The 129,052-nt window shown below is 33.1% G+C and overlaps 3 protein-coding genes and 1 long non-coding RNA gene across 6 annotated transcripts; all 4 read right to left on the bottom strand.

Moving 5' to 3' along the window:
* Positions 1 to 4,967: 4,967 nt before the first annotated feature.
* On the bottom strand, positions 4,968 to 26,868 carry LOC129224290 (mitochondrial thiamine pyrophosphate carrier-like). 3 transcript variants are annotated; one of them, XM_054858720.1, is made up of 7 exons: positions 26,776 to 26,868; positions 24,089 to 24,221; positions 20,917 to 21,072; positions 17,544 to 17,723; positions 15,464 to 15,647; positions 7,795 to 8,095; positions 4,968 to 5,435 (listed from the first exon to the last, which is right to left on the bottom strand). In XM_054858720.1, the coding sequence occupies exons 2-7, from the start codon at positions 24,215 to 24,217 to the stop codon at positions 5,429 to 5,431; spliced, it is 957 nt and encodes a 318-aa protein (XP_054714695.1). In that variant the 5' UTR covers positions 24,218 to 24,221; positions 26,776 to 26,868; the 3' UTR covers positions 4,968 to 5,428. The 3 variants fall into 3 exon arrangements, with proteins under 3 accessions (XP_054714695.1, XP_054714696.1, XP_054714694.1); XM_054858721.1 differs by having other exon boundaries at positions 24,089 to 24,217; positions 26,776 to 26,845; XM_054858719.1 differs by lacking the exon at positions 26,776 to 26,868 and adding an exon at positions 26,635 to 26,729.
* A 27,583-nt stretch (positions 26,869 to 54,451) lies between these two features.
* LOC129223879 (exocyst complex component 8-like) lies at positions 54,452 to 75,321 on the bottom strand. Its single transcript, XM_054858250.1, has 2 exons — positions 74,631 to 75,321; positions 54,452 to 55,986 (listed from the first exon to the last, which is right to left on the bottom strand). The coding sequence occupies exons 1-2, from the start codon at positions 75,191 to 75,193 to the stop codon at positions 54,498 to 54,500; spliced, it is 2,052 nt and encodes a 683-aa protein (XP_054714225.1). The 5' UTR covers positions 75,194 to 75,321; the 3' UTR covers positions 54,452 to 54,497.
* A 6,064-nt stretch (positions 75,322 to 81,385) lies between these two features.
* On the bottom strand, positions 81,386 to 91,432 carry LOC129225083 (uncharacterized). The gene is made up of 3 exons (XR_008580716.1): positions 91,320 to 91,432; positions 89,651 to 89,753; positions 81,386 to 81,497 (listed from the first exon to the last, which is right to left on the bottom strand). It is a non-coding gene; the product is annotated as an uncharacterized LOC129225083 (long non-coding RNA).
* A 12,688-nt stretch (positions 91,433 to 104,120) lies between these two features.
* LOC129224788 (serine proteinase stubble-like) lies at positions 104,121 to 116,375 on the bottom strand. Its single transcript, XM_054859335.1, has 6 exons — positions 115,892 to 116,375; positions 115,730 to 115,809; positions 113,334 to 113,434; positions 111,834 to 112,102; positions 106,548 to 106,702; positions 104,121 to 104,279 (listed from the first exon to the last, which is right to left on the bottom strand). Exons 1-6 carry the CDS (start codon positions 116,373 to 116,375, stop codon positions 104,121 to 104,123), a joined length of 1,248 nt encoding a protein of 415 aa, XP_054715310.1.
* Between the last annotated feature and the right edge of the window lie 12,677 nt (positions 116,376 to 129,052).

Here is a 129,052-nt window from a genome sequence, read left to right on the forward strand (position 1 = left end):
GATGAAATAAGAGATTACAGACAAAAATTTGATGCAATATTCAGTTTACAATCTAAATTTTCGATGGAAAAAACAAAATATTACTTGCAAACAGGCGCGGATCCACGGGAGGGGAACTGGGGGAACGTTCCCCCTCCAAAATCCCAAATGTACCTAAAATTTTTCAGAACAGAATACAGCACAATTCTTCCGTTTTTTAAAACTTGAACTTCAAGAAAGGCGCCAGGAAAAGCGAGGAGAGAATTGCAAAAGCAGATTCAAATAGGAGAACTGTGGGAATGCACCCCTCCCCCCCCCCGTCTCAAAAACAATCCCAAGTGTACCTAAAACAGTACAGAAAACAGGAGTACAGAATTTTTTTTCCCGTTTTTTAGAACATGAACTAAGGCATCAGGAGAAGCAGTTAGACAACAGCAGAAGCAGATCCACGGAGGGGAACTGAGGGAATGCCACCCCCCATCTCATAATTACCTAAAAAATTTTACAACAGAGTGCAGGAAAATTCTTCTACTTTATATTTTAACTTGACTCTTACTTTAACTTGAAGAAAAGCTCCAGGACAAGCGACTAGAAAATAGCAGAAGCGGATCCACGAAGGGGAACTGGAGGAATGTTCCCCTCCCCTTAACATATCATGTGTCCCTAAAAGGTTTTAGAACAGAGAGTAGGAAGATATTGTTTTATATTACTTGAACTTGAAAATAGGCTTCAGGAAAAACGATCAGACAATAGCAGAGGCGGATAGCGGATCCGCGGGGGAATGTTCCCCTCCCCTCAAAATCTCATGTGTACCTAAACATTTTCACAACAGAGTACAGCAAAATTCTTCTGTTTTATAAAACTTAAACTTGAAGAAAAGCGAAGAGAGAACTGCAAAAGCGGATCCAAGGAGGGGGAATTGGGGAATGTTCTCCTCTCCCCTCAAAAAAAAAAAAAAAAAAGAAAAAAATTCCAAGTAATCCTAAAACTGTTCAGAAAACAAGGTACAGGATTTTTTTTTCCTGTTTTTTGAGCTTGACGAAAGGCTCCAGGAAAAAAGATTAGACAATGGCGGAAGCTGATTCACGGAGGGGAACTGGAGGAATGTTTCCCTCCCCCAAAATCTCATGTGTACCTTTTTAAAAAGTTTTAGAACAGAGAGCAGGAAAATTCTGTTTTATAGAGATTGAACTAGAAGAAAGGCGCAAGAAAAAGCGAAGAGAGAATTGCAAAAGCGGATCCAAGGAGGAGATCTGGGGCATGTTCTCCTTTCCCCTCAAAAAGAAAAGAAAAAGAAAAAATCCCAAGTGATCCTAAAACTGTTCAGAAAACAACGTACAGGAATTTTTTTACTGTTTTGTAGAACTTGACGAAAGGCTCCAGGAAAACCGATTTGATAACTGCAGAAGCGGATCCACCGAGGGGAACTGGAGGAAAGTCCCCCCCCCCCAAAAAAATAGAAATCTCTTGTGTACCTAAAAACTTTTAGAACAGATTGCAGGAAAATTCTTCTGTTTTATAGATATTGAACTTTGAGAAAGGTATGGTGAAAAGCGAGGAGAGAATTGCAAAAGCGGATCCAAAGAGGGGAACTGGGAAATGTCCTTTTCCAAAACACGAATTCCCAAGTAAATTAAAAACTGTTTAGAAAACAGGGTAAGGTAAAACCACCAGTAGTTGACACTTTAAAAATTAATTTTTTCTGTTTGATAACATAGCTTTGGAGGGAATTCATCGTAGGAGAAACTTTTTATAAGTGATAACTGTATCAACTATTCCTGTATTATAATGCAACAAAATTTGATTAATAAAAAGAATGCACATTTTTTTAATAAAAAAAAGACATTGGGTAGGAGTTAATACTAAACTAAAACGAGAGCATCTAATTGTTGACAAACTTTGTTTTCAGTAGTTGATACATGCTTTGATACAGAAAAACTGGAGTTGCTTAATAAATGAATTCGTGCCTACTTATGTGAATATAGGAATCACACTTCCGGATCTAGGCAGCAGCAAAGCAATACCTTTGGCCTACCTTTTGTACATAGTCGATACCCTTTGCCCCCCCCCCCCAGTTGCCGGGTAGCAACTTCTAGAAGGATGCAAATTTAGACTATTTCTGTTGTTTTTTCGTTAAACCTATATAAAATTTCAACGAAGGTGGGTAAAAGGTGGCGAGATTTAGGTTTTCCTCCGGTTCAGAAAAATCAAAGATCCAACCATGCAGGAATGTAAAGACAGCTATAGAAAAATATAAAAATTAAATGCTTCCGTCATAGGTTATAAGACTATGAGAAGTTTACATAAAAATTCGAGTTCGGTGACTGAGTAAATATTTTTCATTGTACTAAAAGGCTCAGCGATATGGCACAGTACAGTTTCCCAGTAGTAGTTCAATTTATCCTCTTTAGGGCCATTTCCAGCCTCCTAAGTTTTCGTACTTGCTTTTTACATCTGTTTTCAGTAATCTTTCAAAATAAGTCTTTTTGAACACAAACCAGTTTAAACTGTCTTTTGTATTCATTTGGTGTAGAGTTGATCAAAAAATTTAAAGCTTCTACAATTCAGTGGCGCAACCAGAGGGGGTGGGGGATCACCCCAGAATGCTGATTAGAATGTTTCTCAAAAACATTTAACAATTAAAGAGAATAACAGAACGGACATTGGAAAAACAAAGTTGCTTCAATAAGTTGAAAAAAAAAAAAAGAATGTCGCGAAAAAATCTAAATTTCTTTTGAGAAGAACCTTGAAATAAAAATTTTCAATCGTGGCGGTTTATCGTTCAGTTAATTACATCCCCTCCATTTTTTTTTTCTTTTTCCTAGTCGGTCTAAAAATAAGAAAGAATAAATAAGAAAAAATAATAAGCCCCCTTCTCCCCGGCGAAACCTTTAAAGAGTGTCTCAAATCTCGTTTAGGTCTTGAATTTCGAAAAAATTCCAGGGGAAAACTACCTAACACCTCGCATTCTAAAAACATCGAGAATCGTTTAATATTGCTTTTTTGGAGCTTCAAATTTGAAAAATTGCCAAAACCCTAACGTTACCAAATATAATCTACAATCACGGTTTTAAGACGTAAATTACGAAAAATTTCCGGACAAGGGCCCGAATGCTCTCGTATAGGAAATCTAAAAATGAAAAAATTACAATTTCGAAAAATTTAAAGGGGTGAGCATTCAAATCCTTCGTCACTGAATATCACTTAAAAACTTAGTTTCCTCTGACTTCAATTTCGAAACATTTTTTTGGTAACAGCGACAGAACCCCACTGCTCGTAACATCATCAAAGTTAGTCTGTACCTGCGTTTTAGGAAATTCAATTTGGAAAGATTGGGTGGAATGGTGATCGATTTAGATCTATTCTATAAAAAAAAAAAGATCTGGGGCAGCCCCCAAAAGTCCCATTTCTTACCTCGAGATGGGAAGATTTGACTCCGTCAATTGGACGCCGGGAACATTGGGTGCCGGGCATATTGGGACCAATGGTGCTCGGCGCTTAAAGTGCTCGGCGCCCAATGTTCCCCTCGCCAAAATGCTCCGCACCCAATGTTCCCTGCGCCCAAAGTTCCCTGCGCCTAAAGTGCTCGGCGGCCAATGTTCCCGGTGCACAAAATTCTCGGCGCCCAATCTTCCTATACCGCTCTTACCTGACCGTCAACAAATATCGCCTATAATCGTGTTTTTAAAACTTCAATTTCTAAAAATTTCCATAGAAAGCCCTTCGAAACTTTCCTCCCCATGACATCATCAGAGGCCGGCTAAAACTGAGTTCTTTGGGCTATACTTTCAAAATTTTTCCGGGGGAGAGCCCCCGGACCCCCCTTATCAGATGGCGAAAAGTTTAGGATTAAAATATAAGTATAACAATGAAAATAACGATTTTTTAAATTATTTTCTGAAAATTATACTTGCAAAATTTGTAAAGCAAAAATTTTTTTTATAAGAAGCGTGAAGAAGCAGAGGATAAGTTGTAAAACTCAATTTTTACGGTTATTTTTTATTAAATAATTTCATACACCCCCCTCCCCCATAAACATAAACTGCTAAAAAAGTTCCCCTCCCAAATCCATAGTCTGGATCCGCCCCTGCTTGCAAATTCTCAGCAAGAACATTGTTTCCTGAACATCATTTACAAAACAAAATAACATGCAATAAAAGTATAATAACAACAAAAATTCAAACAGTAAAAACAAAAATGAGTTAAATGAGTAAAATATAACAATAACATATAATATTTTATTTATTTATTTTTAATCAATCACAAGGCAAAAATTTCTTACAATTCAATTGCTACATTTGAGATAAAATAAGAGATTACAGACATAACATTGATTAAATATTTAATGCACAAAAATACACATGTATGTATAACAAACAAGCTGTTAATAAAGCACCACAGAGAGCACATTGCACATAAATTCTTTAAACTGAATCACATAAGCCTACATGTGTACTAGAAATGATAATTAAAGCATGAGAAAAGTACCTCATTTGTATATGTTGAATGTACTAGTGAGGAACGTTAATTGGAGTTCCTTAGTTCCAATAGTAAAACGTTGAATAAGAGATTGTGGAGCTTAACTATTAGTTTTCGCTAAAACAAAATTTCTGCACTATGTGCGTGGAAAAGGTTTTTCTGAAAACCATATAGATCTATTTTCCTTTTATTGAAAGTAAAGTATAGTATTTTTTCAAATCATGGACTTTAATCCTTAATGATGGAGTGACACACATGCATATATTTTTTGTTCTCAAAGCTACAAAAACAAGTGTACCTTTGAACAATTTTAGTAACAAAACAAAATGATTGAATAAATAACTATTATTTCATATGAGAAATTAATGACATCTTAATCATAAATAATTGAACCATAATTTTCTATTATTTGAATTTATAAATGATGTACTATACTGCCGTGTGCAGGTAAAGTAAAGTAACTGCAAATTTTTTTTTAATTTTATTTTATTTTATTATTATTATTATTATTTTTTTTTTTTTTTTTTTTTTTTTTTTGCATTTTTGTCGTTTACTGTACGTTAGCTTTATTGTTCAAGCTTGCTCATTTGGTTTCCAATGAAAAAAGAGCGGGAAAAAACCGCCTAACTCCAGCATTTCCCTATTGTTAGCATGGAATCCAATCTACAATACCTCAAATATCTCGAAAACTCATTTCTGTAGATACTGCCGTTTACCTGCACATGACAGTATATTCCTTAGGACATGACATATTGCTATAGTAATACATTTTAACCAAGAATAGTTTTGTTTTCTATATAATAATTGAAATTTAGAGTTGATAACAATAAAAAGAAGACAAATAACAAGCGATATAAAGACATTTTTTCGGATTTCTTTCTATCTTGAAAGAAAAATAAAATAGGTACACAAAAAGAGATTCCATTTTTTGAATGCAAAACACTTCATTTCGAGGGGCACTTCAGTTACTTTACTGGCTGAAATAAAAGAAAAATGTTACAAAATATATTGATAAACTAGCTGCATCGCCCGGCCTTGCACGATCTGCCTCGAAAATAAAAGTTATGTCAAGTGACACGGGTTCAACCATCAGGCTTGAACGGGAGAAAAAAAATAAAGTAAAATTTTGCGGCGGATTGCAGAAAAATATCCAAAAAGGAAACATTTTAAATCAACATTATTCATATTCAAGAAAAAAATGGCAACAGATCTTTCATTAAATGATTTTCTTCAAGCTACAAATTTTAATAAAAATATTGTTACGGAAAGTTGAGATGAAGCACTGAATAATAATTTAAATGCAGGAAAGCCTTCAAAAATAGGGGTTTTTTGACGAAATCTAAGGGTCATAATTAACAGTTTTTAATTGATATCTCCGGAGGATTATGTTAAATAGTCAAACATAAAGATGGGAAGATTACGAATCCATCAATACCTGGTTTGATGGTTAGTTCACTGTTGTTCGAGAGAAGTAACTTGGACATACATACATACATACATACATACATAGATATATACGCTCAGTTTTTAATATTGGTAATATTATACACATATGTATAAAATGGTACAAAATGAAAACCTTTTTAGTCCACTTGTTAAATTTCCGATAAAAACACATTTAATAGACAGAAAAGTGGCACTTGTTTTGTATACATTGGTAAACCACTTTTATTTGGGCCAACTGGTCTGATCCAAGAGGGTTTTTCTTTTTTTTAACCTTAAACTTAGCTTTATTCCCAAAAGCAGAACTAGTCCACCAGCAGATTGTGCTAGTTGAAATCAAATGATGGTACTGAATTTAAGACTTTTAAAGGCATTTTTGGATCCTAAGCTCCCAGTTAATAGAGCTTCTTGAACTAAAACAGCTATTGTGGATGATTTTGATGATAATATCAGTGCATATATATATAATCCAAAAAACACATACAAAAAATTAAAATAAGAGCCAGACAATTATGCTAGAGAATTTAAATGTGTTTCACAACCTGTTTAGGATGAAAGATTCATTAGTAGCAATTCCAAGCAAACGAACTTTTGCTTGACTAGATGAGAGAAAACTTGGAGAGTCCCATGCGGCCCTCCAAGCCCTATAGTTTTTTTCTTTTGCTTATTCTATCAATTTCAGTGACTAAAAGTAGTACTTTTGACTGAAGGAAACAACCCCATTAAAAAAAGAAACTTTGTGGGTCAAGCAATCCTTGTGCATTTAGGACATGATGTTGGTTAGGATTTTGGAGAATCGCCCATTTCTGAATTTATGTAGCAAATTCATTGAAACTAGAGTACATGCCTAATGATGAGGGAAATTTTGATGCTGAGATTTTAGCACAATAGCTGCTTAAAACATATAAGCTTTGTTAATTTTATTTTACCACAGTGACATTTATTTAAAATACTAGCTGCGTCGCCCGGCTTTGCAGGGTCTAACTCAAAAATAAAAGTTTTTTCAAGTGACGCATGTTCAACAATTAAGCTTAAATAAAAGGAAAAAAAATACTGTAAAATTTCCCGTCAAAATAATCATTCTTAAAGATACAAAACAGCAAATCCCAAATTTCCGAATAAATTAAACACAACACTCCAAAAATACAACTAAAATTTTTAAAGAATTTTTTCTGAAAGAGCATGCTTAAAAATATAGGATCTGAAAATTTTTCAATAATTTGACTAAGTTTTAATATTTGAAAAAAAAATTACTTTAATCGGTGTGTTTTCATTATTTATGCTTCTGCCGATGACATCACAAATGATGAAATATCATTCACTGTTGCCATTCACAGAAAAAAATATTTAATTCACATCTTTACTCACGTGTATTGGCAACAATATGGTTGATAGCAAGCGTAGAGTGCAATATTTAACTCGCTTCTTGATTATCATAATGTGGAAACATCGTAGAAAGATGCCCCTAAGTGAAACATTTGTGATGTCATAAAGACCACGCCTTGTTTGAAAAAACGGACAGTTAAAAAAAAATTAATGTTGGGAAAATGAATGTATTTTCTCGCTCCATGTTATTTTCTTTTTTTCTTTTTTTTTGCTTATTCTATCAATTTCAGTGACTAAAAGTAGTACTTTTGACTGAAGGAAACAACCCCATTAAAAAAGAAACTTTGTGGGTCAAGCAATCCTTGTGCATTTAAAACATGATGTTAATTAGGATTTTGGAGAATCACCCATTTCTGCATTTATGTAGCAAATTCATTTGAAACTAGAGTATATGCCCAATGATGAGGGACATTTTAATACCGAGACTTTAGCACAATTGCTAAATTTTGGGCAGGGACAGATAGCTTCCTTGCATTTAAGATATACATTTGAAGTGAAACTCATTACCTGTAAAAATATGCAAGAACTCTGAGAGTTTCTTCATAAAATAGGAAGTGCCCTCCAGTAGTAAACGCTGCTTTGATAATACTTGGCCAAACTCCTTTATACAGACCAAAAACTCCTTCCTCGAGAAATATACTACGCACACAATGCACTAAACTTCTATAGTGTCTCACAGCCCCAAAAGATTTTCTTGCTTCTTCAAATCCTTGAATTTGATATCTCTTCTTCATTAAATCCAAAGGGTAAATTAAAACCTTTGCTGCCATACCTGACCCAGCACCACACACTCCATTTTGGAAAGTTGCTGAAATACAGATTTGATAATCAGAATCAATCAGATGGGTCATTCTCATAGAAACAGTCGTTTTGATCTTATTAAGTTCAGAATTATTTAAGTCTCTGGAGTCATATGGAACCTTTTATAGAGATAAATTTGTGTAAAGGCTTTATGATAAACTGGTCCTGTTGAACAAAAATATTTTTTGAATAGCATTATGCCCTCAGCATTATAAACTTCCTCAAAGGTCATTCCCTCACTAGTGAGGGAATGATGAGTGAGGGAATGATAAATTCATTAAAAATTAATTCTAGGCACTATGCTTAACTGATATTTGAGTTTATTCACAGACAAATTTTCTCAAGCCAAGAAGCAACTTATGATTTATGCATTTTTCATTCATTATATTATTTTATTTTTCTGTAAAAACAGATGTGAGGGAATGGTGGACGCAAAAACGCTTCTCCAATTTTATGCTTTCATATACACTGGTGGACAATTGCTATGGACGGATTCAAATGGGCTATATAGCGCGTAAAAAAGTGTAATTTGATAGCTAGTGAAATACACTAATTCCAGAACTCTCGAACATTGCAATGACGATAATTTATTGTGCTCTGAAATCCCGAAGGCGTTGAAAAGTGTTCAAAGGATGAAACGGTCATTTTGGGCTGAATATCTAAAAGTGAATAAATGTAATTACCGCCCCCAGGCGTAAGATGTTAATATGGGATATGGCTACCATGGAGAACGATGCAAGTTTCAACACGTCATGTGTGGTAGCTTGCTTTATACAACATTATCAAGCAGCTGTTGGGGTAATTTATCACATTCTTCTGTCAGTCACGGATAAGGGTGTCCTTGCTTATCCAGCAAGACTGCTCCCCAGGGCCGGATTTAGGGGAGGGCAGGCGGGGCTACTGCCCTGGGGCCTCCACAACAAAATTGCCACCACAATAAAATTTTTACAAAATATCCTAACTTTCATGTGTCGAAAATATAGGATAGATACATATATATCAAAATATTCGGTTATACTGCCGTGTGCAGGTAAACGGCAGTATCTGCAGAAATGAGTTTTCCAGATATTTGAAGAAACGCGTTTTGAATTCAATACTAACAATAGGGAAATGTTGGAATTGGATGTCTTTTTCGTGCCCTTTTTTCAGCGGAAACCAACAGGGTTGGCTTTCTGCCGGCAGAAACTAGTTTTTGCCGTGACAGTGGCAGAAACTGGTTATAACCGGTAAAAAACGGCAGAAACTGGCAAAAACTTGAAAATGTCTTTAATAACTCAAGTAATTAGTAAATGATATTTGTTTAAGTAAACTAAAAAATTAAACATCATTTCATCATTTAATAAAATAAAATCCCATGCTAGTGCCCTTGATTTAGTTCAGAAAGGGAACTTTCCAATTGCAGAGGTGTGTAGTATTTGGATTAATTTAATAAAGGATAAAAAATCATACAGGGGTGCTTAGGAAAAAGGCAGCTTTTCAAAACCAATTGGAACCATTTCTGAAAACTTATTTTTCCAGTCAAATTTTTACCACAACCCCAGTTACTACATGGTAGTTATACAGTAGATGAAAGCTTCACGAATATTGCTTGCTCCTTGATGCATTGTCTGCTACCTCTTCTCTTTTAAGAATATTCTAAAATTTATCATTTGTGCGTAGTAAATTGAGACCTGATTTTTGAAACCACCTTTTCTAAGAAGCAATTGCAGGGTCCAAACAATGTAACATTTGATTTTGAATTGTGATAGATAATTTTGTAATAAAATTACAGTACTTTGGTTAACAATTAATTATTTTTCCATGCATTTTCAGTTGTATACCAAGAATTAATTTTTTATTTTGTGAGTTTTTGCCAGTTTCTGCTTCAAAATGGCAGAAAGTGATTTTTGCCAGGCCGGTTTTAACCGGTTTCTACCAGCGGTTTTAACCGCCTCGGCAGAAACTTGCCAACCCTGGAAACCAAATAAGTGAGCTTGTACAGTAGGGTGGATCGAAAAAAATGAAATTTCGAATCTTAATTTGGAATACCCACCAAAAGCTGTGCATGTGTAAGAACAATACACATGTGAAATATTATCAAGTTTGAATAATTCCTTGAGGGTCCTACCAAGGCTTGAATTTCTCCAAAAATAGGAAAAAAGGTCAATTTTCCAAAAATTTTATGAAAATAATAAGGTTCAAAATTTTTGTTCTAATACCATTAAAATGTTTCCTTTTAACACGCTTTTCATGTATCTTCAAAATTATTTACATTCTTTGCAGTATTAGGTTCGCACAAAAGTTTGTAAAATTTCGTGAAATTTCCGAAAACTGACTTTTTTCAAGCTTTTTTGCACATTGCAATATTTTTTCTTTTAAAGTCCTTTTTTTTGCAATTACTGTGCAGAATGCAGTTTTAAATGGAAATGAAATCATACTTTATTATATTAACAGCCCAGCACTTATGACAAGGAGCGTAATTGCTTCAAACTGGACCAGTGGTAAATTGTCGCACCAGTCTAGCAATTTACCTATTGATCCTGCGAAAATTCACATGGACCAGCAGTTTCACCATCAAGTAATATGAACAGGTGACGCAAAGGCTGCTCGCTTGCAGTTCGCAGATTAACCATGGGACAGGATGTCCAATTTTGTTCTCTATGGCCGCAATTGCACCGTTCTTTTTTCTGGTATTCATGGCCGTGCCATCACAGCCAAAAGCTAAAAGATCCTTAAGACTTAAACAAATTTTCAGTTCGAAACTCACGTTGCTGTTGTGACATGTTTTCCCGTTCCAGAAGTTGGCGTCACATGACCCAAATAAAGAGAATTGGATTTTTCAACCATGGATTCCTCCGCTTATGGTTCTTCTATGGTATCCGTCTCCAACCATTTCTTCTTGTCATAGTTTTGTCGTTTCGGCTATCGAAAAATGTACTTTTCAAACCTTTTCACTTCCAGTTTGCAGGTTTTGAAGAGAAGAACGTACTTCGTCTGTGACACCTGTGACACTTCTGCCCGTCTTCAAATTTTAGACTTTAGAGCGATAATTATTTGACACAGTACCAAAATCCTGTAATGTTTCTGAAGCAATTGCTACAGCACATCACACATCTGTCAGAAATTGTGTACTGGTAGCACACTCTTGATAACGTTGGCAGAGAAAGTCTCATTTGTTCCATTTTTGAAGTGACATCAACACCAAAAAAGGTTGATGGCTCTGTTGGCGGGAGTATAGCCGTTGCAAAATTTTTCTTCTTCTGGAATTGAAACAAAACTTTGCTGTTCCTCATCAGTGTGCATCTCGTTGCGTAAGTGAAAATCTGAAAAAATTATTGATCCTGTCCATCAACGAAACGCCTATTTTTGCTACCCGGAAAATATTCTCTTAACAGTGATCACTGATGAACGAAGTACATCAGAGAACTGGCTTTGCGAAGATTTTGAAAGCCAGACAAGTGGCTTCTGTTCATGAAGAAATAAGAGAATTCTATAATTCAAGGATTAACTTTAATGCATCAGACTACTCAATGTTATCAACTGGCAAGAATGTGCAATAACTGCCAATCCTCTCCTATTTTAGCTGGCCTATCTAATGAAAGTCTTCAACAATAAATTGAAAACACCAACACCAATTTTGCGTTCGTTTAGTTCTCCTGTCACACTCAGGTGGTGGAACGCCGTGCTAATATGGTGACAGAAGCTTCTTTGTTTGTGATTAGTCAATCGGCAAGAGATGGCTTTTTAAGAGCAAAAATCAAATCTCAAAGTATCATGTCATCGTTTGAATCAAAAAAATGATTTCAAAGAGGTTTCATGAATGGATGTGACGAACTGACTATTTTCTGTGGCATTAACTGATAATTTGTCATTTTATTTCTCATTTGTATCCCTCATTTTGTGAAATATTGATGCTTATATGTCAGAGCGACTGTGGGAGAGTATAGTATATATACATTCTTTGTAACCAATGCACTTCTCTCAATGTTTTTTTACTTAATACAACTAAATAATTTTGATAGTTTACTTCTAATGTAAAATGAGTGATAAATTTATACTTAATACATGTGACTCAGCAGATGGAAAAGGTAGAATGGAATTTGAAATGCAGCCACCTGTTTTTAGTGGATGCTGGGCTGTTAATGCAATAAAGTTTAACTTCACTTCCGTTTTAAACTGCATTCTGTACAGTCGTTGTAAAAAAGAAAACAGGACTTCAAAAGAAGAAATATTGCAATGTGTACAAAAAAGCTTAAAAAATGTCAGTTTTTGGTTAATTTCGAAAAACTTAACGGCTTAAGTGCGAACTTAATGTTGCAAAGACTGTAAATAATTGTGAAGATACATGAAAAGAATGTTCAAAGGAAGCATTTTAACAGTATTATAACAACAATTTTGAACACTAGTACTTTTATAAAAATTTTGGAAAATTGACCTTTTTTTCTATTTTTGGAGAAATTCAAGTCTTGGTAGGACCCTCAAAGAGTTGTTCCAACTTGATAATATTTTACAGGTGTGTTGTACTTACACATGCACAGCTTTTGGCAGGTATTCCAAATTAAGATTCAAAATTTTGTTTTTTTCGATCCACCCTATTGTACAGTAAAGATAACGTATAATAGATGACAAAAATGCAAAAAAATGAAAAATGAAAAATTTGCAGTTACTGCCCTTTATCTGCACACTGCAGTATATATCAAAGTATCGGATATTTTCGAAAATATGATGATCTTTTTGAACCCTAATTAGGGGCCTCCACTCCTTCGATGCCCCAGGGCTTCCACACTTCCAAATCCAGCCCTGCTGCTCCCTAAAGCATCCCAAACATTTTCAATATGATTCAGATCTATAGAACATGCTGGTCATCCAATGGGTTGAATATTTTGAGTGAGCAAGACACTCCTTTACGGCAATTGTTAATGACATGTTACTTTGCCATCCATGAAAACGAATTTATTGCCCGCAGTCCCATAGAACACTTGAACATGAGACTTTAGAACAACATTAATGTATCACTAGCCATCATAGTCTTTTGTTTGGCAGCACACAAGTGACGTACGGTCATTGATCATAATCCTACCCATACCATGACACAACTTGTAGGATTTTAGTCCTTTTCTTTTATGTTTACCAGCTTGAATGTTGTACTCCTCTCATGCCAAGTTAGTTGTCATCCACAATTAGATGACAGACTGAACCTGCTTTCATCTGAGAATGGTACTCAAGCCCAGTAGACTTCTCTCCAAATGCGATGCTGAAGACATCATTACAAGCGAGTAAAACACTGACTTGTAGACAATGGGATGTACAAAACAAGCTGACAGGCGTATAGTCTTACAGCATTCAAACGTCTGGCTACAGTTGTTCGGGATATTTGCTTGCTAGTAGCAGCAGGAACCTGCTTTGCTAAAACAGTAGCTACATTGCACTGGTTCCTTTTCGCTGCTTAACACTATGTACCAATTTTCTGCTGACGTTGTACTGCGTACACAACTTCCCTCGTGACATTTGTAACACATTCCATTTGTTTAAAATGATTTCCAAACTATAGAAAAAACATGTGACTGACATCGAACTCCATGACTACATCTAAATTTTTCTGCCCTTCTTTGATGTTGCCAACAACACGCCCACCCATAAAATCATCTAAGGGATGTTGGGAAGACATACCGAAAAATGCAAGTTCGTCAATTGATTCTTTAACATCAATCTTTGCTTCTGAACAACAATGGTCATCATGAGCCCAATCCATCACGTGACCAGCAACGTCCTGAGTTTAGAACTTGCATACTCATAACATGTCTTAGTGTCCAAAACTTATGCTAATTCCCATATTTCCTTGCCTTTCATTTTATGGTTGCTAACGCTGCTATTGCTATCCGTCCTTAGCAATTGTCCACCAGTGTAGATTCCAAGTACAGTCGAGTCTCGACTTACACGAGGGATGCATTCCAAGATCCCTCACGTAAGTCGAAATTTTGCGTTGGGAAAAGGGGTATGTAATACAATTTTTTTTAAATAAACTTAGTTAGTTTAGGTCTTTGTAAACACCTCTCAAACTGTTTTCAACTATTTCTTAACTAAATATTACATTTTTTTACATAAAGAAGTTAATGTTTACTGTACTTTAAGAAATCTGTATTATTCAACATAAAATATTGCTACGATGCACAAAATCAATGATCAATGGGAGAAATAGATATAAAATAAAAGAGATATAAAAACACAGTGTGTCGTAATAATAAAATGCAGCACTATAGTAGTACTTTACAGTAGATACATTAATTATATTTATAACTTAAAATATGAAGATAATTGTGATTTATGCTGTGCGATCAGATTGTTATCAGTCTTTACCTAATACTGCATGCACCTCAGTAAACTTGCCAGAAAAGGAAGAAAAAAAGGAGTGATGAACTGAGGCAGCGAGAAGTAAAGGGATGCAAGTGGACTATTTTAAGTTTCGGGTAAAAAACGTTTAAAAATCAGATCATAGGTAGGCTTTCATTGAAATTTTTTTCTAAATCATGCTGTACAGCACCACCTACCAAGGCTACTAGTACAATCTTTTGCCCCAAGACAGAGGAGAGGTTCACCTACCATTTGTACTGGTTATTTCCAAATTTTTAATTTTGCCACTTGCATCCCTTTGCTTCTCACTACCTCAACTGATCTTCTGCTGAAAATTTTTGCATTGTGGTTAAGGAATTCTCGTTAAGTCTAAAATTCAATACTAGAGGAAAACTTGTGTTATAGCCATTTCGCCTAAGTCGAATCACGTTGTAGCGCGAGTCGACTAAGATATTTTCCGAAACAAGTTAAAGACACAAACATGCTGCAATATTTTTCTGGGTTTCCACCTGTAAATTACTACTTTTTCCTGAAAAAAATTTATTTTGTTGTGATTTTGGAAAGGAAATTGACTGTTGTGAGAGAATGGCAATAACTACTGGGAACACTAAAATAATTACGTGATCGAATTTTTAATTGAACGTTTAACTCTAAATGTTCTTCTTTACTTAAAATTCTTCAATATTTTGAAATAAAAACCACAAAAATCTTAAATGATTTTTAGTAGGGACAAGTGAGGGAATGACATTTAAAATAAAATATAGAAATTTTACTTTCTCAATGATCTTTTTAAACTCTATTCTGAAACATATTTAAACCCCTAAAAATATGTATGAGTTATAAAATATTCATAAATTATTACAGAAACATAAAAATGAATCTCTATGAAAATGAGCCTGGTGCTTTTATTAATAAATAAAACACATGCATATTTAACTGCGTTTTTATTAAAAGCAGTTCAATAGGAAGTTTAAGCATGCGTAATTTTTCACATTATTCAAGCTATGGTTTTAAGCCATAATAAGCATTTCTACAATCAACTTACTAGTCTCAGCTGAGCTTCTTGAAAATACAGAATCCCACATTCCTTGGAAAATTCTATAAAAAGCAAATTGAGCACCCGCTTGCGGTGCTATTTGAAGTAATGTTGGTGACAGTCCCTTGTAAAAGCTCAGGAGGCCCTCATTTTTCACCATAAGTTGCACAGCTTGATAGATACTCCCATAAGTCTAACAGGGGAGGGGGGGTAGAATAAGAAAACCATTACCAAACAAAATAAAAATTATACACAAAAAATTTAATTTCAATCAGTTTTCAACAAAATTAACATTATTTATGCAATATATTATTTTAAGGAAATTTTTTTTTGTCCTTAAAAAAACTAGTACTATAGATGGCAACCTAGTTCAATGAAATAAAAAGATGATAGTTCCATCAGGATTATTTACATCATAAGTATTGAGTTACGAAGTTTTTCATGCATGTATCACCCTTCCCACACACATAGAACATAAATGCAAAAAAAAAAAAAACTCCCCCCAAATATGCAGTTTTAAAAACAACACACACACACAAAAAACCTTTTCTGCACAACAAAATACTTGAAATCCAAGTTATGCTGACACCATTTGAGACTTAAGTGCCATGAGGATTAAAATAAAAATTAAAAAAACATCTATGGATGACAAAAGTCTTACTGAAAGCCATTTGATGCTGTGAGAAGCAAAGGGAAGCAAGTGACAAAATTAAAAATTTCGAGATACAGTTGGTCCTCTGTTTAACACTGCTCTATTTAACGACCGCTTTTCACGGTCCCATATGGTACACTATAGCATTAAAAGCATTCTATTTAAGGACGCTTTCTACTTAAGGACAATTTTTTATGTTCCTCTGTAAGCTGTTAAATAGAGAGCCAACAGTAACCAATACAAATGGTAGGAGAACCTCTCCTCTGCTGTAGGGTAAGAGATAGCACTATTAGCTCTGATGGATGGTGCCATGAAAGTCTACCTAGGATCTGAACTTCAAATACATTTTACTCGAAACTTTAAATCATCCACTTACATCCCTTTGCTTCTCACTGTCTCATTTATGGATATTATATGCTTCAATTGGCCTCCTAAAAGAGTAGAAAGGAAACAAAGGTGAGAGAACATAAAAAGTGACAGCAGAAAAATTATAACCTGAAACAATTTTTCTTTTAAATCAGAAAGTTCGTCCATGAAAAATCAAGCTTCTTTTCCTGAATAAAAACATACTTTCCAGCATCAGATATACCTCTTTCTACAATGAGGTACCAAATTGTTTCAAATGTATATTTTTAACAGTTAAAATAATTTTCTGAAAACAAATTCTCTCTTTTGTAAAAAAACTGAACTATTTTTTAACTAAAAAACAAAAAAATATCAAAACTTTATATCTAATTCTAAGGAGATACATTTCAGTAAATTTCAACTTTTTATTAATGCTTTTTCATAAGAACATCTTCAGTTCAAAGGGGATACAGGATTGAAACTTCTCTGTAGGGATATTAAGTTTTTATTTTCGAAAGGCTCAAAACAAAAAAAACAAAAAATCAAATTGAGAATGGATGCTTTCATTGTGACCTTTTAGACAAAAAAATTTCATTAAAAAATAGTTGAATATGCGACTTTGGGGAAAAACTGCCCAGTGCCGTATGATGTTATAATAGGGCCCAAACCACATTTCATCACCCCTGACTTAATTTTGTTTTTATTTTTTTATTTTTACAGTATGGGACCCCAATTTTAAAATATCAAAAATGAGAAAACCCATAACTTTTTTTCTTAAAAAAAAATATTGAGAAATAATTCCTAATAACATAAAAAAGTCGTCCACCTTTTTAAAAAGAAAGAAAAACCAGCAATGTGCATTATTTTTTGCAGTCCTGAAAATTATTTTGCTAATATCTTCCCAATTACTCAGATGTTATACAACTGCATTAAAACCAATAAATTAAGAAAATGAATAAAAGATTGCAAAGTCCTATGCTCTGTGAAAACAATATTGGGCTTCATTTTGTTAACAGTGATTAATTTTCATTTCTTTCTCTAATCTTAAAATTCCCTAAAAAATTTTCCACATTTATTAAAAAAGAAACTTACCTTAGGTTCACCTTGTCCAACAAGCCTTGTTCTTACAACATCAAAAGGAAAACTTCCAACCGTGGCAACACATCCTGCTAAAGCACCACATGTAAAATTTACAGCAGGCTTTGCATCAGTTAAGACTTTAACTGGCAGTACATTTTTTGCTTGTTCAGTAAGAAGTTCAAAAGCTAAAAACTGAAATTCAAATGGTAAAATTATATTAATACCTTTAGCAACAAATTAGTTAATAATAGTTCAAGCACAAAAGATATAATTTGTGGTAACTAGCTGATAAATGATAACATTACCCATGAACTATCAGTATGAAATGCAAATGGGATGTCACGGAGGGGGGGGGGCGCAGGGTTGGCAAGTTTTTGTTGATCCTAGTGGTCCGGTTTTAACCATGGTTTTACAACCATGTCAAAAAACCCTTTTTGACTTTGTTTCTGACACTATTGTCAAAATCCTAAATAAAACTTCTGACCAAAATTTGACTAAAATTTATATTAAAAGTAAAATTACCCTAACAAATGATTCTGAGTTTTATGAATTTTGATTCCGTACACCAGTATTGGGCATTAATCAATTATTTTTTCAATTGCCTTGTTAATTAATTTAAAAAGTAATTGCGATTAAATCAACTGCAATTAAATTAATTGCACTTAGCAAATTGATTTAACTGCATTAATGTACATTAATCATTTCTCACAATTAAACTAATTGCAATTAATTTTTAAATTGTTCTATGAAACAATTAAAACTAACAATTAACTTTATGTATCAATAGGTACAGCGCAGGGTACAGAATCAAAAGTATTATTCAATTTCGTATTTTGGTTCAGTGCTGATTGCTTGCTCGCTGCATGAACTAGTCTCGTCTAGGCAAGCTTTTTCCAACGTAAATGTTTGTGTTTTAATTAAGTGTTTTAAGTTTGTGTAAATAATTGTTTAAGTTTAACCCATAACAGGGAAGATGAGAAAGGACATAACAGGGGACGTGAGGTCTCAGAGAATGCTCTGTTTCAATTTTTTTTCTTTTAAATCATGTACATAATTAAGATACATTTCTGAAAATTCTCTCAGATGTTATTTAGACTTTTGTTAGTATTAGGAAAAAAAAATGTTTTTGAATTTTTAATTGAAATATACTTTTTCTGAGGAAATTTTGCTGGAGCCATAAGATTTTTTGTGAAAAGTCATATGCTGCAGTAAATAATTTATTGCTCATAATAAAGTTACTGTTGAGCATTGATCTTTTTATTAGTTGCTAACATGTGCAGGGCCGGATCTGGAAGTGTGGAGGCCCCGGGGCAACGAAGGAGTGGAGGCCCCTAAGCAGGGTTCGAAAAGATCATCATATTTTCGAAAATATCCGATACTTTGATATACATTCGAATATTTTGATATATATGTATATATCCGATATTTTCGACCCCTGAAGGTTAGAATATTTTATAAAAATTTTATTGTCGGCCCCTTTTCTGTGGAGGCCCCGGGGCAGTAGCCCCGCCTGTTCTCCCCTAAATCCGGCCCTGAACATGTGTATTTAAATAGATAATAATATGGTATCCACGTCCACGGTAGACCTGCCGCCTGTACAATATATAATACAAAACCAGTTATTTTTTTAAGAGTTAGTTTTAAGTAAAATTCACAAAACAATATACATTGTTAATTGTAGCAAACTACAACTAACAATTAATTGTTAACTATAGTAAACTACAATTAACAATTAATTGTTAATTTTAATTTTCCACAATTACAATTGATCAATTGTTAGTTGTTGTTTTGTTTACCAATTAATCAATTGTTTATCTTTAATTGTTCATGCAATTAAAATTTGCCCAACTCTGCCGTACACTAATCGAAATTTCTTGACTGTTACAGATTTTTTTTAAAAATGCACTATAAAAAATCCCAAATATAATGTTGATTCAAAAAGCTGCTTGTCTGTAGTATGAAAAAGATGAACAAAAGAGCTACTATTCGCATTAAATAAAAAATATTATGAATAACAGTATATTAAATAATAATAAGGACTTGATTCCTTAAATTTTCAAAGTTGAAAGTGCACTTGTCTGGTTTAATTTGTAAACTTACATATGCAAATGAAATAATTTTTTTTCAATGTACAAATTACATTTACTACAACTTTAACTCTAGTTTCCATCAAAGCATGTGGTAACAAAATATCAATTTTAGAGCCTTTTGTACACCAGATCCATTTCAAAGTTTGGAATGGATTGATCCAAAGCTCGAGAAAATCCTCTGACGTGATGCTCTGTATAGCATTGGTTATAATTAGTTTTCTAAAACTTTTCCACCATACTCTCACCAAGACATCCTGAACTGAGATGTAACTTCCAGGATATAGTACAGATTCAGCTTCAAAAACTATTAGAATATTTTTGAATTTGGTTGTATTTGAAGCTAATATTAGTTCATTTATGAATGCAGAATTTTTATATTTGTTCTCAGAAAGAGTCAATCACAAAGAGAAAAAAAAAGTATCATCCAAAGTATTTAGATGATTTATGACTCAACAATTAATTGTTGATCAACTTAGTTTTACCTTTACTCAAAAGACAAAAAAAAAATTACTTAAATCCTAGCACAGCAGGATTCTTAGGTTGATAAAAATATATATGAAACTAATTGTTTTAGTTGTTAAAAAGTTTAAACAGAATGACTTTGAAAACTGGAGTTAACAGTTTTAGTATTTGTAACTATTATTTCATCATAACAAACAAATTTTAAATAAAATGTACAAATTATTTCAATTAAATTCATTAGTTTAATTTGTAATTAATTAATATAATTATTGATATGTAAATTATAGTTGAATATTTTTTCAGCATTGGGAAATTTTATGCCCTAAATAAAATTAACAGTAATCACTGTAATTGACAATGTCAGTATTTTACGGTTTTTGACGTTTTCATCAAGTTTTTTACATGACAAGTCAAAACCTTTTTCTACGTCAAAAACCCAACCACATGGGGGGGGGGGGTGAAACCATGGGACAATATGAATGTATTGTGCATAAAGACAGAATATCTTCCATTTACCGCAACCTGCTTCAAATATTGCAGGTATGCTCAAAATTAAAAAGTTTTGAACAATTACTTTATATGGTGAAAAAAACATGACATGACAAACCTGACATGATCCAAAGCAAACTTCAAAACACTTCTTTTATTGAAAAGTATCAAAACCATATAATCTCCAGATCTATGTTCAGCCTTGAAATTAATTTCTGAACTTCATCAACACAATTAAAGAGGAATGGTTTCGGCAACAATTAAAAAACAAAATTGGCAGATATTAGTACAGAGAAAGTAAGTAAAGAAATAGTCTTTTTAAAAATGTCACATGATGTATGTACTTGTAAAGCTCCATAGGTTACAGACAAGAATTGTGCAGGAACAGTTCCCTTCCACAGTGCTTGAATTCCCTCTTCTTTCAATATGCACTTATATGCATGGTTCAGTCCTTTATACTTGGAGACCACACTGCTTCCACTTATAGGCTCAATTTGCAACTACATGAAAAGTAAAAAATAAAATAAAAGTTTAAACAAATCCTTTCTGGGTAATTTTACAACAAGTCGGGAAGAGTGCGAATGTTGTTTTTATATGATGACATATTTATTGGGTGCAGAAAGATCTCTAACATGGAGTGTAATTTTCAGTGTTCAAACATGTTCAACTTCGGAATGTCCCGTACCCCCTTAGAAAAAGGAGTTTTTACATATACCTATTATGAACAGTATAAAAACTCTATTTAAATGTGGAGATATACTTTAAGAATTCCTGGAAATTGTTCAAGTTCACAAATTAAAAATTTTGCAAAATGAGACATTAGATGGTGTAGTTAAGAGAAAGACAGTAAAGAAGGTGTTTGGTTTATCAAAAAGTGATTTCTAGAGAATTAAGAGGTCATCAAATATTTCATTCTCATAGCGGATATACACTTGGCTCTCTATTTAACATCTTCCAAGGGACCACAAAAAATCGTCCTGAAGTAGAATTAGTCCTTAAATAGAATGCTTCTAAAACTAAAAGGGAGCTTTCGGGGCCGTGAAAAGTCACCTTTAAATAGAGAAAGTCGTTAAATAGAGCATCGTTAAACAGAGAGCCAACTGTAGTTCTGCGAACCTACATGAATAGTTTGTATTTCTGCTCCCGAAAACCTAAATGCATGCATTAAGATTTGATGTTGGGAATGAGGGGCAAAAAAAAGGGGGAGAGAAAAAATGCTAGTCAAATGCAACAAGTTATTTTACAAAGTCAACAACAATTGCCCCCAAAGCAGAAAATTTTAGATTTGTCCTCTAAACCACATGAATGCACTTTGACAGAATGGAAAATTTGTGACTGCATGGGACAAATTCTGAAATAATTAATTGGTTTTGGGGGAAAGAATGTATTTCCAATGCAGAATCGGCACAAATGTATTCCATTTTACACAGAAATAAAATTCATATAATATATATATTGTTTAGAAAAATCAGGAATATCAGAGGACAAAAAGCTCAAAATGAGGAAAAAATGCTTTTTATCACGAGAAATAGGAATGTCAGAACAACCACAAACTCTGTAATTACAAACATTGTCATAATGATTACACTAGTCAACACCAAAAATGCATTGGGCTCAAAAATAGTTATTTCTGAAGAAGTTTGCTTCACTAAACACGAAAATCACCGTAAAAAGTCGAGTTTAGCTCTAATTTTCCAGATACAAAGCCAATTAGAATAGTGAATTTTCACTAATGCTAATTTTTCCTAGCAGATAGAAACACTCCTCACAGGACTGACTGTCTTCTAAACTTCGACCCCAGGTTGGGATAGATAATTTAACTACATAAAACCGAAATGGACTGCAAGAAATTTTAATTCTGGGAAGAGAAGTGCCCAAAATCAGCCTCTAGTAGATTCACCCATGTCTGCTCCCACCCATGCTCATTCTGCTGAAAATAATGAAGAACTTCATGAAAGCTGTGAACAAAGAAAATTTTTCAATACCTTAGAAGGAAATTTCCAAGCTATATTGAAACTAAGGTTCAGGAGAGAATTTTTAACGGCCCTTCAAATGCTCGCAATTATGAAAATCACTGTTTTTCAAAAAAATTGAGAGGGTAGAAAAAACACCTAAGAAGCATTTGATGGTGTATTACAAGTATTTCTAAGCAGCAGAGAACTAAAAACAGTTAATCACACAATCCCTGTGGAACTTCCCAAACCATTGATGAAAGTGTCTCTGATACTCTATTTTGTTCACTTCTTTCAGGATGTTTTGGTTAAAAACTAAAGCATAAGGAAAGGTTTCACCAAAATATCTTTACAATGGAACTCAGATATCACATATCAGGGTCTTTGGGCTGAGTTGATGCTCACCAAACGTTGCTGAACTATTACAAGAAGTGCTACTTCTTTTATGAGGCAAAAAGCAATCGAAAATGAAACGTTTGCAGAAAAAGTAAAAAGCAACCACTACTTTCCGAAAAATAAGTGTTGTTTAATAGAACAGGATCTATTTAATAACATTTATTGCACGGGATTTTTTCCCCCCCTTTTATAACATTACCTTTAAATCAATATGTGGTTGCTGTGCATCTTGCTCCAGTGGGCTTGCATGAATCTTGAAAACAAGAGCTAGTAAAAAAAAAATCTACAACCACATTTGTTTTTCTCAACTCAAAATTAGTAAGAAATGACTATTTAAAACCAGGATGCAGACAAAAAGTTTTTTTTTGTTGTCTAGTGTTATAATACAAGGACCAGGTTATTAATTACACAAACATTTTCCAAAGCTTAATTACGGACTTGATTAAAGAAGAATTAATGGATGAATCAAGGTATTATGTCACTGTTACCTCCCATGCATTCTAAACCAGTAAGTTGAATGTATTCTGCCAAGCTGGCTTCTGACTTCAATATTACTCAAATGACAAACAAAAACGTTTTTATTAAATATACGTTGTAATTTAAATATTTAAAAAAAACCGCTGTTGCAGAAAATTATTTATCGTTTATGATCTTCAGCATAGTTTCTAGCTCTGAGAATGCTTAAATTAAAATTTTTTAAAAATGCGACCAATTAATCGGTGAAAATTAGTCAATTCTCATATATATAATTGCTAATTCTATGAATGAGTCATCAAAAATGAAACTCCAGCCACAGCATGATAATATTTTCTTTGACAAGGCTAAACTAGATTTGGTAACTTATCTGTTTTAGCGGTAAGACTGCAGTTTTAGGAGAATGAAAAAATGAAAATTTCGTCCACAATTAACAGTATCTACTGGAGTTTAGGAATCCTCCACTGGAATTAGGGTTAAAATTTCAACTATCAAAATATCACCAAACAGGCAACTGCTTCGTTCAAATGTAGAAGCAATTTTGCTTCATCCGGCATACCTTGATGGGCGATTTTCTAGTTATAAATAATCAACTAAGTGCCTAATTACTGTCAGTTTGAGTTAACTAGGTAAATCCCAAAATTTATTATTTTGAAAGAAAAAAATCAGAAGATTAGAATTTTTTAGTTATTACCTGAAATCTTATTTTAAGAACATCCAAGGGCTGAAACAACTGTCGAGTTATAAGACCACTTACAGCTCCAGCTGTAATATAATCCTTTTCTGTAAACGTAACTTTAGACTGCCTTTCGAAACCCACCATCTTTCTAGAAGAAAGAAACATATTAAGGCATTTGCAATGTGCAGATTTTCACATACATAGTCAAAGGCATTAAAATCAAAGAATGAATAGTATAGAACAATTATGAAATAATTTATTTTAAAAAAACATTCAATGAAGAAGTTAACAGTTCAATGTGTTTTTTTGACAGAAAATGGCTTTTTTATTTACATACATTTATATGTGTGTGTACATAAATACACCCATTAAATGGGCATAAAAATACATAGTAATTAAAATTAATCCTGAAAAAAAAGTTCCCTGAATTTAGCTCCGAAAATTTCCTTGACTTGACAATCGTGGCTATCACACATATCTAAAGGATAGAACCGCATTAATATTGCATACCTGACATTTTTGCACGAAACACAAGCAGTAGATTTTAGTTCGAAAAATAGGAGGAAAAAAATATGATTTTTCTATCAGAAAACAAGAGAGAAAACAGTAAAATTAACATTCAAAATATGTAAAGCTCTTTTTAATTAAATTTTGTTTGGGCAAATATTTAACTAGTGATGTTAGAAAACTTGCACCAAAAATAGTCACAGAATTCATTAAACATTTTATTGCTCAAAATTAAACAAAAGCTGCATCAAACAAAAAAATTAAATGGTATTAATAATTATTGAAACTATCGTCATAACTTTTGAGTTTTAAATTAAAAAATAGCGAAAAAACATGTGTGATTTAGGATTATTTTTGCAAATTTTTATCATTTTTTGTCAGGTTCAATCTCAAAGCTTTGTTGGTTTGCAGTAGTTCTTAAATATAATTATCGAATGTTTTAGCAAACAAGAGTTAGTTGTAAGGCAAAACAAATTTAAAAAAAAGACTTTTGTGTCCAAATGAAAAGAAATTTCAAGGAGGAAAACTTTGACAGTTTGGGCATTGAAATTTATAATTTTCCCTGATATTCTGAGAAATTTTTAAAATGCCCTGATAATTCCCTAGTTTTTCCCAGAAATTAAGATTTCCCTGATTTCCAGGTTGTGTTAATACCCTGGGTAATAAAATATATTAATATTTTTACTAAAAAATTTCCACTAACTATTAATATTGATAAGACTAATTTTGTGTTATGTATACATAGCAGTTTTAGTAAGCTGGTATGAGAGATACAGCACATAAAAGTTTTTTAACTAAAAAAGCATCGTAATGCAAACAATAAATTTCTGAACACTTTTTTTTTTTCCATTTTCTCAAGTGGAAATAACTCAGTCAGAAAAAAAAAATCCCCAAAATTTTAGTTTTCCAGACCTTTTGCAGTCTTCTCACCTTTAGTTAGAACTGAACTTTAATGCCTCATTTTCAAAGAGAATTGCATCTAAATTTTAATATGATAAAATATGAGTAGTTTTTAAAAAAATGTGCATTTTTTTTTCAAATTAAAAATGTTTAAGATAAGGCTCTTTGAGAACTTTGATAAAACTTTATGGTTTTTGATGTTCAGTGGAACTTTGATAACTGGACACCACAAGGGAAGACGAAAAGAACACTTCCTTTATTTTATATAACAAAGTAAAAAGGGTACGTTCTTATGTCATCTGAAAAGTGCAAAACTTGAATCGCTAAAAGTTTTCCGCATTATCTGAGTATTCAGTAATATGAGTTGGCATGAGCACCAATTACCTGGGATTTTCGAGACTCATTACATTCACTCAATCACAAATACATTCACTTCAATGAAGCCGAAATTTACACTTTCCAGTTCTATAACAAGGTTAACAAAATTTTCTTTTAGAGAGAGCATTTGCTTAGACTTGGAAGCATTATCTACACAGAAAAATTTCTAAAAGTATTGCTTTGATTACATACACACTGTCTAGGATGCAAAGTTTCAAAAATTGCAAGATTTCATTATGTTATTTTTATTCTTGACCTTCTACCATCTTCTTAAATATCTTATTTGATATTAAATACCAAATTTGATAACTCATTAGTCGCCAAATTTTTGGCAATAATCATTTCACTCTGCAATGTCAGCAAGCTCAATGTATTTTAACTGCTAAAAATTGCCAAGAATCTTGGTTATTGAAATCTTCCATATAATAAAATGATCTCAAGAAATTTCATGGCAATTTCAGGTACCAAATTTGCATTTGAAATGCTAATGTTACCAAACTACAAATTAGCATTCAAAAAACTTGAAAGGAACAAAAAAATACCATAGAAATAAATAAGTTTCAGCAAAGTAAATATACTTTTAGAAAAGCCCTACACAGTCGACAAACACAAAACAGAAAAGGAATAACGATAAGGAAAACGAAATAAACATCAATTGTTGCATCATTGCGAAACCTTCTAAAATAATGCAAGAGGATTAAAAGTTGCAAGGAATACATTATGAGTCACACAAAAAGAATTCGCACATTATTTAAAATTGACTGAACTCGTACTACCTTTTATAGAGTAAAAAAAATTAAAATCAGAAAGAGATGTTATTATGTAACCACAAATGAAACACAAAATCAAATAAACAACTTTTATCTTTTTTCCTATCAGAAGATATCAAGCATCAAACGTGATGAAATGGTACAAACCAACAAAAATTGCCGAAGTCAGCTTATTTAAAGATTTTTCTTTTTCCATCATCACTACGTTTGAAATTCGTCAACAAATAATCTGCAGTTACAGTGAAACGATATAAAAACTGTAAGGGCTTCTCTCGAGGACTTCAGATTGCTCACCATGATGCCCACGTGATATTGGTTGTTTCAAAAGGCAACCGTACAAAGGGCGCGTTTATAAACTCTTGATCTTCGGTTGCTCCGTTCTCGACCGGTCGTGGCTCTGACGTCACGGTCATCAACTGAATCGAAGGAGTTTATAAACAAACGCGCGGTCGTTCCGGTCGATTTCGCTTATTTGCGCAATGGAGTTTACATTTTGAAAGTCAGTACTGTGAAAGTTCGCTTTTAAAATTCAGAATTAATAATATCCTTTTGTTGTTTTCGTGCTAGTCTAAAGAAGAGGCATGTAAAAAGTCAATCGGATGAATTTTAAATATTCTGTGGCTTTCTCTGAATGTTTCTGAGAAGATGACTTATTTAATCGTCAATTTATAATCACGGAAGCTTTGAAAAAAAAAAAAAAAAAAAAAAAAACAAGGCTGCAAGCACAGCTTATTCATTACCTCTTATTTGAATTTGATTGATATTGAGCTCTCATTACTAATTTTGTTGAGTATGCATTATAGCCGTAAGAATCAAAGAAGGTTTTTTCAAAAAACGTTTTGTTTCAGTTTTAATTTTGTTTTCAACGGAACATAGTTTTTTTTTTTTTTTAATATAAAGTTATAGTCAATACTACGCTACTGCATCAAACGAGCTTTATTATGAAAATATCGATAACAAAATGGGCAGCAAAAGAGAGTGCTAGTATACTTTAAAATCTAACATACTCTGTTGCTGACCTTTTTTGTTTTATATGCTTCCCTTTTTTGGATTTTGACAGGTAAGTAGGAATAGTTCTTGTCCAATGTTATTTCAATAATGGTGTTTTGATGTTCGTTCTGTCTCATTTGCTTGCACAATGTAATAATCATGATACATTGATAATATTGTTTTGGTAAAAAGCTCAATTAACAAACAAAATTACTTGATTTTTCCCGCATGTTTTGCTGTTTCAAGTTGATAGGATTTCATTGAAATCAAAAATAACAAATTCAAGTACACAATAACCTCAACCAGAATCTTGATAAGATTTAAAACTGTCTGTGATTCAAATTATCTCTTAAAAAATTTCTGCAAAAAAAAAACGCTGTACTTCTCCCGAGTCTTGAGTGCCATATTATGACAACAGCAAAAATGTCCATAGTCGAGTTCCACAATGATACCAGCATATTTTTTCAGTTATTCTTGTTGCTTTTTCAACATTGGGAGTACCTCAAAATTTGTGAACAACCTTTGTTGCTCACCCAGAGCCGACCATATGCCATGTCAGGAAATGTTATAAGTTTTATAGGAAGCGAGATACACCCATCGACCAAACGGACAAGGGGCCCTCCTTGGCTCTCTGTGGCCCAGAGCTCGCCAAAATATACATCTAATTATACAGAATTGTTTGAAAAAAGATAAGAACAGGGGTCGACCCAGACCTGAATTGGGTCCACTTTGCGGCTACTTCACAAAATTTCACATTGTAAATGCAGCTCATTCACAAAAATTTGCATCATGAAATAAAAGTCAAGATTCAGAGTTGCCCCTCACCATGGGACACTACAGCTTGAAAAAGTGGTGACCCGCAATAAAAACTTTTTGTGATTCTATAGCTTGGACATTAATAATTTCCTTCTTACACTTAATTAAATGGTTGCACAAGCATCATTTTGCCACGTTCATAGCTATCAAATTGAAATATAACCTGGCAATTCAAAATGATTTACTTTTCAAAAATAAAGAAAATTCACAAAAATATTTAGCTTTTTCACAAAATGGGGTCCCAAAAAATAAAAACTGGATGGACCCCTGAAAAACTTTCTGCAAATTTAGTAGGCATCAAAATTATTGTCCAAGTAATCTCATTAAGCGGAAACTACCATATGGGTACTCGAAAATTCAAGGTAATTGGGGGCTCGTATCGATGAAAACTCGGATTATCCGGAAAATTCTTCCAGATTAAATTTGCACCCTTTTTAGAGAATGCATGGAGGAGCCTCTTTTCTTTGTGCAAAGAAAAGGAAGTATTGTCTTCAGGAAAAATTATCACAGATATTTCAGCATACATTTTGCTTTTAATTACCTCTAATCAACTTTTTTTTTCTCACGAGGTCTGTACGCTGTACGTATTTATTTTTAGATTTTAATAAAAATAAATTTTTCAGAACTAAACTGTATAACTGATAATATAAATTAAACACCTCAAATTGAGTGGAACTTCTAACTTTCGAGACTCCATTTAAATATATATATATGCAAACATGTGTCTGGTTTTATGATTAGTAAATGACAAAAGTACTATTGAAAAATTTAACTAATAAAATAGTTTTTGAAAATTCGAAGCATTTCTTATTGTTATACCATACATTAACATATACAGTATGACTCTACAACAACTATCTGAATCGCTTTCAGAATTTGAGCAAAAAATAAAGGCAATTTGCAAAATTATTATTCTGTCGGCGCATGCTATTATCCTTCTCTCCGCAGCAGCACTTGTTAGTACACTTAGCATGAAAAGCGTTAGCTTTTCTACTTGACCAATTGATAGCTCTTTCTTTCTCTTTAAAAATAGTTTTTCTGAATTTCAATATTCATACAGTAAATACCGTCGCCTCTGCTTAATCGCATAACGGATAAACGAATACCCCGCTTATAAATAAAATATCCCGGACCGAATATTTACCATGCCGTAGATGCAATGTTAAAAATCCCCACTTATTCAAATATTTCATGGAACTAACAATATTTGTAAATGGGGCGGACAGTAGATTAACATGTACTTTCGGAAAAATCTAATAATACGAATGGGGTCTGGTTGATTTGGGTAACTGTAGTTTTACTGTAATTTAGAAGTTTATTGTTGTTCTAAATAAAGTATATTCTTGTATTAAAAATTTTATGTAATGCGTATTTCTAATTACCAGTAAAGTTTCAAAGAATTAAAATAGAGAAGATCTTTCAAAATGACTCGTTTTCAGTTTAATATTGAAAAATGCAAAGGTGGTATAGTTTTACAGTAAAACTTGGTTTATTGTATCTTTCATTTTATGGACATTACACTAAAAAATATTTAAGGGTGCTTAGTGTTCAGTCTCCATCTAAGTGATTTAAATATGGCCAGGGGCAGACTGGCCCGCGGGCCAATGTGCCCTCAAGCCTAAACACCTTTAAAAAAAAAAGGTTTCTTTTAATTAATTTAAAAAAAAAAACATTTAAGTGCAATTTCCTTTTTTTTTGCGCTCACAAACCTGTGCGACTTCCCTTTTCTGTTTCTTTTCTTTTAACTCGTAAACCTGTGTACCATTGTTTTTTTCACTTTCTTCCTTTTTCTCATCTTTTTGTTGCATTTTTTTACCTTTTTTTTTGCGCCCTTTGGAGGCCAAGGTTGACGCCCTCTTGCGGGATCCAGTCCACCCCTGAATATGGTTTTTGAAAATGTCCGAAGATGTAGGCAGGACTACAAAACTTTTGCCAGAGTAATTAAATTATGTGGTAGGTGGACCTTCCACACCCTGAACATTCCCATTACCTGAACCTTCGTGGTTCAGGTAATGGTAAAATGAAAAAAAAAGAAATTGACCAGGAGAATAACTGGGCTAAATGTCATTATCTGATTTTTTTGCTAAATAAGCTCTGTAGGATGCTGGCACATATTCAAGATACTTTCAATCCAGGGCTCGTCTCCTAACTTGCATCCATGGATATACAGTGAAAAAAGTTTAACATGATATATGGTTAACACGCAATGATATAATAGTCCGGACAAAGTATTGTGTAATTTAATTCAATTTTTTAAACAAAAAAAAATTTAGTCCCTTCAGTTCATGTTAATTTTTTTTTACCGTATTCAAAAATAAAATTTTTCAAGTTAAAATTTTTTATAGTCAAGCAGAGCGATTCTCAACCAGTGGTCCGGCAGACCGGTACTGGTTAGCAGGAAAAAATCATGACCAGTCCTCAAACACTTTTTCTTCATTCACGTTTTTAAAAAAAATTCCTGTTAAGTTTCCTTTCTTTATTTATTTATTCATTTATTTTTATTACTGTGCAACAATTTTTTTAAAAAACTTTGCTGTCAACACAATCTTTTACGGAGTTTTATCGTTCCCCGAGTCGGAAGTTTTTTTTTTCTAAAATAAATCCATAAATAGAGGAAAAACCACAGCCTCAAAAAAAAAGTGTTGCATGTTTTTAATATAGTCTTCGAATATAAGTTTTTTTTATATATTTTTTAAAGAAATTTAAATAGTCTGTGAACTTTTTTCAACAGCTTTTGCCAGTCTGCGGGTCACAAAAGGTTGAGAAGCGTTAGTCTAAAACACTCAAATGCTTTTTATGTCACGGAAATGTGTAATGCAGTAAACCTTCATTAATCCTGACAACTGATGCCTTCACTAATTTTTCTTTGAGTTTGTACATCGACTTAAAAAAAAAAAGACAAATACAGTTTAACTCCGATTTAACAATTGTCAAGGGAATGGAAAAAGATATTAAGTCAAGGATATCGTTAAATCGAGGAGCATAGACATTCAATGCAGTCAAATCCAGACCAGTGAAATGTATCCTTAAATTCAGAAAATCATTAAATCAGGTATCGTTAAATCGAAGTTATACTGTAGATTTTTACCCTCTGACAAAAGCTCCGTCTTGCTCCCCCTAGATCTGGCAGTTCTTCAAGTATTTCAGGTGTGTAGTCAAGAGGGCATGATGTTCTCCAACTCTTTAATTTCCCAAACCAGTGTTCATTGAACATACCACTGATTCATCTGTAAGCATTATCCCCCACCTTTTTTTTCAGGACTACATCAATTAAATGCTATAACAAAAATCAGAATATGATTTTTTTTGGAAATTTCATCAAAAGTTTTGTTTTGCACAAATATTAATTTCTTCTTTGATGCGTTAAATGTGAATAGTAAGGTATATTACTCAAAAAAGTCAACTTTTTCTAAAAATGCTAGTCTGGTCTATTTTAACCCATATTGTACCACATTAAAAAATAATTAATATTTTTCCGAAAAATTGCTATTACAGACTAATAAGAGCTCAAGAAGAAATATAAAATTTTAAAACTTACCAAAATTTTATTAGTTTCAGTTTAACAAGCTGTCCTATATATAGGACGATGGTACAATCCGCTACCGTGTAAGGTTTTCCAGTCAAGCATCCTGGTATGCGTGAAACGGAAGAAAACATTCCATGCAAAGTCCCAAATTACATTTTTTGCAAATAGTCACGGGTTTTTTAGTGCAATTTTTCAGCTGACATCTACGCTGTTTTCCATTCGGGTTTTTAACTAAAATATGATCACTCTGCAACTTCAAAAAAGCTGCGCTTTTTTGCTGAACACCCAGACGTCTTCCTGCAACATTTCGTGGTACACATAAACCAAGGTAAGCAATAGTGACATTTCTACGAAATTCAAGAAGTTCCAAAGATTGTTCTGTATAAAAGAGTTTCGATATTTTCCAAGCAGCAACCAGTGCAGTTTCAAAGGCATTTATAACTAAAGGCCAATACCACTTTTTACCTTGTATGGAAGAGTAATATGTTTCCATATGATTGTCGAACAAGTCAACACCATTTTTATACTTGTTATATGAAACAACACAAGATGGGATGTCTACTTTTTGTTTTCCACCCTTCATTCTTCTTTCAACTTTTTTAAAACACCTCGTGTCTTCAAAATTTGTGATGAGTGATACTACTCTATTATCGTTCCATCGAACAGCTGCAATCTCATTATTCACGTCAAATTTCCTGTCGGATGTTCCGCGATCCATATTTCCCAGGATTTTAGAGGACTTTAAAGGACATTTTCCCATTCTGTTTTCCCTTACTGTTCCTGTAGCAAAGAATTGCTTGCTTCTCAAATGAGAGAAAAGATTATAAGATGAAAAAAAATTATCCATATAAATTTTATGCTTTGCTGGAGTTTCAATAATGGATAGCAACTCATCAACAACTGTTTCTGATAACAACTTCTGTCCCTTTTTCATAATTTTAGTTTCGTTACAACTAGTGGAACCATGTTCAGAAATGGGGTTCTCTTTTCGTGCCCCTTGATATGGTATAATATGAAAAGGATAACCATCAAAAGATGAAAGTATCCAGAGCTTGTAACCAAATTTCACAGGTTTCCCTTTCATATACATTTTGCATCCATGTCTTCCAAAATAACGAACCATCCTTTCATCAATACTTAAATGCTCCGAAAATACACCAAATTGTTGCAAAGCTTCATTCAAAAAATCATAGAGAGGACGAACTTTATAATATCGATCTAAATCAATAGTTGCATTGTCGTTGAAATGTAAATATCGCTTGATATCAGAAAAACGCTTTCTTGACATTGCTTGACTAACCAGAGTTGTTCCTGTATCAGGAGCATTTTCACAGTACATTTTTTCTCTTGGTAGAATGTGATAACCACTGTAGAAAAGTATGCCTAAAAATTGTTTGAATTCTTCCGTTTTCAAACAAAAATCATGGTTATTTTTTTGTCCAGCATATTTGTTGCTTTCTTCTACTGCTTTCAAAATCATATTTTTAGCCAAAACCTCGAAAAGCTCCACGGGTGATTTTTCTGAAATTATGTCCAATATCTTCTGATGATTTTCATTAGAAAACTTTTCAGGATGTGATGAAAACTTTGGTATGCGATGAGTCCATTTTGGTTGTGATATATTTATTTCTTCATTGCTATTTATTCCTTTTAAAATTTCAATTGTTCCAGCAGTTTCCTCTTGAAGTTTCTCATCAAAAATAGCGTGACCATGTGCAGTAATAGAGGTTTCATCAATTTCTTCATCATCAGTGACTGTGTCTGGATCAGGTGGCACTATTATCATTTCAGGATCACTCTCATCTGCTTCATCATCTAATGACATTAAATATTCCACAGCTTCTTCCGTTGTTAAGAATTTCCTACTTGATCTACTAAAAGTACTCATCTCTACTTGTTTTTGACATCAGCTCTCACACTTCGAACAACAATAACTGAGCGAATATTTTAACCCAGTGCAGAAGATAGCGTCACCACGTGATAAAATGCTCATGATAAATTAACCAACAAAAGCATTCCCCCACAAACACCAGAGAAACCAGTTCCTGGTCACTTTGTTACAACAAAACTGGATAGTATTGACTTCTGGGCCCATCTATTCTGTGAGAGTTCAGATCTGTTCATTGGGAGCGCACAGTAGGGGATTTTACTATCGTCCTATTTACAGGACGGCTGAAATAACTTCCATAAAACCTATTTAAATGTAGTTTTTTCTCTGCAAATTTTCTTTAGCGTTAACGGATACGACTAAAAGTAATATATTGTGGACAGAATTTTGGCATATTTTTTATAAAATGGATTTGATTAAAAATTAAATTTCGCATAATAAAACAGCAAGAAATCGCTAAATTCAAAAAAAACAAAATAAAATAAAATCCTCAAAGTAGAATTCTCAATTTTTGTACTTAGCACTAATCAAGTGTAACGTTTATAACAGTAACAAACATAAGTTAAAATATGTGAAAATACTTATAGTATCGCAAAAAAACTGAGCTGTCCTATATATAGGACGATAGTGAAATATGGGTTAATAAAAGCTAGAACAGATAATGATACCCCCTTCCCCAATATGATTGAACACGCAGTGCCCGATCAACCGAAAGTGATGCTCAAGCTCTGGTAAAAAGTGGTGTCCCCATCCATGAGAAAATCTGTATATTTTCAGGGCCCGATCAAGACAAACTGGTGCCCAGGTCCTGAGAAGAAGATGGTGCCCCCCATGAGAAAATCAGCACAATTTTAAAGTCAATGTTTTATACCATAAATCTAATATACTAGAGACCTACACATTATGACAGAAACCTAGGATTTGAATATCAAACACTTGATAGTCACCATATTAATCATAGTTAAAATTGCTTTACCTTAAGATGAAAATGAGTTAAAAAACAATTTAACACTGCAAAAATAGCAAAAAAAAAATCTAATTCTGACATCAAGCTTTAAAAAGGCTCCTTTCTGGGGTAAACAGAGGCAAATGTGTCGATCAAATCATCGAAATCTAATTTTGATGTCACAGAATTTTCAATGGTCAATAAGGGAAAACGCTTAAATTATCCTGAGAAACGCAGCTTCTCAAATGATTTTTGATTCTTTTAAAAGCTGAAAAGGAACGTTCACTGGAACAGAAAAAAAGGAAGTTAATTTAGTCTGTTTTAGTGCCCCTAAATTTGTGGTGCCCAGGTCCGCGGACCCACCGGACCGTGCGTTAATTAGGCCCTGTATATTTTCAAAGAAGCTGTTGTGTACTAGAAAAGCATTGGAGCATTCACACTAAATGGTAATCAAATTCAAAAAATGCCACTTTCATCCTACTTGTGCAATCTGCAATATATTTTGTACACGTATCCTGGTACAAATTGAGAACTTATTGTTTTTTGCTATCTTGTATACATAAGTTAACAAAAGCTTAACATGTAAAATTAGTGCTAAGTAATATTCAGCTGGCAGTCCACTTTTCTATCAGTACCTTTGTAGAGATTTTTTAAGATATATCCTTTTTTGTGTTTTTTGGTAAATTAAGAGAATATTCAGAAGAGATAACCATTTAAAATTAAAAAATGGAAATTAAAAGTACTATTCCGTAATACAGCTAGAACTATCATATTTTGTCAACATGGAATAAATGCAGCTGCTTAACTTTAAAGAAAGAACTTATTCAGTTGAAGTTTTGAAACTGGAAGTATATTGTAATATTTGATGAAACTCTTGTTCAGAAAAAAAGAAACAGAATATCCTGTTAACATGTACAATAGAATTTAAAAAGAATTAGTGTTGACATATGAAATTTCCATTTAGCTTGAAGCAAATAAAACTGAATTTTGTTCATTAAAACCAATACACTGAAAATACTATATCAAAATTATCTTAAATGCAGATCTAAAGTTGCAAATTTTAGGTTGACAAAAATATCAACTGTAACAGCATATTAGGGCCAACAATCATGCATTAAATATGATAACGAAGCTTTCAATCATTGTTTCAAGCTAAATACAAAAATTTACCATTATTTCAACTTTAAATTCTACCCTACATATGCATCATTCGAGCGTAAAAATTTAAATTTATTTTCTATCCCCACGTTTAAGGACCGCTGTACGAATGAATTTCTAGCTTCAACATGCAATGTAAATGTGTTCCTCTAAAAGAACAGACAAAATAAGAGTTGGAATCCCCCAAACATTCAGTGGATCAGGTTGTCAGTAGTTAAAAAAATTAAAATGATTTAGAATTTTAGACTAAAATGTACTTTTTCTATTTTGTTCTAATGCTCTCAATCTGCGCGGCAGCCAACAAAATGTAAATAAGAGTAGTTTCGCGGCCTTTTTGTGCAAAAACAGTATTCGACCGGTCACGTGACGAATTCGCCCGGCGAAAAAGCGCGGTCGCTCTGGTCGCGACTAGAGTCCCTATATGAAAACGTAGTTTTCAGAGTTGCGACAACGCGGTATCATTTTCCTATTGGTCGAAGACCGCCTGAGGCAAGGTTTCTTCTTCTCCCGTAGGATTAACATGGAGCGTATGACAGTGCTGTGGAAAAACCCAGAATCTGAAAAATTAAAGGTGAGTCCAGGATTTTAATGCTCATATTACTGTTCTACAATGTTCAAATTATACGTGTGTAGCTTTACTTGAGTGAGTCCATTCATATTTCTTGAACTATCGCGTAATTATATCAAGAACATGTGTTCCGGTGTGCTAAAATTCCATCCTGACACTTTATTTGGGTCTTTTATAGTTATTTTTTCTGTTAAATCGATGATTCCAATCACAACGTTATTGAAAAACAACGCTTTAAGACAAGGCAAATGTTAAAATTGTGTAAATTAAATTTTTTTAACGATAGATCCCTGTATTCAGTTTGGCGCGATCAATTTCGTGCTTGGCGACGAGTGGAAGTAAACAAAACATACACTTGTGATGTGAAGAGATCTTGTGATTTGTATTATAAATGCTATATGCTGCGGAAATTTTTATTTTAAATGAATGTGACTTGCTATTAAAACCCATTTTAACTTATGTTTTAATGTTAAGGTTTTTATTTTTCCTGATCATTTCTTAGACAAAAATTGACTAATGTATCGTTTTTCATGTTCCTTCAAGCAATCTTCACTTTATGCAACGTAAGTATTTGCAGTGTCAATTTTTTGTTTTTTGAAAGGAGATGCAGAGGAAATAAAATGCTTATAAATTATAGGACTTTCGGTGCTTGCTGGCAGTATCTTTTAAAAACATTTTGATTTATGGAAACGTTTTGTTATGATATTCTGCTAAATGTTTATTAGTTAAAATTTGTTTAAAAAAAATGTCAGTTCGATTATGAAACTAATGTGACCACATGAATTTGTCAAAGCGTTTGAGGTGGATATGAAGTACAACACTTGCTTGACACACAGTACAGTTTTTATCAATTTTTTAGGTTGAGCGAGCCAATTTAAAATGTATTATTTTATTAAAAATTTAATGAATTGTAGGTAGTTTTGGTTATTTTCGTAATTTACTCTTTTTTATTCAACAAGTATGCCAGTCGCTGTGTGTTCCATCATAAACAGAAAACTGAGGTGTTCTAAGTTCGGTTCAAGTAGTATGTTGGTACATTTTATTATGCTCTAATTAGGGTTTACTAATTTTTAGGTTGCCTTGTTATTTCCTTTACCTGCTATTTCTTTATCACCTGATGAATCAAGTGCATGCTATCACCCCACTTCAGGTTCGTAAAAATTTCTATTTTTATTGAGAAAATGATTTTTAAATAATTATGCCATTATTGATACATAGTTAAGTTTTAACAAGTTTTGAATTACCTTTGAGGTAAGGACTGTTATCATGGGTTTTTGAGATTGTAAAAGTCCTCCCAGCCACAAAGCTCTTGTTTGTCAGAAATTAGGTACATTTAAAGTTTTGCGGGTTGAAATATCAATACTTTTATAATAAAATTCTGAATCAAAGAATTTTTGAAGTGAAACTTTTTATGCAGGGGCTTTGAAGTTACATCCAAACTTTTTGTGTGATGAAAAGTGGTGGGGATAAGCAATGTCGGTTAGAAGGAAAATAGTGGCTTGCTTGCCTTTAGATATTGGAGGAAAGTGAGACCTTGCGCTCTTCTCGCTTTCTTTCTCATTTTGTATGGTTGCATGTACTACGTTTAGGCAGCGCGGAGATCAATATGTACATTTGTAATTACTTACTTTAGTTATCGTAAACAGATCATTTCTCTTCTTAAGAAGGAAGAAGATGATCATTATAAGTGGACACATGTATATAATTTTATATAAGAAAATGAATAAGAAATACAATCTATTCAAAAGTGTTTGATGAACAATTAACATGTTTCGCGTCTATCGTGTGTTATTATGACACAACCCATTTCTTGGAATCAAACTTTAGAAGAATTCTACTCTTCTAGATCAGCAGAAAAATAAAGTACACGAAACTCTCACCCCGCATCAATTTCGTAAAAATTTCGATATTTGGTAGAAAAATGATTTTTAAATAATCCTATCTGGATTAATGTAGAGTTAAATTTTAACTATTGTAGCATTTTAAAATAAAGGCTGTCATAATAGGTTTTTGAGATTATCCATAAAGATCAGGGTTCGAAAATATCCGATATGTTGATATATATTGGATATTTTGATATTTATCCGATGTTTTCAATCAATGCAAAATAAATTCTTTAGTAACTGCTTCCTTAAATCAGAGTTGTTTATTTCTCTTATATTATTATTATTATAATGCATCCACTTTAAAAGTAATGTTTCTTTCATTATTTATATTCATTTATTACATGTTCGTGATTTTACCTCACCCACTCAAAAGGTAATTCAATTGCATCTGAGTTCATTTCAACCACTCATAAAAATAAATGTATAAATAAACAAATATTCAATTTATCAGAGATTATCTTAATTTGTTAAAGGCTTTAGATAATTAATACTTTTGTCAGGAAATAGAACATTGAAATAAAGGGGGATTCAAATGTTCTAAAACAATGGTGCCCAACATACGGCTTTCAAAACTGATTCATGTGGCCAGCTGAAATATCTGGTATAGATAAATGAATTTACTGAAAAATGTGGCATCATTTTAAAGAATCTAAATTTAAGCATCAGTTATATTGCATTCTCTATATTTTTACTTCACTTAAATTTATATGTTAAAGCCAAACAAGAACAGTTTATAAATAGTTTCTACAGTATGCACTCACATTTTTTCAATCACAAGCACAAGTAAGCTCTTTGATGAGGTAGTAGCATTCACGTAAAAGTTTAAGACAGGAGTTTAATTTTTTTTTCTCCTCAATCTTGATTGAAACCATTAAAAAAATTAATTTATAGTTTTCTGAAAATTACTCAGGACTGCTGAAATAACACTTTCTGGAAAAAAAATTGTTCAATATAACTGTGCCATGTGATTTCGTGATAGGATTTGTAAGACCATAGGAGCTATTTGTTGGTCAGAAAATAAAATAAAAAATATTAATATAATTAAAATAATTGGGACTTGAACAACGTGCCCCACTGTCCAACATACCCCACCTACCCCTACAATTTTGCTGTGGATATTCCTAAGTGAAATGCAGAAAAAACAAGCAAGTTTTCTCACGGTTCCTATAAAATTTGGAATCACGAACAATCATTACTTATTTTAGTCATCATAAACTGATGATTTCTCTTCTTAAGAGCAAAGATGATGCACACTAAAAAATATGTACATAATATTATGTACATAAATGAATGAAAAACACAATCTATGCTAGTCATAAGAGATTGATGAATTAAAATATTCCCTGTAATATATGTTTTACTTTTACATGTGTTTTTAGAACACCCTGTTATTTGAAATTAAACTTTACAACACACTTAATGCAAAGTAGTTGAAATACAGCTCTATTTCAATTAAAGTGTGTTTATTTATTTTCCATTTATAATTTTATGAACTACTTTAAAAAACATTCCTGCCAATTCAAAACATCAGCCGTTTTGATGATTTCGCACATTTGAAGAGTTTTACTTCAGTTTTTAAATTTATTTGCCCTTAATGTTTTTTAAGTTTCTTCCAGATATTCTGCAACTTAAAGAAAGCTCAACTACTAATTGAGTTGTAGCCCTGATGCAGATGTTCTAGAAAACTCATGATAATATTGTACTGTTTGCTTAAAAAATTGTATAATAGAATGATCTCCAGTATTAAGTTTACAAGGATGTCCAGAAATCATTTTCAAAGTTTTCTTAGCTTGACAGCTTTATCAAAACTAATTTTAATGAAGTTGTTTAAAAAAAAATAATAAATTTCCATGTATAATATGCCATTCATGTTTGTTATGTTGAAAACTTCAGGAAATTTGTTGCCGAAATGGTCTTTGGACTTTCAACAACGACATACAAACCAACGAAAATTTTGTGTTTAAATGCTAAATAGTGTAATTAAATGAAATTTTGATCTTTTTCATACAGACAATGCTGTATTTCTGGTTTGTTACGCTTATTATCAAATTTATTATCATTCATTTGTATAATAATATTGAAATGTAAAGAGGTTAAACAAACAATACTTTTGCAACCGAAATTTTGAAATAGTAGCTGGAATTCTGTTTTGATTCTCAAAATTTAGAGTTTTGAATTTGTTTTGTAAATCAAGTGCTTTCTTTGGGTTTATGCTTGTTTGTCATGTAAAAATATTGTTTTCAGATCAGACTTATAATAAATTTTTTGGTATTTAAGGCAAGGCTAAAAAATTTAGGTACACATAAAATTATGAAAGATGTATTTAGGTTTGTTTATTGTTACACCTTATTTCAGCATTAAATGAACAGTTCATTTCTGCTTATTCTGTTCCTGTAATTATCCAGAACCCCCCCCCCTCTCAAAAAGAGATTTTTCTCCCCACTTAAACTGCAGGACAGAATTTGAATAACTGCAAATAGCTCCAATTTTGGAAGGGATTGGTAGCAACTGTTATCTTAGTCCACTTCTGACTGTCAGTGCACCTGTTCTGTTTCTGACTGAGTTCTGGAAACATTTTTCAGGATATTAGAACATACGTCGTGTTCATCCATCCATGATATGGGGTAATGAATGGAATAACAATCTATATGAAAAAATCTGAACAAAAAATTCAATTTATTTCAATCAAGGGAGTTTTTTTTCATAAAAATTCACTTCACAAATAGTATAAGAGAAAATAAATTACAAGCATCAGTATATTTTGCCCTGTCTAATCGAAACTCCCTGATTGAGTAAATGGGAATAAAGCCTATAACAAAATTTATTTTCTTTATGTTTATAAGTGACTGAAAATTTTGATTGAACTAATGTTTTGTCCATAAATATTAATTTTAGGAAATGATACTTTGGAGTAAGGAATTTTTAAAAATTTGGTAATAATAACTACATTTTGAACATCTAAATATTTTGACGTTACGTTGCATTTCAGAAAACACAAAGATTAATCTTTGCCTATTTTGTTACTTAAGCAGATATTGATAATAATAGTTTGTCCCAAAATCTATAAAAACTACAAATCCTGTTTCGGTACCATGAATTTGAGTTTGATTGCCTAGTTGAGAAAAATGTCTTTGTTTCTTTTTTTTTCCTCGTGTAAAAATGTTGGAAATTCTGTGTTTGAAATCAAAAAATAAATTGAACATTAGAGACTTTGGTTGTAATTTTTATGTGGTAATGACCTGAAGACTTAATATGGAATTAATGAGTTTTCTTCATGCTAAGTTGTATTTAAAATATCTGTCAAAATTAAATGTAAACATTGCTTTTCCATGAAAATTGAAAATAAGTACAAGTCCTCTACTGGTGCTGTGAATGATTTTTTCTTTATAATATTGTTTTGATGTGAAAATATTGTTCAAAATTTAAGTAATAGATGTATGATGCAGAGAAATAAATAAATAACAATAGATACATTTGTTTCTTATTCATATGAGTTGAAAATAAGTAATGTTTAAAATTACACCCCCTCAACTCCTCAATTTATTTCTGAATATTTCTATCTACATCAAATTAAAGTAATAATTTTAAATTTTATTCAAATTAATATTTTAACCATGATTACCTACTAAACCACTAAAATATTTAGAGGTTCTTGGTATTTTTTCTTTCTTTTTTTTTGGAGGGGGGGGGGAGGGGTTACCTTGTTTTAACCATCTACCTATTTTTAGTATTAAGCTTTCAAATTTTCCTTTGCATATTTACCTTTCAAATTTTTAATTTAATGTTTAACTTAATCACATTTAAATCAGAAAATTGTGCAGGGTAAACTTAAACATGCAATTTTTTTTAATAGCAAACCATTTTTATTAGTAATATTGCTTTTTAGATGGTTACAGGAAATACTTTTAGATTTAAAACTCTTTATAACGCTTGCCTTTCCGAAACGAAACAAGCAATTTCTAATGTGCATTATCTGTCGTTCATTTATTTATTTTCATTTTCTTACCTTTTTTTTATCACTTCATTTATTTTGAATTAATTAAATTCTAATACATGGAGGTAAGAATTCACATGCTGCAAATTATCAAAAATAAATAAATAAATAGATAAAAGTTATAAAAAAAAAAAAAAACTGTCGGCAGATTTAAATGGATGTATTTTTGCTGAAATTAAAAAATAATAAACTATTCCTTAGTTTTAACTGTAAAAGGCATGTGACAGCAAAGTTGCACTTTTTGAAGATTAGCCCATTAGTGACTGAAGTTTTTAATTAAACTAATGTTTTCTTTTTCGGATGAAAATGCTGGAAACTTTGTGTTTTAAATAAAGTTTATAGATACAATAACACCAAAAAAAATAAATTGAACAACAGAGATCTATGTTGCTTACAACAACAACAAGATTACAACTATGAGATCATGCTATTGATCTGAAAACTTAGCATGAAATAAATGAGTTTTCCTCATGCTAAATTGTTTTTAATTTTTAGTTTTTGTTTTCTCATAAAAATTCAAAATAAGTACAAGTCCTTTTTTGGTGCTCTGAATTGTTTTAATTTTGTTTCATTAAAAAAATGTCTACTACCTAACTACCTTTCATTCTAGTATTGTTTTGGTATAAAAATGTTGTTGAAAATTTTAAATAATAGATAGTGTACTTTCAAGAAATAAATATAAAACAATGGAGACATCTGTTTCTTATGCATATACGAATGTTAAAAAAAATATATGTCAAAATACACGCCCCATCCCCCCTTAACTTCCCAATTTATTTCTGAATATTTCTATCTGCATCTAGTTTCAAATAAAAATGACCTCTGATTAATATAATTTCGTTTTCAACTAAATACAAATTAATCTATTAACTAGGTGTGCCCACTAAACCATTGAAATATTCAGAGGTTCTTAATTTTTTTTTTGAAGTGGGGGGGGAGCGAGATAGGATCCCTGCAGTGTGGGGTGTCCCAGGTTTTAAGGGGTCCAACGGCCTATGAAATTGAAGAAAAAAATTGAAAAAAACCTAGCACTAAGATTTATTTAATGTTACAAATATACACTGATGGCTTCTGGGGATGGGCTATAGAAATTTTGTTGCAGGGAGGCCCAAAATATAAATCCGGGGCTGGATAGGATACCTTGTTTTAAGCTTCTGCATATTTCTAGTATTATTCTTCAAACTTTCCTTTGCATATACATGGGTGCCCCCCCCCCCCGTAGGTGGACATCCCAGGCATATATTTGCTTTCGGAATTTTTAAGCTAATGCTAAACTTTTCCATTTAAATCAGAAAATTGTATTTTTTTTCCTTCTATAGAAAAAAAAATAAGTAATGCTTTTAATATCAATTCAAGAAATGTTTCTATGTTCAAAAATCTTTATAAAACTTAATTAATGTAGCAAAAGCAAGCAATTTTTTTATGTTCGTTATTTGTTGCTTATTTATTTATTTTCATTTTCTTAATCAGTTTTTATTCCTTCATTCATTTTGAATCAATTCAAACTATAATATAATTTTCGTTGTCTCAGAATCTTTTGATTAATTTAAAATTAATCGTATTAAAGAGAATAAGGTTAAATAAAAAAATCTGCTTTTAATTCTGCTAACACAGGGTTATTTTGTCTTTTTCTAATGTTTGAATCAAAATCGAGCGTTTCATTTATTGACAGCATGCATTTTCGAATCCGCGTGCTTACATCCTTCAGAACCCGTTTCAGCCACTCTTCCCGCTCCCGCTTGTGACTTTTTTTTAATGAAACTCGAAAGCGAACAAGGAGCCAATCTTGCAGCTCGGCGGCAACCCTATCTCTCTCCTGTAACCGGTCGCGCTTTCCGAGCGTAGCTGTTGTCGTAACTCTGAAAACTACGTTTTCATATAGGGACTCTAGTCGCGACCGAAATGATCACGATCGGAGTTTGTAAACACGAGTGGGTTTCGTTCGGAGTCCCCGAAGAGAGTTTATAAACACTCCTGGTCTCGATCGGTCGCTCGGTCGCGACCGGTCTCGAGTTTAGAAACGCGCCCAAAATGTAAACTACCTTCTTGTCCGTGCAGCGGTTCCCAACCGGTGGTTCGGGAGGTTTTCAGGGGAGTCGCGAAAAAAATATTGTAATGGCGGAGTTTTAACATGCCTGTTTCTGATGAAGTCTCATGTTCAAGCGGTTTCAAGCAAAGTGTTCCTTTTTTTTACTTATTTGTCTTCCGCACATCCGATAATCTTATCATTAAAATATTTGCGTACTTCCTGACATATTTTTTTTAAAAATAATTTAGTTTATCATTGCAAAGCGCCGGTATTAGCGCTTCCTTTGAGAATGATTGTCCTGAAGCCATGCTGAAAAAACTCTACTTATGAATACAATGTCTTCAGATGAAATAATTTGAAAGCGTTCGTTTCCTCAGAAGCTTTCGATCGGAAATATTGATTAAACTTGATGAAAATATTACATAGAGCAGGGTGGTCGCAACCGGTGTGCCGCGGCACACTGGTGCGCCGCGACAAGGAACCCAGTGTGCCGCGGTATTTTCTTAGTTATATAAAAAGAAAGAGCCATGATGTTTTTTTATTTTAAAGTTATGACCGAATAGCGTTTGTGTATCGTTCTGTATCTTCTCAATTCACTTGTCCATAATGTGCAATCAGACATACCCAACAAGGGGAGAGGCGGAATTTGCTGCCCCACCTCTTTAAAACTTCTTATGATCCTATTGCTTTCAGTTTTTGAAAACGGATTCTAATTTACACGAAATCAACTTTTTTCTAAATCTTTCGCAAAAGGGAATATCACTCTCTCCCGCAGGCAGGGATCGTGCCCTCCCGCCCAGAATTTTAGCCCAGCTTTAGTTTTTGTTTTCCTCTTTTTCCAGTAACGATACTAGTTTTATTTTATGGTAGTTTCGCAAAGCTTGGTTCGTCGATTCTGAGGCTTAGCAAAATAAAAATTAAAAGAAAAAAAAATCTAAGACGAGGTGAATATTTTTGGTGATTGCTGTTTGAAAAATTCTAAGAGAGTAAAGGGAAGTGTGCAACTGCCTTTAATTTTATCTGTTGCATACGTTGGCACCAACGATCACACATGTATTGCTTTTGAAGATTTTTCTGTTGATCTATAAAATGCAAATTAGCAAAAAAGATTTTTTTTTTCCAAACTTATGTTCACTATTGACTTTATTATTATTATTATTTATTCGGCTTCTTTTAGACACACATTATTCACGCTCAATTCAAAAGCAATGACATTCTGACTTGTCTGCATACGCTCAGTGTGTTATTCGGATTGGCGCAAAACATCCGCTTTAATTACGAATATGATATGGAAAAATTCTTGGTTAGAGAAGGCTCATCAGCTGCTAATTCTGCGACTAAATGTTCTGATACCGATGGATCTGGAAGTAAAAAGACCAAGTCGCTGAGTAGGGAACCTGACGTTCGGTTTCTCGTGGATCGGAGATGTAAAATCACCAAGACCTGAGTGTTTCATTTTCAGAGAGAAACTTTTAAATGAAGCGATGATCCCTAGCAAATTAAAACGTCACCTGTCTACTAAACATACTTCTTACCTAAGCAAAGACATCGGTTACTTCAAGCGATTGCTGGAAAAGAACTCGAAGCAAAGTTCCTTCATGAAAGCCAGAAGAAAAGTTTCTGAAAGGGCTCAAGAGCCAAGAAATTAGGCATAATGTTACACGGTTAATTGCCAAAACGAAAAATCCACACACTATCGGTGAAACGCTTATTTTACCAGCGTGCAAACTTGAATTAAATTTCCTAAGACAACTTTTGAATGAATGTCAGATCTGTTTCAGCATTGCAATTTCAGTCAGAGATTAACAAATCCTATGAGCTGAGAGTAAAGTACACAAGAATTTAGGGGAAATTAGGGATTTTCAAACTTTAATTCTGTAGCACATGATGTTCTAGCGAGCGGAATTTTTGTATATGTTCTCAACCCCCCCCCCCCCCAAGAATATGTATGTATACAAAAAATCATTAACAAAGACCCTCGGGAGGCTGTTAAGGTATGAATTGGAGTATAGAAACGAGGGGGAAGGGGGGGGGGTCAAATGGCACATCAGTAGGGCACAAGGAATGTGTCTGCAAAATTTCAGCTCGATCCCTTGTTTCGTCTGGGCTGTAGCCCTGTTAAAGAAGACGAAAAGCGATTTTCTAACTTAAATTCCTCTTCTCCCTGATGGTCTTGTGGATATTGCACTTTGCATCCTCATTTGGAGTATGCTGTTCAGTTTTGGTCTCCTTATCTTAAGAAAGACATTAATGTATTGGAAAGGGTTCAAAGGTGAGCTACAAGGCTAATAAATAGACTTTCTCACTTAGACTATGATTCCAGGCTTAGAAGGTTAAAAATGTACAGTCTTGAGCAAAGAAGAGATCGAGAGGACATGATTCAGCTGTCTAAATTTATTAAAATGAAAGATGTTACGGGACTGAAGTTTAGCACTGAAAACAGGACAAGGGGTCATTGTTTTAAGCTATTTAAATCTCAGGCTAACATGGATGTTAGGAAAAATTATTATTTCAGCAGGGTAGTGGAGTCTTGGAACAGTTTACCGGAAGAGGTGGTAATGAGCAAGGGAGTAGATAGTTTTAAGAGGGCCATTGATCTTCACTGGGGATTGTAAATTGACTAGGACCAGTCTAGCTGAGCCCAGAGCCTGTTGCTGGTCGTCACTTTTGTATTTGTATTTTGTATACGTCGTCAGGAGCTACTAGAGATGGAGTATACCAAAAATCAACTCCGGGGGTCATCATGGGGCTGAGATACAAAGGGGTGAAAACTCCAACTTGTTCTGTCGTGTAAACTGTTCTTAGTCGCGTGTTTAATTTCTTTCGTCTTTCTTAGCGGTAGGCATTTGTTTTTTTTTTTTTTTTTTTGACGGCGCTCCCGCGTCCCGTCATCAAGATTCTTATCTATATAAAACTATTTACGAAAGCAATGGAAGCAAATCTATATAAGCAACGACGAATCCAGAAATTTTTCGATAGAAGTGAGAAACTTTTATTACATACCATTGAACCACACATGCTAGGGTCCTCATGTTGATCACAGATGTTTCCAACTTTATTTCCGGAGAAAGACTTTTTTAAAATAAAATAATAGTTCAAAAAACTGAAAAAACAAGCTTTAGTAGCAAAATGAACGAAAAAGTTAAAAATGATCTCTGGATGACAAGTATATTAAGTAATTGACCAAAAACTTAATTTTACTGTAATAAAAAAAAGCGCGGGGGGACTGCCTATTTACATTTTTGCACGGATAACAAAGTGGAAGAAATATAAGACTACTGATAAGAAGTCCCCCCCCCCACGCTTTTTTTCTATTACAGTAAAATTAAGTGTTTGGTCAATTACTTAATATACTTGTCATACAAAGATTATTTTTAACCTTTTAGTTCATTTTGCTACTATAGCGTGTTTTTTTTTTTTAGTTTTTAAACTCTTGTTTTATTTTTTACTTTTTAGTTCATTTTGCTACAAAAGTGTTTTTTTTTCTTTTTAATAATGGAATGTATCTTAGTATTCTATTGCATTATTTGCATCAGACATTTTGAATGCTTTCTGGTAAATTCATGTGCAAACATTTGTTACACTTCGCAGCTCTGATTTGTACGTTGTAAGTAATTCTAATAAGCCACTGGCTATCTGTGCATTGGAAAGTTGGACCCACAAACATACAAGTTAAGATAATAAAAGCGTGCTAATTAGAATAAACTAATAACTTGTTGTTAATAAATTAGATTATAGAATATTGCATTGTCATCTGGTTTGAGGTTGCATTCCAAATTTTAAAAGAATCCAATCACAAAAAGTGAGCGAAAATTGAGTTGCAAGATTATAAATTTAACTTCGGTGTAGACCGGATTAGAACGCACGCCCAATGATTCGCGGAGGTGGACGTTAGCGAAGACTTGCACCTTAGTACGCTCGGCTACGAACGCTCATAAAGTGGTGGAAAGTACTAACAGCAGGGGTGATTGTGACTCCATGAAAAAATACCTGAACTTTTTTTCCAAGAAGAAGAAGTATTTTGATGGGCATATATATTCACATTACGTACATGTACACATTATATTACGTATATATATAACTTATATACATAATTATTCAATGGGGCTAACACTCGAAGTTTTAATTGGACTTAATACGTCCATGTGCATGAAGGGAATTAAATTCTTTTAATTTTTCTCATTTCTTAAAATTTTTAAAAGAATGTTTTATTTTTCTCCACTGTATCTGAATCCCTAACCATTAATTACATTCATTTACTAAAAGTGCATAAAGATTTCAGAATTAAATAAAGTTTGGGGCAAAAGGGGCAGCATGTATATTATGATCGTTGTGCAAGTGACATCACACAATTCAGTCTGAGTGGAGTTCAGTGAGCCTTCTAAGTTCAGGAGTCTCCTATGCTAATTTTTAGCCCTTAGTTTATAACATTAACAAATTCTGCAATTCAAATAATAAATTTTGCATTTGATAAGTGAAAAAATGTTTTATTTCGTGAATTTTCAAAATTATACTTCTTTCATTTATGCAAAAAAGCTAAATGAATTTAAATCCAAATTGCAAATCCAACTTAAAGAAACAAAACGACTAAAATTTTAAATGAATAATGAAAATATTAAACAATAACACTGGTTAAACTAAGTACTATGTGTTTATTTGCTTGATATCCAATTTTGAAATGAAAATAAATTATCCGTTTTGAGATAGAGAGATCAAAATTTTGAAAGATTACTTTACAATATACAAAAAGAGAACTGGAAACACTACTTTTTTTACACCTTTCATCCTTCTATTTTTTAAAAAAAGCACTTGAAGAAAAGCTTTGAAGAAATCTGAAGGAGGAGAACGCTTTTGCCCTGTTGCAGAAGTAGTTGAATTACTTGATCCACTTCCTACACAAGAAAGCTCAGAACTCTGTGCAACTGGCACAATACTTGAGGAAGTTGCATCTAAAGTAGACACATTTTTTTTTTTGGTGGTTTCCAAAACAAAAACTGAATCAGAATTAGTAGCAGCAAAAGTGGTAGCATTATTTGATGCACTTGCTACACAAGAAAGCTCAGAACTCTGTGAAGCCGGCACAATAATTGAGGAAGAGACATCTGAAGTAGATACATTTTTTTTAGTGGTTTCCAAAATACTAAATGTAGTAATAGCAGAAGAGGAAGTTGAAGCAGATAGGATGGTGTTCCTGTTGATCAGAGAATCTTGATAGATAGACCAACTATTTACTAAGTTGTCTCGCAACTTTTTGTTCAGAAACTCCTTTGTAGGGTTTTCAGAGCCAAGAGCTGTACAAGAAGTTTTTTCAATAGAAAGTAAATAGTATTTAATTGTTTGGATGGAATCTAAACTATCACAGTTCAGGGATGTACGGGATTCGGTGATTATATCGTTCATGAAATTGAAAGTGCCCTCAACAGTCGATCCATGAAAACATGTTAATACTGCCTTAACTAGTTTAGACAGAACCGGATATTTTTTTATCCCGAATTATTCCATATTAAATACAGTGGTCCAGAATTTAAGGATTTCCCTGTCTTCAGAAGACTCGGTTGATAAATTAGCATCCACTTGGTAATTTCTGATCTCTTGATTTAATTCATCAAGTTCATTGCCATTGACAACATTTGGCAAATAGTCAGCCAGTTTCAACAGTGCCAGAAATGTTGTTGTTTCTCCCCGCAAAGCTGGATTCAAGCCTGTAAATTTAACAAATAAAGAGTTTTTTAACGGCAGTTTTTTAATCATGTACTCTGTACACTTAATATAGCTTTGTTTGAAAACAGATATAGCTTCTTTCCATAAGGGATTCGTTTTTCCCAGACCACGAAGAATTCGAGAGGCATCACCATTAACAAAATTTAAGTTATAAGGCAAATGACACTCTATATCATTAACATTGATTTTCAATATTTGGTCATATATTGCTAGCGTTTTTTTTTTTTTTTTTGGTGCACAAAGAGTTTCTTTACGATCCTCTCTTTTCTTTTCTTTCCTTCAGCTGTCAAAGGTTTCTTTTTTAGTAGACGACTGATCTTTTTGACTTCGGAGACTTCATCTTCAGACAGTTCCCTTTTTTTGAAAATGTCATCAATAATTTCTTTGTAGATGCTTTGTTCAGTCATCCACGAAAAATAGAAAACTACTAAGGCATCCCATAAGTAGATAACCCTTTCCAGAACAGCCAAGATATGAAGCCATCTATGATTTGGTCTGGAAAGGGGCTTTACGGGCTTCACTTTTAGTAACTTGCATACTTCAAAAAAAAAAAAAAATTGTCGTTTATCGTGACTTTTGAGATCAATATGTATATCATCAAATAAACTTTCTAAGTACCTTTTAAAGTGCTTGGAAAATTGCAAAGCACTGTTGTTCACTATATGGCAAGTATCGCCATCAATATCTAAAAAGATTGGTAGCTTTGCTCCTCAATCTTTTTTCAACTCCGCTTTTTTACCACGCATGGTATTGCATGAATCCATCAACACACTAATTAAATTACCCCATGGAACTTCATTTTTTTTCAATTAGCGAAACTATTTTCAAATAAATAGACAATGCAGTTGATGAAGAGACACAATTATTTTATTTTCTTTTTCACAATAGTACTGTGCTAAAACAGCTAATATGCTATCCGAGCCTCTTATAGTGCTTTCATCCAAATTCAAAGAAAATTTTGAATTCCTTAAAATTTCCCACTGTTCATCTTTGATTGTTTTGGCAAGTCCATGCTTCAGTTTGTATGAAACAGTGGTTCGACTTAACTTAAGGGAGTTCAATGCTTGCAAGTCTTTTGATAATGTTTTGGCTAGTTCCACAATTTCTGGAGCTACAGCAAATGAAAGAGAATGTTCAGCAATAAATGAGCACACTAAAGCTTCAGATCGACATTTTCTAGTCAGAAAATCAACAGTTCTGTTGTCTTCTTTCATCTCATAATCACCATCTGGATAAAATCCACCTAATACACCAGCATTTTTCAATGATTCCCGGTTTCTTTTATGAGTATTTGTAGAAAAATGTTGCAATAATGCCTTTACGCCATCATTAGCATATGTAAAGGGCTTGTTGCAAGAAACACAAAAGCAAAATCCAGCCCTATCAATATTTTACACCATGTTTCCATTTTTTCATCGTAGGAATCCACTCTGTTTAACCATTCCCAATTAAACTTGTTCTTCTTTCCTGCATCGATGAAGCCAATATCTTCAGATTTATCCAGATACCTCATTTTTTAAATGAGAACATGCAAAGTTCAAATGAATAAATTTATCAAACAAAAAGAGTAGCGAAATGAAAAGTAAGAGGTAAGTAGTAAAATTTAATTAAACAAACTAATTTACGAGGAGCCTATTAATAACGATAAAGTATAATTAGTTCAATAACAACAGAACGCACGCAAACAAAGATCATAGACCAGAATATAAAATAAAGAAAATATTTGCATACGATAATTTCCTCCAACTGCCATAAAGAACAAAGACAGAGTCAAAGCTCTTATCACTTTTCTCTTCCTACCTCCCCCCCCCCCCCAAAAAAAAAATAAACTGGCCACCGATTTGATTTCACCCGTTCTCAGTTTGACCTTGAAGCAGGTGTGAATCGAGACCCACGTGTGAATGCATCATCTGAAAAATAGTTTCTTTGGCAGTAAAAAAAAAAGGAAAAATGTTAGGAGATGAATCTTTTTCTTTTAGATACACGGCCACAAATTAGGGTTCATACCGATTCTTGCCTACGCTCCTTATCTAGAACCTGTCACTGTGAACGGCAGGGGACCGAGGGGTAATAGCTAACAATAGAGACCGGGAAAGTGGGTTGACAACTGATGGGTTCTCTCTGGACATAGGGAAAAAGTTTTGCATGGATGGGGTAATTTCTGTGATAGGGATATTTGGAGGGGTTTTTTCTTTCCACTAGATTGGGACGAATCGAAATAGGTGGAATGTTATCGTTTGGCACAGCTGTTTTCAGCGCCTCGTGTGCTACATCGTTTTTTTTTCCCCTTCTTTCTTAAATTTATTTTTTAAACCTGAGAATTTGAAACATTTATTTTAAAAACAAAATTTATTTTATGTACAATTTTAACTTTATAAAGGAAACTTATCCTTTATATCAACCAAAAAAATTTTGAAAACATGAATGCTTATAGTTCAATTTCTGCTAAAGCATTTGATAGATTTGAGACCTGATATTCAATTTGAAAATTGCTGTAATTATCCAATTAATGAAACAAATAAGAATGCGCTTTAATAAAAATAACAAATAATAAACATAAAACAGAGAGTAAAATTTGTAGTAATTCTGATTTAAAAAAAAAACTACCTTGCGTCCATACAGCTTTCGTGCTTTTAGTTTTTTTTAGATGTATTGATATTTTGTGCTTTTTACTGCTTGAAGTACAAAATATTGCATCGGAATTAACAATTGGATTAATGTTGAAAAGAACTGCAAGTATTCGGGGGCATTGTAGAAAATGATTGTTCATACCGCTCATAAATTATATATTGTGGGCTTGATTTATTTTTATATGCCTTTACCGCGTTCGTGTGTGCAGAATCTAAGAACTTCTAAAAAGCAGTGCCGAATTTCCAAACGAGATTGATACATTTTTAGGGGTCACAAAATTTTACTACGATCATTTCTTTACTATATTGTTGAAAATAAAATTTCATTATTTTTTATTTTCCATACTGAGTCATTTTCTTATTATTAAATTTTATCACCTTTTCCAAGAAGTGATAAACAATGGGGACTGACTATACATCCCCAGAAATATTAGCTAATGCTTAATTATAGACATACTTAATTTCATTTGTTTTTACTTATATCTGTGAATGTAATTTCAATAAATAAAAATTATTTGGGAAATTTCGTTTCTGAAGATCTGCGATGCTATTCGCATGCAAAAAAATCCAAGATTTTGTCCTGTTTTTTTTTTTTTTCCTACCGCGAAATTTTTCTCGGACATTTGGCTCATAGAAGTGAGACCGATACATTAGTTTCAAGCCGAAAAGTAAGTGAAAAATTGTAAAACAAATCCCTAGGGAAAAAAATATTGGTTTTGATTATTTTTTAAATATTTTTGAAAAAAAAAATATTTACCTCATGAGTCTTGCAGCTCGCTCCAAAGAAACTTGATTAAAAAAAAAAATACCTCTCTAAACCCGTCAGAAGAATGTTAATTTAATGATTGATATAATGTTCTTATCCCCTTAAAAAAGGAATGTATACTAACTATGAAATTATTGAAAAGTGAATTTTGAAATTACTATTTAAAAAGGTTTCAGTCGAGACATTCAAGAAAAGTTGCATTTTATCTTTTGATTGGGGGGGGGGGGGAGAGAATGATCGTAGGGAAAAATTAGAAATCCCTACCCAACCCCTTCTCTAAAACCGGAAATCGTCCCCTCCATGTGATTGACGTTAATCCTCTCCGGAGGGCGTGATCCACTCGTCAAAAATGCTCTCGTTATCAGCGTAGGCGAAAATCGGTAAACACCCAAATTAGAATAGCTGACCTCAGCAGCGGAGGAAAATCGTTTGTGGCAACCCTTCCCAAAGGGGAAAAAATATTCTTTCAAGTAACCCTCTTTCCTCTTCTTACCTAGTCTTTATTCTAACCCCCACCCCAGCTGTTCTTCGATAATTACCATAGAGTTTGCAAAACATGACCGTGCTTTATACCAAACAAAACGTCTTCAATTTGGACTTTCGGCGTGCGTTTCATTAAACATCGCCCTAAATTTACAAAAAAGGGGTTCTGAAAATATAGGAGTTCCGGTATTTTCGAAGATGAAGATACCGGAAATCCGGTACAATACCGGAACACAATCACCCCTGTAACAGTAATAAGCCACTAGCTCTTAGTCCAAATGAGAGTTACGCACAAACATACAAGTGAAGCTAATAAAAGCATGTTAAATAAGCCGATCTTTTTTCAGCCCTGAAATTTTATAACTCAATAAAAAAACTCAAATAATAAAGACTACGAAAGAAATAACGATTTGAAAGAAAAAGGAGCATTTTTTTTATTGAATTACATGCATATAAGTATAATTTTTACTATATGTAAGCAGTAGATGAATATTTAGTAAAGGAAGTTTTAAATGAGTTAGCAACAAGCCGGCTAAGCTCTTCTTGGAAATCACTTATTACAGTACAAGGACGACTCAGCCGCTGGGAATAACGGCTTTCAAGAATTTTTAATACATCAGACAAAAACGAGGCATTCTTTGAAATAAACTGCCTTTCTGAAGGGTCGTTTGCTTTTTGAAAGGCATTTTTCACGTGAAAAAGTTGAGTTTGGAAAGCAACAGATAGGGCCTCGTTTATTAAAGTATGTACAGCTGGTGTATAGAGTTTCAATAGGTCGTCTAAAAAATTCAAATACATTTTTGCGAATGCTGTAATGTTGATAGTTAAGGTCAACCAACATTCATCAAAAAGATATGATTCTGCATTGTCAATTCCCATCTCCCTCAAATCATCAAGTAATTTTTTTGAATTGGTGGTGTTTTGGAGATTCTGAGGTCGCCACTTGTCGTCATTGGAACGCAACTTGATTGCTTCTAAAAGTTTATCACGCATTTCAGTGACCAACCTCTCTACTTGCGAGCTCAATAAATCATTCAAAACAAATGAAAATTCGAGGCCTACATCCGAAAGTTTATCACAGTGCTGCCGAGCACATGCAATGCAATCCGTTGCAGTGGAAGCGCTGACTTGTGGAGTAAATACATGTTTCGAGAATATTTGGACAAACTGCTCTAGTTGCAGTTTAGCCCATAGTACAAAGGCCGATGCACAAGCGTTGTTCTCAAAAGCCCGGTTGAATTCCTTGCCAGTATCTGCGATGCAGGAAAAGAAAACGCTGCACAGCTTTTCGATGTAACTAAGAGTAGCGCCCTCTGCTTTCTGTTGCTTCATGTTTTGCTTAAGCATGGCCGAACATCGCTTTAAGAAAAGATTACAAGCTTTAGATGACTTTCCCAACTGGATCAAAACACCCACAGCTTTTCTGGCAGCCCTTGGACCGCCATGAAGAGAACGATCAGGTGACACCTTCAACTCTTCGGTTAGAATATGAACCAGCTGCTTCGCACGGTTGTCGATGCGAATTTTGGTATCTTTGACTGCAGTGCTTCTTGGGAATGCAGCACAGTGAGCGCTGGCCTTTTGAATGAGCTGTACTGCTTTTTCAAATTCCCTGAGAGCGATGCAAACATCCAATTCCTCTGGAAGTTCGAGGAGCCAGATTGGAGTCTCTAAGTAAGCATTTCTGTGTGGAGATAAGTTTTCTTCAAATGGATTAGCACCTTCGTCTTCAAAGGGATTGGGAGCCTCTTTTGGACTAGAAAGTCTCTCAAAGGAGGATAATTTCTTTTTCTTCGCTTGATCAATGCGAGACAACCATTCTTTTTTAGAAGTGGCAGAAAGACACTGAAAATGTCTCACTTCAGGGAACATTAAAACTTTAAAGACATTCTTAACGCCAATTTCTTCTTTAACATTTACTACAGCCAGACCATCAAGTTCATAGAGTGCTTGGTACCTGCAAATAAAAAAGGATAGTTTATTACTATTACATCCTCCACAATAAAAGAAAAAAACCCAAGAAAACATCAGCATATAAATGCTGTTATATGTTGAAAAAATTCGAGTGTAAAGAATAAGAAACGTTTATATCACAAAATTTGTTTCTGAATGAATAAATGCGTTTCCTTCCTAAATGGTCATGTTTTAAAAAAATTTTTAATAATATTTCATACAAATATTAAACTGTTTTAAAATTCATACATTTTTTACATTTAATTTGACTAATTTTAGATGCATGTTTTAAAATTACATTATGAAAAGTAAAAGTAACAAAGTAGTAGTTTGGTACAATGTTTAAATAGTATTGCGATTAAAATGATTCTCGAAAAAACCCAGGCTTTTGATCAACCCAAAAAAAAAAAGGAATTTGATCAAAAACCTAGGTGGACTTTTTTTTTTCAAACCCTGAAATATACAGAGAGGCCTGTGCAGCTATGTTAGAATTGTAAAGGTAACATATTTTATCGTTAGACTCGATAAGGGTCATTCCATACAGATTCAACGGATGAGTGCGCTCAGCCATTTTTAATTTTTTTGAAACTCATATCCCAAAAAGATGCATATGAATGATGTTTAAAACCACTTTTATTTTTTCTCTAACTTTAACCCTTGATTTTTTAGAGGTCATCAAATGTCATTTTCGTAGTCAAAAATGGGACTTTCAGACCTTTGCATTTCGGCCCAAATCTATTTGAATTACATTTATGGCAGTTAATTTTACGCTTTGATGTTAAAGTGCATAAGATGATAGTCTCACATGCTGAGTTACGTGGCTGTAACTTAATAATTAAAATAATGGCAACATGTCAAAGTTCAAGGTCAAATGTAAAATTTTTACTCATTTCAAAAGGGGATAACTCGCGTAGGAAACGGAAACACGAAATGAAATACGGCAAAAACTAATCATTGGAACCATGCTAATAAGAATATGTAACTGTTGCTGTGTGTTTGCTTACCCTTTATTGGTTACAGCCCCTCAAAAATCAGAAAAATGACAAAAAATGATATTCTTAGACCCCTGTAAACCAAAAGGGGATGGAATTAAAAATAAAATTTCTTGGCCAACTGAATATTCCATTCAAGTACTATACATGTTATATATATTATTTTGTGTATTTGGTTAGTAAAAAAGATACAGGTCTTTGAAATTGAGCAATTTTGCTAGTCAATTTACGCATTAAAACAGAAATAAAAAGTGTGAAAACTTCGTTGCACTTTCTTAAATGGCCTGTATAATATATTATATACTGGAAAAACATATTTTAAGTATAAAAAACTATTTTAATTTGCTAACTTAGAAATATTTGGACATGAATGAGTAGTTCATACTTGATTGACAGCTTAAGTAGTTAATTTATAGACTATCTACACACACAAATTTTCAATACACACAAACATATGCTCTGTAAATTAACATATCTAAATTGCCTTAAACATATGCAAAAACATTATATATACAAAATTTAAAATTTAAAAAGTGCGTTTTTTATTTCTTGTTTGAGTGTAGTTTTGAAAAAATGAACTCACCTAGTAGTCCTATAGTTGTAATGGTGACTCAAGTATATGGCGTTTTGGAATGTTTTACTAAGGCACATTCATAATTTGATACTTTGAAAATGTACTAGGAGCAAGAAAATGACAGGAGTTCTAAATTTAGTGATCAACACAAGCTGTGTAATAACTTTTTTGACAATAATGGGCATTTTCTTTTAATAATCTTTTTAATAACACACTATTCTTCATACCTATTGCTAGGGGACAATAATTTTACAGAGATAATATGTAAATACGGTGGCATAAAGCAGTGATTAAATGTTGTATTGGGAATTTTATTTGCAGAGTCAAACCTTTCTTGCAGCATTTTTTCAGCTAGTTTAATATACTGAATGCTCACAAGGATATATGCAATGCTTAGTAGCAAAAATGCGGAAGGTATACATTTCTGTAGGATTTAAAATGTGACTTCTAGTAGTTCTTTGCAAGCTAGTCTTAGTAGTATCAATTCTTTTTACGGTTCCTCTGATTCTGTTACAATGTTCACTACCGTGTGATATTGCATAGAAATGCCATTCAGCTCTCAAGTTGACATCCGTTTCGTGATTACATAAATTAAAAAAGTTCTTTCTATTTTTGTTGTGTATTTGAGTAAAGTATTTCAGTACGCCACATGCTGTGTCACCACCAGAACTATAGTACTACTGTGTGAGATCATTTTCTTAAAACTACACTGAATCAAGAAATGAAAAGCGCACCTTTTTTTTCCTTTCAACTATGTAGATAATGCTTTTGCACGTGTTTAGGCAAGTTACATAAGTTAATGTACAGAGCGAATGTTTGTATGTATTGAAAATTTGTGTGTGTACTGTTTGACTATCGATTACATGGAAAGGCTTATATCCAGTTTAAAGGCGGAAATAGACGTATCTATTAGTTTATATGGGCGTTAGTTGATTTGTTTCAGATGTGCACTTTTGCCTCTCTATTATTTATCCTTAGTTTTGTAAAAATGAAAATTTGCTTACAGCAACATTTTTTAAATCTAAAGTATATTCGATCTATATTCTCACGGCAAAAGTTAATTGATTTATTTATTCACAACAAAGCTTTGAGCTTACCATTTTGCTTTTACGTTCCTGAACGAAATGAAAATATTTTCTTTTCTTTTTGTTGTTTCCATGGTAACTATTTTTGCTTCCCCTTATTTTATTTGTGAGAATGCAATATATGAATAAGGCACTAGTGACATTATAAAACGCGTGTATCAATATCCCATCGCTATTTTCCCATAGCCCCTGCTAGATTCATTCAGATGGAATCGTCTTTACTTGGCAGATTGCCCAATTACATACAATCTGTGGTCAAACAGTAGATAGTCTATAAATTAACTACTTAAGCTGCCAGTCATGTATGAACTACTCATTTATGTCCAAATGTTTTCAAGTCATCAAATTAAAATAGTTATTTTTATACTTAAAATATCTTTTTCCAGTATAATATATTACAAAGAGCACACTATACGTAATTTAAGAAAGTGCAATGAAGTTTTCACACTTTTTATTTCTGTTTTAATGCGTAAATTGACTAGCAAAATTGCTCAATTTCAAAGACCTGTATCTTTTTTAAAAACCAAATACACAAAACAATATATGTAACATGTATAGTACTTGAATGGAATATTCACTTAGCCAAGAAATTTTATTTTTAATTCCATCCCCTTTTGGTTTACAGGGGTCTAAAAATGTCATTTTTCTCAATTTTCTGATCTTTGAGGGGCTGTAATTTATAAAGGGTAAACAAACACACAATTAAAGCTATATTTTCTCATTAGTGTGACTCCAGTGATTAGTTTTTGCCATATTTCACTTTGTGTTTTTATCCCCTAAGCGAGTTATGACCCTTTGAAATGAGTAAAAATTTTACATTTGACCTTGAACTTTGGCCTGTTGCCATTATTTTAATTATTAAGTTACAGCTACATAACTCAGTGTGCGAGACTATTATCTTATGTACTTTAACATCAAAATGTAAAATGTTCTGCCATGATTGTTATTCAATTAGATTTGGGCCAAAATGCAAAGGTCTAAAAGTCCCATTTTTGGCTACGAAAATGACATTTAATGACCTCTAAAAAATTAAGGGTTAAGGTTAGAGAAAAAATAAAAGTGGTTTTAAACAGCATTCATATGCATCTTTTTGGGATATAAGTTTCAAAAAAATTAAAAATGGCCAAGCGCACTCATCCGTTGAATCTGTATGGAATGACCCATAAAAAATTGAAAAATAATTTTAAAAAATCCTAATTGATTTAATGATTTTTCAAACAAAAAAAATTACGTGATTTAAATCAATGAACCCTGTTTTAAAGTCTTCCAAACTTCTGTAAAGTTTTCCGATTTTTTATGAACACCAATAAAAATTTAGAATCATTTAAGAACTTTAGGGTTAAAACGACCCTTGGGGAAAAGGCATGAGAGGTTTCCTAACAGACATTCGATTAAGAAATATTCCCATCTTTTGCAATTTTCTGCACATGGTTTGCTTCGAAACTGGTTTGGAAGAATCTTGGTTGAAGGTTTTTTCCAGCTGAAACACTTCTAGCTTCTCTTTTGTCGTTAGAAATCGTCAAAGACGATGCTGATTGTTAGATACGACATTAAGTGTACACTACTTTGTCCATTCATATACTTTTATTTCTTATAAAATTTCTTAAAACACTGCTTAAAACATTTCGAATCAAAACTTATTTGTTCTAACAAAACATATTCACTGTTGCCAAACAAAAACGTACAAACTCTTAAAGGATGGGAAAATAAAGCAAAGGCTTGCAACATTCTCCCACCTTTTGATTTTTTTTTTACATACTTAACACATAAAATCAAAACTTATTAAAATATTAAAACTTTCATGTTAACAAATTGAACTTTAATAATAAAATTAATGTCTCTAAGTAGTTTAATCTTAAACTTATACCATAAGTATTATACCTCACTTTTGGCTTGACTTGCAAAATTCCTTCATCTTTAAACACATTGATGGCTTTTAACTTTTCAGTGTCCTTAGATGTAAAGGAGTCAAGGTGTATGAACTTTACTATTAATTTTTTTGACATTTCTAGCTCATGAACCTTAAACTATCCATGCTGTCTATCTTCTTTTTTCTTACTTATTACTGCACATCCATGCTCTGAAAAATCTTCATTTCCTGAAGTTTTAAGAAGCTTATGTTTTCCATTTTCTGCACAACGAGATTTCTTTTCATGCAGAGATATGTCATCATTTTTGAAAACATTCTTTCTTGACTCAAAGCTAACTAAATTATAAATCACTTTGATGTGTTTGGGTATTTCACTTTCTAGCGAGAGAACTTTTCTTCTTTTCAAAGCTTGTCCCGTGTCATCAATTAAGTTACAATGAGGCCATTCTTCTTCGGGTAATTTCAGCCAATGAGGACCCTCCCACCAAGGGAATGCTATCAGTTTCTTCACTGAGGAACCTATTGAAGGCAAATTCGAAATATTTTTGGAGCCTGGCACATGTCGCCACTTTGTTCGCTCAGCAAATTTTCTTGAATCCTCTTTCTCATCCTTATTTTCTTCATTTACATCTGTTCCTCTTTCAGCATTCCTTTCTTCGATAGGAGTAACAGGTTTTTCACTTTCTTCTGAAGTACTTATTTCGATTGATAGCTCACAATCAAGTTCCACTGGATCTTCATTAGTTGCTTTTTTCACTTTATTTTCACTAATTAGACCAGTTTCTCTTCTTCCATCGCTCGAAGAGGATTTATTTCTTTCATCACTTAATTCAAATCTGCCCTTTTTATCATTCACAGCAGATTCATTTCTTTTTTCACTTAGAACAGGTTCAATTTTCTTATCAGATGCAGTCACATCACTTTCTATCTTCTTTGGAGCAAATTTATTTTTTTCGCAAGCAGTTTCAATTTTTGTGTGACTTTGAAAAGTTTCATCTTTTTTCTTTATATCAGTAGGTTCATCATAAAAATCATAGTTACCTTTTTCATCAATTGGAGCAAGCTTACTTACTTCATCTTTTACAGCTTGTTCAATTTTCTTATTACTTAAAGCAGGTTCTCCTCTTCCATCACTCAGAAGAGGTTCACTTTTTTCATCAGTTATTGTTTTTCGACTTTTTGCCTGATCTGGAACAAATTCGTTTCTGTCGCAAGCAGTTACAATGTTTCCGTCAACACTAGGCAATCCATTTCTTTCAACTACTGCAGCAAGTTTACTTGTTTTATCTACTGAATAATTTTCATTTCCATTCTTATTTAAAGGAAATTTACTTTCCTGGTAATCTAGAAAAGTTTCACTCTTTTCAGTTTGGGCAACAGACTTTCTTATCCCATTAGCTACATTAGATTCACTTTTTTCATCTATTCGAGTAGGTTCATCTGTATCATCACTTAGAACACAGTCACTTGTTTCCTCAATTTGAATAGATTTGCTTATTTTATTTCTTAAAGCAGTTTCGCTACTCTCATGACTTAGAGCAGGTTTACCTTTTTCATCACGTTGAATAAGTTTATTTTTTCTCTCATCTAAAGCAATTGCATTTTCTTCGTGATCTAGGGAATTATGACTTTTCTGCTCATCTTGAGAAATTTTCCTTTGTTCGTCTTCTTGAAAAGCTTCACTTTTTTCGTCAGCTTGAAAATCTGCACATCTACCATCGTCTGGTGCAGGTTTACTCATCTCATCCATTGAACCAGGTTCACTTATTGCATCAACTGGAACAGTTCTGATTTCCACATCACTGAAGTCTGGTTCACTTATTTCACCTTTTAGAGGATGTTGACTCATTCCTTCACACAGACTAGTATCACTTAAAGCTCGTAGATTTTTCCCTTCATGTTGAATGCCAACAACTAATGTTTGAATCAAATCTCTCCCTGAAGTACATGTTGATGAAAGAGTGCTGCTTTCGGAATTTTCTTGTTTGCACTCTACCATAACTTTTGATTTCTGCTTAAATTCTGGACAACAAACAAGGTAATACTTTCTTCCACAAAACACACATTGAACTTTGTTCTTACATTGTTTTGCTCGATGGCTTGTTTTCAAACACGCAAAGCAACAATTTTTCTCTTTCATGATTTTCAATTTTTCCATCATAACTTAAATTTTGTGCTTTGTAACAATCTTTACTTTGATGAGATTTTTCACAGAATATACAATGTATTTATTACTTTATTGCTATTAATTTCTTTTACTCCAGAAAACAAGTTGCTAGCAGTAGGTATTATAATATCTTCCTTATCTTTCGAAAATTTTCTGCATGGAATCACTTTGCTTCACACCCGACTTTGTGAGGGTGATCCGTTCTTCCCCCTCTACTTCAGTCCTTAAAAAGTTTAGAAGCTGGTTCAGTCTTGCACTGTATGATTTTTCTTCAATTGCAGAATTTCTTAGCCAAACTCTTAAAATGTCTTCTAGAACACACGATTCCACAAGTGGGAATAGCATAGCAGCATATTTGTCGGATGTCATCCCAATAGACTCTAATGATCTTAGGTGGGATTCAAGCTTAATCATACAATTGAGTAATGCTTAGCTTCGATTTAGTAGCATTTTTAACAACTAAAGTCAAGAGTTCTCGAACATAATACTCCACTAACAGTTCCTCGCGGCCAAACCTTGCTTTGAGGCTTTCAATTGCTTTTTCATAATTTTCTGCTGTTGGTGGATAACTATCAATGATCTCCTTCGCTCTTGTACCAGGAGACATACACTGTATTAAATATTGGAATTTATCTTCCTCTTCCATTTGTTTATGTTCATGAATTCTTTTAAATTGACTCCAAAAGCACAGCCAATCTTTAATTTCACCACCGAATTTCATTAATTCCAGTTTGGGAAGTTTTAGTTGTGATTTCTCATTATTACTACTGGCGCTTATCTGGGATTTACTTTCTAAAAAAGAATTTACGTAAACCAACGCTTCATCAAACTTGATTTTATATTCTTCTATAGCTTCGAATTCGACAGTATAACTTTTACCGTCATCATCTGCATTTAACGCAAGTTCTAAAATTTCGTTGTCAAGAGTCATTAAACCAGCATTAATGCGTTCTAAAGTAGCTAATTTAATCTTAAGATCACTTATTGCAATATTTTCATTCTCAAACAAGGCCATTAAATTCTTATATGTCTTAGTAAAAGATGTTCGTAACGGAGATCGCTTCTTGACAAGATTTTCCATTGCAAAACAAAAACTAAAGTTTTTCAATCAGAAATTCCTTATAAAAGTACTGACCTTCTTTAAAATCACTACTCCGGGTCACCACATGTTAGATACGACATTAAGTGTACACCACTTTGTCCATTCATATACTTTTATTTCTTAATATTTCTTATAACATTTCTTAAAACACTGCTTAAAACATTTCGAATCAAAACTTATCTGTTCTAACAAAACATATTCACTGTTGCCAAACAAAAACGTACAAACTCTTAAAGGATGGGAAAATAAAGAAAAGGCTTGCAACACTGATTCACGGCCGAATGCTTCAATATTTTGCAACCGAATAGTAAACAAATTTAAACGTTCGATAATTGAAAACAAACAATTTTTTCCCACATACAATAAAAATCTATTACCTCAGTACAAAATTAATTCAAATTGTTACATACTGACTTGATGACATTAAAAGTAACTAATTTATACTAATAATAAAGCTGAAAATCTCTCTGGATCTCTCTGTCAGGATCTGTGACGCGAATAGCGCCTAGACCGTTTGGTCGATTTTCATGAAGCTTGGTCCAGAATTAGTTTATAGCATGGGGGTGTGCACCTCGAAGCAATTTTTCGAAAATTCAATTTTGTTCTTTTTCTATTCCAATTTTAAGAAAATTTTACCGAGCAAATTATCAAAACGTAAATCAGTAAATTACCAAAATATCATGACGTGGAACCGTAACAGAATAGATAGGAAATTGGCGAGGAATTCATCATCCAGTATTTGTAAATATACAGGCGAGCTAAATGACCTTTTAATTTTCTACTATGGGCAAAGCTGTGCAGGTACCACTAATTTACTATAAAGAGGAAACCAAAATATTCACTGGAAAATATTTATATGGCAGAACAACGTTTGCCTTGTCAGCTAGTGTAAAAGAAAACACTAAGATGTAAAATTTAAATTTTATTGCTTTTGAATCTTTTTTTTTTTAAATCTTACGACACATTACATTGGCTTTAATGTTGCAAACTCATTTAAATGTGGCACAATTAAGTAAAAAAAATCAAAATGAAGGAGAGATAAATAAATAAAATCAATTTATTGCTCTTAACTTTACTGCTAATTTTTTGAATAAAAATGCAGCTGAAATTAAAAAAAAAAAAAAAAAAAACACCTGGATACTAAACTTTGCAGTGCTTTAATTTCTAAAGTGGTACACCATATGAAATATTATTTCAAAACAACCTAATCAAAATTAATCATAGCATTGTAATCAATGTTTAATAATCCTTTGCACTTAAAGGGAAAAATAAATGTATTTGCAATGTTTGAATGTTATTCCTCAATTTTTATGATGATAAAATTTATCACTTTACCAAAGAGATTAGCATAGCAAGAAATCACTTGTAAACATTTGTAATGATATTTTCAGCAATTTCAATTAGTATTTGCATGTAAGGTAAATGCAGGATTCTTTACTTATGACAGAACATGTTGGCAAGATTATTAGTTATCAAGCCACATATTAGGATTAGGAAAGAAAGTAATTAAATCGATTTATGCTGACAGGTGTGAATCTATAAATCCCCCCCCCCCCCAAACGAATAATGAATTTTTAAACGACTGAGTGTTTTTTGTTTTTAACTAGTAGGTAAGAAGTAAGATTCGCTGTTATTTAAACTGCGTAATATGTGTTGAGTTTCTATTTTTCCTCAAAACTTTTTCTAAAACATAACAAAAATATTTTCAACTTTTAAAATTCAAGTATAGAATCATTAAATAAATTATTATTATTATTATTATTTTGGTTTCTTGGACTGTCAGTCCTTAGTGCTGTATACCCCCCCCGTGCTCATACTGCAGGTACCTAGATGCAGAATTTCAGATAAAAGGAAAGTAAATTAGCCATTTGCTTCCTTTCTTTTTCATTTGGAATGATTAATGTAGATAAGTTTATGAGGTTCAATGGAAACGCATTCGAACGTGATGGTGCAATCGAACGTTCTTTCTTGAATATATCTCAAGAAGTAATGCTATGTTTCAGATGAAATTTGGAATAAATGTCAACCTACACGTTAACAGACACTTTCAATTTTTGGCGCCAATCGCTTCAGGGGGGGGGGGAGGGGGGCTGATTTTTGCCACTTTTTTGTGCGAATAGAAAGTTTTACTAAAGCAATACTAAGAAAAGTAAACCACAATAGAGTGTTGTCTGCGTATTTCACATGATTTAAATTGTTGGAAAATGACCGGAAAAGCTTAATGATTTAAATTTTTTAAATGTTGCCATCTTGTGTTTGTTAACACATAAAATATTATTAATTTAAGCAAGGCTTTTAAAATAAGTTTCAATTTTCGCTCTTTGCTTTTCTTTTGCGAGAACTCAGAAATGTGGGACGGTCGACAAGCTTTGAGTGCGCATTTTTTTTTTTTTTTTTTTGGGTCGGTGAATGGAGGGGGTGGGGTATTTTTTTCTCATCTGGCAGCGGGAGGGATCAGTTCATAAGAAAGACAGAAAGTTGGCCAACATACTAGTTTTTTTGGGGCAAAATGAAAAATAAAAAATTTGTATTAAAAAATGAAATATTTTTTCAATGAAATATTTTCTATTTGATTATTTAAGATATTTTTGATCAAATAAATGAGTAAATGAAAGAATGAATGAATAACGGGGGGGGGGGGGGGGGGGGTAATCCTTGGCCCTTATTACTTAAGTGCACCTTTGCCATAGTTTTAAATAGTTCTGAGTCAAAATATTGCGTGCACATTTAATTAAATTTTTAATGGATTACAAAGTTACTTTTGAGCGGGTGTTATACAAATTATCTTGACATTTGTCCATCTTAAGGGATAGTTGGCTATCTTAAGGCTCTTGCAGGTATATTTGATGAGTATTATATAATTTAAAATAAATTGCGGAGGTAGGGAGATAAAAGCACATAATTCCGGTATTTTCAGACATGAAAATACCGGAAATACGTCCGAAAGTACCGGAAATTCGGTAAAATACCGGACCACAATCACCCCTGCAATAAACGAATAAATAAATAAGTTAATATATAAAGAAAAAATAAATTAGTTAATAAAATATTGAATGAATAAGAAAATATGCAAAAGAGTGAATAAATATGGGAACTATTAAACGAAGGAATGCAAATGAATTCTTTACAAACATAATGGGTAACGATGTATATACGTAAGTGATTTCATAAAAGATTGAAAGAGTAAATGAAACGAGCTATTTCATTCTGCCCGGCATGCATACACTTGACTAACCATACAAAGCATTCAAAATGCAAATAAGCTTAATCTTAAACGAAAAACAACTGCACTGAATATTAGTTAGGTCTTAAAATTCAAAATATTAATAACATGATCTTTATCATTTAATAATGACAAAAATATTTTTTGACAATCAACAAAATCTTACAGTACAAAAATATGAATTTTTAAAAATTACTTGTATTATCATATTCTTTGATTTCCAGAATTTTTTTTCTTCTTTTTTGACTGGAATCGACTGCATAAATAAGCGCCCATATGCAAAATTTTAAGGGGGGGGGGTCAGGTATTTTCCCCATGGTTTAGCAGGATATTTCAAAGTAAACTTATTTCAGTAGAGATTTGAGTAATTTAAATTTGATACTTTTAATGCTGGAGACGCCTGCCTTGTCTAGTGGTCAGAGAAGTCTGACTGCGATATGAAGGTCCGGGATCAAATCCCTTCTTGGACATGGGGGTACTTTCTCTCTCCTATCCTTGTCCTTTCTTTGTGTGAATGTTGTTGTGCTATAAATGGATCCTTATGGCATTTCTGTACTGTAGAAGTTGGACTTCACACCAAATGATGGTACAGTTGGAAAAGTGAAGCAGCGCACCGCAAATTGCCAGCTGAGCTAGCACATGACAACAACATTAACGGCTGGAGAAAAATGTTTTTCATTTTTGCAAAGAAGACAGTGTACCTACTAAAAGCAAGGAAGTTCTAATTTCTAAAAGGGGGGGGGGCACTTTCCCCCCTATATGGGCGCCCATGACTACATGTGTTGTTGTCCGTTTTGACTCTTCCCTCGTCACGTGGTATCTGATGATTCTATTTCGCTGTTTTCGGCAGAAGGTATTTTCGGATCATAATATTTTGTTGTATAAGCAGCAATTTTTAAAATGTTAGAATAACTAAAATGACAACAGACAAGTGAAGCAAGTGATGTAAAGGACACTAAGACTTTTTTGCACATTAAAATTAGAGACGTACCGAGTAGCACTTTGGTCGAGTAGCCGAGTACCGAGTACTTGGCCTTTCACTACTCGGCCGAGTACCGAGTTACCGAGTACTCGGCCTTTCACGACTCGGCCGAGTTACCAAGTACCAATTATGTTTTAACAAGAACCACCGACACACATGTGATGAATTTTGAACTTATTGGAATAGTAGTATAGACCTCCTTGTCCATATAATAGTTTTTAAAGCTAAATTCCTGGTGAAATTTAATTACACATTATATAAACAATTTTGTTTGTCAAAAATTTTACCAAAAAATGATTTTTAAAATTAAAAATATATAAATAAAAGGTATGATTAATCAAGTTGGAATTAAAACAAATTACAGTAAAATCCCTCAAATGCGGACACTAACAGGACAATTTTTTTTGTCCACAATAGAGAGGTGTCTGCAGTACAGGGGTTTAATAATGTTATTTGCATTGGAACTGGGGAATTAAAAATTGTCCGCATAAGAGGGGTGTCCGTTAGGAGGGGTTTCACTGTATACCAATCAATTATAGTTCTAGTCCGCCAAACATAAATATTTTTTAAAGCAGATAAAACAAATGTGCAAGAACACTGCAGACACATGTTACCGCCCCCCCCCCTTACAAGGAATGTCTTTTTCAGTGCATAACATGTGAGCTAGAGAAGGTAAAGACATTCAACAAAAAAATCCAACTTTTGTCGGATGCCTTTAAATCTACGAGCTCCCATTTTGTGCATAGAAAAAGGAATTCCTTGTAACTTCCAAAAAACACGTATCTGCAGTGTTCCTACACTGTGCTTTTAACATTGTTTTATTTCCTTTAATTTTTTAAGTAAAGGTATTTTTATATTTTTTATAACTAATTTTTGTTTGTATCAAGTATCCGTTTTTAATATAAAAATTCCATATTTTCTATACTTGCCTTTTTTTGCATAATTTTTAATAAACAAATAAACTTTGGGGACATTAAAAGAAAGATTTATACCATTGAAGCATTACAAACTTCATTATTGGGTCATTCCATGCGAAATGAGCAAATCAGCTGTGGCTGACATGTCACAGATTTCAATGAAAATTTTTACATAGGTAAACCATGCATATCTATGAGGGAATGCAAAGTATGAAAGTTTAAAAACTGTTTGTTGCATTGTTATTGAAATTAGAAGTTGATGCTTACGCTAAGTCTAAATTTTCAGAGTTCATGGCTGCCAGTTTGTGACTCAATAACTCCATAAGTTATAAATGTACACTTAAAAAAGAAATATTTCCGCATTCTATAAACAAATCTCTATTGAGAAAGAGCTAAGTAAAATTTACTCGGATCTTTTTTTGAATCTGAGATATTAACAAAGATTGAAATTTTGCCAATTTACTTCAGATTTTAAATCACTCTCCTAGTTCTTTTAATGAAAAAATAACAGTAAAAGTGATTCAGATTGAAAAACTATCTATAAGTAACTATCTGCTCTAATTTAGTAACTGTTTATGAATTTCTCGATAACGAAATTGTACTTAAAAAAATCGAAAATTTGCAAAAATTTCATTTTTTCCTCTATTTTAGATGTTTTTTTGAAAATGAGGGAATGCTCTAAATTTACTCAATTTTTTTAACATAATATATTGAAGTGTCTTTTAGATGCTACTAAATTTTAATCATTGGTATCAGCGTATTTTTGTTACTAGAGTAGCTTGAACTAAGGTAAAATTTCATTAGTTACTTCTTTTTATTCTGTAAGTTTAGCAAAACTAATCATTTCTTTCGTGTTTCATTTTCTCAAAAGCATGTTTATGAAGTACCTGCTGAAATGTACATTTTTTTTAAATTGAAATAAATGTCAATTTTACTTGCTTTTGTATCATTTAGTCATTTATCTAGTTCTTTGAATTCTCGTAATTTCACATAAGGATCAATCCATTCAGGTTCCACACAGTATAAACTACTAATTCATGTCCAAATATTTCTAAGTTGTCAAAATATGTTTTTTCAGTATAATGTATTATATAGGGCACAATATACGTAATTTAAGAAGGTGCCATGAAGTTTTTACACTTTTAATTTCTGTTTTAGTGTGATTGACTAGCGAAATTGCTTAATTTCAAAGACCTGTATCTTTTTTACAAACCAAATACAAAAAACAATATGTATAACATGTATAGTACTTGAATGGAATATTCAATTGGCCAGAAAATTTTATTTTTAATTCAATCCCTTTTTGGTTTATAGGGGTCTAAAAATGTCATTTTTGTCATTTTTCCGAATTTTGAGGGGCTATAATCTATAAAGGGTACACAAACACACAGCAACAGTTGCATATTCTTTTTAGCATGGCTCCAGTAATTAGTTTTTGCCGTATTTCATTTTGTGTTTCCGTCCCCTACATGAGTTAACCCCCTTTGAAATGAGTAAAATTTTTACATTTGGTCTTGAACTTGAACCTGTTGCCATTATTTTAATTATTAACGTATAGCTACGTAACTCAGCATGTAAGACTATCAACTTATGCACTTTAACATCAAAGCATTAAATTAACTGTCATAAATGTAGTTCAAATAGATTTTGGCCAAAATGCAAAGGTCTAAAAGTCCCATTTTTGACTACAAAAATCACTTTTGATGACCTCCAAAAAATCAAAGTTGAGAAAAAAAAAAGAGGTTTTAAAAATCTTTCATATGCAGCTTTTAGGGATATGAATTTCAGAAAAATTAAAACTGGTCGAGCGCAACCATCCGTCGAACCTGTATGGATTGACCCATAAAACAGAAAGAAAATGCTATTTTTCTGAATTTTATTTTACGTTCGGAAATCAAAAACCAATTTCGAGTTTCTTCAAGCAAATAGTAGTAACACAGCTCTATATTCTTGAAAAATTTTAAAGTTGTCTGAATTTTCCCTCATTTGAATTTTTGTGTGTACGTGAAGGGGAAAATCATCATTTTACAAAATGTCACTAAGTTTAAAACTGATTTTGAAGACAAATGAGTTAAAATACAACTTCAAAAGTAAGGCATTTCTTTTATGATACTTAGCACATTATTGGGTATTAATTTCATCAAAGCTAATGCATTCCTTAAAGATTGAGATTAAAAAATAAAATGCTTAATTATGAGAAAATTGAAATATTTTCAGTTTTTGAAACTCGGTTAAAAGTTAACTATAATAACTTTGAAAATTTCACTGATATCAGATTGATTACCCTACTCCATAGATTGCATAAACATATAACTTTTATATTTTCATTAAATAGTTAATAAGACACAAGCCTTCAAAAGTGCAACATTTAGCATCAATGAGAATGCTGTTCAATTTGACCAATTTTCAATCGCATGTAACTATTTAAATAAAAAATTTTAAGCAAAAATATTTTAGATATTTTTATATAGGCATAAAAGGAACCTGTATACCAAATTTCATAAAAATCTGTTACCATGCGGCCACTACTTTTTTGCCAATTTTGCTCATTTCGCATGGAATGACCCTATTCTCAAAATTTAAATTTGACTTATAAATTTTAATTGTAAATTATTGCAGAATATAATGCTTGCTTTTTTTTTAATATAAATTTTGGTATCTGTCTTGGACAATATTCAATTTTTTGCAACTACTCGGTATTGGCCGAGTATCTGATCAGAATTTGGCCGAGTACCGAGTACTCGGCAAATTGGCCTAGTATGCCGAGTACCGAGTAATTACCGAGTACTCGGTACGTCTCTAATTAAAATGTAAGCCCACCTTAAGGCTATCTGGTTGTCTCCTTTAGAAGCACATCGATTGCGTACCGATCACCCCCACGTAAAATGGAACTCACAATGTTCAAGGGGGCGCAGCGAAGTGCCTTCTCTTGAAAAACAGACAATACTAAGTTAAAATATTACTAGACAGGTGGCACTTAAAGCAGAGTATTTCCCCATTTCACTTTGCACTACATTCCTCTACTTTTATCATTTTAGCATCACTGACTATGCAAGTTCTTTCACAGCACTAGTCTAACCTTTCATTCTTTGTTTTGTGTGTACAAAAAACCACTCCACATTTTTCACGCTTTTTACAAAAAACCCTTTTTTTTCATGTAAAATCAAGCTAAACTTTACCATTTGTAACTAGGATGACAAGGATTTCGCTCTCTAAATGAACATTAAAAATAACTGTCGCCACAGTAATACAACTTTGGTCAAGTGAGAATAATAACCAATTAGTAGGCTTGCCCGCTTTCTGAAATGCTAAACCGGGACACCAGAATTCCCCCCTCCCCCCCGCGCCACAGTGGCGAGAGTATTTATCGTTGACTGGTTTTTAGAATGCAGTTTTTCAAGCTATTAAAAAATGGTCCTATTTATGAACTTAAATTAGGGGTAATCATAAACGACACAAGCATTGCAAGACAATATTTACAAAATACTTAAACAAGAAGATGCAATTAAAATCAGGGGGGGGGGGGAAATATCAATATGTACAAGTATTTTTCACTGGATAGGACTTTTTTAGAAATTGTTTTTTAGATTTAATCTGAATGTAAAAATTGGTACAATCGAATCCGATAGTATATTTTCATGTCATTATGCTGTTAACCATTACATTCCTTCATGAATGACCTATCATCAAACCATGAGTTGTTCATAAAAGAGAATACTTTCTCAACTGGTGCAGACTTATTTTCTCTATCATAAACGGCTGGCGCCGAGACATGCGTTTTCATTTTTCATAGTGCAGTGAAAAAAGAAATCAATTATTCCATATAATCCTTGAACTTAGTTATTATTTCAAAAAGTGTTGGTTGTATATAATCTAGTGACGTGGGTCGGGTAAATACCCAGTGGGTAGGTAAATATTTTTTGGGTATTTACCCAAGGCCTGGGTAAATACCCAAAAACTGGGTATTTTCCAAAAATTTCAAAAAGTGAGTCTGAAATATGAAATAATTGGTAAAACTGATACATACATATGTATTACACAGTTTATAAAAATTTTTATTGGAAGACTTGATGAAATTATGAAAGAAACATATCGTGAACCAAAGAATCTTTCTTCTCAATGTCATAGTTGGACAAGTATATAAGCAATTCAATGATGAACTTCAGGATTTCAAAATAATAATCTCTGAGGTTAGTCATATCCAAAATGGAAAAAAAAAAAAAAAAAAGGAAGCATGAGGGATGCTTGGAAGAATTTACTGAGAAGTTATTAAGACTATGATGTTATTTATTTTATTGCTGTTTAAGTGATAATGTGACAAATATAGAAACAGTTTTCACATTAATAAGCAAAAATATATATATATTGTTTCCTGTTGCCTTGCTCATTTGCATTTGCTCCCCGGTACTTCATGATGAAAATGTATTCGAACTATTTTTAACACATGCAATTAGTGATGTCGGGTGGGAAGGTAAATATTTTTTTGGGTATTTATCTGAAGGCAGGGTAAATCCCTTAGTAATTGCGAATTGTGCCAAAAAAAAAACTTTAGGTGGTATCAAAAGGTGATGATTTTCTTTTTAAAACATAAACTGTAAAATGGAAATTTAAAAACATAAAAACTTATGTATTATAATTTTTTTAACTAAAGGCGTAATGAAATCTTATCAAAAAAACTGTCAGATTTTAGAATGAACTATTCTTAAACTTAAATAGGATGGCAGGAAAATTTAATTTTTTATGAGGTAAAGCAAAGGGATTTAAGTTTAATTTTGTCACATAGATGGTGCTAGCACACCTTTTCATCTTTGATTTTTCATAATATCATGCTACTAGTTAGTTTTGGCTTTGAGTTGCAATCAGTTTGTCCAAAGCCTCCTAAATACTAAATGCCTATCACATTTGTTTAAAAGTGATCCTCCGCCGGTACACTAACAACGCTACTACCTCACGGCAATACAAGGATGGTGTTGCTATGACGATGGATCCAAAGAATTCAAATCATCGTTAATGGGTTAATTTTAAAATTTAAATTTAGAAGTTAACCAATTGTTTTCTCTGCTTTTAATTTCTAATGCTTTCGACCTTCAATAGTTGGCAGTAGCCAGAAGACCGAATATATGCTTACTGGGATCATTTTGCTCTATGTTAAAAGGGAGAACGTGATAGGCATTTAGTATTTAGAAGGCGTTAGTTTGTCCCTCACTTTGTATTTGTACTGGTAAAACTAAATTTTGCTTTGAAAAGTGAAAAACAAAAAAGAAAGATGGGGACATTGATTAGGCATATCCAACACATTTAATGTGAATATCATATTAGATTGCTAAGTTGTTTCACAAAATAATTCTTTAAATATGTGATCAAAATAAAATTTTTGGCCAAAAATTTACTGTTTTGTATATGGTTGGTTATATATATGCATAGTGGAATAGACAGAAAAGTATTTTATTTGAATATAAATTTTTGAAATAAATACCCGGTTATATACCCATTTTGGGTATTTACCACTAAAAATAAATACCCAGGTATTTTACATCACTTACCTATATATTCAGATAAATTTTTTTACGTTATGCCGAATAAACCGGCCGGAACAACGGGATTTTGTCTGAAATCCGAGGTGTCTGGCAAGCTTAGCAATTAGTGATGACTCAAAAATGACTTATGGATCATTTTTTTTCTCATGTAATGATATATAAAGGATTTTAGCAACAACAGGATGAAGTAAAAATTTACCTATATTGCAATGGTCCACGGCTATTTTCTATTTTTGTTGCAAACATTAATCCATCATCCAGCAGTACACAGTACACTGTATGAATGGGCTTGTAGTCATTAACCCCCAATTCTAGCATTTCTCCATTATACACAACTGTTCGACCTCTAACTTCTAGTATGGTTGCACACCCTTCAACTTTCTCCAAAAGCAAAGAAAGGTTTTTATTATTTTCTTCGTCCGTTTCCTTATCTCTACTAATTTTCAACTCAGAATCCTTGGAAGCCGCAATAGAAACTTCTAACAATGAATTTAAAACAGTTTGCTGTTCGGCAAGCATATGACTAAGTTGATACATCTCTCCTTCAAGATATGAAATTTCTTTAGCAGTTTCGATAAACTGAGTGTAATTCTTGTAAACATTTTTCTTCAATAGCCCATTAGTTTCCTCAGCTAATTTGTGAATTCTTTCTCTTTCACTCAATAAATCTACAGCACCATTACACTCTGTAACTTGTTTCTTTACATAATCTAAAGGATTAAACTCTTCCTTTATTAGTTGAGAAGCGAGATTGTTAGCCATGTTTGAAGTTTTAAATTTAAACGATTAAAGTATGCATGAGTATTTGACGGCAAAAAGTCTCATCTAGTTCAAAATTTATAAATTTTAATCAGTTAAAGTCCCGAAAAGAAATACGCCCATTTCCGCAAGACGACAAATTTCGCATAAATCCACATCCTAGAGCTTTCGCGAACTGCTTTTCCCTGATTGGCTATCTGCTGGTGAAGTCATCCAGTGACGTTTAACATATAACCGAAAATGTCACTTCCGGGCTGCGGACATTCTGTTTTAAATGTTATCTCTACAAAGAGGAAAGTGAGGTCTATATGTGTGGAATTTGAAAAGGTTCAATCCATTTATGCGGTTTAAAAAGCACTTATTTCAATACCAGGTTAGTTGAAGTATCAAATGCATTCAGTGTTATGTTCGTTTTAGGTACAGATTTTATTGGAGAATTAGATAAAGTTTTGTTTACGTTCGCGAAGTGTATCATTGAGCCACATTGCATGTGTTGTTACTGTTATTCACTATTTGAATTAATGAAAATATTTCGATATTAGATGAGTAAAAGTCACCAAAAAGTCCGTATTTCACGAAATTTATGTTTTTTTTTTCTGTTTTTCAGAACAATACAAATGTTTGTTTACATTCGTTAAGGTGTAGTGTTGGTGTTAATTCTGCCTCTTTTTTTAAAAAAATTCTGCATATTTCAACTTAGTTATGAAGCTTTTCATGACATTTCATAGTATGTTAAAGCATCATATGCAATGCGTATATTATAAAATTTTGTTTATAATCACTGATTGAACCACCCTGTTCCACGTTGTGTTTTTACTATTTCTCTCGTGAAACAAATTCATTACACATTTTTCAGTTAAAAAAGCTATTCACTTTGAGATTAAGTATACCTTTTTCCCTAATTTTAATGTTTTTTATTTTTTAAACCAGATAATGTTTATGTTTGTAGTACAGATAACATCCTTCTACGTTATAACGTTTGCTGGTACCGTTTATTCTACTGGTATTAAATTCTTTCTGGAATTTATTCGTCTTTAATTTTATTCTTATGGTTCAAAGTAAGTTTAAATAACAAATGCAAGCTATTGTCTATGTTCACTGAAATACCATATTCGGTGTTGTGACGCATCAATTTTCACTAAGCACAGCAGGTTTACCTTACATTAAAATCCATTTGCATTGGTAATCAGTCAGTCAGAGTCAACAAAGTGAACTGCATTTCATTCATTTTATGTACTTCTTTTGTTTTTGAGAGTAAGACAAGTGTTTGCATTTGTTGAACCGATATCTGCCTGTCCTGTGTTATTTCATTTATCACCTTATTTTCTGCTGTGATTTTATAGTATTTTTTAGACATTAATTCCACTACCTCTTGAAAAAAGTTAAAGCCTGGGCTCAAAAATCATATATGTGACTTGTTCATGCTCATAGCATGTAAAATTTTAAATTGAGACGTTTAATAAATATCAATAAAGGAAAAGTTGTTGTTGGAGCTACCCATAGTTAATGATACGCAAGAGCAGTACATGGATTCAGAAAGGTTAAAAACCTCAGTTCTGGATTACCTCCTCTTAATTTAATTTAAGAAAACTTTTAATTAGATGGAAGATGTTCCCATAAAATTTTTACTGATACCCGTTTCCAAAAGTTGGCACATATGCTAATAATATTTTCCCCCATGAGCAGCATTAGAAATCACTGGTTGTCCGCTGGTCCAACGCCAGTGAAAACTGTGTCGAACCTAAGCCCTGATTACCGAAGTGGCAAACTAGGCTGTTGCCTAGGACACCCAAAAGCCCTTAAATATTTTGGCTAATTGTTAAAATTGTAAGGATTGACTCCGTCTTAATTAGGGGTCTTGGTCCCTGGTCCGACCACCATGGAATGGAGTTGAAGTCCGTGAGACTAAAGTCGGAGCAAACCTATCCTGGCAGCATTGTGAAGCCTACCTAATCATAGCATTGCGATGCTGTCGGGTTAGGCTTGCTCTAACAATAGTATTTGATGATCATCCGTAATTCAGAAATTTCATATTATTTACAGTTTTAATGTTTCATTTTTAAATTTGCAATAATTTCATTTGATTAAATTTAGGTAAATTTTTCTCAGATGAATTATTAATTAAGCCAATCATAACTACATTTTGAAGATTTTACGAAAAATCAAAATTTAAGTAAAATGGTTGCAGTTAGGGATGCAACGGATACCCAATAGCTATCCGGCTCATTTTTCTACCCTCTGATATCCGGCGATATCCAATCCGGCCGATCCTCTCGGGATAGGATATCCGGCAGATTTTTGCAGGATATCCGGCTGGTCATACGGTACTGTTGGGGTGGTTATCCGGTGTTGATGTGGGGGTTATCTGGTTTATATAAGTGGGGTTTAATTATAAATTTTCAATTTTTGTTAAACCTTTTGGATTATGTAATAACTTTCCATTTTTTCCTCCATTAATTTCTGCTAAAGCAAAATTAGCATATCCATCAATCCTGAGAATTCCAGCAAACTAGTAGTAAACAGTTTTTTGGCCCTCTCAGATTCAATGAGATGACATATGTCTCCAGCTTGGATATTCACTATTCCAGACTGATGAGTTAATAACAAGGACAAAACTGCACTCGATGTGCGTAATAACTAGTTTGTCAGTGTATTGCATGTATTTCTGACTTTGAGGTGATAACTTACTGTTTAACATTACCAATGTTTGTTTTTCACAGAAAAACTATCTTTGTACCAAACGCCACTTCTTTGAGGGTCATGGATCTGGACAAATTCTGTATTTTAGGGAATTCGCCTTAGTTATGAGCCCAGATAGAGTGATTTGTTTGCATAGGCCCAAGTTCAGATGCAATGGGCGTCCAAAGTTGCTAATTTGGTTCCAGAAACTCAATGGTATTTTCTTTGGAATCATTTGTTTTTTTAAAACCACTAGTAAACATTAAATTCAGTACACTCAAACATGTTTTTGTGTAGTGAATATTGATTGCATGAAAACAATTCTAATAAAATAATTGTCTGCAACTTCATGAGTAGCTGTAAAAAGTTTTTGCAACAAAAACTACTGCTAAATTGTACAAAAAAGACCGCACAAAAACAAGTTTAAGTGTAAAGTTATGTTTTGTTTTGTAATTTTTTGCTTCAAAATATTAAAAATGAATTTCTGGAATGTATTAAATGTGTTTTTCATGAGCCCTTTTTAAGTTCACCCTTTAAATTTGTTAGCTACAATCTGATGTAGGAACACATTTCAAGTTTAACTACAGTTCGTGTTTAGTCGACCAGTCATTTTGTTTACGGACTAGTTACTTTTTCTAAGGATTTCTAAACATTGCTATTAGCATTCATTGAATAATTTTGGATTTTTGTTTCATATCTGATTATATGTAAATATTTATGATTTTCTATTCTATATTCAACATTTAACAACATAACTGTCAAAAATTAATTACAATTATTAAAACTTAAAACATTGTGTGCAATTGGTTTTTGTGAGTGGTGGCATTAGCCAGACATTTAAAAATGTACCTCATTTTCATACCGTTTACAAGTTTTTAATACGTCACAAAATATCAGTGCAGATTTACAAATTGTTATTCAATGTTTCGTGTACAATTTTTCTGAAGTTGAATTCATGGAAAAGTTCTGAATTTTTTTCCAACTTTAGAAAAGCTTTCGTTACAATAATTTTACAATTAGTTCTCTGTTGCAGCATTCTTAATTTATTTTCAATTATTTACAGCTCATAATGATCATTTAATTTTACTTCTGTCATTTTCTGAAGTATTTTTAAAGAAAACAAGTTAGCCTAGGTCGAAAGAAATTAAACCTATAACATTATGTGTATAAATTTTTTATTATTCAGTATTCTAGAACTTATTTTATTTCCTCACATATTGATTTTACCCCCTTTTTCAATCAAAAATACTTAACTGAAAGTAACTGCTTTATGTATGAAATGAAATTGTAAGAGAATGTCTTACATTTTAAAAACCACCAGAAAGAAAGCTTAAGAAGTAGTGAAATCTGTCAGACAATCAGTATAAATTCTAGCATGAAATAATTATGATAGACTTATTAAAACAGTGTTTGGAATTTAACTTCAATATACAAACTTATTCCATTTTTTAAACATTTAACTTTTTTATCATTAATTTTAAATATTGGCTATATTTCAAATTCCAACCCTATATTTTAGTGTAAACTTCATTGTTTTGATCTGAAATATTGTGCAAATTTTAGACTGTTGAAACTGAGAAGCTAAGGGATGTAAATGAACATTTTCAAGTTTTCAGTAAAAAATGTTTTGTAAAAGTTGCCGTCATAGGTAGGCTTTCATTAACCTTTTACAAGCCCTCTCCAAATTGTTTACACCTACGGCTCTACACATATTTTCCCCCTCATTAAAAAAAAAATCTTGGGCCCCCTTCAGGCTCGAGCCAACAGGTGTCCTTTCTCTACCCCCCTGCTACTATCTTTTGCCCCAAAACAGAGGAGAGGTTCACCTACCTTTTGTCCCAGTTATCTCTAATTTAATTTTGGCACCTGCATCCCTTTGCTTCTCACTGCCTCAATTGCAAATTTCAGGTCAGTGGGTTTGAGAATAGACTGTGTACTTTACAAGACATATTTTTTATTTATATTTTTAAAATGCACTGTATGATATAATTAATTATTATTATTTTTTTTTTTCAGATTTTCTTAAATGAAAATAGTGAAATAGTTTAAATCTCCCTACTGTTACCTTTTTTGGAAGATTGGCAAAACCTTTCAGATAAAAATTTTAGGTACAGATTCCGAATTCTCAAAATATCTTTGGAATCAGTAGCATTCATTATTTGTTACATTTAAAAAACAGCCGACTTTTATCTGTATCATTCACAACAACTGCATCACCATGGTTTTAAATTTCTAAAATCTTAGTTCCATACTATGATTTTTTTCTTCAAGTTACTTGATATGTAAATAGTTAGATTTATTAACAGAAAATAAACCTTGTCTTTTTTGTTTCCCATATTTCTACAATTCTTATCATCATAATGTCTTATGTATAAATTTCTGGTACTTCCTATAAATGTGAATATATTCGTTCCTTTTACAGATGGCATTGTTAAATGGTTTGATTTGTCACACCTGAGTTCAGAATAATACGCAGCTACATTTGATGTATTGCAGTTTCATGGTTATGAGGAACCCTTTTCTTCAATGCAAAAGAAGTGAGCTTATCGATGACATCTAGCAGAACACAGAATGTCGACACACACAAAAAAAAAAAGAAAAAACTGCAATAAATGCAGCGGCTTACCGCAATGCAAATTTATAAGTCTTTGTCATCTTTTAAGGGATTCCAGAAAATCATTGGCACCTGGTGCACTACAAAGGTCAAAAGAAGTGAGGAGGCTTCGGTGCCTCCAAAGCTGAATTTGTATTTTTAAATTTGGCTTACATTATTAGTTTTTAACATTACTGGTTAAAAGGCCTCTATATATATGGAACATAGCATGAAAAATTACATTGGATAACCATTGTAAACTGCCCATTTCCAATTAAAAGTTCTATTCTTATGAAATATGAGAAAAGTCTGTTTATTTGTAAATTTTGTTTTCATGAAATAAATTAATCCACCCTGTAAAAATCACTTTTCAATCTATCATTAATATTTATCTTTTGAAGTAAGGGAGCAGTTTTCCCTCCTGCACGAGAAGCCTATGCTGAAAACTTAACTATATTGGAAGCTGGTAAACTATTCGGGGAAATATTCCCTTTATTCTTCCTACATTAACAATGTATCTCCATCTGCTGCATTGCATTAAATTACTCAAATTGTGTAAACATTCATGATAATAAAAAAATATTAAATCAACACATTTAAAAATTAATTCAACAGTACTGAAGAAATTTTTTTTAAAAGTCCATCCCATTTAGTTTTGTTTTTTAAAAGTTTCTGCCGAAAAACTTATGCTTAAATAATCCACTTTGAGAATAACTACATTTCCAGTAAATGAATATTTGTTATTTCTCTGACATTTCTTGAATTAAATACCCATTAAAAAGAAAAGCATAAAAAGTAAGACAAATATATACTTTTAAAAAGATTTATTCTTTTGAATGTTAGATATTTTTTTTACATAAAAACTTTAAATTTTTTTACATACATTCATAATATGTACCGATCCAACAATCAATACAAACACCTTAAGCTGTAAGCAAATATCAGTTCATATGAAAAACGTATTGCTAGGCTAATGACTCCAGACACTCCAGTTTTGATGATCATAGTTCGGGTCTTGGAAACCCTGGAAATTCACTGAAAAAAAATTAACGAATTTTTTTCAGACCTGGAAAAGTCATGGAAAAATGTCGTAGACAAAGAGAAAGTAATATTAACTAAAGCAGCATTAGAAATCTTAAGTGATTTAACAGAATAGCACACAAAAGCTATTAAAAGTGGAAAATTCAATGATCCCTAAATCAAATCTGAACTTTGAAATCTCATTGCATTAACTTATGTTGCAGCCGCTTGCCTTTTTTTTGCGATGTGATTTTACTGCTTGGGCATCACTTATTTTGAATTCACTGTCATTTTCAACACCTCTTATGATCCATATTCCGTAGTAGGGAAATTTCTCGTTCTTAGTTTTGCCACGCCCACTCAAAAAAGTGATTTAATTGCATCCGAGTTCGATTCCATCACTCGTAAGAACTTTATTATTAAATTTATCAGAGTTTATCTTAATTTGTTGAAGGTTTTAGAAAATAAAGATCTTTAGTCAGGCAATAGAATACAGAAAAAGAGGAATTCTTATACTCTAAAACAGTAGTGCCCAACATATGGCCCTCAAAATTAATCCATGCTACCCACTGCTACGTTCAATGTCAGGAATCAAACATGTTTTGAAATTTCTGAACTTATTAATCAATATGCATTTGAAAATGTTCAAATAAGTAAACAAAACAAGTATACTTTTGAATCAGAAGATTGATTCATTACTGAATTTTTTTTCAAAAAAAGATTTGGTTTAGACAGGCCCGTGTCCAGATTTTCATAAAGGGAGGGGTTTTAATCTTACCTGGGGGGGGGGGGAATTCAATCCCTCACAACCTTTATTAGTTTTACTACAAAATTATCGATCCCAGTATGGCGTTTATGCACCTGTAATTGCTGCTGTAACCTCCCCTCCCCCTTCCCCTAGAAGAATAATTCTGGCTGCTCAAGTGATCAAAGTACTCCTTCATTTTACAGGTTCACTTTTATCAAACCTTGTTTGTTTCTTTTTAATTAAATCTGTTAACTATGCGGTTTATTGCAACAAGTATTAAAAACTCTCCACGAATTCTTTTTATGTTAATATGCATTTTTATGTTAATATGTTAGAATGCATATCAGATTTTATGTTCTGAAATAAGGCTTAGAACGAGCGTATTGTAGATGCAAATTACAATACTAAACACCATCACTAATACATCTTCATAGCTGCAACACATGCCAAATTCATCATTACCTCCTTACAATAAGCAATATTAATGCTTTGTATCGGTAGATAATTCAACGGTTCTACCACCAGTTTTTCCAAAATATTATTTCAGTCGGCAAAGCTTTAACAGTTGTAAATTACATAACATTTGAATGTTATGCAAAAAATTTTAAGTTATAAGAGAAAGAAATGCAAGCGTTTAGGTCCAACTGAATTGAATAAGACGGAAAAAATACAGAATTACCGAGTTAAATTTACAGAAAAACTTCAGGGAGAAAGGGGGGGGGGGAACGTTAAACGTAGGCTTTCACATTAAAGTTAATTTAAGTCTATCGTTTTCTTCATTTGACACTTTTTTTTCAATGGGAGGGGTTTAACCCCTAAAACCCTCCCCTTGGACACGGCTCTGGGTTTAGAAACATAAAAAACTAAACTATGTGGCTTTACTTTAAAGAGCCAAAATATTATCAAGTTATGTGGATGATTAAATGCACTGTTGACACTAAGGCAACTTTTGAGGCAAATTTATTGAAACTTAGTGATGACTCATTCAATCTTTGTCTCATTCATTATCATTCTGCCAGTTTATAAAAAAACATCAGACATTTAAGCATCATACTCGTTTCACTGCATTTGTACTTCACTTAAATTTATATGATGAAGACAAATAAGAATAGTCTGGTTTTTTAAGTGTACAATTATAATTTTTCCATTATGAGTAAGTGCTTCTATGAGGCTGTGGCATTCATGTAGACGTTTTGCTAATGCTCATTTCCAAAAATTAACAAATTTGAGATTAAATAGTGCTATTCTCTTCATATAACAAGGTCATGAAAATTTCAGGGTTCATACTCAATTTGGATAAAAAATTTCCATGACTTTTCCAAGACTTTTTCATGACTTCATAAAAGTTTTCATGACAATGTTATACGAAGAATGTAGTCAATTTTAATTGAATGTAGCCCTATTTAACTAGCCAATTTTTGGAAATGGACTTTAGAAAAATCTTTACGTGAATGCCACTACCTCATGGGAGCACTTACTTATGACTGAAAAAATATCAGTGCACACTGCAGAAACTAATAAATTATTCTTATTTGTCTTTATCATATAAATTCAAGTAAAGTAACAATATAATGAATGCAATACACTGATGTTTAAATGTCTACTAAATATTTGATAAGTAGGGCAGAATAGTAATGAATGGGACAAAAGTTGAATGAGTCATGACTAAGTTTCCAATAATAAATTCACTTCATAAAAACATTGCCCTTTGATGTCACAAGTGCATCTAATCACCCATGTTACATCACTGTTTATTAAAGTAAAGCCACGCTTTTACTACATCCATTTTTCTTAACCAGATATATTTCAGCTGGCCACAAGGATCAGTTTTGCGATCTATATGTTGGGCACCTCTGTTTTAGAGTATTAGAATTCCTCTATTTCTGTGTTCTATTGCCGGACTAAAATCTTCATTTTCTAAAGCCTTCAAAATATTGAGAATAACTCTGACAAATTTAACAATGAATTTTTTACAAGTAGTTGAAACGAACTCTGATGCAATTGTAGGGTTGCCATCCAAATGTTGCTTCAAAATAGTTGCTTTAGTAGCCTAAATTGTAAAAGAAAGTCGCCTAAATAGTCTCCTCAGCACAATGATTAAGTTGCTTTTTTCACCCATTTAGTTGCTTTTTTCAATATCTTTTAACTATTTACTAACTTAAAAAATACTTAGTGTAACAAAATCACACAACAGAAAATCTTAAAATATAGCTATTTATAGTAATGCAAAAAAAGAAAATAATCAAAACTTAATTTCTCAGATCTAACATGTGTTTTAACATCAACATTTTTTTCAGGAACTACTTCTTCAAAAAAAGCAACTCTCAGAATAGTAATGAAGTTGATTTTTCCAATATTTTTTAAATACTAACAAATTCAAAAAATACATTGCGTCACACAATCAAAAGATGGCTACCTATAGTAACTACAAGAAAATAAAAACTTATTTTCCCAAACATAATATTTTTTTTCAAGATTAACTTGGTTCATTCAGCATTTTTTAATGGTACTAATAATAATTGAAAATTTAATGAAGATTTTTTTTTTAAGTCAAGACAAAGGAATTAAAAATTGAGTTTGAGTGTGATTAAAACAGAGATTTAAAATCTTTCGCCGTATGATTAAAAATCTTTCATTTAACACTTTGATGACAAAATAGAAAATTTAGTTATTTTTTGATTTTTTAGCTACATAAATATCAATCAAACTTGATTTTCTTTTGTTAACAATATGGTTTAGCTTTGTTTCTTACTGTTCTACAGTTCTTTCTTTTTCTCGCAACTTCTCTGCACCTTCTATCATCCCCTGTGCTACTCTAATTTCTAACAAATCATTTTTCTTAATAGCTGATTTTAGTCGTTGATTTGCTAATTTTAATGGTGAATCAGAAGACTCTTGATTGGATTTCTTTTCTTGAGCAGCTATTTTTGCTTTGTCTTCCAGTTGTTTAATTGATTGTGCTTTGATCTTTATTTCTTCTTCTCTCTGTTTCTCTTTTTCAATCATCTCTTCACGTTCTTTGTTTTCTGTCCAAGTCTGCTCCTTTAACTTTCTTTGTTCTTCCAGATAATTTTCATATGACCTGTGTGCCCCATATGCCAATTTTAAAAGTTCCTTTGTTATTTTTACCTCGCCTACATGTTGGTATTTCGTCAAAGCGTCTCTTATAATAAGTCTTTCATTAAGCATCCGCTCAGACATTTTTGACTTATCTTCAGCTAGGATTCTTTTTGAAATAGAGAATCCTCTCTCCATTTCCATGGGACAAGCATAAGCTAACTTTGACAAGTTTATTAAGTAAATGATATTTTAGTTGTCCAAGAGAAGTTTTCTTGTTTAGAGCATCTCTCCAAAAATGATCAACTCTTTCATGCTGATCATTAATAGATGGGGAAGAAAATTCTGATTGTAATACTTTCCACTCATCTTCCACAGATGCAGTATTGACATTTTCCCATGCATTTTAAATTTAAAATTGTCAATACATTTAGATGTTGATTTTTTTTTTTTTTTTTTTTTTTTTTTCAATGCTGATCATTGATTTGTGTACTTTTAAAAATTAAGAACTGCGAACTAAAATGAGATGTTTTTTCATACTACTATTTAAATGTAATAATTAAGCAATAGCTATATAGGGAAAGTAATTAATGTAATAGGTAAAATGGCTTTTGAAATAAGCAAAGTAAACAAAAACTAATATAGGGGAGGGGGGAGGGGCACATGTGAACATGGCACCATGACAACGTCAAGCAAAACATCTCAAAAAATTCTTAAATAATGGCAAGGCCAGTTCTACTTCTTAGCCTAACTTTTAGGGCAAGGACCCAGTTTATGTTCCTGTAGTGACAGGTTTTTTGTTTTAGCAGATGCTGATGTAATGTTATCAGACTTCTACATGTGAAAACATATTTTAAATTACCTAATAAGCTAAACTTAATTATTGCAAACCAATACATGAATATTCAAGTAAATTTATGACTGTTGTTAATTGTTAAATCAATTTTCATTTCATTTTTTTACATTTTATATCTTAGTGCTATTAGTGATCACTTGAAGCAGTTTCTAGCTAAAAGGAGTTAAATTTTCATTTTTACATGAATTTCTCCAAGAGTTCAATTTTTAGTTACGTTCATTTCTATGTGAACTTTAAAAAACAAGAAAATTAAATTAGAGTAGCTTTGAAAATATTTATTTTGGGAATAAATTTGAAGATAAACAAGTTTGCTAGTTTGAAATTTCGTTTTTGTACGAAAATACGTAACTAATATCAACTTAAGAACAAAGTTTTTAAAAAAAAGGAAATTATTGAAATAAAAATCAAAATAAAGTGCTTTAAGATAGCATAAGTTAAAATATCTAAGATCATTTAAAAATATTAAAACACTGACTGGATGCTAAAAGATTAAAATTTCGAGCACGGCAAGACATTTTCGGCAAAGCACGTGTTCGACGCTTGAGTGTTTGTTCTCTATATTTTCATTTCTATGTAAACTTCAAAAAACAGGAAATTTAAGTTCAAGTAGCTTTGAAAATATTTATTTTAGACATAAATTTAAAAGTAAGGAAGTTTGCTAGTTTAAATTTAAAAGTAAGGAAGTTTGCTAGTTTTAATTTTCGTATTTTTTCGAAAATACGTAACTAATAACTTCAGAGCAAAGTTAAAAAAAAAAATTAAGAAATTATTGAAATAAAAACCAAAATCAATTGCCCTAAGATTGCATAATTTAAAATATCTAAGACCTTTTAAAATAGTTCAAACACTAACCGGATGCTAAAAGATTTCAATTTCGAACACGGCATGCAATTTTCGGCGAAGCACGTGTTCGACGCTAGAATGTTAACAAACAAGAACGACTTTAGTTTTTTGCCGTACAAATTAGGATAACTTAAATCAAAGCACTGGAGATCATTATTAATAATGCAATTTTATTACAGAAAACGAAAATTGAGCTTTAGGGGGAAAAAAATCACAATGTGCATTATGTTTTTAGTTTTGGTTTCGCAGAACTTACGATTTTTTTTTTTCGGGTAGAATGGTGGGAGGCATATCAAAGTAATTTTATCCTTAAAAAAGAAAAAAAAATGATATTTTAACTTAAAAATTCGATTGATTTGAAAATTTTAAAATTTCCGAGAAAAATCGGGAAAAAAGTCTTTAAAAACCAAGACAAAAAGCGGCGATCTATCCCTGTTATAATGTAAAGTAAATAATATTTTTTAACATTTACTTGAATGTATTTATTTCACATTGGCTGTTATCAAAATCCTGGAACTACAATCCTTGATCATTGGTAAACACACAAATAAGAAACAACTGCAATCCTTGGACTAACAGAAAACAATCTAAAAATAGTTTAATTGGAACAAAATAGCAGTGAATAAAGGGAAAGTTAAAAACAAGATTCTTTTAGCTCAGATCATCTTTCCCCCCCCCCCTTTTTGCATTTGAATTCGACCTCAGTAGATCGGCGCGTTCGCCGCGGCGAAACGCTATTGGCTGAAAACTATATGATGCAATCTCCATAGTGTGTTGGAACGCAACTGATTGGCTCAAAATCGTTCTTCCTATTTCTTTTTCAATGAATTTCATAAAATATGAAAAAATAGTCGCTTTTTATTGCAAAAAGTCGCCGTTTTTTTTAAAAATAGTCGTTTTTGGCCTGTTTTTTGCCAAAAAAGTCGCCATAGTCGCCTAAGGTAAGAAATAGTCGCAAAAGTCGCCTTTTTAGTCGCCAATGGCAACCCTAAATTGAACTACACTTTTTGAGGGGGCGTGGCAAAATCAAGAACGTGTATGTCCACTACTACAGAATCTATACATATAATAAAAGAATTAATGATGCCCCAGCAGTAAAATCGCATTACAAAAAAAGGCGAGCGGTTGTAACAGAAGCGGATGAAATTAGATTTCAAAACTCGGATTTGTTTTTGAGATCGTTCAGTTTATATGCCAACATTACTAAACAACTCAATATTTCCAGCTCTCTTTTACTTATTGTAATTTTCTTACTATCCAAAACATTTTTCCATGACTTTAAATAAATTTCCATGACTTTTAATGAAAATATTTGTTTTCCATGACTTTTCCAGGTCTGAAATTTGTTAATTTTTTTTCCATGACTTTCCAGGATTTCCATGACCCGTACGAACCCTGAAATTTTCATTGAAGTCATGAACAAGTCATGTAATTTTTTCATCTAAATAGAGTATGAACACTGGATGACCTAGGAAAAAATGCTGCACACAAATCCTTTTTGAGTATGAAAGGTTTAAAACAGAGGTTTGTCACTCCATTCTGTGACTGTTTTCTCTACCGCATTGAACAATAAGTAGGCAGATTGTAGTATAGAACATTAATAATCCCATCACAGAAAAATAAATAAAAAAAGGTGAAGTAAAAAAGAAATAATTAAAGCTGAAGTAATAATGTGGTGACAGAACATTTATATTTAAATAAAAAAAAATTATTTTTAACATAAAATATGCAAAAGTTTAGCAGAACAATAATTATGACTAATCTGATGTTTTCTAAATAAAATTTACATAAAATATGAATGAGTTTACCATGAAATAATTTGTGTCTTTATGATAGATATTCGTTAAGTCATTTAAATTAATTCTTTCATTAAAAAAGGAATGAAGCTGTGGCATGGCAAGCGTACCTAGGACAGGGTGTAATTTTTAAAGAACAAATGTAGCTCTGTAATCATTAGGACAAAATTTAATGTGTAAATAGTCTGCATTCCATTTAATACATGAAGCTTTCCTAACATCTTTTCTTCTCTCCTCGTCTGCCATGTTTTACATTTGATATTCATCACTTTTTACTTTCGTCTGAAATGTGTATATTTCTTAGTATTATTTAATTTAATTACTGAATGCGCTATTTATTGTGTGGTCAACAAAAGAAATTAGATAAAACAGAGTGTTTTTGGATGGGGAAAAAAGTTTTTTCTCACCCGTTGATGGCGAAATATATATATATAATTTTTTTTTGTATCAACAATTCTTACTTATTCATTTCTAATTTATTCAAAAATTTTCTCAGCAAGAATCTTTGCGAAAACCGATGAATATTATTTGATTGTCCCGTGAAATTATTTGATTAAGTGGGGATGGTTAACATTGTGTTAATGGGGAAATATTTTTGTTCTGGGAGGTTCTTATTTGTTATCCCATTAAACGTGGCTGACAGTATTTCAATTTTTTGAATGAACTTATTTTTTTGGTTTCCTCACGTGATAGTTCTCGTGCAGGATACATATTTATGATTACTTAGTAGTAATGTATGTAAAAGGTAATAAATATGTCAGGTTCTTGAATGATCCAACAGACTAACTAAATATATTTTTAATTCTTACTGTCTAAAATTATTTAAATGATTATGCATAGATATTAACATAACAAAACTGAATTATACCTTATATTTCTGGTCCAATTTTCTCCTGCTTCTCATCTTTTGAGAATCTGAGCTTTCACGCCCACTGAAGTGATTGCAAATGTGAACAAAAAAATTCAGGGTTCTAAAAGAAAAAAGGAATATATCAAAAGATGTACATAAACACAACTAAGCAGATAAAATGTTCTCATCAAAATATTCAAAAATCATCAGATTTATAAGTAAATAACACATTTCAATTAAGCAATTTTCAGCATATCATGTTTGAATGATATTGAAAAATGAGTGTCGGCTAAAAGCAAGCACTGAAGGTATTACACACCTAAACAAAATACTTGGAATTTTGATAGTAAAAGTCACAGTGTAGAACAGCTTAAAGACCAAAACTTTTCCTAGACTACCTCGGAACTCCATTGTTTTCTGATGCAAGATGCAGATTTGCCCTTTCTCTTACCTTGCCTCCTTTGGGTATTGTCACGATCATATAACTTTCTTGAAGAAAAATATTTTTTACAAAAATTTGTTGCTTTTGACAACATAGTTTTAAAGTTTAAACTATGTCTAGAAAATCTTTGCACAGCTCAAAATGTTCTGTTTGAAATGCTTTAATTTTTTTTTTAAATGTAAAGCTATGAATAAAATTTTAAGAAAAAATTAATAAAAGCAGAAAATAACACCAACACTACATAGCAAATGACATTATAGGTGGATATAGGTTCAACAAATGTGGACAAACGTCTAAATCTGAAGAACAAAAAATAGTACATGAAATGTATGAAATACATATATGTATTTTGTAACTTTAGTTTAAATCTTTTACCTATGCAAATGGTTTGTAATCCAAGAAAAACCTGCAGTGATTAGTGAACAGTGAAAATCACAACATGGAACATGGGTGGTTAACTGAACCTAGACTATACTTCATAATTATTGCATTCCTCGCTCTAACTTACTTTGAACCAAAATAATAAAACTTAAGGCTAATAAGTTCTAGGAAGAAATTAATATCTGCAGAATAAACAGAATCGTCAAACGATATAACGTATGCTATCGGTACGACGAATTGGTAAACAAGCATTCATTTTATTTTCAAAAAAAGGAAAAAAACACATAAAATTAAAGAAATGCCGCTTATTTGGTGACTTTAACTCATTTAATTTCAATGTAACTTGTTTTTAATGAGAGAAAAATGTGTAACGCATTTGTTTAGAGTTTAAAATAGTAGCAACACAACGTAGAAAAGGGTGGTTCATTCAGTGATTATAAACAAAATTTTATGATATACGCCTTGCATATAATGCTTTAACAGACTATAAAATGTCATAAAAAGCTTCATAACTGAGTTGAAATAAGCAGAATTTTTTTAACAAGAGGCAAAATTAACAACAACACTTCACCTCAACGAATGTAAACAAACATTTATGTTATTCTGAAAAATCGAAGAAAAAACCAAAAAATTTCATGAAATACGGATTTTTTGGTGACTTTTACTCATCTAATATGAAAATAGTTTCATCAATTCAAGTAGTTTTCGATGGAAGGAAAATGTACGACTATATAATAACACGACTTGCAGAATGGTGGCTAAATGGTTCACTACGCGAACGTAAACAAAACTTTATCTATCTCTCAAATAAAATCTGTATTTAAAATGAACATAAGACTGATTGCATTTGATGCTTCGACTTACCTGGTATTGAAATAAGTGCTTTTGAAACCGAAGAAATAGATAAAACCTTTCCTAATTTCCCAAATATTATACCTCACTCAGCATCCTCGTAGGATTAACATGGTAAAGTAGAGCTGGCATATAAGGGAGTGACGTCACACGCATACACTTCATTTCCGGTTAAACGGTAGACGTCACGCCAGCATGGTAGTCAATCAGGGAAAAGTCCTTCGCGAAAGCTCTAGGATGTGGATTTATGCACAAATTTCCAAGAAGGAAACCATAACAATGAAGTTTAGGTGTTTGAATGCTCATTTCCATCGGATTAGAAAGAAAGACTGTGTTCGTATAGAGCAACCGGTCGACCATGGCCAAGATTAATAAAACAAGCACGTCATATCATGTGCCAAATAGAGTGAGTCCCTACATGAAAACGTTTTATGTTTTCATAAAAGTGATTCGCCGCTTCTGTTTGAGCATTTTTGAAAGCGAAATGCAAATGAAACCATCAAGTGAAACACTCATTCAAGATACTATTTCAATCGGAACGGATAATTTTATTAATACTTGTTTTAAAAAAGCAAAAGCTCCCCTCCCCTTTTTTTTAAATGCTTACTTTGTGCGCACAAAAGTGTTTTTGTAGTACTAAAAACATAACGTAAGTGAAGATAAAAACTTGAATCATTTCAAAATTTAAGGACAGATGGATGGACGGATGGATGGATGGATAGATAGATAGATAGATAGATAGATAGATAGATAGATATAGCGGCTCTAACTGGATTATGTTGGCGTTTAATATTGGCACGTTTTGATTAAACTTTTCATTGTTCAGAAATAAGTTGATAAAATAAAATAAATAATAATAAAGCAACTGTAGCAAAAGTCTATGAATCCAAAAGCCCCTTGACGTACAGATAATACGTCAGATAAGTAGCAAAGTTTTGAAAACTGCCATAATCATAGATTATATTTTCGGTTAGATAAAAATTACATTTTGTTAATATATTACTCTAAATGTTTCAAACATTTCATATTCTTTAAACATGTAATCCACGAACTTCATCTCATAGCGAAATTTTTGGATACGGTTTTTGGAAAATATTTAAGTTGAGCTAGCTTCTTGCAGCTGATTAAACTTTAAAATAAAGTGCAGCTTTTACCAACAAGAAAAGAAATTTTATATTAGACGAGCATTGTCCGTGTGTAAATATTTTAATTCCGCTAAGAAAATCTGAAATGTATCCAGTAAATTTCTACCTGTAGTGCTGTCAAAGCATTATACCGCTTTACTTCATAGTCAACTAATCCGGCAACTACCTGGATTCTCAGTTAGTGCTTAAGAAACGATACTTTCATGATTATGAAAAAATGTTATATTACAAAAAAAAAAAAAAATCACAACTTACCTTTTATGTTTTAAATATATTCCAAAGCTTTCTTCAGCATAAGCTATCGAACTTCATCATAAAATAAGCTGGAATATGCATCTTAATGAAAATAAAGTTGCCTCGATTTGATGACGTAGGGGAGACCGGGGTTAGTTGTTACAATTTTGTTTCAATATTTTTTTACTCTAAACTATTTCAATTATTTACACGCGTGAAAAAATGCATCTCGATTGTTTAACATTCATAACATATTTTTTTTTTAATGATTAGAAGCCACTACTCCAAAATATTCAAGTTTTTTGAACAGATGTCGATTGTAACAACTTACCCCACCACGGGGCATATTGTTACAGTATTTGGGGTTAGGTGTTACATGAGATATATGTAGTAATAAAATGAATTTTACATATTTTGTAGCTTATTCTGTTAAATTTTAAAAAATCTTAACCACGTTAAAAATTAAAAACGTTTCGGCTATACAGATTTACTTCATTAATGACTTATTTTAATAAACTATGATTATCATTGTCCGCGCGCGCGCGCGAATTACAATTCTACAAGCATATAATTTATCAAACTTAGCACGTCGGTCATCTGTCCATTTGTCACAATTACGACATTGAAGCCGTTTAGTTGGTTTTTTGTATTCTGAGTACGGTTTAGAGCACTCTACGCAGAACCAGTCTTCATCATCTTCATCCGAAGGGCGCACTGTTTGGACGCACCTTCTAGCATTTTTTTTTTTTTTTTGCCTTTTTCTTCTCTGTTTGACAAAATTTCCTTTTCACAGATTTTCGTTTCCCAGCTTTGGCTTGCAAAACATTTTTTACTGGTGTATCTGTTAAAATGGCGCTGACCTATGGTTTCCGCTTGCGAACCGTCTTCACTTCTGCACTGCCTGCAGCGTTGGAGAAAGACCTACATTTGAATAATACATTATTATTATTATCATTGTTGTAGTTATTATTATTATTTATTCAACCATACATATTAACAATAAATTAGATCATAGAATTAACGAAATCAGAATTATTATTACTATTATTACTATCGTCATTCAACTACAGTATTTTATGTGACTTAAATCATGCAATAAAACAGATCAGAAATACTACTGATAACCACTAGCATTTTTCATCTAACTGCAGTATCTCTCTAGTGTCATGAAACTCATCAGCTGACTTTTATGATGAACTACCTACAATTACTTCCTTAGCCACATCCAGGTGTGTTTCTTTAGGTGTCTTGCCCCTGTCCGTCTTACTTTTATACTCCCCCGCCACACACACATTTATATATCACATTTAAAAATAAAACATAATATTAAATTAAAACTTGCATGGGGCAAGTTGTTACTTGTTACAACTAACCCCAACAAATGTAACAACTTGCCCCATGCGATGCCACTTTAGTTCTGGGCACATATTACTGGAATTATATCTTTGTACAAAACTTTTGAATATGTTAGCACTTACCTAAAAATGTAGGCTTTCACGTGGTATAGAAACAAATTCGTTAGCTGCAACGGCTTCGTCACAAATAGTGACGATCCGTGACATTCCGTGACGGAATGCAGATGGGTGAGTGCTATCATCTACTGCAAGGAAAGTCAGTTTCTCCTGGCGGTTATTTTTAAATTCGAATGTAACAACTTACCCCGTGTAACAACTAACCCAGTCTCCCCTACTGAAAATGAGACCATTAGCAGGCATAGTTTCTTTGTTGTAAGAAAAATAAAATATTAAATAAAATTACATTAGATTGAAACTAAAGCAAATAAATTATCCTTCCGCAAATATCAAGAGTAAAAGAAAAAAAAAATACCAGCATGGTTTTTTTATCTCATCATCGAAAAACAGAAAAGATAATTTATAATTTACTAGCATTCCCGTACCCGGCATTGCTCGGGTAATGGAATTAGCAGGGGTTAACAGTGCTTGGTGCACCTAGTTTCGAAAATGCCCTATAATAATTACTTATTACTAATAATTTTTTCTAACTTTGGGAGGATCCCGGGGCCCCTGGACTCCTTATATATATATGCCCTTGTCCTTAACTGATCTATAACTGTTATTAACGATCCTTTTAAAGTATTGATTATCTTTGCAAACACAGGTCATCCACATTTTATTGTTATACCTATGTTTAAGCAAGAACTTCTTAGTATACAACTTTTTTTTTTCTGGTGCTAAAATTATTAAGCTGCTTGATGAACTGACTTTGGAGCTAAATAAAATTGGCCGTGTGAAAACAAGTCTTCTCTTAAATCGATCCCTGCTACTTTTAATGACTGTCCTTGTGACTTATAAACGGTTATTGCAAAGCAAACTTTCACAGGAAACTGCACTCTTCCAAATTTAAGAGGATAGTCCGCCTGTGATGATGTTCTTAAAAACATCGTTTCTAGTTTTGAAAAAATGAAAACAAAAGACAGAAAACTTTATTATTCAGTAAGTTACCGCCCATTAGCCAGGGCTTTATTTGACTTGAGAAAAACCTCGAAGAATCACGTGAGAAACAAAAACAATATCAAAATTACAGTTCGCTATCGGCCAAAGGTTGAGATGAAGTACTAAATAATGATTTGAATGGAGGAAAGCCTTCGAAAATAAGGGATTTGAATTTCAATGACAGGTTTTTAATTTCGCAGAAATTAAGGGGTTTTAATTAATTTCTCCCGAACTAATTGAGATTCCGAAAAATCCTTTCTTAGTGGTTACTTTTGTAATCATGCGGACATGCCTGCCAAATTTCAAGTCTGAAGTTTCAGCGGTTTCGGCTGTGCGTTGATATATATATATATGTTATCTCAGGACATTGATTTTTATATATTAAGATTTGTTACTATCTAAGTGTGAAGTTAAGTTTTAAATTGGAAAAATAACACACAAAATTGCTCCTATCGTCAAAAAAAAAAAAAAAAAAAAAAAGCATTTCAAAAGGTTACAATAAAACTTATCCAGTAACCCAGTTATTTTTGGAGTTCGAGTAAATATCGTCCGTTGCATTAATTATACTTCGTTTAAATTTTGATCACGATTTCTTTCCTACTAATCTATAACTTAGGAATAAAAAGTTAGTCTGTGTTCCGGACGGTGCTAGTATGTGCGAACTGTGGCAGGATCCCACATTAAAGAACGCCTCTCTAAGGGTCTAACGGCACATTCTAAAAAAGCGGGAGTGTTGGTAGATTTGCAACCAAGAGGTATAGCTGCAACTAACACTGCTCGACCAAAAAAAAAAAAAAAAAAAAAATGCCGCCATTGTTTGACAAAAAAGAAAACGGGGTCTGGTTGATCCCTGATTTAACTCAGGGATCAGCCAGAATCAACTTCACAATACTCTCTTTAATACTTCTCAAATGTCATTCCTGTCTTCTTTGCAGCAGTTCTGGAAAAAACCATGAAAATGAGAGTGGGATAATTTAAAAGCTTAAATGGCTATTCATCCTTCATGTAGTGACAGTGAATGTTTGTTTACACGCTGCTAGCGATTTTCACGCGGGAACCAGATTTGGAGGGAAGATATATTTAATTTTGAGTTGTCTCACCTTTCTTGCCGAGTGCGAAATGTAAAAATTCACATAAAAGTAAAAAGAAGTGGAGGAATTTCGTTTCCATTAGCTCCAGTGCAGATTAAGCCCTGCTGTAGCTCATTATTAGAGTCGGACAGAAATATCCAGTTTGAAATTCAGAATCCCATAAGCTAAACTAAATTGTAATTCGCTGCTTTTAACGTTTATGCTACATGCATGTCGTAAATGTGAAAGGGGGTTTTCCCGTCGATTTGTAATCTCAAAGAAAATAAATAAAAGTCTAGATTTACGCAATACTCGATTGCGAGCAGCAAAGTGCTGTGCCTCACGCCAAAGGCAAATCGATAATAATTAGTAAAGAACTAATAATAAAAAAAAGCAAATTAAATTCAGACCAAGCCCGCCTTGTCTAAGGCCCCTGTATATACGAGCCGACGCATCAGCTTAAGATTAGCCATTTTGGATCGGAGCGCGTGTTTGAGTGATTGTCTTTTCTGGCGAGTTATCGCGTTTGGGTATTGTTCACTGTGAGCAATTATTAGCGTCACACACACACACAAGTGAATTGTTTATCAAATAAAATATTATTTTCCGCAAATTTGGCGAAATCCGAAACTTTGCTGTGGTAACCCTAGCAGCGCAACAATGAAAAATCCGATTCAAAATGGCTAAACTTAAGCTGATGCGTCGGGCTATCTGTATAGCGACTCTAGCCTTGTCTAGTGATCAAAGGAGTCTGACTGCGACGGGTAGGTCGTGGGTTCGAATCCTGATTCGGGCATGGATGTACTTTCTCTCTCCTGCCCCTTGCCTTTTCTTTGTGTGAATATGTGGTGCTGTGAAAGGTTGTCTACCCTAACGGGTCTTTATGGCATGTGTGTACTGCAGAAGTCGGACTTCACACCAAATTACAGTGCAATTGGAAAAGTGAAGCAGCGCATCCCAAATTGCCAGCCTAGCTGCCACGCGACAACAAAACCAAATTCAGAAGAAATATTAAAATTCTTAAACTTCAGCACATTGATGGTTTGATGAAAATAGTATCTGACTTACTTTCGGGGCATTGGAGTCAGAGGGAAAGTGACCGACTCCGGGCATTTAAGAGCCTTCGACTCCAACTCCGACTCCTTCACTTTAAATTTGTCTAACACCTACCCCGCTGGCACTGGCAGAGTTTCGGACTCTGGGGAACTCCGGCTTGGACTATTGGAATTGTAAACTTTCGACTCCAGACTCCGATTCCTTTACCTCAAAATCAATCCGCCTCTGACTCTGCATACTATTGCACACACTTTGTAATATAGAACTACATTAATAGGGGTGATAGGATTAACCAAACAAAGACACGAAATAGAAAAAAATTGTAACTTAAAAACGTAATATTTATATCAGTCTAATTGCTTGCAAAATGTTATTTAAATTCACACAAAAAAATATTCTTTTTTTTTAATTTTTTTAATAGGAAGTACTCAATACTTTATTCAATACATTTCAATACTTAAAGTAGAATCATACAATCTCAATTTGTTACTGAATAACAGAACTTCCAACCTGATGATCCAAAGCACGGATGAAACTAATCTCTGGTTTCCGTAAACGAGCTGTTTGGTACTTGCTTGAAAATGAGGCTTTAATTTAAGTTCAGGTACTATGCAAGAAGTTTTTGATGTACATAGCTTTTTTTTTCTAAGATGAGAAAAGCTCTGTACTAAATGCATAGAGAATGAAATATTCTCCAAATACAAGATACGTCTAAAGAGTTCAATAAACGGATGGATGTCTCAAAAACAACGGCAGTTAAAAATGCTCCCTTGTGCTTACACAGGTAGACCAATTAGAGGGACGTCAAGTAGCAAGAAGCGAGAGAAACTCAGACAGGATAGTCTGCCACGGGAAATCGAACAGTATGTCTGAAAATTGACATATTGAAATGGAGCAATCTATAAACGTCAAGTTAGCAATAAATTAATACTGTCTAACCACGGATTGTACGGAAAGGCAAACATCCGGTTTACATGCGGAAATGGAAGCATCTATTAGTTTTCAGGGATGTCAGCTTTTGCAGATGTATGTTAGCCTCTAAATTAAGCAGAGTCTCATTCAAATAAGCGGAATACGCGCATAAAATTTTTATTTTTCCCCTCCTTCAGATGAAGTCGCCTTACCTGGATGTTTGCCAATTCCATACAATCCATGGTCAAACAGTACCTTCGTGCAGAGAAGTGAAGGGAAATAACCAGCGTTTTGTTGCAAAAAATTACATATTACTGCAGACACGTGCTTCAAGGTTTCAAGGAACCCCTTTTTTAACTCAAAATAGTGAGCTTTTGAATGTAATGATATCCGGTAAAAGCAATCCGACTTTTGCTTTTACCGGATATCTTCACATCCAGAAACTCACTATTTTGCATCGAGAAGGTGTTCCTTGAAGCACGTGTCTGCAGTAGCATGTAACTTTGAGCTACAAAACGTTAGTTAAATGTCAAGTTCATTAGAAATTGGTTGTATGCGGAACAATATATATATATATATATATATATATATATATATATATATATATATATATATACAGTCGACGCTCATTATAACGACCACACATTATAAAGACCGTCCCATTATAACGACCAGTGGTAGAAGTCCCAACTTTGTTCCTATAAACTCTATGTTAATTTGCTTTCGTTATAACGACCGTTCTGTATCGTCTTATCCAATACAGCGACCGAATCAGCGGACGCTATTTCTTTTGTTCTTTCCAATAAAACAAATTTGTAGCTTAAAATGACATTGATTATTGTTTACGGACATCTGCCTGAAGTTTTCAATGTCAAATCCTACTTTAAGAGGGGGTGGGGGGGGGATTACCATTCACCACAGCTAGCACAGAAAAAATAATGGGTGGAAAAATCGGGAAAATTCCAGATTCCTAAGAAAAGGGAGTTGACAGATGTATTGGGAGTTTGGTGTTTGAATCTACTATTTTTAAAGATTTGGGGTTCTCGAGGGACTTTTAAATGTTTCTTTGGAAAGCAAGAAAAACAAAATTTATCACCTATATCTGAAACAGAAAATAATGTTTTGCAAAAATCACGTCTACTAAAAAAGGCAGACCTCCGTTTCTGGTTTTATCTTCAGAAATTGTTGTGGTAGTAGTAGTAGTAGCAGATCTGAAAGTGTGTAACATTTTCCTCCATATGTTTTCTACTTAAAAACTTGTTTAATATTCTGTCATAATATTTTGCACACTACTTTTCTAAAAATTCCTATGATAAAAAACATTTGGGCATTTACTTATGGGCATGCATGATGACGGTGTACATTTTTTAAATTTATACCTCTTATAACGACCACTCGTTATAAAGACCTTTTTCTCTAGGACGGAGATGGTCGTTATATCGAGCGTCGACTGTATATATATATACAGTGTTGGTAAAAAAAATTGAATCAGCCTCGCATTTTCACAACAATGGGATATGTGAGAAGTTTTGGTCGACCGATTAACTATGAATGTATGTGAAATTCTGCAAAACTTATGAAATAAACATTTAACAGCAGGAATTCGATAATTGTTTACTTTATTTATGGAAATACATGGGCAAAAATTTAATAAGTACAATGTGAAGTGCATCCACGTTGCTAAGTGGACGACGAAAAAGTAAGTAGAGGTTTTAACTGTAACACTCTTTCTGTTAAAAAATAAACAAAAGTAACATGGAAATGTTTGAACATCATAAAATATAACGTAGTATTTTGTTGGTCCGATTCTAGCTTTAAAGACAGCTTGACATCTACGGAGCATTGAACGGATGAGTGATTGAATGTATTCTTTACTGAGTTCATGGTGCCAGACACGAATTATTGATTCCCGGAGTTTTGCAAGTGATGTTGCCTTATGTTTCATCACTTCTACACCCATTCTAGTTCAACATTTTTCGATCGGATTTAGATCGGGGCTGTTTCCGAGCGAAGGCAAACTGCTGAACCCATGCTCATTTTTCCATTTCTGAACCTGCGTGTGAGTTTAGAGAAAAAAAAATTACTTAACCTCATGTCAATTTAAGTCTAATGGCAGGATAAAGGTTTTTAAATTGTTACTTACCAGTTTTGCCTTATAGCACGGAGCAGAATCATCCCGGAAAATGACGTTTGGAACTGGGGTAGATCCTGGATAGAAGAAGCAATTTCTCCTCCAAAATGCCAATGTACACCTGAGCGTTTACTGTTCTTAGCACAAAGGGAAACTCACCAACTGCTTGATCAGAAATACATCCCCAAATCATCTGGGATACGGGATGCTTGACTGTGTGTTGAATGCAGTCGGGATGATATTCCTCTCCTTTGCGGCGTCTGTGTGCTGTCCGTCGGACCCATGCAGATTGAATTTGGACTCGTCCGAAAACACAACTGATTTCCATTGATCGACAGTCCACTCTTGGTGAGCTTTTGCCCAATCTAGACGCGGTTTCCTCATTTTTTGGTCAATAATGGCTTTTTTCGTGGTTGACGTGCCGCCAAAGTCAAACCCGCACCACAGAGTCGTTTTCGTACAGTAGACGTGGATGCGTGAACACCCGATTCGTTTTCCCATGCTGTTCTAAGGTCTGTGGAAGATGATTGTCTGTTCCGAAGACTGAGTCGTATCAAATACCTGTCCTGCGCTGCGTTGGATATTCGTGGACGACCACTGCCACTACAGTCGATTGCGAACAGTTAATTCTTTTTGCTATGGAACGTGACGACAATCCTTCTTTGTCAAATGCAATGGCAACACTCTTCCTTTGTGGTGTCAGTTGAACGTATTTCGACATACTGCAACTCATAAGTCCAGATCGTAAATGAATGCGTCGAACGTTCAACTGGTTTCTTTATACAGTTAGAAGGATGATGCAATCTTACGCAATAGCTTGCGTCATGTACCGATGCCAATTCGTGTTATATGATGCAAGAACCGTTAAATATTTCATAATTAGCGTAACGACCCCAGTAATTGGCACTTTAAGAGTTTGTCCTTAAACTTACCTCTGTTTTCATCACTCAGAAAAAAAAATATTCCCTTGCAAATAATTTTGTATTAAAGAATGAACATCTGTACATTTATTTAGTTCACTAAGAGCAAAAATATTTGAAACGATATTTTTATAAAAATTTATGCATAAAAAATTACTAAAATCACCAGTAATTGGCACCTGATACCCCAATGTATGACACCTTGCGTCCGCACACGTTAATAAAACTGGAAAATCACTTTATTTTTCACTTTTAGACTACATACAAATTTTACCATCATAAGAAACATAATTAATGTTAATTTAAAGAAGGTAATTTTACAAAAATTAATGTTAAATCATACATGTTGACGTTGAAAAAGTATTTTAGAGAAATAAAAATAAATTTGGAGTGTTGCATGGAAAAAATATCGAGATTGTTGATCGGTATACTGTTTGATTAGTCGGTAGACAGTTTCGATTTTACGAATTATAGCTGTTTCCACAGAAAAAGGAACATTAACCTGATGATTCTAAAAGACCATGAAGAATGAACCAGTTCTGTACAGTCACAACATCTGACTGATGGTCAAAAATATTTGTTTTTTATTGTTTCTCTTTACAAAAGTATCAGAAATCGAACTAGTGACATATTGTACAACGCATTAGTGTTTATAGGCACATGTGCCAATTACTGGAGACTAGCAGAACTGAAGCACCACTAAATGGCATCCGTCATTATTTCAAAAATCCAAAAAGGGACAAAAATATACTTCTACCCACTCAAAGTAACATCTTTCAACTAAACAAAACTTTTGACTACGGAAACTTAAAATATATTTTAAGTCGGCTTTTAATGGGTTTTTATGCGCATGCTTCCCTTGAACCAGAGAAGAAGCTTTTGCAACTAAAATGGCTGATTTGACACAAGCCACAATTGTTTCTCTTCCCTATACACTGCCATCATTTAGTAACATGAATGGAAGTTATAATCTTTCAAGTAAATGTATATTCAGTTGGTATATAGCGTTCTACTTTTAAAAGATTGGATATGAATCTTATTTTAGGACATTTTTGTTGGAAGTGCCAATCACTGGTGACCTGCCAATTACTGGAGGTGTTACCTTACTTATAAATGCTAAAAATATTTGGATTTCGCGGATGATGCATTTTTTTACCCCCACTGTATATATTACCACCACTGTAAATATATGTAAACAGAGTGTGTCGTTAAGACATACAGTAGAAGTGAAACTTTTGTATTGCAGGGAAACATTTAAATTATTCACTAATCACTTTTGAACAACATAAATTGTGTTTATCCTTTATTCATTTATTTGCACAAAAGTTTCCCAAATCTGTCACTGCATTATCTTCTTTGTTCTTAAAAAGAGAAATTATCATTTTCAAGAACCGTAACCAGACTTTTGTTTTGGAGGGGGTTTTATTAAACACATTTTTTGAAACATTTATATGGTCTATCAAATTTGGTTTCATGTGTATTCTATTGATTTTTGTTACAATAGATTATTTAAATGGAGGGAAGGGGTGTTCTTACAAAACGCCATACTGTTACATAATAATTGAATTTCTCAATAACTACCACAATGAGTTTGTACAATTTTTCAGTCATACTAATTTCATTGCACAAATAAAATGGAAATAATAATTATTCCTATTCCTATTCAGAGTCACAACTGACTACAACTGTATTTATGTCGAGGGCTGCTTACTAAGTGCCTTGCCTCCATTATTTTTATATACCGATAGATGGCAGCACCATCCCCGGATCGAACAGTTAATGAGAATTTAGAACTAGTGCAGGAGCTAATAGCTACCTGGTGCTAGCACCCCCAGAGGTATCGTTTCACTTGGAGGACATTGAGACCACGAGCATATTTAACGTCGCCCAGTCCCCTTTAACGACGACGGTGGGTCTTCGACCACCGAGGTTCGAACTCAGGAACTTCGGCCCCGAATCCGACACTCTACCGATCGCGCTACCACGGCCCAAATATTAATTATAACAACAATATTATTTTTGTCATCAAAATATAAATCTTCTTCACTAATAATAAAGCTGAAAGTCTTTCTGTCTGGATCTCAGTGACACGCATAGCGCCTAGACCGGTCGGTCGATTTTCATGAAATTTGGCACAAAAATTAGTTTGTAGCATGGGGGTGTGCACTTCAAAGCGATTTTTCTAAAATTTGATTTTGTTCTTTTTCTATTTCAACTTTAAGAAAATTTTACCGAGCAAATTATCACAACGTGGATAGTAAATTACCAAATTATCATAACGTGGAACCGTAACATGGGCAATCAAATGAATATGGCAAATTGGCGAGAAATTCATCATCCATTATTTGTAAATATACAGGCGAACCGAATGATCTCTTAATTGTCTACTACGGGCAATGCCGTGCTGGTACCAATAGTAAGTAAATAAAATAAATAAATAATCGAAAGCATTTCTTTGGATAAAAAATTTCGGAGGGGGTTTGAACCCTATAAACCACCCCCTTGCATACGGCCCTGTCGTTTTCGTACACACACTAATATTGCCTCAGAATACAATCTGACCGATAATCACAGCGGCACAATCTGTAGAGCGCTGTGCTTTGAAGCCATCCAGTGATTCTATAGACAACGAAGTGTGAAATTATGATGAAAAAAAGAACCAGCTTGGGAAAAATAATGGGTTGAGCTGGTCTAAACACTTCATTTATTACTCATATAAAATACCACGAAAAATCAATCATAAAAATACATTTATTGAAAGTTTTAAGCATAATTTCTTAATGAAATAGTCTTAAAAAGTTTTCACACTATCGATAGTAGTCTGTCGTCTGCCAATAATGATTGTCTCGTATCTAGCCAAATAGATAAATCCAGTATTTCCTCCATATTTTCTCAATAAATGATGAATTTATTTATGAAATCTATGAATTTCGTTATGCGAGTGTAAACACCAGGCTGCTTGGGGGCAGCACAAATGCGGCCCCAAGAAACGATACCAATAAGATTCCATTGTCCTTCGTTTTCAATAACAAGTGGTCCTCCAGAGTCTCCCTACAAGAAAAGTAAGAATAGTTATTTCTCACAAATAGAATATTTTATATACGTTATATCAACGACATTCAGACGCATTGTTGTTGTTGTTGTCGTATGGCAAGTACAAAATAAACTAGAATAATAAAAACAAAAGGATTCGAATTGAACCGAAGCTTCAAGAACGGCTTTGGCGGCTTCTACGGCCTTGTCTGTGCAGGGCGTTCGATTTATGCAGTTCAGGTCAATTTTGAAGAGGACTGCTATGATGGACGGACAACTGAAAATGTGTTCCAGGTCAAGCTGTTTGCCTGGGCAATATAGGTAATCTTGGAAGATTCTGGATCCATCAGGCATAATTTTCATGCCCTTCAAGTGCCCCGTTCTAAGTCTGGTGATCATGTTAGTTATGTCTCTGTTGTAGTTCAGTTCAGGCAAGGAGTATTTCTTCATTGAGTTAGCGCAAAGTCTCATTTTCGCGACTGTATTTGCGTCTGACGATGTAGTGGATAAGGGAGTAGGATCAATAGTTCTAGCTTCCTTGGCAAGAGAGTCGACTTGTTCGTTGCGTTCGATGTTAACATAAGCTGGGATCCATTGTAAGGTACACAAGATTTCTTTGATGAGGCGATCGAAGTCGGAAGCCTGTTGATATCATGAACTACCTTAGTTTTCACACTCTGGATGGCCTGTAGTGCAGAGTCCGTGAAGATAATGATACAATCGGTGGGAACGAACGTCACCCCCGTGAGGTACATGGTCAATGCTTCCCTGATTGCAATGAGTTCACTTGTGAAGTTGAAAGCGATTTTTCCTGCTAGGACTTTGTGTCTAGAGGTAGTCTTGTCTGGGTAAATGAAGTAGATGCCAGAACCTCCTCTATTACACTCAGAGTCCGAAGAACCGTCAGTATAGACACCTTCATGTACAGAAACAAAAAATGTATATATGGCATTAACATACTCATTTCAACGAATGTAAACGCATGACTAAAAATGGCTTTACTCCCGACACCTATTTAAAAAAAAATAAAGGAAAACAAAGAACTTAAAATTGTTTTTACAGTGCATGAATAAGAACATATATCCAATTGAAAACAAGCTCCAAAACATTTTTAAAAAAAATCATAAAATTACAACACTTTGCTGATGAACATGAACCATTCTTCTGTATATGGACAAAACTTCTCAGTCTTGTGAATTTTCTCTCGGTGCTATCAAAGCACAATATAAAATTGTGAATTAAGTCCTTTTTTTTCTTTTTAAATCCATAAAACTGCAATACTTTGCTGGTGAACATGAAACCTTTTAACTAATAAATAACGAATAAGTAATGTTTTTCGGTGTTACAAGGAACACCGTTCTTAGTGCAAAGGAGTGTGAGCTTCTGGATGAAAAGTTATCCGAAGGAAAGCAACACGGTGGAACAGGAGACAGTATAAATACCAAAAAATTAGAAATTAACAAGACAAATAAGACGAAATGACACCTGGAGCCGAAATTTATTATATAATTCCATCAGAAAAAAACCATTAAGTAATAAATTTAAGAAAAATCCCATAAACAATGCAAACTGTCCAAAAATGCAACCATTCCGACTAAATTAGCAATAAATTTACCCAGGGGAAAAATTAAGTGAAGAAGCAATTAACAGAGACATGCAGAAAAGAACCGAGTGAAGGAAAACAAATTGGAATTAGTTGATCACAAAACGAAATAAGAAAGCAAAAAATGAAAAAAAAAATGAAAAAAAAAAAAAGAAAAAAGGAGGAACGTACAGACGTTTACATAAAAATAATAGAAAAACAAAACCAATTATAAACATTTTGTCCACGCAGGAGAAAAATACCGAATTTCAGTAAGATCGTTAACTAAATCAAACCGGTTCCTCAGGATGTGGAAAAAGGTGTAACTGGTAACACCGAGACACGTGTCTGAAGTAACTTGTAATTTTTGTGCATCAAAACGTTGGAAAATTCATTCATTTAATGAAACCTTTTATTTACATAAATCAATCTTCGGTTAATCGACGAAACTTCTCAGTCTTGTCAGCTTTCTCTTGGTGTTAACAAAACTCGATTGTTTTGAAGTCCTGTTGGGTTCAAAATCGTTTTCCGTATCATTAACGACCTTGATGATGTTTTATAATGATGATGATTTTTGGATTGTTGAGTGTCGTCTAACTTAGACACTCAAAAGTTGTTAAATTCAAAAATAAAAAAATAAATAAATAAATAAAGCGCCCTAATAAATTGAAATTAAACACAATTTGAACAAAAGCTCATCATACTTTGCAAGTATCAAATCCACCTTTAGGATGGCCAGCACACAGGAAAACGTCTGAAATTGTTTCTGGAATGCCAGTCTCTGCGTACAGCTCCTCACACTCGGCATTTGTCAATATTGGCATATGGACTTCGTGAAGAACACCAGGAGATTTACCTCCTAAGAAAACGGAAAGAATATTTCTTTTTTTTTTTTTGTCAAAAGACTGATATCAGGTATGAATTAAATCAATTATTTCAAAAATCAGTCAAGCGACAAAATTGCTAATTTTAGGAAAACATCTACATTACCATGTTAAATTATTCAATGATGATTACCATGTTAAATTATTCAAAGATGATTAAAACGTAGTTTATCGAAGGAAATGAACCTAAATGTGTATCCCTTTCAGTTTACAACATTGTAATCCTTATGAAAAAATTTAATACGAAGGTAAAAATGCTTTTTCGAAGTTTTAGACTTTGTCGCTTGACTGGTTTTTGAAATAAACGGTTCAGTTTAAAAGAAGATCTGAACTGATGAGTAGGTTATTATGTAGGTTACAATTAATTTAAATCACAATCGTTTCGGTTTAACGTACTAAGTGCAATTTATTTATAGTATTCTGGTTTCGACTGGTTATGATTTCGTTCATACGTATAATTGCTTACAACAAAAAACGCACACAAATTTTATGAGTTAAAACATTAACGACAGTAAAATTTTGTAATTTGGATTTACATGTCCCCACCCCGACAAGAAAAGTAACACAACTCAAAATTTGGGGGAAACTTACTAGCTATTGACTTAAAATCTAAATTTGGCGCTCTTTCTTGTCACAAATTTCGCACAAAATTTGCTTACATAACTGGTGCGTGGTGATCTAAAAATATATAATCCAGTGACACATCATTAAAATTTTACAATTTAGAAAAACATTTTCAAACTTTATGTATGCATTATTAATTTAGACATTAAAAGCTAACCAATAAACATCACAATGTAACTGTTTTGCGAGTATTGTAATATTTGAGACTAAATGACTTAAAATTACTATTGCGTAAAACCTTGATTTTCTCCAATGCTGTTTTTTTTTTTTTTTTTTTTTGAGCTGTGTCATTTTACTTGTCGGGGTGCGATACGGTCATTCATATGTTAGAAGATTATTAAGATTTTCAATCGTTATAAAACCTGTTAACTATTTACTCTTATTAAAATAAATATATAAACTAATTAACAAATAAAAAAGACATTTAATCAAAAAGTCGACGAAAAAAGTTATTTTTCTCCGATTTTGAATCAATTAATGTGTGGTTAAAATGTATCATTTTTCAAATTTTTTCCGTTAAATCTAGAGATGTAAAATCAAAGAGTAAAGGTGAAGAGCTAGCCCCCCAGCACAAAAATATGAAGTCCTAAATTTTGCATTTAAGCAGAATTTTTAAAATTCCTGAGCATATTTTATGCACTGAAGAATGATAACTCGTCTTATATTCTAAGTCATAAATCCATGTTTTTTCTCTTATTCCCCAGTATCTATATTACCAGTTGACAACACGTAGGTTTGCAGCAGAGCTAAATAAGTTGCTGACTAAAAAGTTGGCTCTAATACTTATTATTCGAGTTCTTAACAATTCTATCCTTGGTTGTTGACTTTCATCCAAACAATAGTTAAGAAACACGATGAGCGGGCATATTCTAGCAAAAACAGCACTGTTAAAGATTCAGTAAAATTTTAACGTAAATATTACAGTAAAATAGAGTGTCCATACAGGACATTTTTACAGTAAATTTTACTGGGAATTGCAGCGTCAATTGGTACTAGTGATGTTCCGGATATCCGTAGCCGTATCCGTATCTGCGGATATCCGAGGGAAAATAAAGATCTGTATCCGTATCCGTTTCTTTTTGACGGATCTTAAACGGATCATTTCTATTCTAAAAATTTTTAAATACTTGAATAAAAGACTCTTAAATACCGTTTAAATTCGGTTTTATTCCCTATTTGAATTATAAGGTATCATTTCAGAAGCCAATTTGTACCCCCCTCCCCCGCCCCGTTGCAAAAAGGAAGGGAAAATAAGTTTTAAAAGTGTATCAGTGCGTCTTTTTGTGGCATCGTATCTCTTAAACAGATGAACTGATTTTGATAGTTCATTTTTCGTTCAAAAGGTAACTTGATCGAAAGTGTTCTTAGCTTGGCCTCGTTTTTGTAGAATTTTAATTACTGGAAATATTATTTAAAAACTGACCTAACGTTTTTCACAATTATGGTAGTAAAAATGTACCCGTACGTTAAAAATGTTGGCCCTGATTGAAAGAACGAAGTTTTCTGCTTTTGGCATTTACTTGAAATTTCCAACTTATATACAGTAGGAGCTATAATCTTGTTAAGTAAATTTTAAACGCAATTCTAAGTCTTTATACGCGTGATTGGTAGCAATTTCATAGTCGGAAGATAAGGAGAAAAAGCTCAATGATTTAAAATTTTTACTTGCTGTCAGTTCATATTTGTTAACAAATGTGTGTTCTGACCCACGAAATTCATCTTAATATGATGTCGGCTCTCTGGGACATGTTTTTTTTTTTTTTTTTAAATTTAATATTAGTTTTTGTTATTGATTTGGGGTTTCTGTTATTCTTCATTTTTGTTTTTCTCGGCATCCTTCAAAAAAAAAGTGAGACTAAATTCTGTTTGTAAAGGTGTTCCCGGCTCTGTATTTCGTCGGTCGGAGTAAGTTCGGTGGAATGGGTCCGCGCTGCATTTATGCTGAAATAAAATGCGAAAAATTATTTCTAGCCTGTCCAGTAGCAGCTTTACACCCTTGCTCCTGTATCCTATCTACCGAGTAAGCTAGAAATAATTTTTCACATTCCATCTAAGCATTAATGCAGCGCTGGCCCATTCCTTCCAACTCTCCCTCAATTTTAACGGAGATTTCTTTAAAGAGTAAATCATAGTCTTGATTATATTTTAGCCGCGGTTGACATTTTTTCAAGTAACTATCATTATTCTGACGGGAATACCTTTCGTAACAAATTTTACACTTGGATAGTTGAATTGGGTAAAAAAATTTTGAGATCCGTATCCGCGGATCTTGACACTAATGATCCGGATCCGTATCCACGGATCTCCTTTTTTAACGATCCGGCACATCACTAATTGGTACACCTTATGACTTACGGAAGTAAAGCCAATAATTCCTTATTTCCGGTCCTTCCTCGCGTTCCATTCAGTATAGTGGCTCATGAGTAGTTCTGCAAACAATGACAAGGCAAAGTTTGAATCCCACTGCCTGTACCTCGTTCTTTTGAATCAGCGCAACAAACAACATCGCCCTCGTTTTTTCTACGGTAAAAGTTTACAGTAAAATAAGATTTTACGGTAAAAATAATTCACAAAATAGATGCCAATACATTTTACTGTAAAGTTTCAGGAAAACTTTCAACCTTATCCAATTGGTTCAAAAGGTCACCAGCATGGCAATTTCTCACAAAATTTTAAGCCAAAAGTGAATTCGGCTCTTCGTTGTCTCGGCAAGACCATAAAACCCCACTCATATCAAGCTGCCAATTAATCAGGGAAAACAACTTACAAGTAAAACTTCAAAAAGGGAGGTATACTCTTATGACAATTAAATAAAATTAATGCCAAATTAAGCATGATTATAAGATTAAACGCATTAAGAATGATATTTATCCGCAAAACTTGTAAAAAAAAAATGAAATGTAGTTAATCTAATACTGCCTGGGCAAGACTGCAAATTTTTCGTTTTTACTTTTTTTTTTTTTTTTGCATTTTTTCATTTATTTTATGTATGCTCAAACCTGTTTATTTAATATCCACTAGAAATAAAGCAAGAAGAGAAATAAAAATTTCAAAATTTTGATGATGTTTGCCGTGAATCAAATGAGTCTTTCTTTAAATATCTCAAAAACTCGTTTTTGTAGATACTATAGTTTATCTGCCCACGGCAAAACAATTTTTATTGCTCATCGTAGCTCATAAGTTCATGCATTACGATCCTTACATGGAAAATCAAAGGTTTTGATGTCCATTTGTTAACTAGAAGCTCCCCGAACTTAAACTTTTCCAAGGGCGAAAATCCTCGATTTCCCGAATGGAACTCCAAATTTTGCCGAATGGCAATAACTTTGCCAAATAGAACACCAAAATGGGTTGTTTCCGAAATTTCAAAAGCATTTTTTCGGAAAGAGCATGCTTAAAAGCATAAGATTTAACAATTTTTTAAATAATTTTACAAAGTTCAATATTTTTAAACAATTATTCTAAGATAAATAAGATAAATAAATACTTTTGTGCTGAATAGTAAAGTCAGAACAAACAACGTAAGTAGAAGCACAAATTTGTAAATTACAGCAGACACGTGTTTCGGCGTTACAGGGAACGCCTTTTTCAATGCAAAAAATAATGAGCTTATGGATGAAAAGACATCCGACAAAAGCGAAAGCCCATTATTCTAATTGGTGCGCAGATTGAAATTCATTATTTACACTTCTACACTTGACATCATAAGTGATGAAATGCCATTCACTGATGCCATTAACACACAGCGCAAATTATAAGGTCTTGGCAACGCGGTTGACAGCAAAGCGTAAGCATTTAAAATGCCAATGGAGTAGTGCACCAAAGTACATCACTCGTGACGTCATTAAGGCCACGCTTTCTTTTCAAAATCGGATATTTAAAAAAAAAAAAAATAAAAAGTAACTGTTGGGAAAATAAAAAACATTTCTTGCTTCATGTTTATTTTTTTGCTCATTCTATCAATTTCAGTAACTAAAAGTAGTGCTTCTGACTGAAGGAAACAACCCCATTTCGCCGAATGATGATAGTTTTACCGAATCGTCAGACAAAATTTACCGAATAAGGAAATTTTTGTAAGGTCACACAGTGACCTCCCGTGACCGCTCATCGGGGTGCCACTGGTGGTAACGTGCGGCTTTGTAAAATTGTTGATTATGCATACACCAAAATTCGGAGGATTCATGTATTTTAAGCAAATTGCACAGCCTGTATCCACTAGTGGTAATGATGCTTGGTTTTTCGAAAAATTACCAATAATGCATACCATTAAAATGCATACGCTACATTAAATTAAGAGTGCACACAAAAAGTTCCCACATTAAGTATTTTTGTGTGGGTTAAAAAGGCTAGTTTGCATCCTTTTACTCTTAAAGCCAAAGGTTAGACACATAACCTGAAAAGTTAGAGCTAAGATTTTAGCTGAAAAACGTACTTAAACATGTGTCAGCTGCTACTATAGCTGAGCATAAATTTCTTACATACTTTCTGACAACTTGCCCCAGCCAGTCACGACACCTTCTCTTCCAGTGACGTCACCTAAAGAAACTGGCAAGCAAACAGGAGCTATATTATCCTGGAACTTGACTGCCTGACGGAAGCGCAGCAGGGCTAAGTCATTCTCATATGTTTCAGGTTGAAAAGCAGGATGGACAATAATCACGAACACTTCGGGTTCTACGTGAGGATGAGGCTCGTCAGTGGTGTGCAGATTATAATCGCCGAGTCGGAGTCGAACGTCTTTTATTTTATATCTAGGAACATAAGAAGAGTGAACATTAAGAGTTTTTTTGCAGCTAGTAAAGTTCAAAATTTTATTTAGAAACAATACTAAAATATAATAAAACGTACACATTTGAAGCCAAATGAGTTAATCCAGGAGGGAGTAAGAATGTTCTTAGTTCATTTCATCATGGCCCCACTAGATAGCGCTGACGCTTAACGGCGTTGACAATTTAGGACTTTTCAATGTTAAACCTATGCAGCTCATGCATCCACCGATAAATGTCAACGTTTCAAAGTTTGTTCATTTTTGATTGGACGTCGCCTATTTTGATCGCAAGTAGCGCTGAATTGGTTTGCGAATTGGTTTAACGAGCAGATTATTTCCAAACAGAACGATATGGATGAAACTTCCATGTAGCTAACAGTTTTGAGATAATTTCAAGCATTTAGTTTACATTGCGATCAAATTTTATTGGTAGAAGCTGGCACTTCAAACCGCAATAGACTCACGCTTTCCTCAAGAAACCTTTCCATCTAATAAATAGAAGATGCTGACAGAGTGGTGTAGTGGTTAGAAGCTGGTCTCTTACGCTCAAAGGTGCAGGTTCGAACCTAGCCCCAATCGGTGGGTTTTCAAGATAACAGAAAACCGACAACGTCCATTTAATATGATTATGCGGTATGAAAAAAGTCCCCCGAGTATTTGTTTGACTTGGAGTGCTCGAAGCAAAATTAAATTCCTAGCGTAGTTTCACATCTAATAGAGCGCAGGTGTCTCCATCTGGTAAAGAAACTGGGCGTCAGAATTTTCGTGGTAGAGCATCCGCCGAAGTTGCACTACGTGAAAGAATGGAGGCTTAGGTCGGGACCGCACTAGGTATGAAAAAGGTAGTGCCTCTAGCATTGCTCCATTAGAATAAAAAGTAAAACAAATAATAATTCTTTGGCATGACCTAGCATTTATTACGCGGCTCCCTTGAACGAACCACGGAACTTTCCCCCCCCCCTTTTTTTTTGTCATTAGTCGACACAAGTAAATTTTAACCACATTTCATTCATATTGGGCTCCTTCTCCGTTCAAGCACTAATGCAGTGGTACCGGATTGCAACCAACATATGGGAACCATGCCTGAAGGGGAGGGAAAGCCTTTGCTATCTGTAATGTGCAAACCAGGGGATTTTCGCTGCCAAAATATTTATCATCATCAGTCAAAAATACTAAATGCTGAGCAGCTTATTAATTGAAGAAATTACTCTCACCCATGCACACAATGAGCCGCTGTAATTGCCCACAGATGATTTAGGAGAGCTGCACCACATCTGTGACGGAATCCTTTGCTTTTCTTAACACGCAAAGAAACCTGCAAAAAAGTTTGTTTATTTTCCTATTGACATTAGAAATTGTTTTAATTTAGGTCCAGTAAGTAAGGAAAGACTTAAAATCTTGAACACATAAAACGTAGATATATTTCATATTGAGGAAAAGAGGCTGCACCCACAACTCAAATTTTCTCAGCCTAATTTATGTTAAATTATCCTAAGCCTGAGTTATGTTTAATGTTAAATTGTTCTCATAAATATTAATGATAAAAAATGAGGAAAAGAAATCTGCAGTAACCATATATCTCAATACTACTATTATTTTTGACACTAAGCAAACGGTTTTAGACTGATTTCCACATTTGTATTTATATACTGAATCTTTTCGCAATGTTGTAAACTTTGTTGAGGCTTATCTGCAAACACTATTAATCATGTGTATTAGTTAAAGTTTTCTGAAGACGCATAGTAAGTATTGAGAGATTAATTTCTTAAGAGTCCAATCTTCAGGAAAAGTGAAAATGATTCTCTGTAGCCGTTTTTGATGTCCAGGTAAATACAGTTTATAAAAATTTTCTCTGCTGATGAATAAAGCACTCGAGATTTTATGAATAGGATCAACTGTAAATTCACTCTCTCGTGCCGACAAAAACAGTTAAATTTTTTACTTTCCGAGCTTTGAAAGGGTTCTAGTTTTTTTTTCTTTGAGTGGAAACAATGGAAACTTTTACTTGGGGAAAATGGTAAGTCAGCAGCTAATCAGAATCACAATAGGAAATAAGATCAAAATTATTTGTATCACCAGCCAGTATTGTCCTTTGTAAGCATGATCAGCTTCGTTCTATAAAGCGATTTTGGTGAAATCTCTTTCTTGGTAAAAAAAAAAGTATTACCAGAGCTTCACTACGCAAGCAAGAATTGCTCTTGTTGAAAAGTTTTACGAGAAAAAAACCACTTTTTATTCCCCAGAAATCCCAACAGAAACTATTTCTGGATATGCTCTTGTTCGTAACACACACACACTGTCAATTTCAGACATATATTTTATTCATTTTATTTTGCTGGAATGTATGTACTATCCTCAAGTTTAATGTGATTGAGTCCAACAATCCACATTACCATTACATGCCACTTACAATTCACAGATTCGCATTATGTAGGGAAAATTGGAAACGGGATACCTTGACCCATATTTTGGTTTTTTGTTTTCCTTTTCTTTGTAAAATAGTTAGAACGAAATAATTATATATATATATATATATATATATATATATATATATATATATATATATATATATATATATATATATATATATATATATATATATATATTTTTTTTTTTAATAAATCTTAATCCATATTAGCAGAAAAGTAGTAGAACTTTATCAGTTCAGATCTAAAGAATATTTCAGCTATTTTATTCAGTGACAAATCATTGGGCTTGAAGATCATCAGTGTTTTAGCTATTTGTCTAATAAAAAGAATTTATTAGACAAAATATTATATATTTTACTAATTCAATTACTAAAAATAAAAAATCAGGCTTTCATATCCACAATACTAGAGTTATTGCTTAAAGAAATTAAATCATTAGGCCTAAATCAAAATACTTCAGCTATTCATACATAAATAATTCACTGATAAAACATCAAATTAAACAAAAATACAAGATTAGTTTTTTGGCAAAGTCTCCCTCGTTAGCTTAAATCATGTCTCCTTATGTAGCTTTCTTCTGTTTATTTTAAATTTTAAACAACTTAGATTAAAGTTATGTAAAACTACTTCATACCAATAATAGCTAGAAAAGTAACTAAAACATGTATACCTTTGAAATTCATTTCCCTCAAAACTGGAGATTGAAATTTAACCAAATTCCGAAATCTTTAAATTTTACTTGAAAGGTGCAGTAGCATTTAACACTGAATTTCTTGAAAACCACTGACAATTCTGAAATGCTTTGTCCCTTCAAAATACTGTTGTGTAACTGATCAATCAATAATATGACTAAACTTTACCCTAATTATCCATTTCATGAAAAGATCATCATGGGTCAAGTCTATATCTAACCAATAATATGACTAAACTTTACCCTAATTATCCTTTTCATGAAAAAGATCATCATGGGTCAAGTCTCACTATGGGTCAAACCTCCCTTAGTTTTTAGTTTCCTCTAAATCAGAAGGGCTCAATTCCTTATCCAGAAAGTTTTCAACATTAATATAAAAGTAAGTCTGATAGCATGTTGAATATTTGGTGGATTCCAAGAACTACAGGTTTAGTCATATTTTTAAAAAATCAAGATTTATTCTTATTAAATGTATCTACATTAAACTTACCATCCACGGCCATCGGAGATAGGGCGATTGATGTCCACCAACCAGCCTCGCCATCAGACTTCGACCAGATCTTCCACAAACTATAGGGTATTATATGAAACATTATTTCAAGGCGTATCGTCATTTGAATAATAATATTTAAACATACTATTAGCAACTAACTTTGAGAAATGTCATTCATTATGTTTTCGCCTGAGCGGCCAACAAAAATATCGCTTTCGTCGATGGTTTGCGAAAGTAGTCCAATCATGTCAGCTTCTAAAGATGATTCCAAGTTTTCAAAGTTATCCACCAATGGAGATGTGTGCTTCAAAGAATCTTCTTGAATAGTTTCTGAGACATTTGACTGATGAGGGATGGTATCCTCCACAATTGGATTCCTCAAATCATGAGTATCATCTTCTAGTACGGGCCACCGTAAATCATGAGATTGTTGCAATGGTACCGGCCTTCGTAAATCATGAGACTCTTCCTTTGTAACTGGCTTTCTCAGGCTATGATCATCTGATGAAGATACAGGTCTTCTCTCGTTGTGAGACTCAGATGTTGCTACTGGGTACCTTTCATCATGCGCGCGCAAGAGAATGCGGTCTCTTATTTCATTATTCGTAAAATTGTCAAAAATTAAATCACGATCAACCGTCATAAACGAATCAAAATGGTCTAGATGTTTACAACAAAGTCCATTTGATGATCCTTCTATACAAAATCCAATCTTAACGTGATTTGAGGAATCATCACAAGTTTTGTTGAAAGTACAAAAACCTTCCTCTCTTGTACGTTGGTTGTAGCATGGGATACGTCTAGGAATACTCAAATCTAGAAGGAAGAAAAAATGAAATTGTGAATTGTGATAGTGATTTTGTCTATTAAATACTAACATATTTTGTGAAAACGCGAGAGGAAGTTTTTACTTTGGACAGCAGTAAAAAACCGCTGCTGGCCTTTCTAAACTGCTTTGCAGTTTAAAAAGAGTAAATGTGAAATGCTGACTTTTGTTTCTTTTCTTGTAGATAATATTTATCGTTTAGTTAATTTGCCTGATAGAAGAATAAACTTGAGGAACATATTAAGTTCATAATCTTCTTCTTCTTTCTAATACTGCTGTGTTAGAGGCACTGTCTTTTGCAGACCTAGTGATCCCACAATATAACATCCATTCTTTCATGTATCACCACTATCGGCGGATGCAATTGGCAAGTGAAATTTGAAACCCAGTTTCTCCCAATAGATGGAGGCACCTGGGCTCTGTTCGATACGAAACTGCATTAAGAATTTCATTTTCCCCAAGAGCACTCTAAGTCATAAGGGCATAATCTTGGAATTGACTTCAAAATAATAGAATATTTACAATCATTCTAAAATGCATCACTTTATGCACGATTTGTCTTAAAAGGGCAGATCAAATGAATCCAAAAGGTTAATTTCTTTCGATGCCGCTTTGAACTAGAAATCGTCATTGCAGTGCACATTATATGTTAATTTTTTCTTGTAACCGTTAAATTACTACTTTTCCGCTACCGGAGTTTCATTGGTCATCTGTGCCGAATTGCTCCTCCAAATGTGATATTGTGCCGAATATTCAGCGATAATCGTTGAATGCGATTCATGTTTGCATCGCAAGATTGTGACCGTAAACTTTGCAATCATGAAAGTTCTTTGGCAACGATTGATCGTATTTGGCGAAACTTGTTTGTGGTCGATCAGAGACACCTCACCAGGGGTGTGCACAGGGGAGGGGGGGGGGGAGAAGGGGCACCTGTTGGGCCCGGGCCCGAGATTGAAGGGGGCCAATATTTTTAAAACTAGGCGTGAAATATAGGATTAAACAATACAGAGGGGGAGACCGGAAAAGTCATTTGTGACTGCCCCCCTCCCCCATTTCTGTGCACGCTCCTACACCTCACTAATGGAAATGTTACCAAAAACAATCTGGAAGATGAGCAAGGTGTTATTAGGCATGATCTATAATCTTCAGGTGAGAACAGGTAAAGCTTGTCCACGAAGAACGGCATGTGGTCTAGAAGCGAAAACAGACCACTACATTTTCTAATAGGTAAAATCAACGAGAACATAGGCGTAGCGTGACAATTTTTGGTGGGAGGGGGGCAAAGGGATCGAATTTCATGAGTGCATGTGGAGCTTTTGCTTCCTCCTCCACCTACAGACCTAGATTAGCGCGGTGCATATGTTATATATGTGTATATGTGTATGTATTTTGTTGTTCCTTAAATACACAATATTTTGAGTAACCTTTTACCGTCGCCGGAGAAATATTTGAAATGATGGTCATCGGGGGGGGGGGGGAAGGCCTCATATAATTCGGTTTCATAATAAGGTCTCATTATCTTTTAAACTAACTTCCTGCGGCAGCCCAACATTCCAAACAGTTTCGAGTGAATTTGTTCAGAAAAGCAAAATTATATATGAATGAATTTTTCAAATTTACGCACTTTACCGTGTGCTTAGTTTTTTGTAAGGGAAGCATTTACTCGTACTTTTTCGATGAATTGGGCATACAATATATTCTTTTCTTTTTCCTTGATTACCAGTTACCACGTATTTAAATTACTACGGTATATTGGCTGTCTCAGGAGGATTATGATAATCTTAGCTTCGATTTGTAACTGAGATGAAAGAGGAGTGAAATTGCAAAATTAACAAATTGCGAGTCTTGCTACTAACTAAATCATGTAATATGATAAATGTTTTATACAATTTGTTTCTTAAACCATTTCAAATAACACAAAAAAAAAAAAAAAAACACTTGTTGAGCTGAACTCACTGAGTGGAGAACGGTTGAAAAATTGACTGAAAGTAACAAAGTTGTTTTTAGAGCAAAACTAACTACCCATGTGATCTAGTGGTTCAAAACACTGCCTTTAATCTAGGTAACCGACATCGATATCCAATTTGGGAAGAAATAGACTACTCTTTCCAAAAAATAAAAGGGCAAAGAAATAAAATTTCAAAGTGATGTCAAATGCACTCAACTTTTGCTAACGTACATCGAATTTAAGTTACGAAAACACAATAAATGCAAAACTACCAAACAGCGATACACAATCGTAGGGAAGAAAAAATAATGAAAATTGCAACAAAAACTAGTTGAACTAAAAAACTTTGCTTAATTTTATGAATTACCTGCCTTGAATTTATATAATATTACGATGATAAAAGGTGAAAAGATTCAAAGATAAGTTATGAAAAAAAAAGATGTTCCGAAACGCTTATAACTACAAGCATAAGTATTCTTTAGTTTGTTCGAGCATTTAAGTAAAAAATTTATAAATCAATATGAGGCAACAATTACATGTATGTATTCAGCTTCTTAGCACAAACGACGTAATGTAACATGTGAAATTTAGACAAGAATAAATGAATGTATTTTGCTTTATAATGCATTTTAATATTTTTTAGTTTTTATCGTATATTAAGTATTAATTACTTTTTGATATGTTTATGACTGACAAATGCTCGAAAAAAAATTTAGAAATTGAAATGATCGATTTTGGTACAAAGATATTATTTAGTTAAAAACCATTATTTTACTATAAAGAATTACGTTTTTCCTTACATTAGAAGGCCCTAAGACAAATTTAGGTTTTTTTTTTTAATTTTTATTTCTCCGTCTCTTTTTTACAGTCAGCAAGATTTGCGAAACAGTATTTTCAAATTAAAATATTTTCTAGTTGAATTAGTAGTTACGAAGAATTTTACAATTTATGCTAAAAAAATATATGAAACTTTTAGCATAGTTTTACGATTCCCCTCTTCTCCAAACTATTATTTTACTTACGCAACAAATCCCCCATGGCGCTGGTCAAACAATTCCCAACAAAACAACATAACATCGCGATGATAATATTGTCGCCTTAGAACAACAGTAAGACACGTAAGATTTAGAATAACAATAAGATGACAAGACATATCCAACGTTGTCTAGCACAAATAAACAGATTACAGAATACACGTGTTTCGGGGTTTCAAGGAACCCCTTTTCAATTCAAAGGTGTGAGCTTCTAGATGTAAAGACAGCCAGTAAAAGCAATGAAAATGGACATCAGACACCTTAAATATCAAAATAAGCAATTAACAAAAGTAAAACAAGACAAAATGGAACTCAAAGTCAAAACTTATTGCATGATTCCCTGTAAACAACGTTGGATATTTCCTGTTATTCCTCGGCACAAAGGTATTTATTTATTGCTTAAGAGAGCCTACTGTTACTTTGAGGTGGCGATATGAGCGATGCAAAAATTCCAATTCTTGGTTGAATTTATTTCAAACTTTAGTAATTTTTAAACCTAAAATACGAACTTTTCATTTTTGTTTTTTGGCATTTTTGTCATCTATTGTGCGCTAGATTAACTGTACAAGCTTACTTATTTGGTTTCCGCTGAAAACAAAGCGCGAAAAAAACGTCTAATTCAAGCATTTCCCTATTGTTATTATGGAATCCAAAATGCGTTTCCTCGAAAACTCATTTCAACAGATACTGCCGATTACCTGCTCACAGCAGTATATTCGAATACATCACACTATTAAAAGTCAAAGTTCAAAACTCCAGGAATAAAGTGGAAAAATATGTGTAAAAATTTCAAACACGTGCAGATGGATTTACCAAGCGTTATAAATTTCTAAGGCAATATTTCAAACGACACATTTTACCACAAAATAGCAATAATTTTTCATGAAAGCATTTTGAACACAAAAGGATTTCGAATATATTACGCACAATCACATGATATATTTTATGCGTAGAAAACTTACCTGATTTCAGTGCCCAAAGCATAAACAATGGAAGAAACTGTTGAGGTACCATCTTTGATAAAAGTGATTCTAATCAACTTTTCAGGGTTTATTTTAAAAATATCTGTAGTGAAAGTTTCAACTTAAGATCTCTCGACAAAATGGCATGAATTTCGAAGATTTTCAGCTATTCTTTTGCTTTGTAACTATAGCACAACGCAACCAGCAACGCACCTGCAAATGCAAACAACACGTGTTGCCTTTTGTTACATTTTCCCATCTGACTTCTTTCTTAACTGACCGGCGGGTAAACTTAACAAAAGAACTTGATTCCCTTGGACAAATTTCTCCGTGTCTCTCCGTGTAAGTACATACAGTGAAACCCGTTACAACGAACAACAATACAGCGAAACATTCGTTTCAACGAAATATATTTTCAGTTTCATTTTAATTGTCATTACATTGCTTATATTCCATTTACAACGATTGGACAAACTTTGCTGCGCTGTCGCTTGAAGTTTGTTGTAACGAGACTTCATTCTAACTCATAAAAATGATACAATGAAACAAAACACTATTTTTCTCTTGTTCTTTTAGCACTTGTTATATAATTTTTTGATTTGCGGGTATTACTGGTTATGCAACCAAAAGCCAAATACCTTTTTCAGAAAGAAGTTTTCCAGTTCAAGTAAGAACTTAATCCTTTGAAGAAATATCTTTGCAGAAAAAGCCGAATTCGGCAAGGAAGTATTTCATTTCTGATACCGTCAATAAGTCAAATAGCTACGTAGCCTTTTCGCAGAAATTTTAAATATTCTGTTGTTGCTGTCATTTTTATTTTTGTGATGAGTTATGGGCGGCGAGTCTAGGGGGGAGGGGGTATTATACTCGACATGTATTAAGCAAAAAACTCTAAATTCGTACAAACACATATAACTCCTTCAGATTTCTCAAAACGAAGGGGAAATTACCCCCCCACCCCTAAACGACATGCCTGTTTTTTCATCAGTTGCTTTCTATTGTTAACGTCGCTGATCGGTGAAAACAGGGAAATATCTTAAAATAAACAAATTAGTTTTTCAATTGATAACAATGAAAATAAAATTAAAAAATTAAAAGTTTAAATAAAAAAAAAACAGTGTAGGAGAAAAATTAAGGTTTTACGTAATGTTGCTTTAAGTTGATTGATTTGTTCTCAATAGTAGAATATCCGTGAAACATTTATGATGTAATATTTTCTGATCTGTTTTAACAGTGTAGAATTAAAGTCAGAATCATTTTCTACTGAATTGTAAAATTATAATGCTGTGTCACTATTGTTAAAATTTTTCATATGACAGCACGCACCAGTTATGCAAAACTTTGTAGAAGTGTTGTGGCAATAAAGATCATTAAATTTATGTTTTAAATCAATAATTGTTACATTCTTTTTTTTTTTTTTTTTTTTTTGAGATGCGCCATTCTTGTCGGCGGTGAGCGATATGTTAGTGGATGTATCGCTACCTGACGGCGGCAGGAAATATCAGTGGAAAAAATTAAGCTTGTACGCAATCCTACTTTTAACTGATTAATTCTGACATATTACAATATACTTAAAAGATTGAAAATGATGTGTTTATTGGTTGGTTTTTGCAGTCTAAATTATATAATACTGTATTACTGTATAACTAAAGTTCGAAAAAAGTTTCTTTAACTTTTGATAAAAGTGCTTATAGGTTACCACGCAACAGTTATGCAAACTGGCTTTGTTTCAGTATTGGAGCAAGAAAGAGCATAACATTTAGATTTAAAAATAATAACTATTACATCTTTTTTTTCTTCCTTCCAACATTTGATACGTACCGTAAACCAGCTTCAAAGTTTATATTTTGTTAATCCCTACTTAAAACATTTTATGGAGAAATGGGGGATTTTCATTCTGCTCTAATTGAAATGTGTATTTTAGTTAAATTTTTCTTCAGGAGGGGGGGGGGGATTTCCCTTTTTCTATGTGTAATGCTTATTTAAATAAATAATGTTTCCTTCCTGGAGGAAAGGGGTGCAATTTATTTCACTTGTATAAAGCATATTTTAATTAAATTCTTTCATGGAGGGGAAGGGCATGGGATTTTTACTTTGCTGATTTTCCTTTTCTTCTATTGACAAGGATGTCCATCCTTCAAGATCCATTCAGCACTCCCAAAAACACCACGAAGGAACTCCAAGAATGTAAATCTCCTGCCCAAACAAAAAAAAAAGAAAGAAAATAAAAAAAACACCCCGTAAAAAATTTTAATGGCGTAGTCAGCGCCGTGACCCTTCCCCCCTTCTCCCCTCGCGGACATCCTTGATATAAGCGTGTGTACAGCTTTTGCTTACCGTTGATTGATTTGAGGCTCTGCACCCCCCCCCCCACACACGCACTCACACCAATTATTTATGCGAAAATTTTGGTCCGTGATTATTGTCAAGCTCTGCATCAAAGTTTTACCCTTAGTAGATTTTATGAATAAGTTTGTATAATTGTAAGGCAAGTAATTTATGCAAAAATAAATAAATAATTCAAATTCTTGAAAGACAAGCGCAACCTGAAACAACCAGGTTTCCATGGGCGGCTCGTACGAGGTGAATTGACAACTTTCCCCCTCCTTCCACCAAAGTAAAGGGGCCTTGCCCCTCCAGTTTTCTCAGCTCAAAGTTAACGATCGATTAAAATGTTGATCAACTCACGTGTTAGAAGAAAGAAGAATTAACTTAATTAGAAAGTGTTTTACATTTTTCTCTTGTCATTTACTAAAAATTAAAATGGAGATTTAAATTGGAAGGAAGAAGTCTACTGTGACCATCCATCGCAATTTTTTTAGAGAAGGTCATTTAATCAACAATGACGTTAAAATCAAATCTTGCCCAATTTTCCAAAAAATAAAGATAAAACATCTACTTTACGGGTGCTGCTCCTACATACATCTCCTATGACCTTCCTCCTCCCCATTTTTTTGGCGCACCAACCAGACTTTATGTCATAGAAGCTCATCCAAGAAGTATGAAATAGTCGTAAAGCCATGCCCGGACCTGCATATCTTACAGATCCCGCGGAACAAAGGGGCCCACGCCACTGAGGGACCCTCGGCTCAAAAAACCAAAAAGGAAAAATAATAAACAAAAAAAAAAGTAATGCACAAGCTTTAAAAATTAATGCTTTTGTAAAAAGTTGGGGGGAAACTAAAACTCGACATATATTCTTTCGGAAAAGCAGCAAATCTTAGATAAAAGAAATAACATACCAAGACCTCAAATCGCTTACAAATACGCGAAAGTTGAATCATTCACCAAATAAATCTACTTCCATATAGAATCTGAAAACTGTACAAAAATCAAGATCTGAAGTGGAGAGTAGTTTTGGAAAGTGTTTACCTGAATTGAAATTAAAAGATTGGCTGAAATTTGAACAATGCTAAGCTAATGTTTCATTGTGTTTTTGTATATAACTTATCAAGTTTCTAGAAATCAGGATAAAAAAAAAATCCACATACCTTCCCCGTAAGAGTTAAACCAGTAGTTAAAAACACTTAAAATACTAATAACCAATTGAAACATTAAAACGAATGAATTCAAAATCTAAGCAGAAATATTCAAGTACGTAATTAAAAAAAAAGTAACAATCACTAATTTAAAAAATGCATTATATGAGGGGAGGGGGGCGGCTAATTGACGGTTAGGGGCTCTATTGATTTTTTGCAGGGAAGCGAAAACTTATAGAAAGCAAAGTCAATAACTATTCTAAACAGGACATACTTGCATTTGCGCACGCATTAAAATGACATAGCGGCAGAAATTAACTACGCATTTAGATGAGATAATATGGCATCGGCATGTAATGATGCCGAGAATTCACCGTGGTAATAAAGCTGTTGTACATGAAGCAATGAAACTGTGACGATTAAAAAAGAGGTTATTTAGACAGCCAGACTTAATCGTTATATCTCGCAGGTGATAAAACCGGCCAAAAGAAGAAAGTAGATTCCCGTCTTACTGAGCGTCTTTTATCCAGTAAAAACTAGTAATTGCATTTTTTAAAACTAGTGTATAAGTACCGTAACGAATCTTCGCTATTGATCCATAGCTGATAAAAGGCATGGAAAATTTTAATGACTTGGTAATGTGCACGATGTTTTTCAAGATTCGCGTTAAATCCTCGTCGAATATGTCTATTGATATGTTACCCAGCTGAGGATGCTTGCAAAATCACAGCCATAGAGATGCGTATTTACGACTCGGATGTCTTTTTTTTTTATGCCTCGAACAGTCAGACGCATTGATTGGAAGTCGTCATTACAGAGTGACAAAAGAGATATAGACATTATATTACTTGTTTAACAGGACAATAATTATATCTTAGCAGTAGTTCATGCGAAGTTTCTCCCCCTTTTCTATTGTTTGAGTAATGTATAAATTAATGCTTTGATTTCTGTTGGTTTCTTCTTGTATTAATTCAGGATGATAAGGGTAATTAAGGTGATGATAAAACTTGAATTGTATGTATACGAGGACACTGGCATTCCATTATTGCTAAGGCATTAACAAAAACAATAATTAATGTTCTTTGGACCTTTATAACTTACAAAGAGCATTGATACAATAGCATCCTTAGCCTTTTTAATGCTTCGTTGTGAAACAGGCCTCCTTCTAAATTTGGGAGTAATTACTTCAGTAACCGCAAGAAATAATAGTTGAGTACTTCAACTTCTTCCTGAAAAATCTAATTCTGATTTAACCCCAATTGGTGTAATCTGTATTTTAAAAAACCTTTGTTTGTCTGACTGTGTGTTTGTTGATCGCTTTCTGACTAAATGAAAGGGTCCAGATGCATGAAATTTTGGTTCAAGGTCAGGGTAGTAAACGGAAATTTTGGGACCCGTCACAAATGACTTTTACTGGCCCTCTTCATGTTGTTTACCCCTACGTTCCTACATATATTTCACCCCTCATGTTTAAAACCTTGGGCCTCCTTCAGGCTCGGGCCCGAGCTAACAGGAGTCCATTTCCCCCCGCCCTACCCTGTGCACGCCCTTTCCTTGGGTCAGATCCTAATACACCTTCTCTAAGGGATTTTCCCAAAATTCGAAATTGTTCCTTTTTCCAGGACTGCGGAGTCAGAAGTATAAGGGCTGCCTTCGACTCCGTAAATTTTGGAGCATTCGACTCTGATTTTGGCAGAGTTGAGGGGTTTGAGGAAAAATGACCGACTCCGATTCTTAGAATTTTTAACCTTCGACTCCAGACTGTTGAGAAGAAATAAAATGGAGGGAATAAAGACTTTCATTCGTGAAACAGAGACCCCAAGTCCTGTGATAGATTTTGAAACGAAGTATTGTGAAAGAAATCAGGTTTCTTTCGCTAGTTTCACGAAAAACGCGTCAATCATTCGTCGTTGTCAATGGTCTTAGTTATGTATTTCACTTCCAATGCTTATCAATTCATTCTGAAGAAAAAATTAAAAAAACATAAAAAGGACACTTTTCTTTTATTTAAGTGTGATTAGATTCAATTACTTATTATGCACATTTTACTTCAAATCAAAACTAGGCGTTTATGTTTTCAGTAATATCGATGCTTGTTAGAGCCAACTTATGGTTTTTTTAAGGAAAAAGGAGGGGGGGGGGGGGGTAGCGATATTTGCCAGTCAACCTCTAAGGGGAAGCGATGGGCCGAAAAAGATTGAGAGCCAGTGGTGTATAGTAGAAGATGAAATTGGAACTTATCGTCTATTCGGAAGAACGACATATTGTTGAAGTAAAAAAAAAAAAGTTATATTTTCAATGTTATTGATGTTTTGCTATAAATACGTAAAAACGCACCGTACAATTTCGAGCAAATTGAAAAGACATTTTATGTAGTTTAGAGTGAAAAAAAAGGACATATTTCAGTGGGGGTAAAGCAAGAAAAAGGTGCCAAATGATGTTTTAAGGTAAAATATAAAATTTACAAGACTAGGACATTATTTGCAGCTTCTGGATTGAATTTGAAAAATACTACATATGTTGAAAGGAAAAAACTTTTATTATTGAAACATTGAAAACAAGTTTACAGATATATATACTTATGCCAATAGGAGATGACAGAGTATAGTTGTGCCACGGAGAAATGGTGGATGAGCTGGAAATGGAAACGAGACACTTCGTTTTGTAATAGGTAGGATTAGCAAGAACACGCAAGCAATGAAGTTTTTACTACACACGCTACTACGTTTGTACTACAGACTGATACTACTTAATACAAAACGAAGTCCTCTGTTTCTGCTTGCAGTTCATCTGCCATCTCTCCGTGCCCAACTATACCATTTATTTATTGCAAAAACATTTATAATAATGATATTTTACAAGAATGAAAGTAATGACCTTTAATTAGCATTCGCGTTCAATAAGAAACTTGCCAAAATCAACTGAAATAGCAGTAAATCTCTTATCAAGTTACTGTCGATTGTTCGTAAAAATGCTTGGTTCCAATCGTTTCATCGTAAATATGTAGAAACAAGTGTCGAAACGGCATTCGTTCACATGGCTTACTTCATCGTGGTATGCATATAAGCATTTGCAATGGTTTGTTTAAACTTTTTTCAAGCAGACGTATGACTCATATTTACTGGTGTTCATGTTTTAATTTTTTACTTCCTTTTACAAAAAAAAAGACATATTCGCTTGTTTTCGCGAAAAAATTTTCACTCAAAATTCGGCCTTAATTTCCATTTTGCTTATCCCCGAATTAATGCTGAGTTTTTTTTTCAACCCGACCACACGCGGATAAATGCCTAAGAACGTATAAAAACCCGAAGTATCTATATGGACATTCCCCGAGTTAATTACAGCGACTTTTCTCGTGCCGTCCGTATGTACGTATGTATGTATGTACGTATGTGCATATGTATTTCGCATAACTCAAGAACGGTATGTCCTAGAAAGTTGAAATTCGGTAACTAGATTCCTAGTGGCATCTAGTTGTGCACCTCGCCTTTTGGTTGCATTCCGGTGTTTCTAAAGGGTTCTTTTGCCTTCTTTTGGGGGGGGGGAATCATTGTTAATTTCGATGTTTACTCAAGTGGTGTTATAATTTGGCGGACACTTGGCGATATATCACCAGTTTTTTGGTCGCCAAGTTTTGTCGCCAATTTGGCAACAAATTTGGCGATTTGTTTTTTAAATCAGTTTCAATTTGGCCACTGTTGGTGATATTTAGAGAGTAAACTATTGAATCACATTAAAATTGAAAATAATGGGAAAATGACATTAAAATTGGAGCAAAAGGGAGTCATGTGATGCACACATCAGCTCGTTTTTTATTTGAATACCCGTAAAAACTGCTTAAGATAATCTCCGTACAAAGTTCTTAAGAGATTTAAAACAAGTGCAATATTAGTTTTCAGTAGTTTTTGAACTCAATTTTTCGTTAAGGCTCAGTTCGAAACTTTTTCATCGCCAGGGAGAGTTTTAATTAGCGTAAAAAACGAACCGACGTAAAAATGAATCAAATAGAAAAGAAAAATTCCTGTTAAAAAATACCACCTACTTTTTACTTAATTTTACATAGTCTTTACATAGTTCTTAACAAAATTTTAAAAATAATAAATTAATAAATTATTCGTTGTTATTTTTACTGCTCAGGTAATTTGCTTTTTAATCATTGATCAAAAAATCCTCTTATTGATAATGTTATGAGCTATGATATCCCTCTCCAAATGATTGCAGTAAACTCCCGATTATCCGCGAGTCTTTTAACAATCAGGAATATGGATTTTCTATAATGTTATGAGCTATGATATCCCTCTCCAAATGATTACAGTAAACTCTCGATTATCCGCGAGTCATTTAACAATCAGGAACATGTATTTTCGCAGTAAAAAACTAATATCAATGGATGTTTTTTTTTTTTTTTGTCGAAAAATTGTAAATAAACTCAGTTTTATTTTATTCTTTTTATTTATTCTACTTTTTTCATCGTACATACACTTGTTCTTTATTGATGTTAAGCTCTGTTGTGCAAAAATACAGGTACAGAACATTTTTACTGTACTGTAATATTTTCACTTTTTGAAGAAAGTATTATGCATCAATATTTCTAAGTTATTGAGGAATTGCAATTTTTACCTTAACTGTCCCTCAGTTTAGCCTTTTTGCGGCTTATCCACGATTTTTATTATCCGCGGTACTTGTGCCACCCAACTCCGCGGATAATCGGGAGTTTAATGTAATTTGAAATCTGAAATTTGTTCACTTAGTTTCTTAGGAAGCTTCATAGATCAGTTAGCATGTGCTTGTTTTGAAAATTATTTTTGTGTGGCAGACAAATCCTTGTAAATTCGGCATATGAGGCAACGAGAAGCAAAGGGGTGTAAGGGGCCAAATTTAAAAATTGGAGATAACCAGTACAAATAGTAGAAGCACCTCTCCTCTGTCTTGGGGCAAGAGATAGTACTAGTAGTTCTGGTAGGGGCTGCTGTACAGCATGATTTAGGGAAAAAAAATCAATGAAAACCTACCTAGGACATTATCTTTGTATGCGTTTTACTCAAAACTTGAAAATGTCCACTTACATCCC

The sequence above is a fragment of the Uloborus diversus genome, chromosome 6 (assembly GCF_026930045.1).
Source record: "Uloborus diversus isolate 005 chromosome 6, Udiv.v.3.1, whole genome shotgun sequence".
Taxonomy (NCBI): Eukaryota; Metazoa; Arthropoda; class Arachnida; order Araneae; family Uloboridae; genus Uloborus; species Uloborus diversus.

What these genes read in the sequence shown, in the direction of transcription:
- LOC129224290 (XM_054858720.1), bottom strand. Translation starts at nt 24,217, where the DNA reads ATGGTGGGTTTCGAAAGGCAGTCTAAAGTTACGTTTACAGAAAAGGAT. An exon ending in TTCTTAAAATAAGATTTCAG is followed by an intron (nt 21,073 to 24,088) that starts GTAATAACTAAA and finishes CTTTTCATGTAG; the next exon opens with TTGCAAATTGAGCCTATAAG. An exon ending in TTGGACAAGGTGAACCTAAG is followed by an intron (nt 15,648 to 17,543) that starts GTAAGTTTCTTT and finishes CTCCCCTGTTAG; the next exon opens with ACTTATGGGAGTATCTATCA.
- LOC129223879 (XM_054858250.1), bottom strand. Translation starts at nt 75,193, where the DNA reads ATGGCTAACAATCTCGCTTCTCAACTAATAAAGGAAGAGTTTAATCCT. An exon ending in CGTGGACCATTGCAATATAG is followed by an intron (nt 55,987 to 74,630) that starts GTAAATTTTTAC and finishes TTTTATTTGCAG; the next exon opens with GTACCAAGCACTCTATGAAC.
- LOC129224788 (XM_054859335.1), bottom strand. Translation starts at nt 116,375, where the DNA reads ATGACGGTTGATCGTGATTTAATTTTTGACAATTTTACGAATAATGAA. An exon ending in ATCTCCGATGGCCGTGGATG is followed by an intron (nt 113,435 to 115,729) that starts GTAAGTTTAATG and finishes ACTTTTTTGCAG; the next exon opens with GTTTCTTTGCGTGTTAAGAA. An exon ending in GTGGATTTGATACTTGCAAA is followed by an intron (nt 104,280 to 106,547) that starts GTATGATGAGCT and finishes CTTTTCTTGTAG; the next exon opens with GGAGACTCTGGAGGACCACT.